A 144,179-nucleotide genomic window follows, 5' to 3' on the forward strand; every position below is an offset into this window, starting at 1 on the left:
TATATATACAAGCAGTAAATTGAAAAAGGAACACAGGAAAAGAGGGAGCACATCGATGGAAAAATCGGCATAGTTACAAATAAAATGTCACATAGCAACAGTGGAGAGGCCATCAGAACCGTACGTTTGGAGAAAGTTGGGAGGAGGTGAAATTATCCCATGGGTACCACACTGCCTCGAACACAGCAATCAAACAGGCGTGTAGAGCATTCAGGTATTCCATCTGTCTCACATCAGCAATCATTTTAAACAGAGTTGGCATCGAAGGAGGTATAGAGGATAGCCAACACATAGGAATGCTTCTTCTAGCCGCTGTCAGAATATGTGTGGTGAGTTTCCTGGCCCTCTTGGGAAGACCTGGGAATGGCAGGCTCAATGAAAAGTATAGGGGCTCAAAGGGGAGAGAGGTATGCAATAGCAATTGTAAAAAGGACAAAACCTCTTCCCAAAAGGGAACGATGGATCCACAAGTCCAAAAAATGTGGAAGAGGGAGCCAAGGTCTTTCCCGCTATGCCAGCAGGCGGAAGAAGAATTCAGGTTAAAGGCATGAATTACATCGGGAGTTTTGTACCACAGCATCATAATTTTGTATGTATTTTCCTTATAAACCACACAGACAAGATTTAGATGTGTTTTCCCAAATTTTCTTCCACTGCGTCAGATCGATGTCACATTGTAAAAACTGGGACCACTTGCACATGTAATGGTGAGTGTCATTAGAGAGAGGGGAAGCATCCATAAGAAGTTTATATGTATTAGAAATTATGCCCCTTTGATGTGGACCTTGTATGCACAGACGCTCAAAGGGAGTTGGTTTCCCAAGAGTCAATGTGGGGGACATAGTAGAGAAAAAGTGGCGTATCTGGAGATAGATATATAAGTGTTGGGAAGGTAGATACTTTTTCTGGAGGTAAGCAAATGGTTGCAGCCTCCGAGTCACAGAGTGTGCTAAATGACGTATTTGGAAGAGGTTAGCTGTGACCCAAGGGAGCACCCGGGACACGGCCAAACTGTCTGGAAGATTGGGATTAAAGAGGATATTAGTCAGTGGGGAGCAATCTGATGTCAACACAAACCTAGTCTTGCATTTCTGCCAGATACTCATTGAGAATTGCATAGGGCCAAGGAAATAACGACGGATAGGGGCAAGATCCACCGCCGAGGTCGACCAGAGGAGAGAGCAAGGCTGAGTCGGAGTCAATTGTAAGGACTCGATCTCAGTCCACAGGTTGGGAGGGTTGTAGGAGGACCATGATGTGAGGAAGCAGAGATGAGTAGCATAGTAATAGGTCACGATAACCGGTGCCCCCAGGCCTCCCCTAGAACGCAGAGAGAGTAGTACACTACGTGCAATTCTATGTCGTTTATTATGCCAAATGAAGTGTAGAAGGGATTTCTGGAGGGAATGTAGTTTAGACATAGGAACAGGAATGGGGAGAGTTGTAAACAGATACAGAAGTTTGGGCAGTACAGTCATTTTTATGACGTTGATGCGTCCCAGGAAGGATATGGGTAGGGTATCCCAAAATTTCAAGGAGCGAGAAATAGCTGTAAATAAGGGGGGTAAATTGGCATCGTATATAGAACCGTAGGAGGAAGTGAGACTAGTACCCAAATATTTTAGCGAATGAGTGCACCATCGATAAGGGAAGGATTCCTGGAGAGATGAGAGAATAGTTGGTGGGATGTGAAGTGGGAGTGCTTCAGTTTTGGAGGTATTAACCTTGTAGCCCGAGAGGGTCCCAAACTGACGTAAAATTTTACGCAATACTGGAAGAGAGATTTGGGGATTCGAGAGTGTAAGGAGGATATCATCCGCAAATAGGGATAGCTTGTACTCATGGCCATGAGATAATATGCTTTGTATGTTGGGGTGAGACCGGATTGCAATAGCCAAAGGTTCCAAGCAGAGGATAAACAATAGAGGGGAGAGTGGGCATCCCTATCGAGTACCATTCGACATCTAGAAAGGAGGTGAGAAAAAAGAGGCTAGTCTGACCTGTGAGGAAGGATAAAAGTAAAGAGCTTTTAAAGCTGCCACGAAAGGGCCACGGAAGCCAAACTTCTCCAAGACCATAAACATATAAGGCTAGCTGAGGTGGTCAAAAACTTTTTGGGCATCTAAGCTCAATAAAATGGTGGGGGTAGAAGACCGGTTAACCAAGGCAACCAGATCAATGGATCTCCTGGTATTGTCCGCTGCATGTCTGGCAGGAACAAAGCCTACTTGGCCTCTGTGTATGAGCTTGGAGATGAGCCTGGACAGCCTATTTGCTAGGATCTTAGTAAAAATCTTTTAGTCAGAGTTTAGTAGAGCAATAGGACGGTAGTTATCTAAAATAGAAGGATCCTTGTCCGGTTTGGGATTTACAGAAATATATGCACGGGAAAAGTCAGCCTGGGGAGTAATACCCTTGAAAAAATTTTGATAGAGGGAGAGGAGATGGGGAGACAATGAAAGTCTTGTAATAAGAGTAGGGAAGTCCATCTGGTCCTGGGGATTTGCGTGAGGGGAGATGTTTGACTGTATCAAATAGTTCTTCAGATGAAATGTCAGCGTTAAGGGTCGAGATGTCAGAAGGCGATAGCTTTGGTAATAGTAAAGGATTGAAGAACCTATCAAAAGAAGTCTCTGTGAGGGGGGGATGGAGATCTGGGGTCAAACAGTTGTAAAGAGACTCGTAATAGGAGCCAAAAGGGGAGACCATTACATGGGGGTCATAAGCAGGGTCCCCATTCGGCTGGATGAGATGGTCTGGCAATGTAGAGGGAGTTTGTGCTTTGAGTCTATTAACGAGCATACGGTGAGGTTTGTTGGAGAATTCATAGAATTTCTGTTTGACCAAGAGAAGAGATTTTGTGGACTTACAGGCATCAAGAGCCTTGATTTGGTCACAAAGAGAAGTCACTTTACGCAGCCCAGAAATAGACAATTTTGCGAGGAGGCTACGTTCAGCCAAGGTTAACTTGTGGACTAGGGCAATCCTGGCACTCTCTGAGGATTTCTTCAAGTGGGAACCCATGGAGATACACAGACCTTGAAATACCACCTTGTGGGTTTCCCATACGATCAAGGCGGATGGTACAGAGCCCACATTGTGGTGGAAATACATGTCAAGTCCCAGTGAGAGCTCAGCACGGAGATGTTCTGTGGTTAAAAAGGTTTCAGTGAGGCGCCAATGACCTGCCTTTGGCATAACAGTAGAGCATAACAGGTTCAAAGTCATGGAGGCATGATCAGACCATGTGATAGGGTTGATGTCAGAGGATACCAGAAGGGGAAGCAGAGGGGCTGAAATAAAAAAGTGATCTAGGTGTGAATAACTACGATGAGGGGTGGAGTAGAAGGTGAATTGTTTATGGAGGGGGTGCCGAATCCACCAGGCATCAAAGAGACGATGCTCCCTGATCAATTTGCGAAAGGATTTTGAGGAGGAGCATTGCCGCTTCGAAGGAGTGGACTCAAAAAGAACCTTCATATCTTTGTGTGTGGTGAGAGGATTAAGTTAAAGTCACCCCCTATAATCATGTGTGGAATAGAGAAGGAGCCTAATTTGGCGATTGTGTAAGAAACTGTAACTGACCTGAGTTCGGGGAATATAAATTCATCAAAATAAGGGGAATGTCACCAAGCATACATTCTAAGATAATGAAGCGACCGTGGTGATCGACCCTGGAGGAAACGACCCGAAGGGAGCAATGTGTCCGAATCAGTATTGCCACTCCAGCCTTCCCAGATGGGTCAAAGGCCGAATAGGATTGGGAAAAAAACCTTGAGGCAAAACAAAAGGAGCTGGTCGATTTAAAATGGGTCTCCTGGACAAAAATAATGTCTGCTCCTGAAGATCGGAATTCCTTCAAAGCCATCCACCGTTTATGAATGGAATAAAGGCCTTTGACATTATATGACAGAAGTCGTAAAGCCATCACAAAATGACAATAGACATAGCATATGTACCAGCAGAAAAGGTAAATGGAAAACCATCGATGGAGCAAAACAGAAAACAAATGACATTAATAGATAAACCAGAAACATTACAGAAAAAAACACATCGATATCTATAAGGATATACACTTGGGAAAAACAACTGTACCCAAGTCATCCAGGCCAGTGGCTGGACGGGATTGGGGGCAACACGACAACCGAAACATAACAGTTGTCAGACCCGGCCAAATGAACAGAACAATGAAAGCACCCAGCAAAGGCTCAGCCAGCAAAAAAAAAAAGGGGGGGAGGCAGGAGGCAGGAGGAGAAGAAGAGGGAAAGAGAGAGGAAAAGGGGGAAGGGAGGAGAGAGGGAAGGATGAGGGAGGGGATAAGAGACAACCCCGAAGTATCCACAAGAGAACACCCTAGAAAAGCGTCAGGTAGGCTCATCGCTGGAATGAGGACGAGGACGTTGAGGAGTTCATGAAAGATGCTTCCGGCCCCCGCAAACTGGTCCAAATCTTGTTGGGGGGTAACGGAAGGGCGAGATGGAGTAGGCGGTAATGAGGAGGCATCTTCTGATAGAGGAGGTAGACCCAATTGCTTCAGAAAGGAGTCTGCCTTTAAGAGATCACGAAGGATAACTTGGGAATCATCTTTGGAGACGACCAGCTTGAAGGTAAAGCCCCAGCGATAAAGGACACAGTGATGTTGAACATGTGTGGTGATTGGCTTCAACGCCCGCCGTTTGGCCAGGGTAATCGGAGAAAGATCACAAAAGAGCTGGAGCCTGTCCCCTTTAAATTCCAAGGAAGGCTTGTGATGTACATAGGCTAACAAGGCTTCTTTGCTTTCAAAAAAATTAAGGCTGACGATGACGTTGCATGGTCTAGTGCCGTCAGCAGGTCTAGGGCCTAGTGATCGGTGAGCTCTGTCCATGCGCCAATCTGCTTCTGAAACCATGGGGGCGATTGCGGTGAAGAAGGACAAGAGATGTCGGCGGAGTTGGGAATCGGCAATAGATTCAGACATATCGCGAATACGGATGTTCTGCCGGCGTTCCCTGTTTTCCAAATCTTCCTGTTGGAGCTGGATTTGTGACATAGTGTGTTTCAGATACGCATTATCTTCTTCTAGGACATGGACATATTGCACCAATTCATCAAATTTATTCTGCAATTGATCCGCACGCTCACCAATCTGCGCTATTTCTCCTCTAAGATCCAAAGCCAATTTGCCCATTTTGGCGGATATAGAGGCGGTAATGTTGCGTAAAAAAACTTGTAGTTTTTCCTCCAACGCAGACACCGTGAGAGAAGATGATGTATGTGGAGTGGAAGGGATGGAGGGAGGATGGCTCGTTGAAGGGTGTTCTAATGCCCCCCCTACCAGTGTCAGGGGCTTGGGATCCTTCATCTGGGGGATAGGAGACGATGGGGATGCTGGCTGCATAGTAGTTGTGGAGATTGCACTGGGGGCCCGGAGCTCGTTCCTGGGGCCGTGGCCGTAATTGCCTATTAAGGAACCACTGCAGCTGGGAGGGCCGCAGGTCATGCAGCGATGGGGAAGGGGGCTTCCAGCGCCCGATCTTCCCCATTATCTCTCCCTTATTATGCTGGGCCAGACGCGGAGCTTGTGTGACTCACCCAGGGACGCCTGGAGGTGGACGCTGCGCCGTGGGTGAGTCACTGTGGCCAGGGAGCTTCAGAGGAGGGCGACCTTCATCTTTCCTGGTCGCACATGCGCCCCGCTATATTTTTTTTTTAATTTCCAAATTCCTTAAATCCAGATGTCTTTTAGCTGGTCAGGTGATATCACAGGTCTTTCCTATTCCTGTCTAGTGTCAGCTGTGGGCAGTCCTACTGCAGTAAGGAGGAAGGACTAAATACCCTGCCAGCAGCCATCACCAGGTGGAGACTGATTATTGGGATAAGCTGGCTGGAGACACCCGTTGGTGGACACTGGAACTACAGCCTTCCTCTCTGGAAAGCAACGTGCCACCAGCAGGTCATCCAAGTCCTGACACAATGCAACATAATGACATGTGAATATTATATTGCAGTGAGCCCAGGCCAGGTTGATGACACACCCCTAGGAAGGGGACCAATATATTATAAATTCACAGGAAGTGGGATTATTTACAGTCACTGCTAATTAACTTGAATCTATCTATCAGACTTTCTGCAGGGCATAGTGCTGAAAGGTGAGTAGTTATTAAGTCCTGGCCTATCAATTTAATCATTCTTTTAATTCCTGGAATGTTACTTTAAGCATATATATATATATATATATATATATAGTATATACACACATATATTTCCAAAGGGATGCAGCACAGAGAGCTAAATGTATTGCTTATTCAACATTAGAAAATTACAGAGATGTTTCAGGCACCCCTGCATGTTTTTCAAGCTGAAGTATACAATGAACTCCAGTACAAGGTCAAAGTCAAGAAATTAGAAGACAATATATACAGTAAACTTAATATATATATATATATATATATATATATAATACACAGTTGCAATTTATGTTGCTACTATGTACTATCTATGTGTATCTGTTACTATGTATCAAATTATGTCATTTCAGTTTCTTTTTTTATAACGTGTTGGAGGTCATTGTATAATTCAGCTTTATAAAGGGCAAGGATACCTGAAATGTCTCTGTCACTTTCTGTTGTTAAATAAGCAATATATTTAGCTCTCTTTCCTGCTTTTTTGTTCATTTGTTAATGGTCAATGGGCATACACCTGGTTGTTTTCAGAGACTCTGTGATGCTACACCATCAATAGCCGCAGACCGGTCAGGGCGCCCAAGCTGACCCATGTACACAGCCAAAATCACCTACAATGGGTATGTGATTATCAGGACAAGACCACAGAGCAGTTGGATGGAAGAAGGTGTTCTGGTCTGAGGAATCACATTTTCTTTTACATCATGTGGATAGCGTGTGGATGTGTGTCACTTACCTGGGGAAAGAGATTGCAACAGGATGGGAAGAAGGCAAGCTGACAGAGGCAGTATGATGCTTTGGGCAATGTTCTGCTGGGAAACCTTGGGTCTTGCCATTCATGTGGCTGTTACTTTGACACATACCACCTGCCTAAACATTGTTGCTGATCAATTATACCCATTCATGGAAACAGTATTCCCTGATGCAAGTGGCCTCTTTCAGTAGGATGATGTGTCCTGCCACACTGCAAAAATGGTTCAAGAGGAACACAACAATGAGTTTGAGATGTTGACTTGGCCTGCAAATTCTCCAGATCTCAATCCAATTGAGCATCTGTGGGATGTGCTAGAAAAACAAGTCTAATCCATGGAGACCACACCTTCCAACTTTCAAGACTTAAAGATTGGCTACTGATGGCTTGGTGCCAGATACCACAGCATACCTTCAGAGGCCTAGTGGAGTCCATGCCTTGATGGGTCAAGGCTGTTTTGGCAGTAAAAGGCTTTCGGCAACTCAAGATTATTAACCTCTTCACACCTACGGCACGCAAATATGAGGCCTCTGGACAGCTGGGCTTTGACGCCGAGCGGCTGCATATTTGCATGCCATTTCTAAACAAACGTGCAGAGAGCATGCTCTCTGCCTGCTCCCAGCACATGTGTCAGTGTCCCACGGAAAGGTCCCGTTCTCTCCTAGCGATCGGGACCTTTCCGATCATGTGACTGCTGTGAAAGCCAAACACGGCGGTCATATCACCCTAAACCCGCCCTGCCTCCTGGCATCAGAAACCCCTTAAAGGTCCTGGGAGGCACCGTGTGAAGGGGTTAAGAACGCATATAGAACACACCATAAAACCAGTATCTGACAATCTTCCCTGATAAGAAAATTAATATTATATACATCAATTTAAAGATTCTTGACAGAATGTTTTTAATATTTTTAACAGGAATATGTTTTAGAATGCCATACAATATTGTTTTAGGACCCAGTTATACTTCTTGGTTGCTGTTTGTTCTCATAACTAACGTTCATGTGTGATGCATGCGTTAATAAATTGCAGCGCCAGTAGTTTCATTAGCACACCACATATCAAAGTAGAACTCGAACATGCTCAGAAATACACATTTTTTTCATCTATTCTCTTGGTCATTGGTTCATTTGTCTTGTGCATGAACACAACACATGTGGCATAAAAAGCATTAACGGAACTTCCCAGAGTCTGAATGGGTCCTCAAAGCTTGTTTTTGTTCTGGTGTACCCTCCTTTCAAACCCTCTAAAGAAATTTGCTCCATTCCAGGCAATTGTTTTGGAGTACCAAGGACCAAGGCCAGATTTGGGGCAAGACCCAGGCCACTGGGGCGGCAATTTTCTGCTTATGAAATTTTATCCTGCAGTCTCTGTTTGTCATTTAGTGTTAGATACTGACTCATACAGAAGCTAAACAAATAATTAGATGTACATGGAAACAGCAACCAACCAATTTTGGTGTACATATTTTTACTCGGAAATTGCCTGCTGAGTTGGGGTTGGTTTGTTTGAGGTCTGTGGAGATAATAAAAGTAAATATAATGTAGTTTTCATTGAAAGTTTTATTATTATAGATGATTTATTTATTGCAATTCTAAGCATGGTTTACATTTATATAGGCTGTTTATTATAGCTTTTAAAAATAGTAATAAAAAAAAACAAATAAATATACATGATGTTTTTACAATTACAATAAATAAATCATCTGTAAAAATAAAACTTCAAAACATTTTAACATTCACAATAAATAAACGTAATGCCTGCAATAAATAAGCTGCTTTTCTATGTTTATACATAATTGTCAACATGAAGATGTAAATATTTATTTTGGTTTATTATTATAACTTATTTATTGTGAACATTCATACATATCGAATGTGAGTACGTTTATGTAGGTTGGATCACTTTATTTTGAGCTGTATTATGCAGAAGATTGTAATGGCTAGATACTGACTGTCTCTGAAAACACATTTCTGGATGTGTCCCTATAGTCCTGATTGTGTCTCTGCAGACATACAGGGGTTAGACAAAAACAAATGGAAACACTACATGATTTGTAAAGTAAATCAAGTTGCCCCTGTGTACACCACTCGATAGTGACAATGAAAGCAAAATATTGCAAAGATGTTACACAAATCTACCAAAAAATATAAAAATAACAATCACAATTTTATAAATACTGTGATGCTAAAGGTATTTACCAAGTATAGCACACTCCTGCTAATTCCACTCAATCAATATGAAATCATATGCAAACACAAATAAAGTCCCATATATGTGAAAGAATGATGCACAAATACAGAAAAATGAAGAAACTCCATGTAAATTGTGCCCTTATTTATACTTCTGAAGAAACATGAAAATTATATGAAGAAACGTGCAAAAAACTCTGCTGAACACACTGTGCCAAAACACCACCATTATTAACTGCTTACCTTATACCTCAACCTACAATCAATAGGTCATGTGCACTTGTCCCTTTAAAGCAGTGGTTCTCAACCTGTGGGTCGCGACCCTTTTGGGGGTCGAACGACCTTTTCACAGGGGTCACCTAAGACCATCAGAAAACACATATTTCCAATGTGTAAAGAGCAGCTACTGTGTAGAAAGCAGCTGCTGTGTTGAAAGCAGCTACTCTGTTAAAAGCAGCTACTGTGTTGAAAGAAGCAGTATTGGAGGTAAAACGACACTCATGAATTATAATTACTGGGTAAATAATTTTATGGTTGGGGGTCACCACAACATAAAGAAATGTGTTAAAGGGTCGCGGCATTAGGAAGATTGAGAACCACTGCTTTAAAGGAAGAAACCAAATGGATCCACTTCAACAGATGATCACAAGGGATTACACTCCTCAAAAGCTTTCACCAAGAAGCTCAGAAAAACCATATATTGTGGAAGCCATCATAGTGCTTTCCGTAAAATAATAAATATTTATTCATTAAAACTAAACAGGAAACATGTTCACTAGTGTTGGGCATGATGTTCAAGTTGAACACACAAACGGTGTGGAGTGTTTTTATTTTCTTTTTTCGGGTCAGCGGTGACTGTGGACATTGGATTTGATATTGGATCTACTTTGGGGGACATTTTTGTTTTGTTTTGTCTTTAATAAAGGACTTGTCAAAGACTGCCTACTGTCATTTTTTACACTACACTTTTTTTTGTGAATAAGTAGTGGCACCATGTGCCCCATACTCATTTACATGGGGGGGCGGGATCTGGGGGCCCCGTTGCTAAAGAGGGCTTCCAGATTCTAATAAGCCCCCGCCCACAGATCCCCCACAACAACCAGCCACGGTTGTGGAGAAGAGGCCTTTGTCCCCATCAACATGGGGACAAGGTGCTTTGGAGGGGATCCCTCCTGCCCCAAAGCACACCCCCATGTTGAGGGCATGTGGCCTGGTTTGGTTCAGGAGGGGGGGTGCACACTCCCCCCTCCTTTTCTGTCCTGCCAGGCTGCATGCTCACATAAGGGTCTGGTATAGATTTTGGGGGGGACCTCCATGCCATTTTTTTTAAATGTTGGTGTGGGGTTTCCTTCAAAATCTATACCAGACCTGAAGGGCTTGGCATGGATGCGGGGGAGCCTCACATATTTTTTTTTTTTAATTGCCAGGCAATGCCGGCAATTCTTTTTATGTTTCCCTCTGAAACAATGAAGAATGTTTTTAGTAGCTGTGTGGTATCTTACTGCATACTCAGATGTGGTAAGATAATGCTTAGTGAATTGTCCCCTCTGTTTGAAGTTCACGGTCAAACTTTCGTTATGTTCGACCATGAACCGAACAGGGGGGTATTCAGTCCATTGCTATCAACTGCTTATCAAATGTTTTCCTGGAAACTGTATAGGCCATCATAACCTTTGATACTGCACCTCGTATCACTGCAAATAAATTGGCAACTTCAGTCACAGAGGCACCAGCTAAGCGGGCACCAACAATCTTTAAAGCCTAGTAAGTTCTAACATTACTAGCAGCGCACGCAGTGCATGACAAAAGTGAGGCTTCCCATCTGTTAGCTAGGTGTCTCATCACACAGTGGAAGCAAAAGAATGTTACATCACTTTTGCTTTCAATGCAAAACATGTTGTCACTTTTACACCTGCAAATCATGCAGTGTTTCCATTTGTTTTGGCTAACTCCTGTATTTCAGGTTGTGTCAGTACCATACTGATTGTGTCTCTGCAGACATATTGTTGGTTGTGTTGTACTGTTCTGCAGACATGTTTCTGCTTGCATTAGTATTGTGCTGATTCAAGCTCTACAGAAATGTTTCTTCTAGTGCTAGTTGTACTGATTGTGTTTCTGCAAGTGAAAGTATGGTACTGATTGTGTCTCTACAGACATGTTTCTGCTTTTGTCAGTACGGTACTAATTGTATCTGCAGACATTTTTCTGGTAATATTAGTTACATAGTTAGTCTGGCTGAAAAAAAGACAAAAGTCCATCCAGTTGAACCATTAAAAAAAAGTTATAATCCTATACCTACACCCAGAGGAAGGCAAAAAAAAACCCAGCAAAGCATGATCCAATTTGATACTGCAGAGAAAAAAAAATCCTTCCTGATCCCCCGAGAGGCAATCAGATATTCCCTGGATCAACTTTACCTATAAATGTTAGTATCCAGTTATATTCTGTGTATCCAAGAAAGAATCCAGGACTTTTTTGAAGCAATCCACTGAGCTGGCCAGAACCAACTCTTGAGGGAGTCTATTCCACATTTTCACAGCTCTCACTGTGAAGAAACCTTTCCATGTTTGGAGATTACATTTCTTTTCCTCCAAATGTTAAGAGTGCCTCCTTGTCCTCTGTGATGACCTCAGGGTGAATAGCTCTACACCGAGTTCACTATATGAACCACTGATGTATTTATACATGGAGATCATATCCCCCCCTTATGTATTATACATGGAGATCATATTCCCCCTTATGTATTATACATGGAGATCATATCCCCCCTTATGTATTATACATGGAGATCATATCCCCCCTAATGTATTTTACATGGAGATCATATCCCACCCTAATGCATTATACATGGAGATCATATCCCCCCTTATGTATTATACATGGAGATCATATCCCCCTTATGTATTATACATGGAGATCATATCCCCCCCTTATGTATTATACATGGAGATCATATCCCCCCTTATGTATTATACATGGAGATCATATCCCCCCTAATGTATTTTACATGGAGATCATATCCCCCCTTATGTATTATACATGGATATCATATCCCCCTTATGTATTATACATGGTGATCATATCTCCCCTTATGTATTATACATGGAGATCATATCCCCCTTATGTATTATACATGGAGATCATATCCCCCCTTATGTATTATACATGGAGATCATATCCCCCCTTATGTATTATACATGGAGATCATATCCTCCCTTATGTATTATACATGGAGATCATATCCCTACTTATGTATTATACATGGAGATCATATCCCCCCTAATGTATTATACATGGAGATCATATCCCCCCTTATGTATTATACATGGAGATCATATCCCCCCTTATGTATTATACATGGAGATCATAGCTCCCTTATGTATTATACATGCTGATCATATCCTCCCTTATGTATTATACATGGAGATCATATCCCCCCTTATGTATTATACATGGTGATCATATCCCCCCTTATGTATTATACATGGAGATCATATCCCCCTTATGTATTATACATGGAGATCATATCCCCCTTATGTATTATACATGGAGATCATATCCCCCCTTATGTATTATACATGGAGATCATATCCCCCCTTATGTATTATACATGGAGATCATATCCCCCCTTATGTATTATACATGGTGATCATATCCCCCTTATGTATTATACACGGAGATCATATCCCCCCTTATGTATTATACATGGTGATCATATCCCCCCTTATGTATTATACATGCTGATCATATCCCTACTTACGTATTATACATGGAGATCATATCCCCCCTAATGTATTATACATGGAGATCATATCCCCCCTTATGTATTATACATGGAGATCATATCCCCCCTTATGTATTATACATGGAGATCATATCCCCCCTTATGTATTATACATGGTGATCATATCCCCCCTTATGTATTATACATGGAGATCATATCCCCCCTTATGTATTATACATGGAGATCATATCCCCCCTTATGTATTATACATGGAGATCATATCCCCCCTTATGTATTATACATGGAGATCATATCCCCCCTTATGTATTATACATGGAGATCATATCCCCCCTTATGTATTATACATGGAGATCATATCCCCCCTTATGTATTATACAAGGAGATCATATCCCCCTTATGTATTATACATGGAGATCATATCCCCCCTTATGTATTATACATGGAGATCATATCCCCCCCTTATGTATTATACATTGAGATGCTATCCCCCTTATGTATTATACATGGAGATCATATCCCCCCTTATGTATTATACATGGTGATCATATCCCCCTTATGTATTATACACGGAGATCATATCCCCCCTTATGTATTATACATGGTGATCATATCCCCCCTTATGTATTATACATGCTGATCATATCCCTACTTAAGTATTATACATGGAGATCATATCCCCCCTAATGTATTATACATGGAGATCATATCCCCCATTATGTATTATACATGGAGATCATATCCCCCCTTATGTAATATACATGGAGATCATATCCCCCCTTATGTATTATACATGGTGATCATATCCTTCCTTATGTATTATACATGGAGATCATATCCCCCCTTATGTATTATACATGGAGATCATATCCCCCCTTATGTATTATACATGGAGATCATATCCCCCCTTATGTATTATACATGGAGATCATATCCCCCTTATGTATTATACATGGAGATCATATCCCCCTTATGTATTATACATGCTGATCATATCCCCCTTATGTATTATACATGGAGATCATATCCCCCCTTATGTAATATACATGGAGATCATATCCCCCCTTATGTATTATACATGGTGATCATATCCCCCCTTATGTATTATACATGGAGATCATATCCTCCCTTATGTATTATACATGGAGATCATATCCCCCCTTATGTATTATACATGGAGATCATATCCCCCCTTATGTATTATACATGGAGATCATATCCCCCTTATGTATTATACATGGAGATCATATCCCCCCTTATGTATTATACATGGAGATCATATCCCCCCTTATGTATTATACATGGAGATCACATCCCCCCTTATGTATTATACATGGCGATCATATCCCCCCCTTATGTATTATACATGGAGATCATATCCCCCCTTATGTATTATACATGGAGATCATTACCCCCCCTTATGTATTATACATGGAGATCATATCCCCCTTATGTATTATACATGGTGATCATATCCCCCCTTATGTAATATACATGGAGATCATATCCCCCCTTATGTATTATACATGGAGATCACATCCCCCTTATGTATTATACATGGTGATCATATCCCCCCTTATGTATTATACATGCTGATCATATCCCTACTTATGTATTATACACGGAGATCATATACCCCCTTATGTATTATACATGGTGATCATATCCCCCCTTATGTATTATACATGGTGATCATATCCCCCCTTATGTATTATACATGCTGATCATATCCCTACTTATGTATTATACATGGAGATCATATCCCCCCTAATGTATTATACATGGAGATCATATCCCCCCTTATGTATTATACATGGAGATCATATCCCCCCTTATGTATTATACATGGAGATCATATCCCCCCTTATGTATTATACATGGTGATCATATCCCCCCTTATGTATTATACATGGAGATCATATCCCCCCTTATGTATTACACATGGAGATCATATCCCCCCTTATGTATTATACATGGAGATCATATCCCCCTTATGTATTATACATGGAGATCATATCCCCCCTTATGTATTATACATGGAGATCATATCCCCCCCTTATGTATTATACATTGAGATGCTATCCCCCTTATGTATTATACATGGAGATCATATCCCCCCTTATGTATTATACATGGTGATCATATCCCCCTTATGTATTATACACGGAGATCATATCCCCCCTTATGTATTATACATGGTGATCATATCCCCCCTTATGTATTATACATGCTGATCATATCCCTACTTAAGTATTATACATGGAGATCATATCCCCCCTAATGTATTATACATGGAGATCATATCCCCCCTTATGTATTATACATGGAGATCATATCCCCCCTTATGTAATATACATGGAGATCATATCCCCCCTTATGTATTATACATGGTGATCATATCCCCCTTATGTATTATACATGGAGGTCATATCCCCCCTTATGTATTATACATGGAGATCATATCCCCCCTTATGTATTATACATGGAGATCATATCCCCCCTTATGTATTATACATGGAGATCATATCCCCCTTATGTATTATACATGGAGATCATATCCCCCTTATGTATTATACATGCTGATCATATCCCCCTTATGTATTATACATGGAGATCATATCCCCCCTTATGTAATATACATGGAGATCATATCCCCCCTTATGTATTATACATGGTGATCATATCCCCCCTTATGTATTATACATGGAGATCATATCCCCCCTTATGTATTATACATGGAGATCATATCCCCCCTTATGTATTATACATGGAGATCATATCCCCCTTATGTATTATACATGGAGATCATATCCCCCCTTATGTATTATACATGGAGATCATATCCCCCCTTATGTATTATACATGGAGATCACATCCCCCCTTATGTATTATACATGGCGATCATATCCCCCCCTTATGTATTATACATGGAGATCATATCCCCCCTTATGTATTATACATGGAGATCATTACCCCCCCTTATGTATTATACATGGAGATCATATCCCCCTTATGTATTATACATGGTGATCATATCCCCCCTTATGTAATATACATGGAGATCATATCCCCCCTTATGTATTATACATGGAGATCACATCCCCCTTATGTATTATACATGGTGATCATATCCCCCCTTATGTATTATACATGCTGATCATATCCCTACTTATGTATTATACACGGAGATCATATCCCCCCTTATGTATTATACATGGAGATCATATCCCCCCTTATGTATTATACATGGTGATCATATCCCCCCTTATGTATTATACATGCTGATCATATCCCTACTTATGTATTATACATGGATAGAGATGAGCGAAGAAATGAAAAATTCGATTCGGCTGATTCGGCGAATTCCAGTGTGAAATTCGATTCGATGCGAATTTCTCCGCTACGAAGATGACTTATTTAAAGGGTTTCTAGGCTTCAGAGAGCCTTTAAATTAGTGCAGAACACTGTACCTTTAATTTAAATGCCCTTGGAGATGAGGAAGGAGAAGGAGAAGGAGAAGGATGAGAAGAAGGAGAAGGAGAAGGATGAGAAGAAGGAGAAGGAGAAGGATGAGAAGAAGGAGAAGGATGAGAAGAAGGAGAAGGATGAGAAGAAGGAGAAGGAGAAGGAGAAGGATGAGAAGAAGGAGAAGGAGAAAGATGAGAAGAAGGAGAAGGAGAAGGATGAGAAGAAGGAGAAGGATGAGAAGGAGAAGGATGAGAAGAAGAAGGATGAGAAGAAGGAGAAGGATGAGAAGAAGGAGAAGGAGAAGGATGAGAAGAAGGAGAAGGAGAAGGATGAGAAGAAAGAGAAGGATGAGAAGAAGAAGGATGAGAAGAAGGAGAAGGATGAGAAGAAGAAGGATGAGAAGAAGGAAAAGGATGAGAAGAAGAAGGATGAGAAGAAGGAGAAGGATGAGAAGAAGGAGAATGATGAGAAGAAGGAGAAGGATGATAAGAAGGAGAAGGAAGAGAAGAAGGAGAAGGAGAAGGATGAGAAGAAGGAGAAGGATGAGAAGAAGGAGAAGGATGAGAAGAAGGAGAAGGAGAAGGATGAGAAGAAGGAGAAGGATGAGAAGAAGAAGGATGAGAAGAAGGATGAGAAGAAGGAGGAGAAGGATGAGAAGAAGAAGGATGAGAAGAAGGAGAAGGATGAGAAGAAGGAGAATGATGAGAAGAAGGAGAAGGATGAGAAGAAGGAGAAGGATGAGAAGAAGGAGAAGGATGAGAAGAAGGAGAAGGAGAAGGATGAGAAGAAAAAGGATGAGAAGAAGGAGAAGGAGAAGGATGAGAAGAAGGAGAAGGATGAGAAGGAGAAGGAGAAGGATGAGAAGAAGGAGAAGGAGAAGGATGAGAAGAAGGAGAAGGATGAGAAGAAGGAGAAGGATGAGAAGAAGGAGAAGGAGAAGCAGAAGAAGAAGGATGAGAAGAAGGAGAAGGAGAAGGATGAGAAGAAGGAGAAGGAGAAGGATGAGAAGAAGGAGAAGGATGAGAAGAAGGATGAGCAGAAGGAGAAGGATGAGAAGAAGGAGAAGGATGAGAAGAAGGAGAAGGATGAGAAGAAGGATGAGAAGAAGGATGAGAAGAAGGAGAAGGATGAGAAGAAGGACAGTTCTGTGACAGTTTCTGTCTATTTCTGACAGTTCTGGGACATTCACTCCATACAGCGGTTTCAACCGCTGTATGGAGGGAATGTCATAGAACTGTCAGAAATAGACTATTAATGACAGTTCTGGGACTGTCCTTCCATGCAGCGGTTGAAACATTGTATGTATTTGTTTCCATAAATGGATCCATTTATGGAAACAAATACATACAATGTTTCAACCGCTGTATGGAAGGACAGTCCCACAACTGTCATTAATAGTCTATTTCTGACAGTTCCATGACATTCCCTCCATACAGCGGTTAAAACAGCTGTATGCAGTGAATGTCCCAGAACTGTCATAAATAGTCTATTTCTGACAGATCTGGGACATTCACTCCATACAGCTGTTTTAACCGCTGTATGGAGGGAATGTCATGGAACTGTCAGAAATAGACTATTAATGACAGTTCTGGGACTGTCCTTCCATGCAGCGGTTGAAACATTGTATGTATTTGTTTCCATAAATGGATCCATTTATGGAAACAAATACATACAATGTTTCAACCGCTGTATGGAAGGACAGTCCCACAACTGTCATTAATAGTCTATTTCTGACAGTTCCATGACATTCCCTCCATACAGCGGTTAAAACAGCTGTATGCAGTGAATGTCCCAGAACTGTCATAAATAGTCTATTTCTGACAGATCTGGGACATTCACTCCATACAGCTGTTTTAACCGCTGTATGGAGGGAATGTCATGGAACTGTCAGAAATAGACTATTAATGACAGTTATGGGACTGTCCTTCCATACAGCGGTTGAAACATTGTATGTATTTGTTTCCATAAATGGATCCATTTATGGAAACAAATACATACAATGTTTCAACCGCTGTATGGAAGGACAGTCCCAGAACTGTCATTAATAGTCTATTTCTGACAGTTCCATGACATTCCCTCCATACAGCGGTTAAAACAGCTGTATGCAGTGAATGTCCCAGAACTGTCATAAATAGTCTATTTCTGATAGATCTGGGACATTCACTCCATACAGCTGTTTTAACCGCTGTATGGAGGGAATGTCATGGAACTGTCAGAAATAGACTATTAATGACAGTTGTGGGACTGTCCTTCCATACAGCGGTTGAAACATTGTATGTATTTGTTTCCATAAATGGATCCATTTATGGAAACAAATACATACAATGTTTCAACCGCTGTATGGAAGGACAGTCCCACAACTGTCATTAATAGTCTATTTCTGACAGTTCCATGACATTCCCTCCATACAGCGGTTAAAACAGCTGTATGCAGTGAATGTCCCAGAACTGTCATAAATAGTCTATTTCTGACAGTTCTGGGACATTCACTCCATACAGCGGTTTCCGGCAAAAAGTGTATGTGCAGAGTTCCTCTATTCTGCAGATACACTTAGAGGAGCTCTGCAGATACACTTAGAGGAGCTCTGCACATACACTTTTTTTCCGTTTTGGAATTATTCTTATTTTCATCCTACTTCTTCTTCTTCTTCTTCATCCTCATCCTCATCCTCTTCTTCTTCTGAGGATGAGGATGAGGATGAAGAAGAAGAAGAAGAAGAAGAAGAAGAAGTAGGATGAAAATAAGATTAATTCCAAGCCGGCAAAAAGTGTATGTGCAGAGCTCCTCTAAGTGTATCTGCAGAGCTCCTCTAAGTGTATCTGCAGAATAGAGGAACTCTGCACATACACTTTTTGCCGGCTTGGAATTATTCTTCTTTTCATCCTACTTCTTCTTCTTCTTCTTCTTCATCCTCATCCTCAGAAGATGAGGATGAGGAAGAAGAAGAAGAAGAAGAAGAAGAAGAAGAAGAAGAAGAAGAAGAAGTATAATGAAAAGAAGAATAATTCCATGCCGGCAAAAAGTGTATGTGCAGAGTTCCTCTATTTCTGACAGTTCTCTCACAGCTTCTTCACATGTACAGCGGTTGAAATATCTGTATCCTAAATGGAAACTAATAGATACAAATTGTATCTATTAGTTTCCATTTAGGATACAGATGTTTCAACCGCTGTACATGTGAAGAAGCTGTGAGAGAACTGTCAGAAATAGAGGAACTCTGCACATACACTTTTTGCCGGCTTGGAATTATTCTTCTTTTCATCCTACTTCTTCTTCTTCTTCTTCTTCTTCTTCTTCATCCTCATCCTCATCCTCTTCTTCTGAGGATGAAGAAGAAGAAGAAGTAGGATGAAAAGAAGAATAATTCCAAGCCGGCAAAAAGTGTATGTGCAGAGTTCCTCTATTTCTGACAGTTCTCTCACAACTTCTTCACATGTACAGTGGTTGAAACATCTGTATCCTAAATGTAAACTAATAGATACAATGTTTCAACCGCTAAACATGTGTTCCTTCTGTCAGAGAACTGTCAGAAATAGCGGAGCTCACTGCAGGGACACTTTTGCCGGCTGATCGGGAAATGTTCGATTCGCGCACCCGAAGTAGGCAAAATTTCGGTTTCGACACGAATCGAATATTTCCTGAAATTCGACTCGAATTCCGGTTCGCCTAGTTCGATTCGCTCATCTCTATACATGGAGATCATATCCCCCCTAATGTATTATACATGGAGATCATATCCCCCCTTATGTATTATACATGGAGATCATATCCCCCCTTATGTATTATACATGGAGATCATATCCCCCCTTATGTATTATACATGGTGATCATATCCCCCCTTATGTATTATACATGGTGATCATATCCCCCTTATGTATTATACATGGTGATCATATCCTCCCTTATGTATTATACATGGAGATCATATCCCCCCTTATGTATTATACATGGAGATCATATCCCCCCTTATGTATTATACATGGAGATCATATCCCCCCTTATGTATTATACATGGAGATCATATCCCCCTTATGTATTATACATGGAGATCATATCCCCCCTTATGTATTATACATGGAGATCATATCCCCCCTTATGTATTATACATGGTGATCATATCCTCCCTTATGTATTATACATGGAGATCATATCCCCCCTTATGTATTATACATGGAGATCATATCCCCCCTTATGTATTATACATGGAGATCATATCCCCCTTATGTATTATACATGGAGATCATATCCCCCCTTATGTATTATACATGGAGATCATATCCCCCTTATGTATTATACATGGAGATCACATCCCCCCTTATGTATTATACATGGCGATCATATCCCCCCTTATGTATTATACATGGAGATCATATCCCCCCTTATGTATTATACATGGAGATCATTACCCCCCCTTATGTATTATACATGGAGATCATATCCCCCTTATGTATTATACATGGAGATCATATCCCCCTTATGTATTATACATGGAGATCACATCCCCCTTATGTATTATACATGGATATCATATCCCCCCTTAATCTCCTCTGCTCAAGAGAGAATAAATTCAGTTCCTCTAAACTTTCCTCATAGCTGAGCTCCTCCATGCCTCTTATCAGTTTGGTTTCCCTTCTTTGTACTTTCTCCAGTTCCCCAATGTTCTTTTTGTGAATTGGTGCCCAAAACTGAACTGCATATTCCAGATGAGGTGTTACTAATGATTTGTACCAGGGAAATGATATCTCTCTCTCTGGAGTCTGTACCTCTTTTAATACAAGAGAGGATTTTGTACTGATACTGTCTCTGCAGACTGGTTTTTGGTATGTCTGTATATAGTACAAATGTGGCTCTGCAGGCCTGTTTCTGATTATGTCAATAAAATACTAATTCTGTCTTTTCAAGGGATGCTGTCTGTGTCAGATAATACGTTAAGCAGTTTTAGGAGTTTCAACTTTCAGCCTTGGTGCACCTGAAGACATCCTAGGTAATTACAAACTAATAGCAGGGCATTGAGGAGACCAATATCTAGCTGGAGAGACTGATCTTGACATAAAATGCTTTTTCACACATGGTTATGAAGCAGAATTTTAAGTTGGGAACTAAGGGGTAGGGAATATCTTAACCACTTGCCTACCGGGCACTTTTACCTTCCTTCATTTCCAGGCCAATTTTCAGCTTTCAGGGCTGTTGCACTTTGAATGACAATTACGCGGTCATGCAACACTGTACCCATATGAAATTTCTATACTTTTTTTTTTACACAAATAGAGTTTTGTTTTAGTGGAATTTACTCATCACTGGGGTTTTTATTTTTTGCACTATAAACAAAAAAACAGCAAAAAGTTTAAGGAAAAAAAAAGTTTATCTTTGTTTTTATATTAAAATTTGGAAACAGGTAATTTTTCTCCTTCACTGATGTGTGTTGATGAGGCTGCACTGATAGGCGGCACTGATGAGCACTGATAGGCAGCACTGATGGGCACTGATGAGGTGGCATGGACAGGAGCACTAATGGGCTGCAGTGATGAGGTGGCACTGATGAGGCGGTACTGGTGGGCATTGATGAGGAGGCACTGATGATGCTGCGCTGATATGCAGCACTGCTGGGCACTGACTGGTGGCACTGACTGGCTGCACTGCTGGGTGGCACTTCTGAGCACTGGTGGGTGGCACTGCTAGGCACTGGTGGGCAGCACTGATGACCAGTGCGGGTGTCCTCTGTGACATTTACCGGTTATCGGCAGTACTTTCCTCACACTGTGACAGCATGAGGAAAGTGCTGCCGATAACCAGCAACTGTGTTTACTTTGTGATCTGTGATTGACCTTTTACCTATTCATGTAATCAGCTGTGTCCGTAGAACACACCGATCACTGACAGTGCCAGATGCGTGCCGCTGATTAATAATATTATTATTATTAATCCTATTATTTGTCAATTTTTACTTGTAAATACTGGTATGAAAGCTTCTATCAGGCTTCAAGCAGGACTGCAGAAACTGCACAGAGCCAACAGAACCCCACTAAACGTGATTAAAGCCAGCACAACTGATAATATAGCAGCCACCAGGGGCAGACTGACCATTTGGAAACTTGGGCACTGCCCGAAGGCCCGGGGTCAGTATGGGGCCCCATGAGATGCCCCTGGTACCTTTTTCATAGGTTTTTTTGAGTTTGGGCAAGGACACAGAGGCCCCATGATCCCCTATTGCCTGGGGGCCCCATGATTTGTCAGTCCACCCCTGCCAGCCACTTTGCTCTGTGGGAGCAGTGAATCAGATCAGTACAGTTCTCTTCTGGATCCATTAATTTTGATTCTGGGCCCTGTCTTTCACACTTGGATTCTTTCTTGGATACACAGAATATAACCGGTTACTAACATTTATAGGTAAAGTTGATCCAGGGAATATCCGATTACCTCTTGGGGGATCAGGAAGGATTTTTGTTCCCTGCAGGAGCAAATTGGATCATGCTTTACTGGGTTTTTTTACCTTCCTCTGGATCAACTGTCGGTGTAGGATTATAGCCTTTTTTTTATGGTTGAACTGGATGGACTTTTGTCTTTTTTCAGCCAGACTATGTAACTATGCAACACTAGGACCTTGGTGTCCAGTCATGTTGCAGAATGAACCAGCATGTCAATCTTCACACTGGCAACATTTTCTGCTGGCCATTTACACAAATCAGTAGCCTACATTCTCATAGGACTACCACTGTAAGAACTTAGGGTCCTATCACAGCAGAAAAGAAAGAGGGGGCAATAGTTGTGAGAGAGAGAGAGGTAGGTGGAGGATTAAGACAAAGGTAGGTGGGGGTATTTATATGCAATTTGTTTTTGGTTTTTTGAACAATAGGGAGTATTTAACCTCCCTATTTGTATGATTATCTCCATATTTCTGTGCTGAAAGCAGTAAATTTTTTTGCATGGAAATATGTTTTTTTTTTTATTATAGACCTGTAATTTTTAGGAATAACTCACTGAAATCTGTCCGAACAAGAGTCTAGTAAACATCCCGGGTATGATAAAACTTGAAACACGAAATCATAAATTATAATTTAATAAATAATCATAAAAATAATAATATAATAATAATAAATTTAGTTTAATAATATAATCAAACTAAAAACACTGAAATTTGAAATAGAGCGCCAAGTTCGCACATCACTGAGCAAAGTCGCAAAATCGTTTTCAGTGTCTGATGACGAATTTCCCCCACGAATCATTATCACTCAATTCTGCAAGTGGTTCTGATTTACTATCGCTGTTCTCTAGTCGTTCTAAAACCGCTTTTGACCAAAAGGGACGCTTTTTGTACACCATGGACGTTTCTCAGTTTCCAGGCAGAAAGAACAGTCAAAATGCAGGCAGGGCGCAGGACAAAGCACTCGGGACAAAATGTATGTGAAATGGGTTGATACAGTAATGTTTTACTATGTCAAATTCATTTCTAAGAAAATGACAGTTTCAAAAAATTTTTAAATTTGCCGCCATTCCGGCCCCCGTATGTCCCGATGCTCGCAGGGACCGGAACACGGAAGCTGGATGCCGGCATCGGCTGGAGGAGATGGCCGGGGATGCTTCAGGGGACGCATTGCGGGAGCGAAGGACAAGGTAAGTGCTGTAGGGAATCCCTGAGCAACCCGCATGGTAAGCCTGAGTGTAGCTCGGGGTTACCGCTTTTGGTACTGAAACTTTACCCCGAGCTACACTCGGGAATACCGCCAGGGAGGTTAATAGGTTGGTGGGAATACATACGGCTGTTGGGGGGCTTCTGCAGTCCCATTTCTCGCAGTTTGATAGTTGCCCTGAACTTAAAGAGGAGGTCCAGTCAAAATCTAAAAAAAACGAAAAAAGGCAGCAGCTACAAAAAAAGTCCTCATGCACACAGGACATTTTTACAGTGACTTTTTTGGCATTTGATGTTTTTTTTCTACAGCCAGTAAACCCCCCAGCATGTTATCCTATGTGTCCATGCACACAGAGACTGTAATCAATGTTTTTTGGCTGTGACTTTTTTGGATGGAAAAAAAACCCAGGGCTAGTGAGTTTCTAGAGGAGTTTTAGCTGTAAAAACTCTCTAATGCTGAAAAATGTGGTAAAACACGGCAAACAGTCATTTTTGGACATTTAAAAAAAAAAACCGCTAAAAACCGCAAACGTGGAAAAACGCAGCTAAACGCTAATGCAAAAACTCTAAAAAAAAATCTGAAAAACTCTCGTTTTTAATGTGACTTTACACAGCTAACGTTACCAGCGTTATCAAAATGCCCCGTGTGCATGGGGGTTTAAAAAAGACACTCACCTGTCCCTCAATTCAGCAGTGTTCTCACCACAGCCGGTTTCACCGGCCGTCCTCTCTCCCCAACACCGACATCTTAAATATGGCCACCCGGGTGTGAATGTTTGCAGCTTGACAGCCAGGTGCCCACTGCGCATGCACGGGCATGTGAATGGCCCCATAGTCTTCTTGGACCTGTCACATGTCCCAGAAGACTACAGAGAGGGGGGGAGAACAACCTCCGCTTCCGATCACCTAGGTGATTGTAGCGGAAGTGGGAATGGTTACCTGTCCAAATCGGATACCTGCTCCCCAAAAGTTGCCAATCCTTAATGAGGAGTGGGGGACAAGGCCTTAAAGCAGAACTTCCCCTTTTGTGTGGAGTTCCGCTATTAATCAGAGGTAGCTGCAGTGTGGAATATCCTCTTTTGCTCCTTGTCCTTAGTATTATTGGCATCAGTAATGGAAATTTGCAATGGTGTTTGGCACCATAGGAAATATTTGCGGGTATTGCAGCAATGGGATGCAAATTGTTAATGGTAAAAGAAAGTGCAGGCTAAAAAGTGTGACTAATGAACAACGTAGTTTGAAAGGCTATATTTAAGAGGCAATACTTATTTATCTGAAGCTTTTTTTACACAAACACACAAAATGAAAGAATTAGAAGAGTGACTCATACCTTATTTGATAGCTTTCTGAGGTTTCAATCAGACAGAGGGAGCTTCAAGGCAGTCCGCTGCTTCTGTGCTATCTTTTTAGATAACTCACAGTTTTCTGGGAATCCTTTGTCACACATTCAATGTTTTATTGTAAGAGAAAAGATAGTATACTGTATGTATAGTAAAACAATAATAAAAAAAAAAACTGATAAAAACATAAAGGTTTAGAAAGATCGTAAAGTATATGTAAAGCCAACACTTTTTTAGTTATGAAAGAAGTACAGAGGAAAACAACGATCACCAGTACACATAGAGAGGATGAATCTCCCCAGTGGGGATATAATAATAAAAACATGGCAAGGAATCTTTCAAACCCAAAAGAAAAAATGCTTTAAGTACACTTTAAAAAATTAACCCAAAAGAGTTATGTTTTTCTTTTAAATACATTTTTACAATACCATTTACAATGGGAGAATTTTATTGGTTTTGTTTTTAGAATATAAAATGGCACTAGTCAGATAAAAGAGAGCTACGTTCATTTTCAGATTTTTTTTCCTTTCTAATTATGCATGGAAATGATTTTTTAAAGTGGATTTTCTTTTCATCACTTAGTAAATCATATTAAAAATGCCACGGGGAAAAGAACACAGAAATATTTAATATAGTTTTAAAGAACAATAAGTTATTTGTTTTGCTTCAAATGAAAGTAAGTTATTACAACTGCAAAGATGAGCACTTCAATGACTTTTTAAATCAAGCTCATCCATAATTGTCAAATTATTTAAAGAAGAAAAAGCAAGGTTGTTTTTGTTTTGTCCTCGACATCTCCTGAGGAGGAAAATAAAATTCAGAAAGCCTAAACAAAACCGTACAGATTATAGACGCCTAAAATTATAAACAATACAATCCCTGGTTTGAGTTTGCTCTTTAGCTACTGTGAGCAGCTTGCAAGCACACATTTTGCTTCTAATATGTACATAAATTATAATAGAACTCCAATATTTATTGAAAAGTTTGTGCATATTTAAAGGCTACGTTCACCTTTTTTTCTAAATTCCAGCTTTGCTATGCGCCAATATACAATACTAATAACTAAAATAATGTTTCTCTATTTTAAGGCAGGTCTTACCTCAGGCTCCAGTTTGTTATATTATTATTATTATACAGGATTTATATAGCGCCAACAGTTTGCTCAGCGCTTTACAATATAACGGGAGACAATACAGCAACAATACAGTTCAATACAAGAGGGTTAGGAGGGCCCTGCTCCTTGGAGCTTGCAATCTAAAAGGGAGGGGCTGGTGGTACAAAAGGTAATAACTGTGGGGGATGGACTGATAGGAGGAATAGAAGATTCCGTTATTAGCTGAGGGCAGGATAGGCTTCCCTGAAGAGATAGGTTTTCAGAGATCACCTAAAAGTGAGTAGAGTCGGCGATAGTCTGATATATTGGGGTAGAGAGTTCCAGAGGATGGGGGAGGCTCTGGAGAAGTCCTGAAGATGAGCTTGGAGGAGGGGATAAGGGAGCTAGAGAAATATAGTTATATAGAAAATTCCTTCATGTCTTCCTGGTATACATTTTATAGGATGTGAAACCTGTTAGTAGAATGAGAAAGTAGTTCGGCAGCCGACCTATTGAGGTGCTGACACCCTGCATTTGCCCTCCTCCTCCAGGAGATTGCTCCAGCCCACCTCTGTAGTCCCATGCTTCTCCAATGCAGGAAATGGTGAAGAAGGTGGAGAGCTGAAATTACACACTGCAGAGCTTAGTGAGGAGACCTCTTGAAGCTGATTGGAGGGAATAGAAACCAATCAGCTTCCAGTTTTTTTGTCAAAGCTTATTTGAACAAGCTGAAGTTAGAAGCTGATTGGCTCCTATGCACAGCTGCACCAGATTTGGCACCCTCCAGTTTTAATAAATCAAACCCTTTGTATTAGTGTTAGAGTATAGCCATCTATCGAAATTCAAATTGCGAAAATGATAGAATAGAACAGAATAGAGCAGTGGAAGTCTGATGAAGTAATCCCTTTGCTCTCTCCCTCTTTTTTCATGTTCTTTATCTGCACAGGGATTGCATGTCATGCTACCAACAGGAATTCTGGTTTGCAATCAATAGTAAGAGACATATAGCAAATCAAATTCACGTACTTTAACCCCCCTGGCGGTATTTCCAAGTGTAGCTTGAGGTTAACTTTCAGTACCAAAAGCAGTAATCCCGAGCTACACTCAGGAATACCCTGCAGCGTTGCTCAGGGATTCCCTCTTGCACTCACCTTGTCCTGCGCCCCCGCGATGTCCCCCCTGCAGCATCCCTGGACATCTCTACCAGCCGATGCTGCCTTCCATCTTACAAGTTCCGTACCCTGCGAGCGTCAGGACGTAAGGGGGACAGAAACGGTAGGAAATTTTAAAAATTTTAAAAGAGACATTCACTAAATACACTAAAATCACATAGTATAACATTACTGTATCAAACCATTTCACATACATTTTGTCCCGAGTGCTTTGTCCTGTGCCCTGCCTGCATTTTTACTGTTCTTTCTGCCTGGAAACTGAGAAATGTCCATGGCATCCAAAAAGCGTCCCTTTAGGTCAAAAGCGGTTTTAGACCAGCTAGAGAACAGCGATAGTAAATTAGAACCTCCCGGGTGGTAAAGGATCCAGTCAGCCAAAGGTCCCTTTAAGGGATGGGTGGGTGTAGAAGCCTGTGAGACAGGAACTCCTGCCCATAGTGTAGTAGATAATATAAAGAATTTAATTCCAGAACTTGCAAATTCCAATAAAAGTGACACAGAAATAAATTAGTGTTAAAAAATGGACTGACCGTCCATAAGCAAGATGGTCACCATACCTAACATGTGGCTCTGGCAGCGTGACGGCACAGCGTATTGGCTCCTCCTAATGTGTTTCATGCACACACACGTCTTCAGAGGGGATGCCAATACTGCCATGCCGACTGAATTTATAGGTAAAATGGCTCATACGCATTACACCAACGCCATTTTGTTGACTATCGGAAATACAACAGGTGTGAACGTGCATGCGTGGCGCTATTTTGCCATGGATTTTGAAGGAACAGGTAAGGTATCTCGTGAGGGATCACGCAGTCTAGGACTAATTGTATGGTGCAAAGAACAGATAAATATACCAGATAAATAGACAATGATAATGGTCATGAAAATAATTGGCAAAAGTATATATATTATAAAATAAAAAGAAAAAAGAAGAAAGCGGGGGGAAGATTGTATTACATTAAATGCATCAAATAAATAGAAATAAAAAATCCCATATGAATAAATGAATAATAATATCATAAAACTCCAATATTAAAAATGTAATGATTCCATAAAACTCTAATATATTGTAGATAAAGTATATGGAGTAAAAAATATGTATATAATATACAATTTCAAGACATTGTAAGATTTAAAACGGATCAAAATCCATGGCAAAAATACATAAAATAGAAACAACATGATAAACAGCACAAATGTTAAATAAATATAAATATTCAAAAAAAGAAAGAAAAATGGTATGAACCTGAAAATCAGTAAAACTCAAGATATTAAAATAAAATTATATATAAAAGATAATGTAGAGAAAGTAAAAATCCCATGAGTATTGTAAATATATTGTAAAGAAGTAATAAATATTGCTAACGGATTATGTTACAGACAGTGGTGTATTTAGGTTTTGTGCTGCCCTAGGCAACACAAACATTTGCCACCCCACCCCCACAGAGAGAGACTGACGTTGACCAACAACACCCCAGCTCCCCGCCCTTCCACTACCACTGCCCCCATACACTAGCCACCATCCTCCATGCGAGTGAGAGAAAGACACTGACCTTCACAGCTTTGGACATCTCCGGGAACGGGTTGTGCATACACCATCATGAAACTCCCAGCCTCTCTCGGAACCCACCAGGTCTCCATGTCATGTGTGTCCCTTCTTCCATCCCTTCTTCCAAGGGGCAGTGTTCCCCCGCCTGAAAAATGCCGCCCTAGGCAAATGCCTTGTTTGCCTTGTGTTAAATACACCTCTGGTTACAGAGATGTAACCCACAGTGACCCAAACCAAAAGGATAAAAGTATAAAATTAGCTTTTGTCTATAAAGCAATTTACGTCTATCTCAACATTATGCCCAGCGGGATGTAAAGTGCCTAGTTCAAAAATCAGCTTAGTCTCAAGCTGAGAGACGGCCCTTTTCTTATGTGTGCCCCTCCAACGTGGGGTTATTATGTCAATACCCACAAATTTAAGTGTATAGGGGTCTTTATTATGGAACCGTCTATAATGCTTAGACAAAGAATGCTCTTTGCAGCCTCTTCTGATGTTATATACATGTTCCCGTAGGCCATCTCTTAACCTTCTAGAAGTACGTCCCACGTATTGCTTGTGACATGGACATTCGAGTAGGTAAACTACCGGCTATTGCAGCAAATAAACTTATCAATATTATAAGAGTTGCCTGTGTTATGGGATGTGTAAGAGGTAATTTTCTGTTTCCTTATATCATTACATCTACAGATAATACACTTACACGGAAAAAACCTTTAAGATTGAAGAACACGGGGGGACTTATAGGTGGGTTAACCACATTAGGTGATATTCGATCCCTTAATGCTGTAGCCTTACAGAAAATAATCTCAGGTTTATCCAGCAAGATCTCTGACAAAACTGGATCTGTTTTAAGATTCCCCAGTTGTTTTTAATGATTTGGCTTACGGCCCTATGTTGAATAAAGAAAGTGGTCACCAATGGACATACTTTATTTTGCACCTGTTTAGTGTTGTTGCCAAGTAACTCTTCCCTATTCATTTCTGCCACTATATTGAGAGTGTTATTATATTATAGATTATGATTTTGTGTTTCAAATTTTATCCTACCCAGGATGTTTACTAGACTCTTGTTTGGACAGATTTCAGTGAGTTATTGCTAAGAATTACAGGCGTACAATACAAAAACTACATATTTCCATGCAAAAAAATGTACCGCTTTGAGCACAGAAATACTGACATAATCAGACCGCTAGGGAGGTTAAAAAGAAAAATTATTATTATTTTGTTTTTTAATAAATACACAACTGCTTGAAATCTTGTTGTTTTACATGTTTTAATGTTTTCTGCCTGAATCAAAATATATATTGAAAGCTAAAACATACGCACATTTTATAATATAAATAAAGATAATGCACCATTCAAATGCCACCACAACAATTAGAAATAAACTAACAGATGCATATGTAGGACCCTGCTGATATTTCAGATATCATGTGCAGTTATAAATAGTAATCCAGCCAAGATCTTAACTATATTTATACTGTATACAATGACCACTTTACACAAGCATGAAGTAAATAAACCATCTGCCCCGTGTGAATTCTTTCAGCTGCTGTAATAGTTATAATACAAATAGATCTTTGAATAGCTCAGCCATTAATCCCTAATTGAAAAGCTGCATTGCTGACAGGATAACAAGCACAGGACACTACAAAAGTACAAGGAGTGCAATAAGAAATGCAAGACTGTGATCAGGGCAGCTAAAATAGCTTACAAGAGACACACTGCTGAGGAGAGTTTAACCAATTGCCCTCCAGAGGTTTCTCCCCCCCTCCCTTCCTGACCAGGCCATTTTTTGCATTCCGTTACTGCATAACGCAAATGTATGTCCTTTTTTTTTTTTCCACCAATAAAGCTTTCTTTCGGTGATATTTGATCATCTTTGCGTTTTTTATTTTTTGTGCTATAAACAAAGAAGACTGACAAATTTGAAAAAAAAAAATATTTTAGACTTTTTGCTATAAAACATGTCGATTAAAAAGTTTAAAAAATCTAATTTCATCTTAAATTTAGGCCAAAATGTATTCTGGTGCATGTCTTTGCTAAAAAAAAAATCCCAATATGTGTAAATTAATTGGTGTATGTGAAAGTTATAGCGTCTACAAATGGCGGTATATATACTGGATTTTTTTTTCCTTTTTTATACTAGTAATGTCGGCGATCAGTGACTTATAGCGGGACTGCGGCAGACATTCTGACACTGGGGGGGGAACTGATTAACTGCCACTGACATCCCCAGTGACATCAATCCAGTGATCAGTGCTAATAAAAAGCACTGATACTGTACTAATGGCACTGGGCAGGAAGAGGTTAACTTTTTGGGTGATCAAAGGCTTGACAGTGTGCTGTGTGCTTTTTTACTACTGAGACATGCTGCCTTGTATTTCTATGCTGTGCAGAGAAATACAAAGCAGCATGTCCTTGCTGGCAGGAGAGAGATCTGTGGTGATCAAAGGCTTAACAGTGTGCTGTGTGCTTTTTTACTACGGAGACATGCTGCCTTGTATTTCTATGCTGTGCAGAGAAATACAAAGCAGCATGTCCTTGCTGGCAGGAGAGAGATCTGTGGTGATCAAAGGCTTAACAGTGTGCTGTGTGCTTTTTTACTACGGAGACATGCGGCCTTGTATTTCTATGCTGTGCAGAGAAATACAAAGCAGCATGTCCTTGCTGGCAGGAGAGAGATCTGTGTTGTTTACACACAGATCTCTCCCCTGTCGGTTTTACATGGCGATCATCAAGTGTTGGCAGAGAATCTCCGGCTGGGACCCAGTGATTGACATGCCGAGCTGCCAATGGCACGCACATGCTCCCTACCCAGAAATGCAAATCACATATATATATACTTGATTTTGTGCAGCTCTGCTGCCCTGTAGCAGTACTTCTAATATAGGATGTTGGGAAAGCGGTTAAGAAAAAGCAAAAATGTTTTCAAATATGTTAATAGTAAAAAGGCAAGGTCAAAACACATTGGCCCCATAAAGGATAATCGAGGAAAGTTGGTGACAAATGACTGGGAGAAGGCAATTGTAATAAATACATGCTTCTCCTCAGATTATTCAAATGAAATGGAGGTGTATAATAAATAAGACAGTAATGTAATAATTGTTATATTGAATGCACCCACGTGGCTGACAGAAACCTGTGTTCAAAAATGGACTAGAAATACTTAATGTGAATAAATCAACAGGATCAGATGGCTTGCACCTGAGAGTTCTCAAAGAACTTAGCCATGTTATAGACAGACAGTTATTTCTATTTTTTTTAAAGACAGCTTACTGACTAGAATGGTAGCAGCTGATTGGTGGAAAGAAAATGTGCTATCAATATTCAAAAAAAGGCCAAGATATATACTTGGAAATTACAGGACCATCAGTAAATATAAAATATATAGAGACAACATTTTGAATTATCTCACATTCTTGGAAATGTTGGACCAGTTCTAAACTGGTCTTTGTCTATCTACCTGCCGTGTATGTGGAAATATCAGTATCATTAGCACTCAAACACACAAATTTATCATCTATCCTCTATTAGATAACCACGTACCTCATTGTGTGGTAAATTCCTTGCCAAAGTATGACCTATCGTTTCCACATACAAGAGCTGCCAGCCTTCAACCAGACGCAGTATCTAGCTTGTGCAAGACATGTCTACTGCCTTTTGGCTCATAATGACGAGATAAGAATTGCACTCACAAATCTTCTGAATGTGGGCAGCTAACAGATGGAAAGGTCCAGATAATTACTAACTCCGAACTAATAATGTGTACCGCACTGTAGAAACGTCTTCCTATATAAATTATATACATGCCAAATAAAACATCAACAGTATCCTTTTTCAAAAAAGAAATCCATGAGCCCTAGCCAATGACTTTGCCTAGGCTGAGAAGATATAATCACTTTGCTGCAGACTTAACCTCCCTGGCGGTATGATTCTTTACAATTTTTTGTGCTGAAAGCGGTACCATTATTTTGCATGGAAATATGTAGTTTTTTATTGTAGGTTGTAATTTTTTAGGAATAACTCACTGAAATCTGTCCGAACAAGAGTCTAGTAAACATTCCGGATATGATAAAACTTGAAACACGAAATCATAAATTATAATTTAATTAATAATCATAAAAAATAATATTATAATAATAATAAATTTAATTCAATAATATAATCAAACCAAAAACACTGAAATTTGAAATACAGAGGCAAATTCGCACATTGCTGAGCAAAGTCGCAAAATCGTTTTAAGTGTCTGATGAAAAATTTCCCCACAAAACATTATCACTCAATTCTGCAAGTGGTTCTAATTTACTATCGCTGTTCTCTAGCCGGTCTAAAACCACTTTTGACATAAAGGGACGCTTTTTGGACGCCATGGACTTTTCTACGTTTCCAGGCAGAAAGAACAGTCAAAATGCAGGCAGGGCACAGGACAAAGCACTCGGGACAAAATGTATGTGACATGCATTGAAACAGCAACGTTTTACTATATAATAATCATTTTTTAAAAATTTCAAATTTCCCGCCGGTTCCGGCGCCCATACGTCCCGACGTCACAGGGACTGGAACATGGAAGCCGGATGCCGGCATCGGCCGGAGGAGATGGCCAGGGACGCTGCAGGGGACACATCGCGGGAGCAAAGGACAAGGTAAGCGCTGCAGGGTATCCCTGAGCAACGCCGCATGGTAAGCCCGAGTGTAGCTCAGGGTTACCGCTCTTGGTACTCAAATTTTACCCCGAGCTACACTCAGGAATACCGCCAGGGAGGTTAACCATGACAGCCTCCCACCCTCCCACCCAACCACAGGACCAGTTTTTACTATAAATGAGACACCCAGACACAAGGCGACATTCTTGTAACAAGACTCAATGCAAAGCCATGGGAGGGATTTGTATGTTGTCATATTGAAGCATCAGGAAAGGAAAATTACCGTCAGGTATGCAATTTTTTGTTTTCCTGACACATGTCCTGATGCATTGATAATTTACTTGCTTCCCGCTCCCCCACACCACCACCACCACCTTCATTCATCCTTAGCAGAATACACTTACCTTTCCTTTGCTTCCTCAATGCTACTTCTGCGTATGGATGAGCACAAACTTTGGCCATGTGGGAGTTAAAAGAAGGTTCACTTTAACTACTTTAATTCCGGGCACTTTCACCCTCATTTGCTCAGGCCAATTTTCAGCTTTTAGAGCTGTTGCACTTTGAATAACAATAGCATGGTCATGCAAAACTTTACCCAAATGGCATTTTTATCATTTTTGAGACAGATAGAGATTTCTTTTGGTTGTATTTAATCACCATTGGGTTTTATATTCTTTTGCTAAACAAACGAAAAGAGACTGGCATTTCTGAAAAGAAGTTTCTGTTATAAAATTTTGCAAATAAGTAATTTTTCTTTTTCACTGATGTGCACTGATGAGGCTGCACTGCTGGGTACATATACGACTACACTGATAGGCACTAGTGAGGCTGCACTGCTGGGTACATATACGGCTACACTGATAGGCCCTAGTGAGGCTGCACTGGTGGGTACATATAAGGCTGCACTGATAGGCACTAGTGAGGCTGCATTGATGGGTACATATAAGGCTGCACTGATAGGCCCTAGTGAGGCTGTACTGGTGGGTACATATAAGGCTGCACTGATAGGCCCTAGTGAGGCTGCACTGATGGGTACATATAAGGCTACACTGATAGGCCCTAGTGAGGCTGCACTGATGGGTACATATCAGGCTACACTGATAGGCCCTAGTGAGGCTGCACTGATGGGTACATATAAGGCTGCACTGATAGGCCCTAGTGAGGCTGCACTGGTGGGTACATATAAGGCTACACTGATAGGCACTAGTGAGGCTGCACTGATGGGTACATATAAGGCTGCACTGATAGGCCCTAGTGAGGCTGCACTGGTGGGTACATATAAGGCTGCACTGATAGGCCCTAGTGAGGCTGCACTGCTGGGTACATATAAGGCTACACTGATAGGCCCTAGTGAGGCTGCACTGATGGGTACATATACGGCTACACTGATAGGCCCTAGTGAGGCTGCACTGATGGGTACATATAAGGCTGCACTGATAGGCCCTAGTGAGGCTGCACTGGTGGGTACATATAAGGCTACACTGATAGGCACTAGTGAGGCTGCACTGATGGGTACATATAAGGCTACACTGATAGGCACTAGTGAGGCTGCACTGGTGGGTACATATAAGGCTACACTGATAGGCACTAGTGAGGCTGCACTGATGGGTACATATAAGGCTACACTGATAGGCACTAGTGAGGCTGCACTGATGGGCACTGGTAAGGCTACACTGATGAAGTGGCAATGATGGGAGCTGATTAGGCAGCACTGATGGGCACTGACAAGCTGCACTGATTGGCACTGATGGGGCTGCACTGATATACAGGATACTGATGATCAATGCCCTGATTATCAGTGTAAATGTGCCCTGTCAGCCTTAATGGTTATTGGCTCACCTTTCCTCACACAGACACAGTGCATGAGGAAAGGAATGCCGATAACCGGCAAGTTTGTTTAAAATGTTACTAAACCCACACCAGTAAAATCAGTCTGTATATGCAGTAAAGCATGCTTGTTATACTCACTGTGGAACTTAAGGGGTTAATCCTCCGCATTGTGTAAAAAGTCAGTTTGATCCTTTCTTCTCTGTTCCTCCCCTTTTTCAAGCTACCACCTCTTATCTCCCGATAAGACAGACTGAAAGGTAGGCATTTGCACATGCTCAGTTTGGTATGTATTGCTAGAGAGGGTTTTTTTTTTTTTTTGGGACAGTGCATGTGATCAGCATAGGGCCAATCAGCACTGGTCAGACAGAGGTCAGGGGTTCTGCATCCTCCTAGAGCAGAAAGAAGACTCCTCCTACACGCTTTAGCTAGTGCTGAGCTTGACACAAGACTGCTCTATCTGCTGATGAGAAAAAGGTATTTAGCAGTTTATATTTACTAAAATAATTGCTTCTGTGTACTGTGGGAGACCAGATACAGTGGATGCAGGGTCAGGGTTTAGTAGCACTTTAAATGTAATCAGCTGTGATTGAACACAGCTGATCCCATGGTAAAGGGCCACTGTTATTGGCTCGTTACCTTTATCTGTGCTCAAGCTCCTTTCTGAATAGTCTTCAGTTTTGCTCCTGTGGTTCTGATCCTCATTCTGACCCTGATACAACTTCTGCCTGACCTGCTTTCAGATTACCTGTGTCTGCTTACTTATGTTCACTGTCTATCTCTGTTCCCGACCTTGGCTTGGACTACTGACCACGCTTCTGCCCAATGAATTTGTACCTCGCTGCTTGCTTATTGCCAATCTCTGCCTCTCCATGACACTGATCCTACCTACGACATGGTATCTTTCCATTTGACATGTCACTAAACAAGGCTTGAGACCAGGGGCGGACTGACAACTCATGGGGCCCCCGGGCAATAGGGGATCATGGGGCCCCTGTGTCCTTGCCCAAACTCAAAAAAGCCTATGAAAAAGGTACCAGGGGCATCTCATGGGGCCCCCTACTGACCCCGGGCCCTCGGGCAGTGCCGGAGTTTCCAAATGGTCAGTCCGCCCCTGCTTCAGACTTGACTTTACCTTTAATTGAACTTGGCATGTCCATTGTGCATTGCCACCTGCACCCATCTGATGCCATCGCTCTCAAGTTTCAGCCCCCAGTGTTGGCATCCTGATACTTTTGTCTTTCCTTCATTCCTGCAGACCCTGTTGAAACGTTCATGGGTGCTCAGACAGGAACTATGCAAAAGTCCACCCTCATCATCTCAGGCTCCACATACAAGTAGGTGACAATTACATGAACCTCATTGTTGATTTTCTTCAAGCACAGAAAAAACAGTTGATGTATTGTCTATTCCTATTGAATACCTTAGCCGGGAAAACTTTTCCTTTGAAAGTCTCATTGTTTGATGAAGTAATGATAACGTCTCACTGGTCTAGTTTGATCTTTCCCAGCTAATGAATAATTGGAAGTTATTTTGGAGAAAAAGAGAAACAAACTCATCTTTCAAGTTGGGCAATTCTTAATAAAAAATGCTGGGATAAATTAAATATTTGGTCTCACACTGTACGTATCTATAGAAATGCATTTCACGAGAGGGCTCAATATCTTCCCATTGTTGAAGTTAAATTTCCTGGCTGTGGGCTGCAAAGCTCAAATAATCTTCTATTAAAATACAAAGCAAATGTAAAATGATTATTTTCCCTGCAAGGTATTTACCTTCATATCTCCCATGGCGTCTTCTGTATGTTTAACTTGTTCAATCATTGTGTTTTTTTTTTTTTAATAATCCGTATTCTGCTATTTACTTAGCAAAGCAAACGTAATGCAAATAATGATTGTTTTCTGAGCATTTTTGCTGAGATGTGTCACTGATTAGAACAATCAACTGATAAGTATTACAAACAAATCATCAAGGCTTGTCTTCTCGCCTTCAATATTTCCTACATACAGAATATTCGCTATGTGCAGTTCACTTTCCCTGTCATGTTTGATCATCTTCCTTTCTTGTTTTTTTTTCACACTTTTTGGAAAGTCTCTGCAGATAGGACTCTTACCAGTTAAATTGAGGCTGGACACATGGCTAAACCCTCCTTGTTTTATTGGAAACAATAGAAATACAGAGTCAGGAATGACCTCATAAACATGTAGTTACACTAAGAATTACACATTATGCAAGCATTAAACATAACACATACTATTACCTAGTGGCAAAACCACTAATCACAGTATAATGTATGAAAATGGTTGTTGGACCTATGTTTGTATAAACAGCATGCTAGCAATTTTTCACTTTTTTTTGTCCTTCTGTCTGCACCTTCTTCTTCAGACATTGCTGGGTGTGATGACTCCAGGTATCACTGGGTAGCAAATGTTAGTGTTTTTCACGGCTTTGGCTGTGGTGAAGCTTTGTTTTCACACCCTCACCTCTTTCCCCTGCATAGGACTCCACCCTGCACTCCTTTTGTAACAATTTCCAGAATTCCTACCTTGATTTCTGGAGACTTCAGTATGGTCACATGACAAACCTAAGACCCTGTCCAGCATTGATGTTGGGTAGTCCCCTACAGCACAGCTCACATTACAACATGTGAGCCCTGAGCTGTGCAGCAATCCATTGTGAGCCTAACTGGTTTAATGATGATCCCACTCTGGAGCATGAAGAGAACTGAGTAGTAATTTGGAAACTTTTCTTCTATGATGAGAGAAGAGGGAAGCACCATCCCATAATGAAAGAGCTGCAGTAACCAATAACAACATTTTAACCACTTGAGCTCCTGAGGATTTACCCCCCTTAATGACCAGGCCTCTTTTTGCTACTCGGCGCTGCACTAATTCAACTGATAATTGCGCGGTCATGCAATGCTGCACCCAAACAAAATTTATGTCCTTTTTTTCACACAAATAGAGCTTTCTTTTGGTGTAATTTGATCACCTGTGCGCTTTTTATTTTTCACGCTATAAACAAAAAAAGGCCAAAAATTTTGAAGAAAAACAATATTTTTTACTTTCAGCTATAAAAAATATATAGTAAACTCAAAGTTGGTTATAAATTTAGGCCAAAATGTATTCTGCTACATGTCTTTGGTAAAAAAAATCCCAATAAGTGTATATTGATTGCTTTGTGTGGAAGTTATAGCGTCTACAAACTATGGTATAGATACTGCAATTTACGCCATTTTTCTGCTATACAGCACTGCGCTAGTTTAACGGACAATTGCGCGGTCATGCAATACGGTACATGACATGGTAGAATGAAGAGTATATGTTATTAATGATGATACATTGTGCTTTTTACACTTAAAGTGATTCTGTCTATTATTAAAGTGCAGGTACCTAGACATGGACATTCTCGAAAAAGATTCCAGAACCTTGATTTTATAAAGCACTGTTCTTTCTAGGCAATGTTGGAGTGTGCCACTACCTACAACCCCTAAATTCTTATCAGCCTATTGCTTTGATTGGGAGCTCTGGCCAAAAGAAATGTGCAGAATGGAGGAAGTACCTAGGTTTTGAATGTTAGAATGGCACATTTGTCTGTAAGCCTAGGTATTTGGAAGCTGCTGCAGGCATGTGCTGTAACCTCTAAGTTCCTGTAGTTCAGGGGCGGACTGACCATTTGTAAACTCGGGCACTGCCCGGGGTCAGTAGGGGGCCCCATGAGATGCCCCTGGTACCTTTTTCATAGGCTTTTTTGAGTTTGGGCACGGACACAGGTGCCCCATGATCCCCTATTGCCCGGGGGCCCCATGAGTTGTCAGTCCGCCCCTGTATGAGTTGTCACCTACTTGTATGTGGAGCCCGAGATGACGAGGGTGGACTTTTACATAGTTCCTGTCTGAGCACCCATGAAAGTTTCAACAGGGTCTGCAGGAACGAAGGAAAGACAAAAGTACCAGGATGCCAACACTGGGGGCTGAAACTTGAGAGCGATGGTATCAGATGGGTGCAGGTGGCAATGCACAATGGACATGCCAAGTTCAATTAAAGGTAAAGTCAAGTCTCAAGCAGGGACGGACTGACCATTTGGAAACTCGGGCATTGCCCGAGGGCCCGGGGTCAGTAGGGGGCCCCATGAGATGCCCCTGGTACCTTTTTCATAGGCTTTTTTGAGTTTGGGCAAGGACACAGGGGCCCCATGATCCCCTATTGCCCGGGGGCCCCATGAGTTGTCAGTCCGCCCCTCCTGCAGTTGTTTTTCCTATGGCAGGGCCTGTTTAAATGATAGAAAAGGGTAATTTTTTAGTCTTTGAAAAGGAGAGAGGGATTAGTACACATGTCAGATTTTTTATTTTTTTTGCTGTCTGTGTTCTCGTTAGGGAGATTTATTATCTCCTTCTTTCCTGGTGACAACGTGATAATGCACCAAAAAAGCAACTGAAATAAAATTGCAAATTTGGGGTTGTCAGCAGAACAGGAATGGAGGAGAAATCTTCCAATGGGGATACCATTTCTGGTGACATCCAGGGATTCCCTCATTTTGGAGAGATTTCCTCCCACTTTCTCTTTTGACTTTGGGTCAGGAAGTGAATGAAATCTCCCCAATGGGACAGAGATGACAAAAAAAAGAAAAAAACCAACAGTGCTTATAGCCCTCCCCTTACTCTATCCAAAATGAAAAAAAAGTGTTGCCTTTTAGTAACAAAGCTAGTAAAATTTTTAAAACTAATAGGTTTGCTTTATGCATTATTAATATTATGATACAGGATTTATATAGCACCGACAATTTGCACAGTGCAATGTAAGGGCAAACAGTACAGTTACAATACAATTCAATGCAAGAGAAACCAGAGGGTCCTGAGTGTCAAGTGATACAAAAGGTAATAACGGTGGGGGATGAGCTGATTGATAAAATACACATACAGTTGTTAGGTGGAGGCAGAATAGGTTTCTCTGAAGAAAAAAGTTTTCAGGGATCACCTAAAAGAGTCGGAGACAGTCGGAGAGATTGGAGTAGGGAATTCCATAGAATAGGAGAGGCTCAGAAGAAGTCCTGGAGGCGAGCACAGGAGGAGATGACAAGTGAACTAGAAAGCAGGAGGTCTTGGGAGGAAGAGAGCAATTTGGTTGGTATTTTGAGACCAGGATGGTGATGTAGCTGGGGACCAAGTTGTAAATAGCTTTATAAGTTGTTGTTAGTATTTTGAATTTAATTTGTCTAGTGAGTGATAGCCAAACATACATTATGCATACAGCATATCTAAATGAAAAATATCAGCCCTGCATCTATAAACAAAGTGAATTGATCACAAATAATCTAATAACTGCTGGTGCTTTCTAACATACCTTAAAAGAAAACCCTTTGGGGGCAGTTTCAACATCATTTTCTGAATTTTATATTAAATGGATGCTTTATGCTGTATTTGGTACTATTTATATACCATCATATATACCATCAATGAACATTTTACATGGGGTACTGTCAGGGATGCGGGTGTGACCAGAAGTGTGTGGACTGACAAAGGGAAACGTAGGCTTCAGATATAGTAAATAATATAATTTATTGAGACTAACAATACAAATATAAACGCAGTGCACCAAACCCCAAGCTAACACAAATACATACAACAAGGTGAAACGAACCCAAACCTAAACTGATATAGATACACAGGTACATACACATATAGAGCACAACGTAGTCAGGCAGGCCGGGTCGATAACTATCGGGCAGGTAGGTACAGGAGGAGCAGGCGGAGAGAATGGTCAGGGTCACAAGCCAGGGATCAAACAGCAGAAGTCAGCAGAGGTCAGGATCAGGCAGGGTCGGCAACAAGTCAGGCAGAAACAGGAACAGGAATGCAGGTTACAAGATACAGGGGCCCATGGAAAAACACACACCAAGGCCCTGACTGTGAGTCTGGCCATTCCTTAAATACAACCCCTGCAATCAGCTTCAGGTGTTTTGGCTGACTGCAGGGGTGAGTCTCTGATTGCTGAGAGCATCCGCTGGCCAGCCCTGGTACTGCAGCCCACAAGGCAGGTGAGTCCCACCGTTATTGGCAAGTCCATTCCTGACAGGTACATCCATGACACAGGATACACAAATAATAATAGGTTTTCAAGAGAGAGAGAAGCACAGAATGTTTACTTTCAGACTTTCTCTCCCCTCTTAAAATCTCTCAACAGATTTGAAAGGGAGCAGGGGGTTGAAAGAGGGACAGGTCAATGTTCTGACTTATACAGCTATGTGTGTAAGTTTTACTGTAATGGTCCATACATGCAATAAGAAAAATTGTATGAAAATTTCCATAGGAGGAACTGATTATCTGATCATTAGTATAGACAGCAGATTCTAACTTTTCGGAAGAGAAAAATGGAGGATGCAAGCTACAAAATCGTAAGTGAACATAACGTCTGATTTTCATTTAATGTGTACAGTAATCATACAAAAATAATCGAATAGAAAAAACATGCATGATTAGAAGCATAGAACGACCCTACACTTTCTCTTCTACTACGCTAGTACATAGCTACGTTTGCCCACATTTGCCTTTGTTGACCGAGAATTTTCGTACAAGTACCATTCCAACTACATCATGATACGCACCTTCTTGGAAAATCAGACAATCAGTCATCCGATTTTGTCGCAGTGTGTACTAGGCTTTAACCATTGAGCTTCACAAACAACAACCTTTTTGAGCAAAGCAGTTAAGGATAGCTTGATAAACATGTGAAAAAAAGCCTAGAGTTCCACCTGCTGGCTGAAAGTGAAAAAACAATGTATTCAATATCCAATATGTTATATTTACATAACAAAATAAAAAAAATAAAAATAATTTTAACATATTTAGTTTTAGTTCTGACCATAATAGATGAAGAAAATGAACATTTCTATTATTAAAAATACAGAGTTAAAATTTCTAATTTTTCTTTTCAACTTTAAAAAGCTAAATCTATGATATTTTACCCCCTGGCACCTTTCCTGAGTGTTATGACAGCTTTTATTATGTGTTGACTGTTTAAAGATAATTTCAGTGTGATCCTTTTACTATTATTTTATGTTTGTAAAAGTTTCATTATGTAAGGGTTATTAAATCTGACCTGTAAACACAGAGACTAGTACATGAATACAACTAATTGTGTTAAATCAACAACATAAACCTTAAAATAATGCAGTTTGTAAGATAAATTAGTATGTATCATGTGTGCATTCATAAATAAAGTGAATTATGAATATTCAGTAAATGAAAGCCAAATTAGACATACTGCATGATTAGAATGGTTTCTAGGAAATGGCCTTGAGGTAATTATATATTAAATTTGCACATTTGCTGAGTCCCTTAGATAACCATATTTTTTTTTTCCCGGAAGCAACTTTCAGTGTCAACAAATAAATTAGTGACCCTAATTTTCTAGCTAAGAAAGCTGCTATAAAAACATATATCTTTTCTTCCTGGAAATGCTGGGCATGCAATATTGAGCTCAAATAGGTGAACATATGGTTTATCTATACAGCACATTATTTATGTTAAACAGTGAAGACAAATAATTAAAAAAAATTAAAATTCTGGATATTAAAGCAATCATCTGTGGACAGTATACACCTTTGTCACTTTCATAGTTGTATATAATAAAATCTTTCTTGTGGATTTCAGGCTAAAAGATAACATTGCTTAAAGTGCAATATATACATTTCTACGATAGAATGATACAGTTTAGCAGATTAGAAATATATAAAAAGACTATGCTTTTAGGGGCATAGTTATAAAAATTATGCAGAGCTATTCATTCTACGAAACTGCATGTACTGTAATCTTTTGTTAAAGCTGGCAAAATGTTACCAGACTATTTTCTCTCCAGGTTAGATGTTCTTCATGCATGAGAATATAGTGAATCTGAGAATTAGAGAATTATGGTTTCTGGGTGGTAATCACCAAAACTACTGATGGTGGAGATGGGTTTTGCTATGTGTTAGTGTCAGGTCACAGTCCTCAGGATTGCCCCACCAGGAGTCCAATAACAGATTTAGTAGGTAGGGATTAAGCAGAAGCATAGTCAGTAAACAAATCAAAGGTCTCTAACAAGAGGTTCCAGGTTGGGATCAAGAGGAAGAAAAGTCAAGGATCAAGCCAAAGTTCAGTATTGAATGTAAGTGGAGATAAGCTGCAGGTATGTAAGGAGCAAGATTTCTGCTGGAGAGAGCACAATAATCTGGCAAACAGGAAGTGCAGAGACATGGTTTAAATTAGGAAGTTCATGGGAGAAGCAAAGAGAACAAGGTTCAGACATAGTGTTGTCCAGCATCACAGGTAGCTCAGCAATAAGAGCTATTGGCAGAGGTTTTTGGTTTAGATCCTGGTCCTGACATATGCTATATTGCCCAAAGTATTGGGACACACTTCCAAATCATTGGATTCAGATGTTCCAATCACCTCCATGGCCACAGGTGTATGAAACCAAGCACCTAGGCATGCAGATTGCTCCTATAATAATGGGTCGCTCTCAGGAGCTTAGTGAATTCAAGAGTGGTACCACGATAGGTTGCCACCTGTACAATAAGTCCATTTGTGACATTTCCTTGCTACCTAATATTCCACAGTCAACTGTTAGTGGTATTATAACAAAGTGGAAGCAACTGGGAACAACAGCAACTCTGCCATGAAGTGGTAGGCCACGTAAAATGACAGAGCGGGGTCAGCGCATGCGTAGAAGTCGCCAACCGTCTGCAGAGTCAATAGCTAAAGACCTGCAAACTTCATGTGGCCTTCAGATTAGCACAACAACAGTGCATAGAGAGCTTCATGGAATGGGTTTCCATGGCCAAGCAGCTGCATCCAAGCCTTACATCACCAAGTGATCGGAAAGCATTGGATGCAGTGGTCTCTAGAGCAGTGGAGACGTGTTCTCTGGAGTGATGAATCACGCTTCTCTGTCTGGCAATCCGATGGATGTGTCTGGGCTTGGCAGTTGACAGGAGAATGGTACTTGCATGACTGCATTTTGCCAAGTGTAAAGTTTGGTGGAGGGGGGATTATGATGTGGGATTGTTGTTTAGGGGTTGGGCTTGGCCCCTTAGTTCCAGTGAAGAGAATTCTTAAGGCATCAGCATACCAAGACAAGTTGGACAATTTCATGCTCCCAACTTTGTGTGAACAGGTCGAGGATGGCCCCTTTCTGTTCCTACACAACTGCACACCAGTGCACAAAGCAAGGTCCATAAAGACATGGATGATCGAGTTTGGGGTGGAGGAACTTGACTGACCTGCACAGAGTCCTGACCTCAATCTGATAGAACACCTTTGGAATGAATTAGAGTGGAGACTGCAAGCCAGGCCTTCTCGTCCAAAATCAGTGGCTGGCCTCACAAATGCGCTTCTGGAAGAATGGTCAAACATTCCCATAGACACACTCCTAAACCTTGTTGACAGTCTTCCCAGAAGAGTTGAAGCTGTTATAGCTGCAAAGGGTGGGCCAACTCAATATTGAACCCTACGGACTAACACCAAGTTCATGTGCATGTAAAGGCAGGCGTCCCAATTCTTTTGGCAGTATAGTGTATTAGACAATCCATTGGGGTTTATAATGGTGAAAAGATTAAAGAATTCCAGTCATGGATATATTTACATATATAGTTACATTGGTCTAGCCTGGACCTGCTTTCCAGAACTTCTGTTCAACACAGGAAAAAGTATGTAACTACTGTATGTAGCTAATACTACAACAGTATATCACAACACACACAGCGACCGCATAGGTATGTCATGAAAATAGTCTGTTTGGGCCAGCTTGGACCAAATGAACTATTTAAAATAAAATTAAACCTGGAATTCAACTTTTAACATTTATAAGGGAATGCCCATAAATATAAGGCTAATCCTTATTGTATATAGCTCTACACCACAATATTATTACCTTTTTTATTGTTTTATCCTTTTTACTTTTTGTTTGGATTGAAGTTACCATTAAGCACTGAATGAGGTTACTATTATTATTTTATAAAGGAATGTGCTTGTGAGTGAAAAAATTACAACTCACGATCAATGCAAAAATTTTGTACTTTTAGCCCTGGTTCACATCGGTGAACTTGTCATGCGATTTGACAGTTCCAAATCACATGAAAAGTCGCTCCCTTTTGTCAGTAATAGAACCATTACAATCAGTGTGACTCTGACATTGCAGTGCAGCACCGATTTGAAAAAAAAAAAAAAGGTGCACTATTTTTTTCAAATTCAGGTGCAACTTGCACAGAAATCTGTGCATGAAGTTGGCAGGTCTGGCAAGTTGTACCTGAAATCGAACTGACCTGCGGCTTTGAAATTGTGCCACTTCAAGTGAAGTTGCGTGATTTCAAAGTCGGTTAGAATGTGAACGAGGGCTTAGATACATTTTTGGAAATGCTAGTAAACAAACTGGTGAACCGGATCACAACCAGGGGAGGACTGACCATTCGGGCACTCAGGCACTTCCCGAGGGTCCGGGGTCAGTAGGGGGCCCCATGCGATGCCCCTGGCACCTTTCATAGGCTTTTTTGGCTGTGGTTTGAGTGTGGATGAGAACACTGGGGCCCCATGATCCCCTGTTGCCAGGGGGCCCCATGAGTTGTCAGTCTGCCCCTGACTGGATCACAACCAGGGGCGGACTGACCATTCGGGCACTCAGGCACTTCCCGAGGGTCCGGGGTCAGTAGGGGGCCCCATGAGATGCCTCTGGTACCTTTCATAGGCTTTTTTGGCTGTGGTTTAAGTGTGGATGAGAACACCGGGGCCCCATGATCCCCTGTTGCCAGGGGGCCCCATAAGTTGTCAGTCTGCCCCTGACTGGATCACAACCAGGGGCGGACTGACCATTCGGGCACTCAGGCACTTCCCGAGGGTCCGGGGTCAGTAGGGGGCCCCATGAGATGCCCCTGGTACCTTTCATAGGCTTTTTTGGCTGTGGTTTGAGTGTGGATGAGAACACAGGGGCCCCATGATCCCCTGTTGCCAGGGGGCCCCATGAGTTGTCAGTCCACCCCTAATCACAACTGGAAGATTCATGAAGAGAACAAGAATAAGATGTGTATTAATAGTAATTATGAGTGCCACTGTAATAGTGCCATACTTATCCTATGAATTTTCATTGTCATATATTTTATTTTTTAAGGCTTCAAAGATGAGGAATATCTTTCATTGATTTAGAAAATGTATTAAAGCCTAACTCTGGCCATTTTTAATTGTCCCCCTAGCCAGTGTATAACATTTAAAATCAGCTCAGGTTGTCATACTCACCTTCAACCCAGTGCTGTCCCTTACAGTACTTTCTCTTTGCTATAAGATGCCCTCTGTGTTTCTCTTTGTCACCCAATTTCATTAAAGTGGATGTAAACCCTTACATGTACCCATTGAAGTGATACACAGAGATGAAACAAATCCTGCTGACATGCTGACATCTAATGGTGATTATGTGCTGTCTCCTCTGTTCTCCCTTCCTGTTTAGTGCTAGTTGGTTTTGTCCTAGTTAGAGCCTTTATGTTTCTCCTATGTTCCCTCAGTCACTATTAGTTATTCACAGAGCTTAGAAAATTAATTGTCTCCTTAAACTTCAATAGCCTGGAAAAATTGCTTTGGATGCAACTTCTTTGTTTTATTGAAGAGCTAAGCTGCTTGTGGATGGTGCCAAGTTAGCAGGTGACCATACTGTTGGGTCAGACTGGTGTGTCAATGCATAAAGTGGCATTTGAAACACAACAATTACACCATAGGTCTGCTGATGCTTCGTCTCTTTCCAAAGAGAGGGCCAGGAGGTGACCAAGCTGTTTGATCACAAGGCTTCTGTAGGGCTCTGTAAACCTCTGAACTGGTTTTACAGAAATACAAATTATTTTCCAGATAAACAGCTACTATATACACTCACTGGCCACTTTATTAGGTACACCTGTTCAATTGCTTGGTAACACAAATTGCTAATCAGTCAATCACATGGCAGCAACTCAATGCATTTAGGCATCTAGACGTGGTGAAGACGACTTGATGAAGTTCAAATCGAACATCAGAATGGGATTTAAGTGATTTTGAACGTGCCATGGTTGTTGCTGCCAGACGGGCTGGTTTGAGTATTTAAAAAACTGCTGATCTACTGGGTTTTTCATGCACAACCATCTCTAGGGTTTACAAAGAATGGTCCGAAAAAGAGAAAATATCTAGTGAGCAGCAGTTGTGTGGACAAAAATGCCTTGTGGATGTCAGAGGTCAAAAGAGAATCGGTAGACTGGTTCCAGATGAGAGAAAGGCAACAGTGACATATGTCAATACGGTCCAAAATATCTGAGAAATGTTCCCAACACCTTATTGAATCTTTGCCATGAAGGCTTAAGGCGGTTCTGAAGTCAAAAGGGGATCCAAGTCGATACTAGCAAGGTGGACCTAATAAAGTGGCCGGTGAGTATATGTATCAAAAACATGTATGTAGCTGTCACGTACCTGTATGAGGAGCCTGAGATGATGAGGGTGACCTCTTCCACAGTTCCTGTCCAAGCAACCTTGGATAGTGAGACAGGGACTGCAGGGACAAAAGGAGGGCACAAGTGCCAAGATGTAGCCACTGTGCGTAAGAACTTGAGTGTGCTGGTATTTGATGAGCACAGTACAGCTGGTGATTTACTTTGGTAGCACCAAGTTCAGTGGATGGTGTACTCCAGGACAAATCAGAGTCAGGAAAAGGCACAGGTTGGCAACCTTTGGGTAGCGATGTACATTGGCGCCAGGCAGAAGCATGGTCAGGGTTATGGTAGCAGAGGTAAATAGCAGACTTGTAAGGATAATCCAAGAGCAAGGTCAGAGCAGAAGTTGGGTTGGTAACAGGATAACAGGTGCACATCAAAACTGGATCACAGGGGAAAGGCTGAAGACCATAAAGCACAGGACCAGTGCAGGATTCTGGTTTAAATAGGCCACCTGTCAGCAGTGCGTGCATGTGCACGTGTGCATTCACATGTGCTCATGCATGCAGGAAAACGAGCAATGTGTCTTCTATGCTTATTCCCATGTTCATGGGCATTATCTAAACAACAAGTCCTGGGCCAATGGCTGGTACCAAGTTCCTGGAATTAGCTTTTTGCTCAGAGTTCAGTTTCCAAATACAGCTGAATCTGAAAAAAAAAAGCCAAAATAATGGAGGGAAATAGTTAACCAAACCCTTGAATCGGCTTTTTCAATAGATGAAGGTTTTAAAAAAAGTAAAAATGGAGATATAGAGAAGCACAAATGGTTCTGACCCCTCTGTGCCTCAACACTAATGAGAAAAACGTATTGTTTTCCATCAGTGACTTAAACATTTCTATTGTAACACAAGACCTAAAGTTCTTTTATAAAACTACTTTTGAAAACTATTTTTCCCTCATAATAGTTGCCGATGTTACTCAGATAGCCCTGGATATGCTAGCTGGTGTTTTTTCATCTTTATTTGAAAGGAAGCTGTTACCAAATTAACCTGCAAAAGCCACACAGACTCGAAGAAAAAAAAAATCAAAGTACACTTGTTTGTCTTGTAAACAAGCCTTCTACTGTACACCATGCGGTTTCATTGATCGTAATAAAGCTTAAAAGAGGTAACTGCTGTAAAATGGAAGGAACACACATTGCTATGCATCATGATCTTTATTTAATGCAAATTAATGATGGCTGGGAAGGTAAGCAACATAAAGGAAAATATTATCCTTTTTAAAATTAGAAATCACCTTATGTGTGTACAGATGAAGCATTAATTATTGTACCATCAAATACAGACACATTTCCAAGTGTTGATGTCCCGCAGCTTGTGTTTTTTGGTGCCGTGCTGTTTTAGCTTCATTATATATTCAGAATGAGTGATTAGTTTGTTCTAACTTAGTAAATATATGAATAAACCAAGGTGTTCATAAAAAGGTCATCTTAGACATTTTACAGTTGGTCTGTATTTCATAAAAAGATTGTCTTAGACATTTTATAGTTGGTCTGTGTTTCATAAAAAGGTTGTCTTAGATATTTTACCATTGGTCTGTGTTTGTCTTAGATTGTCTTTGAGGTTGTCTTAGATATTTTACTATTGGTCTGTGTTTGTCTTAGATTGTCTTTGAGGTTGTCTTAGATATTTTACTATTGGTCTGTGTTTGTCTTAGATTGTCTTTGAGGTTGTCTTAGATATTTTACTATTGGTCTGTGTTTGTCTTAGATTGTCTTTGAGGTTGTCTTAGATATTTTACTATTGGTCTGTATGAGTACACCAAGGTGTTCGTAAAAAGGTCATCTAAGATATTTTGTTATTGGTCTGTATTTTATAAAAAGTTTCCCCTATATTTATTTTACCATTGATCTGTATAGATTTTTGTAGCTGGATTTTGTAGTAGCAGAGTGTCAGTGGTGGACACAGGTTGAGAAGAATAACTCTAGACTAGAAGAAGCCTGAACTCCCTTATTTGGACATCAAGTGCTAACAGGGGCGGACTGACCATGTGGAAACTCAGGAACTGCCCGAGGGCCTGGGGTCAGTAGGGGGCCCCATGAGATGCCCCTGGTACTTTTTCATAGACTTTTTTGAGTTTGGGCAAGGACACAGGGGCCCCATGATCCCCTATTGCCCGGGGGCCCCATGAGTTGCCAGTCTGCCCCTGAGTGGTAGTAAACTTGACTTAACCTTAAGATCTTGGCTGGATTACTGTTTATAACTGCACATGATATCTGAAATATCAGCAGGGTCCTACATATGCATCTGTTAGTTTATTTCTAATTGTTGTGGTGGCATTTGAATGGTGCATTATCTTTATTTATATTATAAAATATGCATATGTTTTATCTTTCAGTCTATATTTTGATTCAGGCAGAAAACATTAAAACATGTAAAACAACACGATTTCAAGCAGTTGTGTATTTATTAAAAAACAAAATAATAATAATTTTTTTTTAACCTCCCTAGCGGACTGATTATGTCCATATTTCTGTGCTCAAAGCGGTACATTTTTTTGCATGGAAATATGTAGTTTTTTTTATTGTAGACCTGTAATATTTAGGAATAACTCACTGAAATCTGTCCGAACAAGAGTCTAGTAAACATTCCGGATATGATAAAACTTGAAACACGAAATCATAAATTATAATTTAATAAATAATCCTAAAAAATAATAATATAATAATAATAATTTTAATTCAATAATATAATCTAAGCAAAAACACAGAAATTTGAGAAATAGCGCCAAATTCGCACATCACTGAGCAAAGTCGCAAAATCATTTTCATGTCTGATGATGAATTTGCCCCACGAATCATTATCACTCAATTCTGCAAGTGGTTCTAATTTACTATCGCTGTTCTCTAGCTGGTCTAAAACCGCTTTTGACCTAAAGGGACGCTGTTTGGACGCCATGGACATTTCTCAGTTTCCAGGCAGAAAGAACAGTGAAAATGCAGGCAGGGCACAGGACAAAGCACTCGGGACAAAATGTATGTGAAATGGTTTGAAACAACAATGTTTTACTATGTGATTTTAGTGATTTTAGTGAATGTCACTTTTTGTCATTTTCAAATTTCCCGCCGTTCCGTCCCCGTACATCCCAACGCTCTCAGGGGACGAAACCCAGATGACAGATGCCGGCATCCGCCGGATTACATTGCCGGGGACACTGCAGGGAGGACATCATGGGAGTGCAGGACAAGGTAAGTGATCGAGGGAATGTGGAGCAGCGCCGCATGGTATTCCCGAGTGTAGCTCGGGGTTACCGCTTGTGGTACTGAAACTTTACCCCGAGCTACACTCGGAATACCGCCAGGGAGGTTAAAAAAAAAATCTTCTCCTTGAAAGGTAATGTAATAATGTGTTAGTATGCATCGCTACACTAAATACACCCCAACCCCCTCCACACTTTAACATAGAATAAGTGTACATTGTGATAAAATTGAGAGTTTCAGCTCCATAAGGAATCGATGGTTAAATCAATTTCATTAAAATCATGCCGCTCATTTTTAGCAGCAGGGGGATAATTGCTCTTTGTCATTGGGCAAGAGCTGTGTATTAAAGAGGACCTACGCCCCTGGTTCATCCCCCCCCCCCCTTCCTCCTACATAATTAAAGAAAAAAGTGGAGAAAAAATGCCAAACATGACACATTTCATGCAAAACCCCAAAAATGGACTGGACAAAATTATTGGCACCCTCAATTTAATATTTGGTAGCACACCCCTTGGAAAAAATAACTGAAATCAATTATTTCCTGTAACCATCAATGAGTTTCTTGCACCTCTCTACTGAAATTTTGGACCACTCTCCTCTCACTAACTGCTCCAGATCTCTCAGATTGAAAGTGTTCCTTTTCCCAATGGCTGTTTTGAGATCTCTCCTCTATGAGATTGAGATCTGGACTAATTTCTGACCAGTTCAGTACTCTCCAGCACTTTGTCCTTAACCATTTCTAGGTGCTTTTTGACGTGTGCTTTGGGGCATTGTCCTGCTGTAAGACCCATGACCTCTGACAGAGACCCAACTTTCTGACACTGGGATTTACATTGCACCCCAGAATCATTTGTAAATCTTCAAATTTCATAATGCCATGCACACGGTCAAGACATCCAGTGCCTGAAGCAGCACAGCAACCCAAAAACATCAGTGAACTTCCACCATGTTTGACTGTAGGGACTGTATTCTTTTTTTTAAAGGCTTAACTTCTGAAAACAGCTGTAATTAGGTTTCATCTGTCCAAAGCACATCCCGAAAGGATTTTGGCTCCCTCAGGTAAGTTTTAGAAAACTCCAATCTGGCTTTTTTATGTTTTTATGTCAGCAGTGAGGTCCTCCTGGGTCTCCTACGATAGCGTCCCTTTTCATTAAAATGGCGATGTATAGTGCGAGCTGACACAGTTGTACCCTGCGCCTGAAGGTCAGCTTGAATTTGTCTGGAAGTTGATTGAGGTTCTTTATCCACCATTTAAACAATCCTTCGTTGCAATCTTTGATCAATTTTTCTCTTTCGTCTTTGTTCGGAAAGATTGGCTACAGTGCCATGGGCTGTAACCCTCTTGATAATGTTGCTCTTTTATGTTTTTATGTCAGCAGTGAGGTCCTCCTGGGTCTCCTACGATAGCGTCCCTTTTCATTAAAATGGCGATGTATAGTGCGAGCTGACACAGTTGTACCCTGCGCCTGAAGGTCAGCTTGAATTTGTCTGGAAGTTGATCGAGGTTCTTTATCCACCATTTAAACAATCCTTTGTTGCAATCTTTGATCAATTTTTCTCTTTCGACTTTGTTCGGGAAGATTGGCTACAGTGCCATGGGCTGTAAATCTCTTGATATTGTTGCGTACGGTGGACACAGGGACATTAAGATCTATTAATTGACACAGGTGAGTTTAATTACAAATTACAGGAACATCACAAGCATGGAATGCAATTATTTCTTACCATTTTGAGAAGGTGCTAAATATTTTGTCCAGTCCATTTTTTGGAGGTTTTACTTGCAATGTGTCAGATTTGGCTTTTTGTTTTTCCACTTTTTAGGGTCATACCAATACAAACAAAGGAAATAAACATGAGAATGCCTAAACATTTGTAATTGCAACTATTTCCTGGGAGTGGTGCATTATCTGACAGAAATTCAGGGGTGCCAATATTTTTGACTATGACTGTATATGGATGCTGAAAGTTGGCCAGACTTTTTATTCCAGGCAAGAGGAAAAAAGGGGCTCTCCCAAACTGACAAAAGATGACAGCTGTCCAATCTGGACTATGCAATAGTCTCATGTCTACAAGAGGCTTATCCTACCAGTGCCTTCTAGGAATCCAACCTCAGTGCCAGGTTCACATTTGTCTAGTATGTTTAGGCACGGATGTTAACACTTTGCCTCTGTAACTTGCATTGTTAAGGCAGCAACAAGAGAACATTTAAAAGTAGACATTTGCCAGTAAACTGTGCTGAAAGTTCCAGGTGAAAGAGGTTTACCCAGTGTTTGCATGTCCTGTTCTTTTAGCAATACATAAGCTTTTAAGTGTACTTTTTTATTGTTTTTCTCTTTTGTGCTTTATTTTAAACAGCTTTTTAAACTGAGCTTTTATTTACAATTTTTTTCTAACTGCTCTCTACTTTACCACCCTCCGCTTGCCGCGCTATGGAGCAGAAAGTCTTTTTACAATGGCACAAATACATTTGCTCTACATGTTTGCATTGTGCAGAAACAGTGGAGACAGGAAATTGTTCTCATTTTGGCTGGAAATCATAGGAGGTCATGCTTCAATCAGGTACAATAACACAAAAGTAATAATTGCATATTTTTTCCTGAGTGCTTGTTTTTTTTCCCCTGAAGTGCCTGTTATTTGAGATAAATAATTAAGAAAGCTGTGCATTTTTAGTAAACTATGGTATTTTTATGGAAATAGGGTACTTTTCTTTTATTAATGTCCTCGTGTAATCATTTGTTTCCCTTCACTATCAGGCATACCCTTTTGGAACTAATGAATACATTATTTAAATAAACAGGGCATATTATGCATGAAACTTGTATCTATCTTGTAAATCCTCCAAAGTCTTTGTTTGTGAGATTATTTTCTCCACTCACGTCACTCACAAGAGCTCAGATTAATACACAATCGTAGCGCAAGCAGGTGATTACAAGTGTTAGTGTCGTATTAGACAAGCTGTTCAGGCTGTTCAGATGAAAAGAGGTTAATCCAAGTTCTTTTCCCTGGCTCTGCCCTCCACCCTGTGCTGTGAATAAAAAGGGGTTAGGCTCTGCTCAGGGGTTCCCTGCTATTGCCTCCATGGGCAGGAGATGAGAGGCACAGCCTGAAGATGTAACCACTAGAGATGCTCGAAGTACCCTTGTGGGAAGCTCACCTAGGCCAAGACTCTTCCACAACATGGATTTTTACCTTTGGGCATCCTGTGTCTAGTTAGTTAGGAGAAGATTGCGTGTGTCCAGTAAAGTTTTTTAACTGTACTATACCCGTACATGGCGGTACATAGTATAACAAAGAATAGGACCTGTTACATACACACGGGATGAAGAGTACATGCAGTTTCTAAAGGTAATCAACACAAGAGATTGATATGGCAGTCTGACAGCGGGAGGACAGTACTGGCAGGGGCAACAGTTCTCTATATAGCGAATGGGTTGGTTCACTGATGCCCTCTCTAGAAGCCAGTGCCCCAGGCAACCGGGACCCAATCCACATGTTAGGTCGTGCACACAGAAAGGGTCAGGCAGGTACATGGCAGAATCCATGCTATCACTGGGAGTAGGTGATATGAAAGCTGGACTGGTGGGATGGAACCAGTGGCAGACTGATAACTCGCACAAACTCAAAAAAGCCTATGAAAAAGGTACCAGTGGCATCTCATGGGGCTCCCTACTGACCCTGGGCCCTTAGGCAGAGCCCGGGTTTCCAAATGGTCAGTCCGCTCCTGGACGGAACACAAGTTCAGTGGTGTTCTCTCCAAAATGTAATATTCCAAGGGACAAAGTGTGAGGTACCATGAGATAAACTGGTTGACAATAGAGAGTCTCAAGTTATGGTACATCGATTACGACTCACTTCTAATCCAAGGTGCTGCCTTAATGTTTAATTCACATGAACGTGGCCCCACCTGGTCCCAGGCATTAGTGAACGTGTACATGGAAGAAAAGAGGCCTTGTGTGTGGGGAAAGTTGGCCCCGTCCATATACTTAGCCATGCTGTGATCTGCAAGAGCACCTTGCTGTGCCAGCATCACCATCACTCTTCGGCACATACACTCATCTTGCGAGTCTATCTTGAGTTCCTGAAATGTCACTGGGGTTATATGCAGAAGATCGTGTTCACTTCCACATAGATGTTTCTGCTAGCTAATAATTGCTATGAGGATGTGATGTGATCAGGGGCGGACTGACAACTCATGGGGCCACCGGGCAATAGGGGATCATGGGGCCCCTGTGTCCTTGCCCAAACTCAAAAAAAGCCTATGAAAAAGGTACCAGGGGCATCTCATGGGGCCCCCTACTGACCCCGTGCCCTCAGCAAGGGCCCGAGCTTCCAAATGGTCAGTCCGCCCCTGGATGTGATATTGATATTCATTTCACAGCACCATGGCAACTTAATTTCAAACCAAGACTTGACTATTTTGTTCTGTATATGCGTGAGATTAATAAAACTGTCCATGAAGGGCGGAAGCAGGGTTTAGGGAAAATAATGGAAGACATTTTTAAAGATGGAGCTGGCTTCATCAACAGCACAGGACAGGGGAATGAGCATTTACAAAAAAAACAGTAAGCATAATAATACAGCTACAGTGGATATAAAAAGTCTACATACCCCTGTTAAAATGTCACATTTATGTGATGCACAAAAATGAGACAAAGAAAAATACTTTCAGAACTGTTTCCACCTTTAATGTAGCCTATAAACTGTACAACTCAATTGAAAAACAAACTGAAATCTATTAAGGGGGGGGAGTAAACATAAAAAACTAAAATAATGCGGTTGCATAAGTGTGCACACCCTCTTATAACTGGAGATGTAGCTGTGTTAAGAATTAAGCAATCACATTCAAAATCATGTTAGGAGTCAGTACACACCTGCCATCATTTAAAGTGCTTCTGATTAAGCCTGTTCAGCTGTTCTAGTAGGTATTTCCTGACATTTTCTTAGTCGCATCCTACAACAAAAACCATGGTCCGCAGAAAGCTTCCAAAGCATCAGAGGGATGTCATTGTTAAAAGGTATCAGTCAGGAGAAGGGTACAGAAGAATTTCCAAGGCATTAGATATACCATGGAACACAGTGAAGACAGTCATCAAGTGGAGAAAATATGGCGCAACGGTGACATTACCAAGAACTGGACGTCCCTCCAAAATTGATGAAAACACAAGAAGAAAACTGGTCTGGGAGGCTGCCAAGAGCATGTGGGAAAAGGTATCCTGGTCTGATGAAACCAAGTTTGAACTTTTTGGCCATAATTCCAAAAGATATGTTTGGTGCAAAAACAACACTGCACATCACCAAAAGAACACCATACCCACAGTAAAGCATGGTGGTGGCAGCATTATTCTTTGGGGCTGTTTTTCTTCAGCTGGAACTGGGGACTTAGTCAAGGTAGAAGGAATTATGAACAGTTCCACATACCAGTCAATATTGTCACAAAACCTTCAGGCTTCTGCTAGAAAGCTGAACATGAAGAGGAACTTCGTCTTTCAGCATGACAATGACCCAAAGTATACATCCAAATCAACAAAGGAATGGCTTCACCAGAAGAACATTAAAGTTTTGGAATGGCCCAGCCAGAGCCCAGACCTGAATCTGATCAAAAATGTGTGGGGTGATCTGAAGAGTGCTGTGCACAGGAGATGCCCTCGCAATTTGACAGATTTGGAGTGTATTTGCAAGGAAGAGTGGGCAAATATTGCCAAGTCAAGATGTAGACTCATACCCAAAAAGACTGAGTGCTGCAATAAAATCAAAAGGTGCTTCAACAAAGTATTAGTTTAAGGGTGTGCACACTTATGCAACCATATTATTTTAGTTTTTTATGTTTACTTCCCTCCACCTAAACGATTTCAGTTTGTTGTTAAACTGAGTTGTATAGTGTATAGGTTACATTAAAAGGTGGAAAAAGTTCTGAAATGATTTATATTTGTCCCATTTCTTTACATCACAGAAACCTGACATTTTAACAGGGGTGTGTAGACTTTTTATATCCACTGTACATAGTGTGATTATTAAGAACCTGGTGAACATGCTCAGTAGTGTTATGTATTTTTCTGGCACTGGTCTCCAGGGTTTAATACCGCTTTAATTCAACTTGTAATTAAAAATAACACATTAGGTTTCCAGTGTGACCTAACCTAATGTGTTGTTTCAAAAGCTTGCATTTTTAATTAAAGTTAGCCAATAAATGGTATCACTTAAACTTGAAACATTTCTCATTGATCGATGGCTAACATAGTACAACGCTCTACTACAATTACAATTAAGAAAACATTTTATCTGCCCTCTACTCTAGACCAAGTCATTACACCAGGCACATATATATGTTGGAGGAGTGGAGTGGCACGTTGAAGGGTTACCAACACATATACTGTATTTTTAAAGGTCTGGGGATACCTGATCATCACACCTACAGTATATAAACTTGTTGGAAATCCCATTCTAAAACCATTGATATCAATTTGGAGTTGCTCCCCTTGTGGTTATAACATTCTCCAGCCAAAAGAGCCTTGTGTGAGGTCAGGTACTGATGTTGGATGAGAAGACCTGGCTAACAATTGCCATTCTGATTTATCCCAAAGGTATTCGGTAGGGTTGAAGTCAGGCTTCTGTGCAGGCCAGTGACGTTCCATCACACGAAACTCATCAAACTATATTTGCTGACTTTGAGCACAAGGGCATGCTGTAACAGAAAAGGGCCTTCCCCAAACTGTTGCCACAAGTTAAAAGGGCGCAATTATCTAACATGTCTTTCTATGCTGTAGCTTTATAGATATCCTTTATTAGAAAGACCTGAACTCCATAATATTGAAGGTAACAGCATACTTTTGGCCGTATTCTTCAACACCAGTGCATCAAATGTGGAGGTAAAATTGCATTAACATATTGCATCACTGGTTGTGACGGGAGTCACTTTGGGTGGGGGGGCCCATGGAACCCAGCTCACTTTGGAGAGATGGGGAGACCCCTGTCTCAGCTCCCCATATCCCTCTTATGTGTAAGTCACACTGTGCCTGTTAGGGGTACAGGGTGATCTGTCCTAATATTGTGTAGACATGTCTAGGAGGTAGGTGGGGTGGGGGTTGTGGATTGTTTGGTGTTATGTGGTTGCATCCCATTGTTCTATTGTGTGTCTTGCTTGGGAGCAAACTATTATGAGATGTATGTGTTTATATGTATTGGCTTGGTGGGGGGGTGTCTCCAGCAGCCCTCCCTCCTGATGGGACTGACTGTTGGTGTGTCTCTTGTTACTAAATATAGATTGCCCCGCCCTGTGACATTATGCAGGGAGGGGGGATTGTTCCCTTGAGTGTATATATCTTGCATCTGTGTTAAAATAAACTATTCTACTTTCTGGATTACTTCAAACCTGGTGTCGTCTGGATCTTGGGGTAGCAATAGCCAGATTAACTGGTCTCATGTTCCAGAGCCTGAGAAGCAGCTTATTGACAGAGATACCCAGGTGTCTGGGGTCCGTTACACTGGTAACATATGACGTGGTTATGTAGGGTGCTTTGTGTAAGCTGGTTGGGGTAAAAAAAAAATGCTACCTCCTCCTGGTAAACTTCTATTAAGGGGTTCTGTGGGGGTCCTTTTTATGTCCTTTGTAAGAAACATGGAAAAAAAATCATTTAAATGACAGGTTTAGCCGAAGCCTTGGAGCTACTTTAGATCTGTTTTACAGAACAGCATAATTTACAAGTCCAATCTTACTTACGGTGTACTTGGCAGCACATATTTAATTTTGGGATTTTTTCAACTTGCCTTGAATAAAGCAGCAGAACTTCAATTGGAAAGTTTCTGTGAGCCTATTCTCCATGGCAGAAAAGTAGTTAAAATAGACACACAGCTTTAAAAATGTTTATTCAAAGTAAAGACACCGTTATTCAGCACTTTATAAAAATAGCTTAGAAAGAATGCAAGGCTTTTCCATTTTACTCTCTCCACAATAGATCTACGCTTAACTGTGACAACTTGCCATGAGTTAAACTTCAGGAAGCAAATGTTTCCAACGTTTTCATGTTTCCAGGTCTAGTTTGGCTGGTTCTAATACAAAATAGCTATAATAGCGTTAGCTTCGGGGAGATCCCCGCATTCAAGTTCCCAAGCTGCCACTATTAATGGCTTTTTTTTGTAAATTGAGTGGAAGCTTTTTTTTAACATTGTTTTCAAATTGAAAGCTGTAGAAGTGTGTGACTTGGAAGGATGAGGCAAAAGTTCCTTGCCGATAACCTCAAATATTGTAATACAGGCTGCATTGATGAATGTCTCTGGATGTTTTATGGCCTTAAGCACACTCTTCTCTCTTCTACATTATTTACAGCTATCAGAAAAGTTGACCATGCAGGTTTTGGAGGCACTACAAAAAAAAAAGTTTATACATTCCTGCGCCACAGAATAATCTCCAACCCAAGTATGAAAAGCTGCTGTGCACCAGTGTAAAACACCAAATAAAAAAAAAATATAAACAGCGCAAAACAATACATAATAAATATAAAGAAATATTATAGTATGCAAAAACTAAAAAATGTATTTATTTTTTTTTAAATTAAAAGAATATTTTATATATCAATAAATGAATGTGTCCATAATAACTCAAAAATTTGAAATTCAAAATCCTTCCTCCCAGACTCCACAGTGCTTGGACAAAGAAATATTCTTCTGTGATATATGCTTCCACCATTCACCAGTGCAAACCGACATAAACCGCACTCACCAGATAATGGTGAATAGTAGGCGTTTTAGGACTTTCAGGGATCCTACACCCCCTCTATAGCCTCTAGACCTCCATTCCACCATACAGAGCTATGATGATCCTTCCACTCACTCCTTGGTCGGTACCTCCAAACTAGCTCCACCGTTGTGCCAAAGGAAAAATATTGCATATAGTGTAATATTGCTAATGAATAAAAACAAACAAGGGCACACTCTCATCGTGCATTACCGTGGTATAACACATAATTTATTAAATAAAAAGGATGTATACTCACAAACCAACATGATAATGAGCAGTATAGGTGATCCACAAAAACAGTCGCAATGCAAATGTGTCTAATGATGCGGATAAGCTGACGCGTTTCGGGAGTTAAACCCCTTCCTCAGAGCGACTGTTTTTGTGGATCACCTATACTGTTCATTATCACGTTGGTTTGTGAGTATACATCCTTTTTATTTAATAAATTACGTGTTATACCATGGTAATGCACGATGAGAGTGTGCCCTTGTTTGTTTTTATTCATTAGTGGTCAGATTTCCCGATCTCAGAAGGGCAGCAGCTCTTCGGTTGGCATTCTACAATTCCTTGGTTTACATGAAGATTGGAGCGCTGGTTTTGTTTGTTTTTCTTTTTTAATATTGCTAATGACCATAGAGCATGTAAAAACAAATACCAGGCCACTCACATATTCAAAGATTCATAAAAGCATGTTCAATAGCCTCCACCGGCCAGGTAAACTCACACACCATCCAGAGACAGCTCCAGAAATCTCACAGCTCCAATATAGCAGAGGATGACAGTATATAGGACAGACAGATCCCAAGATGGCCACTTGGAACTCACCGCTCAGCGTGCGTTCCACTCACCGGACGTTGCGCAAGATGTGAGGACAGCAGACTGGAAGTGCGTCGATGCGTTTCGCCCCTCCCACTGGGCGTACTCAAGACTTGACTTGGTCATGAGAATGCCCAGTGGGTGGGGTGAAATGCGTTGACGCACTTCCGGTCTGCTGTTCTTATGTCTTGTGCAACTTCCAGTGAGTAGAACGCTCGCTGAGTGGTGCGTTCCAAGCAGCCATCTTGGGATCTGTCTGTCCTACATACTGTCATCCTCTGCTATATTGGAGCTGTGAGATTTCTGGAGCTGTCTCTGGATGGTGTGTGATTTTACCTGGCCGGTGGAGGCTATTAAACATGCTTTTATGAATCTTGGAATATGTGAGTGGCCTGGTATTTGTTTTTACATGCTCTATGGTCATTAGCAATATTACACTATACGCAATATTTTTCCTTTGGCACAACGGTGGAGCTGGTTTGGAGGTACCGACCAAGGAGTGAGTGGAAGGATCTTCATAGCTCTGTATGGTGGAATGGAGGTCTGGAGGCTATAGAGGGGGTGTAGGATCCCTGAAAGTCCTAAATGGCCTACTATTCACCATTATCTGGTGAGTGCGGTTTATGTCTGTTTGCACTGGTGAATGGTGGAAGCATATATCACAGAAGAATATTTCTTTGTCCAAGCACTGTGGTGTCTGGCAGGAAGGATTTTGAATTTCAAATTTTTGAGTTATTATGGACACATTCATTTATTGATATATAAAATATTCTTTTAATTTAAATAAATAAATTTTAGTTTTTGGACACTATAATATTTCTTTATATTTTTGGTTGTGGAGACACTAGGCTCACACAGCATGATATCTCAGATGTGTGTATCCTTCACATGGATTAATGGACAGGAAGTCTGCTGTGTATAGCAACATAATTTCCCCTTACATAATTAAAGAGTAACTCCACTTTTGTTGAGAAAAAAACCTTCCCCTCTGGGTGATCTATGTACATTGCAAGGATTTTAACAAACTTTGTTGCAGAGTTCTACCTTTTGTTATTCTAAAAAAAATAGCTGTTTGTTTGTCTGTGTTCATGTGCTAAGGGAATCTGTATGGGAGTGGTTTCATAATTATCAGTCAGCTGTTGCACCCGCAGGGCTCTAATGAGGAAAGTGTCAGGGTCTGCATCCCTTTAGACATGATTTATTATTGGGAGTATCTCATCAAAAAATAGATTTATGTTGCAGGGGATGCCAAAAATCTGATATTAGTGCAGACTTCTGGGTAAATCAGTAAACCAATCACACAAGCATGAAATTATGTTTCTGGGCGGCGTTCTGTGCAAACTTACAGCTCCACAGATTAGAAAGGTAATTTTTAATAACATTCAATTACAATATGACTTGAGTTATCCTTTAACTTTCTTTTTAAAAAATTGTATGGAGTTGTTTCACCTTAGAGCCTACATCATGCTAGTGATCCTATTGCTGGCAACAACTCACCAATGACATGATTGCTGAACCATTCATTTGTTTCCAGGGTGTATTTCCCCCGGCTGGAACAAAGAATAGTTCCCTCATTAGTAGGGGAGATTTTTCAGCATTTCTTGTTCAAACTTTTTATTGTTTTCAAAAACATAAAAAGAAACCAAAGTAGGATGGTCCATGAACATTTACAGGCTTGAGTGAATACAAAAAAACATGTTGCCCTACAGGGAAGAAAAATGATTGCATGAAAACTTGTTACGAGGAACCATATAAAAACACGAAGGGACACTGTGGTACATGGGGAGATAGAATATAAATGTACAACAGAGATGTAGCACTGTTCCCAATGACCAATTGGAGGTTTCGTATGAATGAGGAGGGGAGCAAAGGTAGACTGGAAGAATAAAAAGGAGAAAGAAGGAAAAAAAGAAAGGGGGGAGAATTAGAAGAAACTAAAATTGAGAGTGGGGGAGAAAGAGGGAGGGAATTTTTCAGCATTTCAACTGGTGAAAAAGATTGATGCCTTGCTGTTTCGTTAAGCCAGGAAGACTCACCATCCAACCAAGAGATCGTTTTTTTTTCTTGTTGTCTCTAGCAAACCTTTGCCTGCAAAATTGCCACCAGAGATTGGTATACAGACTTCACAGCTCCTATGTCTTTCCTGCTAAATTTTTAAGGTACTGTAATTCCACATAAAATTCTAGGTGCCCAAGGGACATCAGGACAAAAATGAATAAGTAAAATGTTTTTTATTGTAAATATCAAATAAAAATGCTTTACATCAAGCAACCTTTAAAAACCAAAAGCTGATTTAATGTAGGCTGTTCATAGTTGTGTTATCAAATCTTATTCACAAAGATTTTTTTGCACTCTCTTCTTGTATCTACCCGGTATTTTGTGGAATTTCAACACAAGTTTTTATAAAGATTTGATAACAACTATGGACTGTCTACACTAAATCAACTTCAGGATTTAAAGTAAAAAAAATATTGTTTGATATTTATAATAAAAACCTTTTTACTCATTTCTTTTTGTCTTGATGTACTGTATTTTCCGGCGTATAAGACGACTGGACGTATAAGACGACCCCCTACTTTTCCTGTTAAAATATAGTGTTTGGGCTATACTCGCCGTATAAGACTACCCCTCTTCCAATGCACACCAGTGGGAAGAATCGTGCCCCATCATTGGTGTCAGTGGGAGGAATAGTGTCCCATCATTGGTATTAGTGGGAGGAATAGTGCCCCATCATTGGTGTCAGTGGGAGGTATAGTGTCCCATCATTGGTATTAGTGGGAGGAATAGTGCCCCATCATTGGTGTCAGTGGGAGGTATAGTGTCCCATCATTGGTATTAGTGGGAGGAATAGTGCCCCATCATTGGTGTCAGTGGGAGGTATAGTGTCCCATCATTGGTATTAGTGGGAGGAATAGTGCCCCATCATTGGTATCAGTGGGAGGAATAGTGCCCCATCATTGGTATCAGTGGGAGGAATAGTGCCCCATCATTGGTGTCAGTGGGAGGAATAGTGTCCCATCATTGGTATTAGTGGGAGGAATAGTGCCCCATCATTGGTGTCAGTGGGAGGTATAGTGTCCCATCATTGGTATTAGTGGGAGGAATAGTGCCCCATCATTGGTATCAGTGGGAGGAATAGTGCCCCATCATTGGGATTAGTGGGAGGAATAGTTCCCCATCATTGGTGTCAGTGGGAGGAATAGTTCCCCATCATTGGTATTAGTGGGAGGAATAGTTCCCCATCATTGGTGTCAGAGCGACGAATCGTGCCCCATCATTGGTATCAGTGGGAGGAATAGTGTCCCAACATTGGTGTCAGTGGGAGGAATAGTATCCCATCATTGGTGTCAGTGGGGGGGGAGTAATAGTGCCCCATCGTTGGTGTCAGTGGGGGGGAGGAACAGTGCCCCATTGTTGGTGTCAGTGGGAGGAATAATGCCCCATCATTGGTATCAGTGACACCAATGATGGAGCACTATTCCTCCCACTGAGACCAATGACACTTGCTGACCCCTGTTCCAGTATGGTGCTGCTGTGCTTTTCCTGAGCTACAGTTCTGGTGGCCAATCACCGGTGAGGAGGTGGAACATTGAGTGGACGAACAGAATGAAGGAGCAGCCACGCTTCCTGGACTGGATCATCGTGGGACTGGAGCCAGGTAAGAAACAGCAGCCCCTGCCCACCCCTGTACTTAGTGTCCCTTCCGTTGAAAGTGTCAGCATGCCGTATACCGGCGTATAAGACGACCCCCAACTTTTGAGAAGATTTTCAAGGGGTTAAAAGTCGTCTTATATGCCGGAAAATACGGTACCTCTAAATATCCCATGGGGACTTGGAATGTTTTTTTTAATTACATTATTCAGGGAAAGAGGTACATATATATGTGTGCCAGATCACTAAATGTATGTCTAGCTTTTTAGGGGTATCAAGCTACCTGTTTTGTTTGTTTGTGTTTTTTTGTGGTTTTTTTTAGATTTACAGAACACAGTCTGGTCTATAAGAGGTATAGCTCTGGGAGTCTCCAAGGCATCAACTAAGAGATGATTCATCATCCTCACTTCTACTTCTATTTGGAAGTGTGGATCAGCAAATATGCCTGAGTTTGTTTCTTTGAGGGTAAAGTTGCCATTCACATATTTTTGTTTGAATATTCATAGAAAAAATATTCATCAGAATGTTCTTTCTTGCCATCATTGGGTCAACTAATCTCATTCAAAAACCCTGAAAATGTTGTCTACACTTGCTATTTGAATATAATTCCAGATGCACGTTTCATTTCAATATATACAATTTTTCTTCAACAAAAAAATGCATTAACAGTTAAAATTCCGTTCATTTGATAAAATGTTTCCTTCTAGCTCTTTTACATTTTCTCATCTCTATGATGAAAATGAACATTGGTTTGATCCTACTAAACATTTGAAAATCAAGTGTGTGTTCTAAAAATGAATATTTTTTAATAAGATTCTGTTGGCCAGCTTTGAGATCTTGTTTGGAATTTAACCAATCCAAACTTAACAGGTAATCCCACTGGAGTCTATTGGGGGACGATCCTATTAGTAAATTCTTTTAATTTTTAGGGCTAATAGATAAGCTATTCCAAAAAAAGCTGGCTGCTCCATGGAGTACCATTGCTAACATTTTTATTTAAAAAAAATAGCATACAATGATTTGAAGGAGACATGAAAAAAACAAACATCCTTTAAATGACAGGTTTAGGGGAATCCTTGGAGCACTACTTCAGATCTGTTTTACAGAACAGTATGATTTACAGGACCAATGTTACGTACAATGTACTTGGAAGCACATATTTAGGTGTGGATTTTTTTTCAATTTGTCTTGCATAAAGCAGTAGAACTCCAATCTGATTTGTTTTATTTGATTATTTTTGTGATTCACTGAGGCTGTTCCTGTTCTGTTTGATGCAAAACTGAGCTCCCCTTATCCATTTTTTTTTCAAATTCATATTAAAAATTAAGAGAGCACAGATGATGTGGCAGTGTAAAATTGGCCATCGGCAAAACTGTTTTATTGAGCAAGACTGGGCCAAAAAGTACTAGAGACAAAGGATACAGGCAGCCCATATACTTGCTATGGGGTCTAGTGTTCAGAGGAGGGAGAGGAGGCATTTGGGAGGCTTTTAAGGCAAACTGAACATAGGAAATCTGTGTACATGTGAAAATAATACAAATGTTCTACTGTATTATTAAGAGTTGGCCAGGTTGTCACTGACATTAGCTCTGACCCCCTATGAAGTCTCCAATCTAAAGAAACTGCAATCAGATGCACAGGGGCCATCAGGGCTGTGGCTAGTCCCAGATCCTCTTTTATTCAATTTTGTAGTAAGGAACACTTGTTCTGCTCTCTTAGTACTGAGAATTTACACGAAGGCTAAGAGATCTATTATGCTGCAAAAAACTGGAAAGCTACTTAAGACAGTGTAATTAGTTAGTTTCAGATTTAAAGATAACTTCTTGCGTTGCTGTTCTTCCCTGACAACATATATCCACATCACTGGTCCTCCGTAATGTGCTGATTATGCTGACAGCTCTCCTGGTACCTGTTCTTGACATATTTTATGTTATGATCAATGGCACTATTTCACAGTTGCCACTACCAGTTGCCACAGGGAGAGTTCCTTGGGGAGCCCCATCAAATGTTTTCTTTGAAGCCTCACAATCTGTAGTTAAATCTCTTTGATGGACTGATCCTTTAAGTGGATTGACCTTTTAAATTAAAAAAAAAAAATGTTTTGCTACATAGGCAATTATAACATTACTAATAGATCAGTTATGTGAGCTACCTGTATTATTAGCTATCAAGACACTTTAACAATATTGCCCAGGCTGCATAAAACATTGTCACTTGAGAAGTAATGCAATTACACTACTGCCCTACTTTACGAGTAGTAGATTTAATCAACCGTTGGATTCCATTAAGTGGATATAATATAGTGATGTTCTTCTAGGTTTGCTTCCCATTTTCCACTAATAGCTCCTCCTAACAAATTTACCCAGAGGTGTTATCTCGTCTGAAGTAATCATAGGACTCGCCTAATTATATGTTGTTATAAGTGGTAGTAAAATCTATTGTCTCCATTGAGAGGCATTAAAGAAGTCTGCCGGAGCAAACAGGTTCAGAGTTATTGGGCACCAGATAATTGACTTACTATATATAAGTCTTTCATTGGCATGACATTCTGAAAACATGTGCTTTAGATCCACAAAGACAAACAGACCATGCCAAGAGAGAAAAGAAAGAAATATGGTCATATCGATAGACAGACTTATAGACCATGATATGATATGACACTATGTTATATGATAAGATGATTTTTCTCCATGGATACTTCTAGAACCTTCAATTTGATCCTTAAAAATCACCCAAGATTTCATAAAGCATTATACGCTATTGACAACATTCTTAACCTAATAAATAAAGGCAAATGGTTGAAAGTTTCAGACTGGTCAGTCAGTATTTTATTACATCAAATGACAATGTGAGAACAACAGACATAGATGATACCAATATACCCTCTGATTGCAAGCTTAGAAGGCAAGTTTTATTCACCATTTCAATTAGCATAGAAAAACATTTCTATTGGTAATTAAAGAAGAATTCCAGGTATGGATATTTTATATATGGTTAAGTTGGTCTCGTTTAGACTAGTAACTATATACTCTATATATCATAACTTAATGATCCCCCAAGAAGCTGGAAATCACTAGACAATACAACACCAGTGATCAGGGGCGGACTGACCATTTGGAAACACGGCACTGCCCGAGGGCCCGGGGTCAGTAGGGGGCCCCATGAGATGCCCCTGGTACCTTTTTCATAGGCTTTTTTGAGTTTGGGCAAGGAAACAGGGGCCCCATGATCCCCTATTGCCTGGGGGCCCCATGAGTTGTCAGTCCGCCCCTGCCAATGATTGCCACTTACTTCCAGGTTCCACTGCCCTGCTGCATTCTGAACTCAGGAAGTCGTCTGCTAGGCACAGGTGCCAATTGGAGAATACTTTGCATTTTCAACTCTTGAACTAAGCCCTAATTGTAAATCATCATCTTTGGAAAATAAAAAATCTATGCCGGACGAGGGTACGTGTCCCTATGCACCATCTGCCCAATTGATGAATCTAAAATATAACCTTTATTTACATATTATTATTATTATTATTATTATTATTATTGTTATACAGTATTTATATAGCGCTAAAAGGTTTGCTCAGCGCTGTACATTATAGTGGGGGACAGAACATGAGACAAGACAGTAACAATACAATACACGAGGGATTCGAGGGCCCTGCTCTTTCGAGCTTACAATCTAAGAGGGAGGGGATAGTGGTACAGGAGGAAGTGGCTGTGGAGGATGGAGTGGTAGGAGGAGTGGAGGAGATTGGCTGTTAGGTGAGGGCAGGGTAGGCTTCCCTGAAGAGATGGGTTTTCAGGGTGCGCCTAAAGGTGAGGAGGGTAGGTGATAGTCTGATAGATTGGGGTAGTGAGTTCCAGAGGATGGGGGAAGTCCTGGAGAAGTCCTGCAGTCGGGCATGGGAGGTGGAGACCAGGGAGCTAGAAAGTAGGAGGTCTTGTGAGGAGAGAAGAGTACGGGTTGGGTGGTATTTGGGTATCAGGTCGGTGAGGTAGTTTGGGGCAGCGTTATGAATGGCTTTGTATGTCTGTGTTAGTAGTTTGAATTTTATGCGTTGGGTAATCGGGAGCCAGTGGAGGGAATGACAGAGGGGGGTGGCAGAAGTGGAGCGGTTGGTAAGGTGGATGAGTCTGGCCGCTGAGTTCAGGATAGACTGAAGCGGGGATAGCCTGTGTTGGGGTAGGCTGGTGAGAAGGGAGTTGAGGTAGTCCAGACGTGAAATAATAAGGGAGTGAACGAGTTGTATATATAAAATGTATGCTAAGCTGTAATTAATACCTATTGGAGTGGAATGTACTGCGCACAACAGTATGACTGGGTACCATTACCATTATTTACCTTACATCCAAATGGTTAATAACACCAGACAATACTGTTTTAGATGACGTTATGGCATAAAGAAGACACTGTAGTTTGATCATAAGCCTATCAGATGGAATATATCATCTCTGTTAAGGAGATAAAGTTACCCCATGGACAGAACTAATTGGATAGTATAATCTGTCTTGCTACAGATATGTGATATGGGTACACTCATCCACGTGCCTTAATGTCAATCTCTAATGGACAAGCCCCATATTTCACCATATCCAGTCAAAAATACCTCACTATCTTGAGGAATGCAAATAATGCACTATAAAATGCAAGACAGACCACCCCATAAAAAGGGGGGGGGAAAGGAGTAAATAGCATGTGCATTCAAAAAGTGCTCCCAAAGAAAGACCCAATGAAAAGAAGAAAAGAAACTACATGTTTCGCTCCAAAAAACAGTTTCGTCGGGAGTATAAAGAATTAAAATAGGTAACATAGTGGCTGGAAGTTGTGCTCACTTTCACACGATGGCAAAATGGCACCTATAATTTGTTTCACCTCTATATATAGAGGTATTGGTCATCATAATGCCCCCCCCCCCGGACATGCTTAGTTCCTCAACAGATGCCATCTTGTGGACAAAAAACAACAGCACAGCAGTGGTGGCACCTATCGTTTGTTTCACCTCTATGGATAGAGGTGTTTGGCCATCAAAATGGCCCTTGCACATGCTCAGTTCCTCAACAGACACCATCTTGTGGACGGAAAAAACAACACCACAGCAGTACATCAATCCACAACACAATACATACTGCTGGTGCGCTCACACAATGTTAATACTCCACTAATTTAGTCCCTAATCACACACAAAATGAAGGAAGGTAAAGCCTTCATTTAAACCATGAGGTGCCCTTGAGCCGAACTGAAAATCCATTTTGCTTCAAGTTCCAAAAGACATTTATCTAGGTCTCCTTTTGTAGGACCCATATTATATTTGGCAATAATCCAAAGGTTAAAGAGGTCAGCCTTACCATCATGTTTTTGTATCATATGTCTTGCTGGTGGTCTATCCTTATTTGAGAAATATCGTTGGCATGTTCCAGAACTTGTCTCCTAAAGGGGCGAATTGTTTTTCCTACATATATTAAGGGGCATGGGCATTTTAAAGCATAAATCACCCCCTCTATACTGCAATTATAAAAATCTCTTATTTCAATGATCTCCCCATTTTTAGGGTTGACAAACTCATTGGTGTTGCTCATGAAAGTACATGCCTTACAGTGACCACACCTGAAACTACCTTTTGGTTTCTCAGACAGCCAAGTGTGTTTCATTGATATTTTAGAGGTTTTTATCTAGGTGATTATGTACTAACATGTCTCTCAAATTCCTGGGTGAAACAAATTATAGGTGCCATTTTGCCACCATATGAAACCGAGCACAGCTTCCAGCCACTATGTGACCTATTTTAATTCTTTATACTCCTGGCAAAACTCTATTTTTTGGAGCAAAACATGTAGAGTTTCTTTTTTTTTGGAGTGGTCTGTACTGCGCTTTATAGTGCATTATTTGCATTCCTCAAGATAATGAGGTATTTTTGACTGGATATGGTGATATATGGGGCTTGTCCATTAGAGACTGACATTAAGGTCCATGGATGAGTGTACCTGTATTACATACCTGTAGCAAGACAGATTATACTATCCTAATATGACGGTAGTGCAGCGCTAAAACAATATTAAGCTCATAAAATTGATAAAAATAGCACAATACTTAGTATAAAAATGCTGTGATAAAAGTTCATAAAACAGAATAATATTAAAGTTCATAAAGTGACTTTCTGTGCTCTTAAAGGTGCTTGCTATTCTGGTATGTCTGTGCTTGTGCAGTGATATGAAAAGAATTGCGCACTCACCAGAAGCGCAGTATATATGCGCCAGTATAAATATATCCTGAAGTCATCAAGGTAGGTGTGGTGTTAGGGTGACTTCCCTCTGAAGGGCAGGGTGGTGGAACAATTAGATCCTGGGACTTTAAGTGCTGACCCAACACAGCCAGAGTTCCCCTTAAGGGATAGGTGGATGCTGCTTCCTGGATATGCAGGAGGATCCCTCTGGGTACTGGGATGGATCTTGATCACATACAGGGCATCTTAAAATTAATACTCCACTCAGGAGTACAGATACAGGAATATGCCCATAGTGTAGTAGATTCAATCTTCATTTATTGAGTATTGAATTCAGTAAGACAAGGTAAAACAAGATAAAATCGCGATATGAAACAGGACTAATCGTCCTTCAATAAAGATGGCCGCCGGAGCTCCACGTTGCTCCGGCGGCGTGACGTCATGGCGTAATTGGCTCCTCCCTACGTGTTTCGTGGACCCGAAAGTCATCAGAGGGGATCGACAATCAAACAAACATGTTATACATACGTACCTGCTGTGTGCAGTGTTTTTGCATAGAGCAGCCATGATCCTCCTCTTCTCTTCCCCCGCTATCGCTCCTTTCCCCGCCCTCCTGTTGGGTGACCCCACAGCAAGCAGCTGGGGGTACCTGAGCATGCACACTCCCCAGCCGCTGTTATGTGTGCCCATTCACACATGGAGCAACGGCTCGGCCCTACCCCCTCTCTCTTCTCATTGGCTCACTGGCTGTGACTAACAGAAGCAGGAGCCAATGGCTCCCACTGCTGTCAGTCACAGCCAATGATGACAGGGAGTCTTGGGATAGCCAAGACTCCAGTGCACATCACTGGATCGAGAGGGTCTAAACAACCTTGAGCCCTTACAACCACTTTAAGTGATATTCCAGTCCTGAACCAGGCTGTGTACATCCATAGAAACACACAGCATAGCTTGGCCCTGCCCCCACTCCTTTTCTTACAAGATTTGATTGACAGCAGCAGGGGTCAATGGCTACTGCTGCTTGAGTCCCTATGAAAAGAGGGAGAGAGACCAGCGCTGCTGCAGATAGGCACAGTGTTGAAACAAGAGAGGTAACAGGGAAGTATTTGGGGGGTCTGAAAACATCAGCTAGCGAAAGGTGTTTTTTTTTTTTTTAACATTAAAGCAGGGTCTCCAAACTAGGGCCCTCCAGGTGTTGAGGAACTGCAAGACCCATGAGGTATTACAAAACTCTGACAGCCACAGACAAGACTCCCAGAGGCATGATGGGACTTGTAGTACTTTAACAGCTGGAGGGCCATAGTTTCCAGTTCAAAGTCAAAAGGTTTTTTACCTTACTGCATTAAAGTTAAAGTAAAGGCAAATCCTACCTAACTCTAAACCTACTCTGAGCCCCAATCTATCTAGTCCTGTAAAGTAAAAATCAATATACTTACCTGCTCTGCAGCTGCTCCGGTCCTATACTAAGCTGTCAGCTGCGGCTTCAGCGTGTAGGAGTGTGCAGGAGAGGCAGCCAACAATGGAAGCCCCATAGTAACTCTATGGGTGATGTCATTTTCCAGGGATTTCCCAGCCATTGTCGGCTGTCTCCAGCACATAGAGTGTACTGGAGACCAAATTGGAGGGCTGGTTAGATTAGGCTTGGAATGTGGCTGAGAGCAGGTTTGGAGTTAGTTAGGATTTGCCTTTACTTTAACTTTAATGCAGTAAGGTAAAAAACCTTTTGACTTTGAACTTTAGAACCACTTTAACTAATGCTCGATGATGGAAAAAGTTATATTAGAGTTACATAACAAAACCAGGCATGTGTTATTCTCCTCAAAAAACAACCCTTATCAGCTTTTTACCTCCAACAGGTACTGAAACACTTGAAAGAGCTATATGCAGTTTGGAATAAATGGATTTAAATAGGTTCTATAATATTACTATGCTACAAATAGAGAAAGAACAGCTACTGATCATTTCATCCAACATACAGAACAAGAGAAGTGCTACTGTGCAGTATATGTACATCAAGTATAGGAACAGATACTGAGCAGAACAATAGGCTTCTCTACAGTGCAGACCATTTTGGAAGGGTTAGGGTGTCCCAGTGTTGAGAAGATTCAGTGTTTGTTGGCTAAAGAATACTTCATCCAATGTGCAGTAAACAGTACAGCAAGACCCCACTCTACAAATAAGTTCTTGTTGAACTAAACATGTCATAGGAGGTTATGAGGATTACATTTTACGGTGGCAGCTAATCCAGAGTTTGGCTCATAACTTGTATAGTACAGCAGGACACAGGTCTGCTACAGAGGTAAGTGAGAAACTGGGCTGATGGATGTTAGTGTGGGTTAGGTCAGTCTAGGTGGGAGGATGGGTTGAAGGAGTATAGCTGACCTCAAAATATAGAGATCTTTGGTAGATTACCCCTGCACCATGTCATACTGGGGGGTTTTATGAAATGATCCAACACCAGTTGGCAGCAGAGCTTACATAGGGGGAGGTGGATAGGCAACATTGCTGAGTACATACGCATACCTGGGAGCTATGTGCAGATTCAGTCACTTTGCCCTAAGTCAGACCTTCTTAACCTTTTTTACACAAGGAGACCCTTAAAATAACTTTCAGGTCTCAGGGAACCTGAGAAAAAAATTAATTCATGGGGAGTTATTAGGAAAAAGCTCTTACCATTGGTGGTCAGTGGGAAGAACACCTCCCATAAAGTGGTGATCAATATAGCATGCTTATAGAGAGCTGAAAATATCCTTGATGTCATGCTGCTGGCTCATCAAAGTGGTGTTAGACTTGGAACCAGAGGCGTCCCTAGGGGTGGTGTCACCCGGTGCGGGAACACTTGGTGACTCCCCCTCCGAAGATCCCCGCAGAATGGATCAGATCTGCGGATTGAGCATAATGGATCGGACTCCGATCCATTATGCTCAATCTGTATATCCGATCTATCCTGCGGGGATTGTCAGCTTTCTTTACAACTTACCTTTTCTTGCAGCGGGTCCGGGACAACTGCGCATATCCCGGTTTCAGGCACGATCAGTCGATGATAGCATTAGTTCTATCATCAATTGATCATGTCTGAAACTGGGACATGCGTAGTTGATTCAGGGGGACATATACATGGGAGACACATCTTGTCGATACACCGGTGTCACCCCGAAGAATCATCCACATGCAACCTATACGGGGTGACACCGGACCCGCTCCAACAAAGGTAAGAAAAGGAAAGTTGTAAAGAAAGCCGACGATCATTGGCTTGCTTTACAACTTACCTTTTTGTGGAGCGGGTCTGGTGTCACCCTGTGCTGTCGGTGTCACCCGGTGCGGACCGCACCCCTGCACCTGCCTCGGGACGCCACTGCTTGGAACTATGCAGGCACCATCAGATGGGACATCAATCAGCCACAAGTTAAGGAACTCCTAGCAACCTTTGGAGGAATCCTGGTTGAGAATGGCTTCCATAATTTAATAAAAACAACAGGAATTGATTCATTAAAGGCAAATAGCCTTCACTTTGAAATATTTTCCCTTAACCACATGCCACCCAGCCACTGTATAAATACGGCGGCAGGGCGGCATGGCTGGGCAAAACCACGTTTTAAAACGTGTGTTTTGTAAACAGGTAGGGGGCGTGCCACCGCCCTACCTGTCCCGCCGATCACAGCCATGGATGTCAGTCGCCGGATCACAGCTGGTTGTTACAGGCTATGTCCCGGCGATCGGCGGCAATCACTGACAGAGAGCACAGCTGCAGTAGCTGTGCTTTCTGTCAGTTCGCTGACAGCTCCAGGAGAAGCTGATTGGGACAGAAGAGTTTCTCTCTCCTGATCAGCGGTGTTCCCTGCAGTACACACCCCGCCCCCTAGTAAAACACTCCCCTCACACAGTTAACCCTTTCCCTGAAAAACTAAACTTAACCCCTTCCTCCCCAGTGCCATTAGTACAGTGTCAGTGTTTTTTTTTTTGCACTGATCACTGTATTGGTGTCACTGGGGATGTCAGTACCCCCCCAGTGTCAGAATGTCTGCCGCAGTCCCGCAGTCCCGCAGTCCCGCCATAAGTCGCTGATCGCCGCCATTATTAGTATAAAAAAAACCTAAAAATCCCAGTATCTTTCCCGCCATTTGTAAATGCTATAACTTTCACGTAAACCAATTAATTTACAAGTATTGGGGTTTTTTTTAGCAAAGACATGTCGCAGGATGCATTTTGGCAGAAATTTATGACTAAATTTGATTTTTAATTTTTTTTTTTACTGGACATGTTTTATAGCAAAAAGTCCAAAATATTGTTTTTTTCCCTCAAAATTGTCAGCCTTTTTTTTTATAGCGCAAAAAATAAAAACCGCACAGGCGATCAAATACCACTGAAAGAAAGCTCAATTTGTGGGGAAAAAAAGGATGTAAATTTCATTTATGTACCATATTGCATGACCGCGCAATTGTCCGTTAAACTAGCACAGTGCTGTATAGCAGAAAAATGGCGTAAATTGCAGTATCTATACCAGCAATGGGCAAACTACGGCCCGCGGGCCATATACGGCCCGGCGGACCTTTTATCCCGGCCCGCAGAGCGCGATACAAAAAAAAAACAGCCAGGGCAGGCAAACATTTGCATCATTCAGCGCGCTCAAATGCAATGATTTGCCAGTCTCGCTGCCACTCACATCCTGATAGCCAGTGATTGGCTGTCAGGATGTGTGTAGGCGGGGCAGCGTGATGAACGTGAGGGGAGCTAGGCTCCTCTCATAGTCCGCCCTGAAGACCAGAACAGCGTGGGAACACAGCAAGAGGAACGCGCGGAGCAAAGGTAAGTAAAATTTTAATTTCATTTATATTAATTCACACATACACATCATTCATCTACTCTTGGTCCGGCCCCCGGGTCCAATATATGAACCCATTGTGGCCCTCAAGTCAAAAAGTTTGCCCACCCCTGATCAATACCATAGTTTGTAGACGCTATAACTTCCACACAAAGCAATCAATATACACTTATTGGGATTTTTTTTACCAAAAACATGTAGCAGAATACATTTTGGCCTAAATTTATAACCAACTTTGAGTTTACTATATATTTTTTATAGCTGAACGTAAAAAATATTGTTTTTCTTCAAAATTTTCGGCCTTTTTTTGTTTATAGTGTGAAAAATAAAAAGCGCACAGATGATCAAATACCACCGAAAGAAAGCTCTATTTGTGTGAAAAAAAGACGTAAATTTTGTTTGGGTGCAGCATTGCATGACCGCGCAATTATCAGTTGAATTAGTGGAGCGCCGAGTAGCAAAAAGAGGCCTGGTCATTAAGGGGGGTAAATCCTCTGGAGGTCAAGTGGTTAAGCTGGCCATAGACAGTTCAAATCTTGTCCAGCAGGACCCGGACGAGATTTGAACCACGTATGGGCAGGCTGAATGTACCCAGTTTGACTGATCAATCAACTTGGGTACAACCAGTCTGCTGGATTTTACATGGAATTATTGCTAGCTGCTGTTATAGCCACTAACAAATCACTGTGAGATTCCCCTGACAACACTGTCTGTGTTGATGGGGAATTGAGCAATTTTTTTTCCAGCAACCCATGCGTACAGAAAGAAATTTGCTCCGTCTTTGGCCTACCTTGGCTTTGCTTGAGGTGATTGATGCCATATTAGTGCACTTACAACAAGAACAGTTGTGTACTGTCCCTGATACATTTTTCAGGACAAGTTTTTGGGATGTTCCCCCTTCTTGAAGTCCAAGCAGTACTAATACAAAAAGTTTTACCAGAATGCTAAGTGAGACAATTTTTTAGAACAAAATGCAAAAAAAAAAGAAAACACAAAGGCACACAGCAATGGTAACTCAACTTAGATGTTTATTGAGGTAAGATAGGGAGAGGACAATGGGGATCAACAATTACAGAGGTGGGCTGGGTGGGGGGGAGTCAATATAATACAGTATAATGGACAGTACTCAACTGTCCCCATAGCTTAGTGAATAAGGTGAAGCTCTGCTCATCTCCTTCAGTCATGTCCAAGCTAAAATACTGTTTTTTTAAATTGCAAATCAAATTTTCTCCACATTCTTTAACCATTTCCATGCCGGGCAATTTTACACCTTCCTGCCCAGGCCAGTTTTCAGGTTTCAGCGCTCTCACACTTTGAATGACAATTGCACGGTCATACAACATTGTACCCAAACTAAAATTTTATCATTTTCTTCACACAACTAGAGCTTTCTTTTGGTGGTATTTAATCAATGCTGGGGTTTTATTTTTTGCTAAATTAACAAAAAAAGACCAAAAATTTTGAAAAAAAAACACATTTTTCTTTGTTTCTGTTATAAAGGTTTATAAATAAATAATTGTTCTTCATAAATTTAGGCCAAGATGTATTCTGCTACATGTCTTTGGTGAAAATAACCCAAATTAGGATGTATTTTTTAGTTTGTAGGAAAGTTATAGAGTTCACAAACTATGGTATAGATCTGAAAATTGATCAATCCTGAAGTACTGACAGCCAATCTAATTTCTTGAGGTCCAAGAATGTCAGAACAGTACAGATATCCCCAAATGACCCCTTTTTGCAGAGTAAACAGTCCGACGTACTTCATAAGAGGCATGGCGAGGTTTTTGAAGTTGTATTTTTTTTGTCATAATTTTTCGGAAAATGAAAAAATTTAAAAAATTAGTTTCACTATTTTTTTTTTTACATACTGTCACCAGTACAGTACAGCGTCTTCATATAACTGGCATGGCGGTGATCAGGGACACTGACTAGTGACAGTATGAAAAAATATATATATATATATATTTTTTAATCTTTTTTATTATTTTTAATTTTTCATTAAATTTTTTTCTTTTTTTTAAGATTTCTTTTTCATATTTCACTATGACCGAAGTAGTACAATGTTACCATAGTAACATTGTACTATTTTGGGGAACTGATCAGTATTTTTTTTTTTTTTACCCAATTTGCTTATAGCAAAGAATTACTTTGCTATAAGCAAGCATTTACCTGAATGACATCGATTCATTCAGGGTTTTTTTTTTTTGTTTTGTTTTTTTTTTGTGCTTAGCTGTGATTTGGCCAAAGCTAATCACATGACATGTGCATGTGATTAGCTGTGACCATTCACAGCTAGACACTAGTATACAATGGATGGCATGAATGAAGCCATCCATTGTATACAACTGTCATGTGACCTGCTGTGATTGGTCACAGCAGGTCACATGGTACCTGCAATAGGGCCGATACTCAGATCTGTCATCGGCTGCGTCCGAGGTACACGGCCGGTGACAGATCGCGCCGCTGCGCCGCTCTGCAGGAGTGCAATCTGCGCATGTGCAGGAGGATGCCATATGGCGTCCAACCGGAATGCTGATGACATTTGCTGCCAGCCATTCGGCCATAGGGCGGGCGGCAAATGGTTAAACTAAGATAACATTCCCTTGCAAAGTGAATATTCCCTTACAAAGTGAACAGCCTATTTGCCTTTTAATTAATCCAGCCAAACATTTCACAAAGGCTGCCCTGAGACTTGAATGCGCTCTTTCTTGAAAACGAGCTTATGTAGAAATAAATTATTTTGATTTTTTAGCAAACTCGAAGTCGCCTTGACATGAACCCATGCTTCTATTCACAGCCTTGATTTCTGTGAACACTTTACAGGCTTTTCGATAAACCAGCTCTAATTTGCCTTTTCAAATGAATTAGTTCAAATGTTTTGCTTACAAAAAACTGAACAATATAATTGTAAAATGACTGTCAGCAGACGTGCATTAAAAGTTAAGTGCATCTGCCTCATGTTCTGATTGGCAGAAGATCACAGGGAATGTATAAACAAAACTCGCTAATTAGCCCATATTGTTTTGAGGCAGAGCAGGGATCTAATGATGCAGTATGGCAGAAACATGTGTGTCAAAACAACCAAAGGGCAGAGCTGCAGATGGAGACACCGTCTCAAAAATTAATTTGTCAAATAAATCTGTGGATTTGTGCCTTTAAAAAGGGAAATGCTTTCTATAAAGCATGTCATTTAAAAAAAAAATGCATGGGTGAAAAAGTGATACCATAACTTGCAACGTAATGAAAACATACTGATGAGTGGAAGGTAAATGCTTAACGTAAAGGTTTAGCTATGGCAATTTTTACAAACTATATTGAAAAATAAAGTCAAACTCCAAAGTTGCCCTCCCATTTAGGGGTCCCCATGCTGCTCTGCAACCCTCCATGCACCTAAATTTTATATATAAGTATACAACAACCTAATTCATGGCACCTTCGATGGGGCCGCGTCAGGGGCGGACTGACAACTCATGGGGCCCCCAGGCAATAGGAGATCGTGGGGCCCCTGTGTCCTTGCCAAACTCAAAAAAGCCTATGAAAAAGGTACCAGGGGCATCTCATGGGGCCCCCTACTGACCCCGGGCCCTCGGGCAGTGCCCGAGTTTCCAAATGGTCCGTCCGCCCCTGGGCCGCAAGACAGCTGCTGACCCTCGTCCTCTTCTCATTGGTGGTGGGTGGTTTCCTCTGCTACATATGATTGTGAATCCAATTCAAATTCAAACTCTTCTAGACGGCTCCTGGATTTAGCAATTTAGAACATTTTTTTAATACATGACTAATTTACAGAAAAAAAACTTTACCAGACATTTCAGACATACTGAGTAGGTATTATCTTTATTGTGCAGTTTAGAGAGCATAGATGTAAATGATGTCAAATGTATCTGATACAAAATAAAACTTAAGGCCAGAAGGTCTTACCCCCTTCATGATCGGGGCATTTTTTGATATTCAGATCTGTGCTACTGTAGCCCCCCTAGCGGTCTGATTATGTCCATATTTCTGTGCTCAAAGCGGTACATTTTTTTGCATGGAAATATGTTTTTTTTTTATTGTAGGCCTGTTATTCTTAGGAATAACTCATTGAAATCTGTCCGAACAAGAGTCTAGTAAACATCCCGGGTATGTTAACCTCCCTGGCGGTATACCCGAGTGTAGCTCGGGGTAAATTTTCAGTACCACAAGCGGTAACCCCGAGCTACACTGCAGCGTTGTTCCGCGATCCCTCGATCACTTACCTTGTCCTGCGCTCCCGCGATGTCCCTCCTGCAGTGTCCCCGGCAATGTAATCCGACGGATACCGGCATTTGTCATCTGGGTTCTGTCCCCTGCGAGCGTCGGGACGTACGGGGGGATGGAATGGCGGGAAATTTGAAAATGACAAAAAGTGACATTCACTAAAATCACATAGTATAACATTCCTGTATCAAACCATTTCACATACATTTTGTCCCGAGTGCTTTGTCCTGCGCCCTGCCTGCATTTTTACTGTTCTTTCTGCCTGGAAACTGAGAAATGTCCATGGCGTCCAAAAAGCGTCCCTTTAGGTCAAAAGCGGTTTTAGACCGGCTAGAGAACAGCGATAGTAAATTAGAACCACTTGCAGAATTGAGTGATAATGATTTGTGGGGAAATTCGTCATCAGACACTGAAAATGATTTTGCGACTTTCGTCAGTGATGTGCGAACTTGGCGCTATATTTCAAATTTCAGTGTTTTTGGTTTGATTATATTATTGAATTAAATTTATTATTATTATATTATTATTTTTTAGGATTATTTATTAAATTATAATTTATGATTTCGTAACAGGACAAAGCACTCGGGACAAAATGTATGTGAAATGGTTTGATACAGGAATGTTATACTATGTGATTTTAGTGTATTTAGTGAATGTCACTTTTACAATTTTCAAATTTCCCGCCAGTTCCGTCCCCCGTACGTCATGACGTCGCAGGGAACGGAACCCGGAAGACGGATGCCGGCATCGGCCGGAGGACATTGCCGGGGACGCTGCAGGAGGGACATTGCGGGAGCGCAGGACAAGGTAAGTGAAGAAGAGATCCCAGAGCAATGCTGCAGTGTATTCCCGAGTGTAGCTCGGGGTTACCGCTTGTGGTGCTGAAAATTTACCCCGAGCTACACTCGGGAATACCGCCAGGGAGGTTAATTGCCAATTTCTTAGTCATGCAAAGCTGTACCCAAATGAAACTTATATCATTTTTTTCACACAAATGGAGCTTTCTTTTGGTGGTATTTGATCACCAGTGGGTTTTTTTTTTAATAATATAAATTAAAAAAGACCAAAAATGTTGGGAAAAAAACAATATTTTCAATTTTCTGTTAAAAAGCAAATCCAATTTAAAAAAAAAAAAAATCAAAGTTCTTCATAAATGTAGGCTAAAATTTATTTTGCTACATGTCTTTGATAAAAAACAAAAATCATTCCAATAAGTGGATATTAATTGGTTTGTGTGTAAGTTATAGCATCTAAAAACTTTGGTATATATGAGGTGGTATCAAAAAGTTTCACGTTTTGTAACACATGACATTACAATGAAGCAAGCATAGTCACAGGGAGCACCAACCTTTATAAGTCAGTGTGCCAAAAGACAGCAACCTGTGTACATGTGTATGGAAGCTGTGCAGCTGGTGCTACTCTGACCATGTGCATTACCACATCTGCTATTTCATCATGGACAGCAAATTAGAACAAAGAACAAATGTGAAATTTTGCGTGAAACTGGGCACATCGCTGGATCTCCTCAATGTTGTCAAAATGGTGTCCTTTAAGCTGGATCTTCATCTTCGGGAAGAGAGCATTTTTGGGGGGTTAAGCTCTTTGGAGGTCTGCCTGATCTCTAGTCATCTTCCGGTGATGTTCTTCCACTCTTGAAGCGCGTGTGACACTCAAATTCCTCAAACAACTCACTGCAGCATCACCGTAAACTTGTCAAATTATGTCAAACATCTCTGTGGAAGATTTGCCCAGTTTCAAGCAGAATTTAACATTTGCTCTTTGTTCTGTTTTGCTGTCCATTATGAAATAGCAGGCATGATAATGCACATAGTCAGAATAGTACCAATTTCACAGTTTCCTATCTGCACAGGACGATGTCTTTTGGCACACTGATTTATGAAGGCCAGTGCTCTCTATGACTGTGCGGGCAGCCTTCTGCTGCCATCTGTTGGCATGTTACAAACTAGTCTCAAAACGTTTTGATACCACCTCATAAAGAACATTGGGGAACTGGAAAAAGTACAGAGAAGGGCAACCAAACTGATAAGAGGCAGGGAGGAGCTCAGCTATGAGGAAAGATTAGAGGAACTGAATGTATTCTCTCTTGAGAAGAGGAGATTAAAGGGGAATATGATCAACATGTATAATACATAAGGGGGATGTGATCTCCATGTATAATACATAAGGGGGGATATGATCTCCATGTATAATACATAAGGGGGGATATGATCTCCATGTATAATACATAAGGGGGGGATATGATCACCATGTATAATACATAAGGGGGATATGATCTCCATGTATAATACATAAGGGGGGATATGATCTCCATGTATAATACATAAGGGGAGATATGATCTCCATGTATAATACATAAGGGGGGATATGATATCCATGTATAATACATAAGGGGGATATGATCTCCATGTATAATACATAAGGGGGATATGATCTCCATGTATAATACATAAGGGGGGGATATGATCTCCATGTATAATACATAAGGGGGGATATGATCTCCATGTATAATACATAAGGTGGGATATGATCTCCATGTATAATACATAAGGGGGAATATGATCTCCGTGTATAATACATAAGGAGGGATACGATCACCATGTATAATACATAAGGGGGATATGATCTCCATGTATAATACATAAGGGGGATATGATCTCCATGTATAATACATAAGGGGGATATGATCACCATGTATAATACATAAGGGGGGATATGATCTCCATGTATAATACATAAGGGGGGATATGATCAACATGTATAATACATAAGGGGGGATATGATCAACATGTATAATACATAAGGGGAGATATGATCACCATGTATAATACATAAGGGGGGATATGATCTCCATGTATAATACATAAGGGGGGGTATGATCTCCATGTATAATACATAAGGGGGGATATGATCTCCATGTAAAATACATAAGGGGGGATATGATCACCATGTATAATACATAAGGGGGGATATGATCAACATGTATAATACATAAGGGGGGATATGATTAACATGTATAATACATAAGGGGAGATATGATCTCCATGTATAAAACAAAAGGGGGATATGATCTCCATGTATAATACATAAGGGGGATATGATCTCCATGTATAATACATAAGGGGGGATATGATCACGATGCATAATACATAAGGGGGGATATGATCACCATGTATAATACATAAGGGGGAATATGATCTCCATGTATAATACATAAGGGGGGATAAGATCACCATGTATAATACATAAGGGGGATATGATCTCCATGTATAATACATAAGGGGGGATATGATCTCCATGTATAATACATAAGGGGGGATATGATCAACATGTATAATACATAAGGGGGGATATGATCAACATGTATAATACATAAGGGGAGATATGATCACCATGTATAATACATAAGGGGGGATATGATCTCCATGTATAATACATAAGGGGGGGTATGATCTCCATGTATAATACATAAGGGGAGATATGATCTCCATGTATAATACATAAGGGGAATATGATCTCCATGTATAATACATAACGGGGGATATGATCACCATGTGTAATACATAAGGGGGGATATGATCACCATGTATAATACATAAGGGGGGATATGATTAACATGTATAATACATAAGGGGGGGTATGATCTTCATGTGTAATACATAAGGGGGGATATGATCTCCATGTATAATACATAACGGCTGATATAATCACCATGTATAATACATAAGGGGGGATATGATCTCCATGTATAATACATAAGGGGGATATGATCTCCATGTAAAATACATAAGGGGGGATATGATCTCCATGTATAATACATAAGGGGGGATATGATCTCCATGTATAATACATAAGGGGGATATGATCTCCATGTATAATACATAAGGGGGGATATGATCTCCATGTATAATACATAAGGGGGGATATGATCACCATGTATAATACATAAGGGGGGATATGATCACCATGTATAATACATAAGGGGGGATATTATCTCCATGTATAATACATAAGGGGGGATATGATCACAATGTATTATACATAAGGGGGGATATGATCTACATGTATAATACATAAGGGGGGATGTGATCTCCATGTATAATACATAAGGGGGATATGATCTCCATGTATAATACATAAGGGGAATATGATCTCCATGTATAATACATAAGGGGGGATATGATATCCATGTATAATACATAAGGGGGATATGATCACCATGTGTAATACAGAAGGGGGGATATGATCTCCATGTATAATAGATAAGGGGGGATATGATCTCCATGTATAATACATAAGGGGGATATGATCTTCATGTATAATAAATATGGGGGATATGATCTCCATGTGTAATACATAAGGGGGGATATGATCTCCATGTATAATACATAAGGGGGGATATGATCTCCATGTGTAATACATAAGGGGGGATACGATCACCATGTATAATACATAAGGGGGATATGATCTCCATGTATAATACATAAGGGGGATATGATCTCCATGTATAATACATAAGGGGGATATGATCACCATGTATAATACATAAGGGGGGATATGATCTCCATGTATAATACATAAGGGGGGATATGATCAACATGTATAATACATAAGGGGGGATATGATCAACATGTATAATACATAAGGGGAGATATGATCACCATGTATAATACATAAGGGGGGATATGATCTCCATGTATAATACATAAGGGGGGGTATGATCTCCATGTATAATACATAAGGGGGGATATGATCTCCATGTAAAATACATAAGGGGGGATATGATCACCATGTATAATACATAAGGGGGGATATGATCAACATGTATAATACATAAGGGGGGATATGATTAACATGTATAATACATAAGGGGAGATATGATCTCCATGTATAAAACAAAAGGGGGATATGATCTCCATGTATAATACATAAGGGGGATATGATCTCCATGTATAATACATAAGGGGGGATATGATCACGATGCATAATACATAAGGGGGGATATGATCACCATGTATAATACATAAGGGGGAATATGATCTCCATGTATAATACATAAGGGGGGATAAGATCACCATGTATAATACATAAGGGGGATATGATCTCCATGTATAATACATAAGGGGGGATATGATCTCCATGTATAATACATAAGGGGGGATATGATCAACATGTATAATACATAAGGGGGGATATGATCAACATGTATAATACATAAGGGGAGATATGATCACCATGTATAATACATAAGGGGGGATATGATCTCCATGTATAATACATAAGGGGGGGTATGATCTCCATGTATAATACATAAGGGGAGATATGATCTCCATGTATAATACATAAGGGGAATATGATCTCCATGTATAATACATAACGGGGGATATGATCACCATGTGTAATACATAAGGGGGGATATGATCACCATGTATAATACATAAGGGGGGATATGATTAACATGTATAATACATAAGGGGGGGTATGATCTTCATGTGTAATACATAAGGGGGGATATGATCTCCATGTATAATACATAACGGCTGATATAATCACCATGTATAATACATAAGGGGGGATATGATCTCCATGTATAATACATAAGGGGGATATGATCTCCATGTATAATACATAAGGGGGGATATGATCTCCATGTATAATACATAAGGGGGGATATGATCTCCATGTATAATACATAAGGGGGATATGATCTCCATGTATAATACATAAGGGGGGATATGATCTCCATGTATAATACATAAGGGGGGATATGATCACCATGTATAATACATAAGGGGGGATATGATCACCATGTATAATACATAAGGGGGGATATTATCTCCATGTATAATACATAAGGGGGGATATGATCACAATGTATTATACATAAGGGGGGATATGATCTACATGTATAATACATAAGGGGGGATGTGATCTCCATGTATAATACATAAGGGGGATATGATCTCCATGTATAATACATAAGGGGAATATGATCTCCATGTATAATACATAAGGGGGGATATGATATCCATGTATAATACATAAGGGGGATATGATCACCATGTGTAATACAGAAGGGGGGATATGATCTCCATGTATAATAGATAAGGGGGGATATGATCTCCATGTATAATACATAAGGGGGATATGATCTTCATGTATAATACATATGGGGGATATGATCTCCATGTGTAATACATAAGGGGGGATATGATCTCCATGTATAATACATAAGGGGGGATATGATCTCCATGTGTAATACATAAGGGGGGATATGATCTCCATGTATAATACATAAGGGGGGATATAATCACCATGTATAATACATAAGGGGGGATATGATCTCCATTTATAAAAAATAGGGGGGGATATGATCTCCATGTATAATAAATAAGGGAGATATGATCTCCATGTATAATACATAACGGGGGATATGATCACCATGTGTAATACATAAGGGGGGATATTATCACCATGTGTAATACATAAGGGGGGATATGATCTCCATGTGTAATACATACGGGGGGATATGATCTCCATGCATAATACATAAGGGGGGATATGATAACCATGTATAATACATAAGGGGGATATGATCTTCATGTATAATTCATAAGGGGGGATATGATCTCCATGTATAATACATAAGGGGGATATGATCTCCATGTGTAATACATAAGGGTGGATATGATCAACATGTATAATACATAAGGGGGGATATGATCTTCATGTGTAATACATAAGGGGGGATGAGATCTCCATGTATAATACATAACGGGGGATATGATCTTCATGTATAATACATAAGGGGGATATGATCTCCATGTGTAATACATAAGGGGGGATATGATCACCATGTGTAATACAGAAGGGGGGATATGATCTCCATGTATAATAGATAAGGGGGGATATGATATCCATGTATAATACATAAGGGGGATATGATCACCATGTGTAATACAGAAGGGGGGATATGATCTCCATGTATAATAGATAAGGGGGGATATGATCTCCATGTGAAATACATAAGGGTGGATATGATCAACATGTATAATACATAAGGGTGGATATGATCTTCATGTGTAATACATAAGGGAGGATATGATCTCCATGTATAATACATAACGGGGGATATGATCACCATGTATAATACATAAGGGGGATATGATCTCCATGTATAATACATAAGGGGGATATGATCTCCATGTATAATACATAAGGGGGGATATGATCTCCATGTGTAATACATAAGGGGGGATATGATCTCCATGTATAATACATAAGGGGGGATATGATCTCCATGTGTAATACATAAGGGGGGGATATGATCTCCATGTATAATACATAAGGGGAATATGATCTCCATGTATAATACAGACGGGGGGATATGATCTCCATGTATAATACATAAGGGGGATATGATCTCCATGTATAATACATAAGGGGGGATATGATCTCCATGTATAATACATAAGGGGGGATATGATCTCCATGTATAATACATAAGGGGGGATATGATCACCATGTATAATACATAAGGGGGATATGATCTCCATGTATAATACATAAGGGGAGATATGATCTCCATGTATAATACATAAGGGGGGATATGATCTCCATGTATAATACATAACGGGGGATATGATCACCATCTGTAATACATAAGGGGGATATGATCACCATGTGTAATACATAAGTGGGGATATGATCTCCATGTATAATACATAAGGGGGGATATGATCTCCATGTATAATACATAAGGGGGGATATGATAACCATGTATAATAAATAAGGGGGGATATGATCTCCATGTATAATACATAAGGGGGGATATGATCTCCATATATAATACATAAGGGGGGGATATGATCTCCATGTATAATACATAAGGGGAATATGATCTCCATGTATAATACATAAGGGGGGATATGATATCCATGTATAATACATAAGGGGGATATGATCACCATGTATAATACATAAGGGGGGATATGATCTCCATGTATAATACATAAGGGGGATATGATCACCATGTGTAATACAGAAGGGTGGATATGATCAACATGTATAATACATAAGGGGGGATATGATCACCATGTATAATAGATAAGGGGGGATATGATCTCCATGTGTAATACATAAGGGTGGATATGATCAACATGTATAATACATAAGGGGGGATATGATCTCCATGTATAATACATAAGGGGGGATATGATCTCCATGTATAACACATAACGGGGGATATGATCACCATGTATAATACATAAGGGGGGATATGATCTCCATGTATAATACATAAGGGGGATATGATCTCCATGTATAATACATAAGGGGGGATATGATCTCCATGTGTAATACATAAGGGGGGATATGATCTCCATGTATAATACATAAGGGGGGATATGATCTCCATGTGTAATACATAAGGGGGGATATGATCTCCATGTATAATACATAAGGGGGATATGATCTCCATGTATAATACAGAAGGGGGGATATGATCTCCATGTAAAATACATAAGGGGGGATATGAACTCCATGTATAATACATAAGGGGGGATATGATCACCATGTATAATACATAAGGGGGGATATGATCTCCATGTATAATTCATAAAGGGGGATATGATCTCCATGTATAATACATAACGGGGGATATGATCACCATGTCTAATACATAAGGGGGGATATGATCTCCATGTATAATACATAAGGGGGATATGATCTCCATGTATAATACATAAGGGGGGATATGATCTCCATGTATAATTCATAAAGGGGGATATGATTACCATGTATAATACATAAAGGGGGGATATGATCTCCATGTATAATACATAAGGGGGGATATGATCTCCATGTATAATACATAAGGGGGGATATGATCTCCATGTATAATACATAAGGGGGGATATGATCTCCATGTATAATTCATAAAGGGGGATATGATCTCCATGTATAATACATAACGGGGGATATGATCACCATGTCTAATACATAAGGGGGGATATGATCTCCATGTATAATACATAAGGGGGATATGATCTCCATGTATGATACATAAGGGGGGATATGATCTCCATGTATAATTCATAAAGGGGGATATGATTACCATGTATAATACATAAAGGGGGGATATGATCTCCATGTATAATACATAAGGGGGGATATGATCTCCATGTATAATACATAAGGGGGGATATGATCTCCATGTATAATACATAAGGGTGATATGATCTCCATGTATAATACATAAGGGGGGATATGATCTCCACGTGTAATACATAAGGGGGGATATGATCTCCATGTATAATACATAAGGGGGATAAGATCTCCATGTATAATACAGAAGGGGGGATATGATCTCCATGTATATTACATAAGGGGGATATGATCTCCATGTATAATACATAACGGGGGATATGATCACCATGTATAATACATAAGGGGGGATATGATCTCCATGTATAATACATAAGGGGGGATATGATATCCATGTATAATACATAAGGGGGATATGATCACCATGTATAATACATAAGGGGGATATGATCTCCATGTATAATAGATAAGGGGGGATATGATCTCCTTGTGTAATACATAAGGGGGATATGATCTCCATGTATAATACATAAGGGGAATATGATCTCCATGTATAATACAGAAGGGGGGATATAATCTCCATGTATAATACATAAGGGGGGATATGATCACAATGTATAATACATAAGGGGGGATATGATCTCCATGTATAATACATAAGGGGGGATATGATCTCCATGTATAATACATAACGGGGGATATGATCACCATGTGTAATACATAAGGGGGGATATGATCACCATGTGTAATACATAAGTGGGGATATGATCTCCATGTATAATACATAAGGGGGGATATGTTCTCCATGTATAATACATAAGGGGGGATATGATAACCATGTATAATACATAAGGGGGGATATGATCTCCATATATAATACATAAGGGGGGGATATGATCTCCATGTATAATACATAAGGGGAATATGATCTCCATGTATAATACATAAGGGGGGATATTATATCCATGTATAATACATAAGGGAGATATGATCACCATGTGTAATACAGAAGGGTGGATATGATCAACATGTATAATACATAAGGGGGGATATGATCTCCATGTATAATAGATAAGGGGGGATATGTTCTCCCTGTGTAATACATAAGGGTGGATATGATCAACATGTATAATACATAAGGGGGGATATGATCTCCATGTATAATACTTAAGGGGGGATATGATCTCCATGTATAATACATAACGGGGGATATGATCACCATGTATAATACATAAGGGGGGATATGATCTCCATGTATAATACATAAGGGGGATATGATCTCCATGTATAATACATAAGGGAGGATATGATCTCCATGTGTAATACATAAAGGGGGGTATGATCTCCATGTAGAATACATAAGGGGGGATATGATCTCCATGTGTAATACATAAGGGGGGATATGATCTCCATGTATAATACATAAGGGGGATATGATCTCCATGTATAATACATAAGGGGGGATATGATCAACATGTATAATACATAAGGGGGGATATGATCAACATGTATAATACATAAGGGGAGATATGATCACCATGTATAATACATAAGGGGGGATATGATCTCCATGTATAATACATAAGGGGGGGTATGATCTCCATGTATAATACATAAGGGGAGATATGATCTCCATGTATAATACATAAGGGGAATATGATCTCCATGTATAATACATAACGGGGGATATGATCACCATGTGTAATACATAAGGGGGGATATGATCACCATGTATAATACATAAGGGGGGATATGATTAACATGTATAATACATAAGGGGGGGTATGATCTTCATGTGTAATACATAAGGGGGGATATGATCTCCATGTATAATACATAACGGCTGATATAATCACCATGTATAATACATAAGGGGGGATATGATCTCCATGTATAATACATAAGGGGGATATGATCTCCATGTAAAATACATAAGGGGGGATATGATCTCCATGTATAATACATAAGGGGGGATATGATCTCCATGTATAATACATAAGGGGGATATGATCTCCATGTATAATACATAAGGGGGGATATGATCTCCATGTATAATACATAAGGGGGGATATGATCACCATGTATAATACATAAGGGGGGATATGATCACCATGTATAATACATAAGGGGGGATATTATCTCCATGTATAATACATAAGGGGGGATATGATCACAATGTATTATACATAAGGGGGGATATGATCTACATGTATAATACATAAGGGGGGATGTGATCTCCATGTATAATACATAAGGGGGATATGATCTCCATGTATAATACATAAGGGGAATATGATCTCCATGTATAATACATAAGGGGGATATGATATCCATGTATAATACATAAGGGGGATATGATCACCATGTGTAATACAGAAGGGGGGATATGATCTCCATGTATAATAGATAAGGGGGGATATGATCTCCATGTATAATACATAAGGGGGATATGATCTTCATGTATAATAAATATGGGGGATATGATCTCCATGTGTAATACATAAGGGGGGATATGATCTCCATGTATAATACATAAGGGGGGATATGATCTCCATGTGTAATACATAAGGGGGGATACGATCACCATGTATAATACATAAGGGGGATATGATCTCCATGTATAATACATAAGGGGGATATGATCTCCATGTATAATACATAAGGGGGATATGATCTCCATGTATAATACATAAGGGTGATATGATCTCCATGTATAATACATAAGGGGGGATATGATCTCCACGTGTAATACATAAGGGGGGATATGATCTCCATGTATAATACATAAGGGGGATAAGATCTCCATGTATAATACAGAAGGGGGGATATGATCTCCATGTATATTACATAAGGGGGATATGATCACCATGTATAATACATAACGGGGGATATGATCACCATGTATAATACATAAGGGGGGATATGATCTTCATGTATAATACATAAGGGGGATATGATCTCCATGTATAATACATAAGGGGGGATATGATCTCCTTGTGTAATACATAAGGGGGGATATGATCTCCATGTATAATACATAAGGGGGGATATGATCACCATGTATAATACATAAGGGGGGATATGATCTCCATGTATAATACATAAGTGGGGATATGATCTCCATGTATAATACATAAGGGGGATATGATCTCCATGTATAATACATAACGGGGGATATGATCTCCATGTGTAATACATACGGGGGGATATGATCTCCATGTATAATACATAAGGGGGGATATGATAACCATGTATAATACATAAGGGGGGATATGATCTCCATGTATAATACATAAGGGGGGATATGATATCCATGTATAATACATAAGGGGGATATGATCACCATGTATAATACATAAGGGGGATATGATCTCCATGTATAATAGATAAGGGGGGATATGATCTCCTTGTGTAATACATAAGGGGGATATGATCTCCATGTATAATACATAAGGGGAATATGATCTCCATGTATAATACAGAAGGGGGGATATAATCTCCATGTATAATACATAAGGGGGGATATGATCACAATGTATAATACATAAGGGGGGATATGATCTCCATGTATAATACATAAGGGGGGATATGATCTCCATGTATAATACATAACGGGGGATATGATCACCATGTGTAATACATAAGGGGGGATATGATCACCATGTGTAATACATAAGTGGGGATATGATCTCCATGTATAATACATAAGGGGGGATATGTTCTCCATGTATAATACATAAGGGGGGATATGATAACCATGTATAATACATAAGGGGGGATATGATCTCCATATATAATACATAAGGGGGGGATATGATCTCCATGTATAATACATAAGGGGAATATGATCTCCATGTATAATACATAAGGGGGGATATTATATCCATGTATAATACATAAGGGAGATATGATCACCATGTGTAATACAGAAGGGTGGATATGATCAACATGTATAATACATAAGGGGGGATATGATCTCCATGTATAATAGATAAGGGGGGATATGTTCTCCCTGTGTAATACATAAGGGTGGATATGATCAACATGTATAATACATAAGGGGGGATATGATCTCCATGTATAATACTTAAGGGGGGATATGATCTCCATGTATAATACATAACGGGGGATATGATCACCATGTATAATACATAAGGGGGGATATGATCTCCATGTATAATACATAAGGGGGATATGATCTCCATGTATAATACATAAGGGAGGATATGATCTCCATGTGTAATACATAAAGGGGGGTATGATCTCCATGTAGAATACATAAGGGGGGATATGATCTCCATGTGTAATACATAAGGGGGGATATGATCTCCATGTATAATACATAAGGGGGATATGATCTCCATGTATAATACATAAGGGGGGATATGATCAACATGTATAATACATAAGGGGGGATATGATCAACATGTATAATACATAAGGGGAGATATGATCACCATGTATAATACATAAGGGGGGATATGATCTCCATGTATAATACATAAGGGGGGGTATGATCTCCATGTATAATACATAAGGGGAGATATGATCTCCATGTATAATACATAAGGGGAATATGATCTCCATGTATAATACATAACGGGGGATATGATCACCATGTGTAATACATAAGGGGGGATATGATCACCATGTATAATACATAAGGGGGGATATGATTAACATGTATAATACATAAGGGGGGGTATGATCTTCATGTGTAATACATAAGGGGGGATATGATCTCCATGTATAATACATAACGGCTGATATAATCACCATGTATAATACATAAGGGGGGATATGATCTCCATGTATAATACATAAGGGGGATATGATCTCCATGTAAAATACATAAGGGGGGATATGATCTCCATGTATAATACATAAGGGGGGATATGATCTCCATGTATAATACATAAGGGGGATATGATCTCCATGTATAATACATAAGGGGGGATATGATCTCCATGTATAATACATAAGGGGGGATATGATCACCATGTATAATACATAAGGGGGGATATGATCACCATGTATAATACATAAGGGGGGATATTATCTCCATGTATAATACATAAGGGGGGATATGATCACAATGTATTATACATAAGGGGGGATATGATCTACATGTATAATACATAAGGGGGGATGTGATCTCCATGTATAATACATAAGGGGGATATGATCTCCATGTATAATACATAAGGGGAATATGATCTCCATGTATAATACATAAGGGGGGATATGATATCCATGTATAATACATAAGGGGGATATGATCACCATGTGTAATACAGAAGGGGGGATATGATCTCCATGTATAATAGATTAGGGGGGATATGATCTCCATGTATAATACATAAGGGGGATATGATCTTCATGTATAATAAATATGGGGGATATGATCTCCATGTGTAATACATAAGGGGGGATATGATCTCCATGTATAATACATAAGGGGGGATATGATCTCCATGTGTAATACATAAGGGGGGATACGATCACCATGTATAATACATAAGGGGGATATGATCTCCATGTATAATACATAAGGGGGATATGATCTCCATGTATAATACATAAGGGGGATATGATCACCATGTATAATACATAAGGGGGGATATGATCTCCATGTATAATACATAAGGGGGGATATGATCAACATGTATAATACATAAGGGGGGATATGATCAACATGTATAATACATAAGGGGAGATATGATCACCATGTATAATACATAAGGGGGGATATGATCTCCATGTATAATACATAAGGGGGGGTATGATCTCCATGTATAATACATAAGGGGGGATATGATCTCCATGTAAAATACATAAGGGGGGATATGATCACCATGTATAATACATAAGGGGGGATATGATCAACATGTATAATACATAAGGGGGGATATGATTAACATGTATAATACATAAGGGGAGATATGATCTCCATGTATAAAACAAAAGGGGGATATGATCTCCATGTATAATACATAAGGGGGATATGATCTCCATGTATAATACATAAGGGGGGATATAATCACGATGCATAATACATAAGGGGGGATATGATCACCATGTATAATACATAAGGGGGAATATGATCTCCATGTATAATACATAAGGGGGGATAAGATCACCATGTATAATACATAAGGGGGATATGATCTCCATGTATAATACATAAGGGGGGATATGATCTCCATGTATAATACATAAGGGGGGATATGATCAACATGTATAATACATAAGGGGGGATATGATCAACATGTATAATACATAAGGGGAGATATGATCACCATGTATAATACATAAGGGGGGATATGATCTCCATGTATAATACATAAGGGGGGGTATGATCTCCATGTATAATACATAAGGGGAGATATGATCTCCATGTATAATACATAAGGGGAATATGATCTCCATGTATAATACATAACGGGGGATATGATCACCATGTGTAATACATAAGGGGGGATATGATCACCATGTATAATACATAAGGGGGGATATGATTAACATGTATAATACATAAGGGGGGGTATGATCTTCATGTGTAATACATAAGGGGGGATATGATCTCCATGTATAATACATAACGGCTGATATAATCACCATGTATAATACATAAGGGGGGATATGATCTCCATGTATAATACATAAGGGGGATATGATCTCCATGTATAATACATAAGGGGGGATATGATCTCCATGTATAATACATAAGGGGGGATATGATCTCCATGTATAATACATAAGGGGGATATGATCTCCATGTATAATACATAAGGGGGGATATGATCTCCATGTATAATACATAAGGGGGGATATGATCACCATGTATAATACATAAGGGGGGATATGATCACCATGTATAATACATAAGGGGGGATATTATCTCCATGTATAATACATAAGGGGGGATATGATCACAATGTATTATACATAAGGGGGGATATGATCTACATGTATAATACATAAGGGGGGATGTGATCTCCATGTATAATACATAAGGGGGATATGATCTCCATGTATAATACATAAGGGGAATATGATCTCCATGTATAATACATAAGGGGGGATATGATATCCATGTATAATACATAAGGGGGATATGATCACCATGTGTAATACAGAAGGGGGGATATGATCTCCATGTATAATAGATAAGGGGGGATATGATCTCCATGTATAATACATAAGGGGGATATGATCTTCATGTATAATACATATGGGGGATATGATCTCCATGTGTAATACATAAGGGGGGATATGATCTCCATGTATAATACATAAGGGGGGATATGATCTCCATGTGTAATACATAAGGGGGGATATGATCTCCATGTATAATACATAAGGGGGGATATAATCACCATGTATAATACATAAGGGGGGATATGATCTCCATTTATAAAAAATAGGGAGGGATATGATCTCCATGTATAATAAATAAGGGAGATATGATCTCCATGTATAATACATAACGGGGGATATGATCACCATGTGTAATACATAAGGGGGGATATTATCACCATGTGTAATACATAAGGGGGGATATGATCTCCATGTGTAATACATACGGGGGGATATGATCTCCATGCATAATACATAAGGGGGGATATGATAACCATGTATAATACATAAGGGGGATATGATCTTCATGTATAATTCATAAGGGGGGATATGATCTCCATGTATAATACATAAGGGGGATATGATCTCCATGTGTAATACATAAGGGTGGATATGATCAACATGTATAATACATAAGGGGGGATATGATCTTCATGTGTAATACATAAGGGGGGATGAGATCTCCATGTATAATACATAACGGGGGATATGATCTTCATGTATAATACATAAGGGGGATATGATCTCCATGTGTAATACATAAGGGGGGATATGATCACCATGTGTAATACAGAAGGGGGGATATGATCTCCATGTATAATAGATAAGGGGGGATATGATATCCATGTATAATACATAAGGGGGATATGATCACCATGTGTAATACAGAAGGGGGGATATGATCTCCATGTATAATAGATAAGGGGGGATATGATCTCCATGTGAAATACATAAGGGTGGATATGATCAACATGTATAATACATAAGGGTGGATATGATCTTCATGTGTAATACATAAGGGAGGATATGATCTCCATGTATAATACATAACGGGGGATATGATCACCATGTATAATACATAAGGGGGATATGATCTCCATGTATAATACATAAGGGGGGATATGATCTCCATGTGTAATACATAAGGGGGGATATGATCTCCATGTATAATACATAAGGGGGGATATGATCTCCATGTGTAATACATAAGGGGGGGATATGATCTCCATGTATAATACATAAGGGGAATATGATCTCCATGTATAATACAGAAGGGGGGATATGATCTCCATGTATAATACATAAGGGGGATATGATCTCCATGTATAATACATAAGGGGGGATATGATCTCCATGTATAATACATAAGGGGGGATATGATCTCCATGTATAATACATAAGGGGGGATATGATCACCATGTATAATACATAAGGGGGATATGATCTCCATGTATAATACATAAGGGGAGATATGATCTCCATGTATAATACATAAGGGGGGATATGATCTCCATGTATAATACATAACGGGGGATATGATCACCATCTGTAATACATAAGGGGGATATGATCACCATGTGTAATACATAAGTGGGGATATGATCTCCATGTATAATACATAAGGGGGGATATGATCTCCATGTATAATACATAAGGGGGGATATGATAACCATGTATAATAAATAAGGGGGGATATGATCTCCATGTATAATACATAAGGGGGGATATGATCTCCATATATAATACATAAGGGGGGGATATGATCTCCATGTATAATACATAAGGGGAATATGATCTCCATGTATAATACATAAGGGGGGATATGATATCCATGTATAATACATAAGGGGGATATGATCACCATGTATAATACATAAGGGGGGATATGATCTCCATGTATAATACATAAGGGGGATATGATCACCATGTGTAATACAGAAGGGTGGATATGATCAACATGTATAATACATAAGGGGGGATATGATCACCATGTATAATAGATAAGGGGGGATATGATCTCCATGTGTAATACATAAGGGTGGATATGATCAACATGTATAATACATAAGGGGGGATATGATCTCCATGTATAATACATAAGGGGGGATGTGATCTCCATGTATAACACATAACGGGGGATATGATCACCATGTATAATACATAAGGGGGGATATGATCTCCATGTATAATACATAAGGGGGATATGATCTCCATGTATAATACATAAGGGGGGATATGATCTCCATGTGTAATACATAAGGGGGGATATGATCTCCATGTATAATACATAAGGGGGGATATGATCTCCATGTGTAATACATAAGGGGGGATATGATCTCCATGTATAATACATAAGGGGGATATGATCTCCATGTATAATACAGAAGGGGGGATATGATCTCCATGTAAAATACATAAGGGGGGATATGAACTCCATGTATAATACATAAGGGGGGATATGATCACCATGTATAATACATAAGGGGGGAAATGATCAACATGTATAATACATAAGGGGGGATATGATCAACATGTATAATACATAAGGGGGGATATGATCATCATGTGTAATACATAAGGGGGGATATGATCTCCATGTATAATACATAAGGGGGGATATGATCATCATGTATAATACATAAGGGGGGATATGATCTCCATGTATAATACATAAGGGGGGATATGATCTCCATGTATAATACATAAGGGGGGATATGATCTCCATGTATAATACATAAGGGGGGATATGATCTCCATGTATATTACATAAGGGGGGATATGATCTCCATGTATAATACATAAGGGGGATATGATCAGCCTGTATAATACATAAGGGGGGATATGATCTCTATGTATAATACATAAGTGGGGATAGGATCTCCATGTATAATACATAAGGGGGGATATGATCAACATGTATAATACATAAGGGGGGATATGATTAACATGTATAATACATAAGGGGAGATATGATCTCCATGTATAATACATAAGGGGGGATATGATCTCCATGTATAATACATAAGGGGGATATGATCTCCATGTATAATACATAACGGGGGATATGATCACCATGTGTAATACATAAGGGGGGATATGATCACCATGTGTAATACATAGGGGGGATATGATCTCCATGTGTAATACATAAGGGGGGATATGATCTCCATGTATAATACATAAGGGGGGATATGATAACCATGTATAATACATAAGGGGGGATATGATCTCCATGTATAATACATAAGGGGGGGATATGATCTCCATGTATAATACATAAGGGGAATATGATCTCCGTGTATAATACATAAGGGGGGATATGATATCCATGTATAATACATAAGGGGGATATGATCACCATGTGTAATACAGAAGGGGGATATGATCTCCATGTATAATACATAAGGGGGGATATGATCTCCATGTATAATTCATAAAGGGGGATATGATTACCATGTATAATACATAAAGGGGGGATATGATCTCCATGTATAATAGGTAAGGGGGGATATGATCTCCATGTGGAATACATAAGGGTGGATATGATTAACATGTATAATACATAAGGGGGGGTATGATCTTCATGTGTAATACATAAGGGGGGATATGATCTCCATGTATAATACATAACAGGGGATATCATCACCATGTATAATACATAAGGGGGGATATGATCTCCATGTATAATACATAAGGGGGATATGATCTCCATGTATAATACATAAGGGGGGATATGATCTCCATGTATAATTCATAAAGGGGGATATGATCTCCATGTATAATACATAACGGGGGATATGATCACCATGTCTAATACATAAGGGGGGATATGATCTCCATGTATAATACATAAGGGGGATATGATCTCCATGTATAATACATAAGGGGGGATATGATCTCCATGTATAATTCATAAAGGGGGATATGATTACCATGTATAATACATAAAGGGGGGATATGATCTCCATGTATAATACATAAGGGGGGATATGATCTCCATGTATAATACATAAGGGGGGATATGATCTCCATGTATAATACATAAGGGTGATATGATCTCCATGTATAATACATAAGGGGGGATATGATCTCCACGTGTAATACATAAGGGGGGATATGATCTCCATGTATAATACATAAGGGGGATAAGATCTCCATGTATAATACAGAAGGGGGGATATGATCTCCATGTATATTACATAAGGGGGATATGATCTCCATGTATAATACATAACGGGGGATATGATCACCATGTATAATACATAAGGGGGGATATGATCTTCATGTATAATACATAAGGGGGATATGATCTCCATGTATAATACATAAGGGGGGATATGATCTCCTTGTGTAATACATAAGGGGGGATATGATCTCCATGTATAATACATAAGGGGGGATATGATCACCATGTATAATACATAAGGGGGGATATGATCTCCATGTATAATACATAAGTGGGGATATGATCTCCATGTATAATACATAAGGGGGATATGATCTCCATGTATAATACATAACGGGGGATATGATCTCCATGTGTAATACATACGGGGGGATATGATCTCCATGTATAATACATAAGGGGGGATATGATAACCATGTATAATACATAAGGGGGGATATGATCTCCATGTATAATACATAAGGGGGGATATGATATCCATGTATAATACATAAGGGGGATATGATCACCATGTATAATACATAAGGGGGATATGATCTCCATGTATAATAGATAAGGGGGGATATGATCTCCTTGTGTAATACATAAGGGGGATATGATCTCCATGTATAATACATAAGGGGAATATGATCTCCATGTATAATACAGAAGGGGGGATATAATCTCCATGTATAATACATAAGGGGGGATATGATCACAATGTATAATACATAAGGGGGGATATGATCTCCATGTATAATACATAAGGGGGGATATGATCTCCATGTATAATACATAACGGGGGATATGATCACCATGTGTAATACATAAGGGGGGATATGATCACCATGTGTAATACATAAGTGGGGATATGATCTCCATGTATAATACATAAGGGGGGATATGTTCTCCATGTATAATACATAAGGGGGGATATGATAACCATGTATAATACATAAGGGGGGATATGATCTCCATATATAATACATAAGGGGGGGATATGATCTCCATGTATAATACATAAGGGGAATATGATCTCCATGTATAATACATAAGGGGGGATATTATATCCATGTATAATACATAAGGGAGATATGATCACCATGTGTAATACAGAAGGGTGGATATGATCAACATGTATAATACATAAGGGGGGATATGATCTCCATGTATAATAGATAAGGGGGGATATGTTCTCCCTGTGTAATACATAAGGGTGGATATGATCAACATGTATAATACATAAGGGGGGATATGATCTCCATGTATAATACTTAAGGGGGGATATGATCTCCATGTATAATACATAACGGGGGATATGATCACCATGTATAATACATAAGGGGGGATATGATCTCCATGTATAATACATAAGGGGGATATGATCTCCATGTATAATACATAAGGGAGGATATGATCTCCATGTGTAATACATAAAGGGGGGTATGATCTCCATGTAGAATACATAAGGGGGGATATGATCTCCATGTGTAATACATAAGGGGGGATATGATCTCCATGTATAATACATAAGGGGGATATGATCTCCATGTATAATACATAAGGGGGGATATGATCTCCATGTATAATACATAAGGGGGGATATGATCTCCATGTATAATACATAAGGGGGATATGATCAGCCTGTATAATACATAAGGGGGGATATGATCTCTATGTATAATACATAAGTGGGGATAGGATCTCCATGTATAATACATAAGGGGGATATGATCACCCTCTATAATACATAAGGGGGGATATGATCAACATGTATAATACATAAGGGGGATATGATCTCCATGTATAATACATAACGGGGGATATGATCTCCATGTGTAATACATACGGGGGGATATGATCTCCATGTATAATACATAAGGGGGGATATGATAACCATGTATAATACATAAGGGGGGATATGATCTCCATGTATAATACATAAGGGGGGATATGATATCCATGTATAATACATAAGGGGGATATGATCACCATGTATAATACATAAGGGGGATATGATCACCATGTATAATACATAAGGGGGGATATGATCTCCATGTATAATACATAAGTGGGGATATGATCTCCATGTATAATACATAAGGGGGATATGATCTCCATGTATAATACATAACGGGGGATATGATCTCCATGTGTAATACATACGGGGGGATATGATCTCCATGTATAATACATAAGGGGGGATATGATAACCATGTATAATACATAAGGGGGGATATGATCTCCATGTATAATACATAAGGGGGGATATGATATCCATGTATAATACATAAGGGGGATATGATCACCATGTATAATACATAAGGGGGATATGATCTCCATGTATAATAGATAAGGGGGGATATGATCTCCTTGTGTAATACATAAGGGGGATATGATCTCCATGTATAATACAGAAGGGGGGATATAATCTCCATGTATAATACATAAGGGGGGATATGATCACAATGTATAATACATAAGGGGGGATATGATCTCCATGTATAATACATAAGGGGGGATATGATCTCCATGTATAATACATAACGGGGGATATGATCACCATGTGTAATACATAAGGGGGGATATGATCACCATGTGTAATACATAAGTGGGGATATGATCTCCATGTATAATACATAAGGGGGGATATGTTCTCCATGTATAATACATAAGGGGGGATATGATAACCATGTATAATACATAAGGGGGGATATGATCTCCATATATAATACATAAGGGGGGGATATGATCTCCATGTATAATACATAAGGGGAATATGATCTCCATGTATAATACATAAGGGGGGATATTATATCCATGTATAATACATAAGGGAGATATGATCACCATGTGTAATACAGAAGGGTGGATATGATCAACATGTATAATACATAAGGGGGGATATGATCTCCATGTATAATAGATAAGGGGGGATATGTTCTCCCTGTGTAATACATAAGGGTGGATATGATCAACATGTATAATACATAAGGGGGGATATGATCTCCATGTATAATACATAAGGGGGGATATGATCTCCATGTATAATACATAACGGGGGATATGATCACCATGTATAATACATAAGGGGGGATATGATCTCCATGTATAATACATAAGGGGGATATGATCTCCATGTATAATACATAAGGGAGGATATGATCTCCATGTGTAATACATAAGGGGGGGTATGATCTCCATGTAGAATACATAAGGGGGGATATGATCTCCATGTGTAATACATAAGGGGGGATATGATCTCCATGTATAATACATAAGGGGGATATGATCTCCATGTATAATACATAAGGGGGGATATGATCTCCATGTATAATACATAAGGGGGGATATGATCTCCATGTATAATACATAAGGGGGATATGATCTCCATGTATAATAGATAAGGGGGGATATGATCTCCTTGTGTAATACATAAGGGGAATATGATCTCCATGTATAATACAGAAGGGGGGATATAATCTCCATGTATAATACATAAGGGGGGATATGATCACAATGTATAATACATAAGGGGGGATATGATCTCCATGTATAATACATAAGGGGGGATATGATCTCCATGTATAATACATAACGGGGGATATGATCACCATGTGTAATACATAAGGGGGGATATGATCACCATGTGTAATACATAAGTGGGGATATGATCTCCATGTATAATACATAAGGGGGGATATGTTCTCCATGTATAATACATAAGGGGGGATATGATAACCATGTATAATACATAAGGGGGGATATGATCTCCATATATAATACATAAGGGGGGGATATGATCTCCATGTATAATACATAAGGGGAATATGATCTCCATGTATAATACATAAGGGGGGATATTATATCCATGTATAATACATAAGGGAGATATGATCACCATGTGTAATACAGAAGGGTGGATATGATCAACATGTATAATACATAAGGGGGGATATGATCTCCATGTATAATAGATAAGGGGGGATATGTTCTCCCTGTGTAATACATAAGGGTGGATATGATCAACATGTATAATACATAAGGGGGGATATGATCTCCATGTATAATACTTAAGGGGGGATATGATCTCCATGTATAATACATAACGGGGGATATGATCACCATGTATAATACATAAGGGGGGATATGATCTCCATGTATAATACATAAGGGGGATATGATCTCCATGTATAATACATAAGGGAGGATATGATCTCCATGTGTAATACATAAGGGGGGGTATGATCTCCATGTAGAATACATAAGGGGGGATATGATCTCCATGTGTAATACATAAGGGGGGATATGATCTCCATGTATAATACATAAGGGGGATATGATCTCCATGTATAATACATAAGGGGGGATATGATCTCCATGTATAATACATAAGGGGGGATATGATCTCCATGTATAATACATAAGGGGGATATGATCAGCCTGTATAATACATAAGGGGGGATATGATCTCTATGTATAATACATAAGTGGGGATAGGATCTCCATGTATAATACATAAGGGGGATATGATCACCCTCTATAATACATAAGGGGGGATATGATCAACATGTATAATACATAAGGGGGATATGATCTCCATGTATAATACATAACGAGGGATATGATCTCCATGTGTAATACATACGGGGGGATATGATCTCCATGTATAATACATAAGGGGGGATATGATAACCATGTATAATACATAAGGGGGGATATGATCTCCATGTATAATACATAAGGGGGGATATGATATCCATGTATAATACATAAGGGGGATATGATCACCATGTATAATACATAAGGGGGATATGATCACCATGTATAATACATAAGGGGGGATATGATCTCCATGTATAATACATAAGTGGGGATATGATCTCCATGTATAATACATAAGGGGGATATGATCTCCATGTATAATACATAACGGGGGATATGATCTCCATGTGTAATACATACGGGGGGATATGATCTCCATGTATAATACATAAGGGGGGATATGATAACCATGTATAATACATAAGGGGGGATATGATCTCCATGTATAATACATAAGGGGGGATATGATATCCATGTATAATACATAAGGGGGATATGATCACCATGTATAATACATAAGGGGGATATGATCTCCATGTATAATAGATAAGGGGGGATATGATCTCCTTGTGTAATACATAAGGGGGATATGATCTCCATGTATAATACATAAGGGGAATATGATCTCCATGTATAATACAGAAGGGGGGATATAATCTCCATGTATAATACATAAGGGGGGATATGATCACAATGTATAATACATAAGGGGGGATATGATCTCCATGTATAATACATAAGGGGGGATATGATCTCCATGTATAATACATAACGGGGGATATGATCACCATGTGTAATACATAAGGGGGGATATGATCACCATGTGTAATACATAAGTGGGGATATGATCTCCATGTATAATACATAAGGGGGGATATGTTCTCCATGTATAATACATAAGGGGGGATATGATAACCATGTATAATACATAAGGGGGGATATGATCTCCATATATAATACATAAGGGGGGGATATGATCTCCATGTATAATACATAAGGGGAATATGATCTCCATGTATAATACATAAGGGGGGATATTATATCCATGTATAATACATAAGGGAGATATGATCACCATGTGTAATACAGAAGGGTGGATATGATCAACATGTATAATACATAAGGGGGGATATGATCTCCATGTATAATAGATAAGGGGGGATATGTTCTCCCTGTGTAATACATAAGGGTGGATATGATCAACATGTATAATACATAAGGGGGGATATGATCTCCATGTATAATACATAAGGGGGGATATGATCTCCATGTATAATACATAACGGGGGATATGATCACCATGTATAATACATAAGGGGGGATATGATCTCCATGTATAATACATAAGGGGGATATGATCTCCATGTATAATACATAAGGGAGGATATGATCTCCATGTGTAATACATAAGGGGGGGTATGATCTCCATGTAGAATACATAAGGGGGGATATGATCTCCATGTGTAATACATAAGGGGGGATATGATCTCCATGTATAATACATAAGGGGGATATGATCTCCATGTATAATACATAAGGGGGGATATGATCTCCATGTATAATACATAAGGGGGGATATGATCTCCATGTATAATACATAAGGGGGATATGATCAGCCTGTATAATACATAAGGGGGGATATGATCTCTATGTATAATACATAAGTGGGGATAGGATCTCCATGTATAATACATAAGGGGGATATGATCACCCTCTATAATACATAAGGGGGGATATGATCTCCATGTATAATACAAAAGGAGGATATGATCAACATGTATAATACATAAGGGGGGATATGATCAACATGTATAATACATAAGGGGGGATATGATCTCCATGTATAATACATAAGGGGGATATGATCAACATGTATAATACATAAGGGGGGATATGATCAACATGTATAATACATAAGGGGGCTATGATCTCCATGTATAATTCATAAAGGGGGATATGATTACCATGTATAATACATAAAGGGGGATATGATCACCATGTATAATACATAAGGGGGGATATGATCTCCATGTATAATACATAAGGGGGATATGATCTCCATGTATAATACATAAGGGGGGATATGATCTCCATGTATAATACATAAGGGGGGATATGATCTCCATGTATAATACATAAGGGGGATATGATCTCCATGTATAATACATAAGGGGGGATATGATCTCCATGTATAATACATAAGGGGGGATATGATCTCCATGTATATTACATAAGGGGGATATCATCTCCATGTATAATACATAAGGGGGGATATTATCTCCATGTATAATACATAAGGGGGGATATGATCTCCATGTATAATACATAAGGGGGATATGATCACCATGTATAATACATAAGGGGGGATATGATCTCCATGTATAATACATAAGGGGGGATATGATCTCCATGTATAATACATAAGGGGGGATATGATCACCATGTATAATACATAAGGGGGGATATGATCTCCATGTATAATACATAAGGGGGATATGATCACCATGCATAATACATAAGAGGGGATATGATCTCCATGTATAATACATAAGGGGGATATGATCTCCATGTATAATACATAAGGGGGGATATGATCAACATGTATAAATACATCAGTGGTTCATATAGTGAACTCGGTGTAGAGTTATTCACCCTGAGGTCATCACAGAGAACAAGGGGGCACTCTTTACGTCTGGAGGAAAAGAAATTTAACCTCCAAACACGGAAAGGTTTCTTCATAATAAGAGCTGTGAAAATGTGGAATAGAGTTGGTTCTGGCCAGCTCAGTGGATTACTTTAAAAAAGGCCTGGTTTCTTTCTTGGATACACAGAATATAACTGGATACTAACATTTATAGGTAAAGTTGATCCAGGGAATATCTGATTGCCTCTCAGGGGATCAGGAAGGAATATTTTCCCCTGCAGGAGCAAATTGGATCATGCTTTGCTGGGGTTTTTTTTTGCCTTCCTCTGGATCAACTGTAGGTATAGGAATATAACTTTTTTTTGTTTTTTATGGTTTAACTGGATGGACTTTTGTCTTTGTTTAGCCAGACTAACTATGTAACTATGTATAGTGAAATTTACACAGCTATGACACTATACTGGAAATGGTGGTGATCAGTGACTTCTGTGTTTTGTAAACACAGAACTCTCTGTGTGATTGGACACAGCCGATCAGCTGTCCTCAACCAAAATCATTGACTAAAATCAATTGCCAGACTCTGATTGGACACAGCATGGGGCAGCAGGGGGCATGCATGCAGACCTGGAAGCAGGCAGTCACGTATATATCTGTCACTGTGCCTTCCTGTGCTGCCCCACCACTGTAAATGTACTGTAGAGGAGGGGAGGAAAATGGTAAAAATATTATTAAATGCATTTTCTATTCTAACCAACAAGGAAACATTCTACAGTTTTTTTTTCTTTTACTATACAGCAAACCACTTACATTTTGCATTATTGATGTCCTGGATCACTTGGTGTCACTTTCCCAAACTTCTAGTTGGGGAGCAAGTACTGAGTACCTCACAAAAAGGTCACATGACCACTTTGGCCTGGACTACATGTCCCATCACACCTAGGGGCATTTAAATAAAGAACATGCACACTGTCAGAGGGGTTGATTTACTAAAGTCAAATAGGCTGTTTGCTTTTTAAGGGAGATGGCACTTTGCAAGGAAATTTTCCCTTAGCTTGATGAATATGGTAAAAATTCATTCTGCAAGGAAAGAAAACAGCATTTTTGCTTGTACATGACTGGATGATGTACATCAGCAGAGCTTTACCTCTTTCTCTGAGCTAAGGGAAAATTCCCTTTGCAAAATGAATAGCCTATTTGCCTTTAGAAAATAACCCCCATAGAGTTTCAGAAGCAACTCCTAATCAATTGCCTTGGAGGAAGGGTAGGAAAATGGCTTAATATCATGGACTTCTGGCTTGTATGTGTGTGTTGGCACACACAGAGTTGGGAGGTCTGGCTGCAGTCCCTGTTGGGAGTGAGCATGCAATGATGGCTATGGCTTGGTTTTTTCCAGGCATGGCAGTCCCCAAAAAATTTGAAGCAGAAGAGAGAAGATTTTTAGACACATAGGGGCTGAGCAGCAATACACAAAGTACAAGAGGATAGGAAAGGACACCATTTCATCTCTTTCCTCCATCCCTCTCGACATACACTATATTGCCAAAAGTATTGGGACGATTGCCTTTACACGCACATGAACTTTAATGGCATCCTAGTCTTAGTCCGTAGGGTTCAATATTTATCTCCTATCTAATTCATCCCAAAGGTGTTGAGGTCAGTACTCTGTGCAGGCCAGTCAAGTTCCTCCACCCTAAACTCTCTCATCCATGTCTTTACAGACCTTGCTTTGTGCACTGGTGTGCAGTCATGTTGGAACAGGAAGAGGTCATCCCCAAACTGTTCCCACAAAGTTGGGAGCATGAAATTGTCCAAAATGTCTTGGTATGCTTATGCCTTAAGAGTTCCCTTCACTGGAACTAGGGGCCCAAGCCCAACCCCTGGAAACAACCCCACACCATAATCCCCCCTCCACTAAACTTGGCACAATGCAGTCACCTTTCTCCTTTCTCCTGGCAACTGCCAAACCCAGACATGTTGATCGGATTGCCAGACAGAAAAGCATGATTCGTCACTCCAGAGAACACGTCTCCATTGCTCTAGAGTCCAGTGGTGGCGTGCTTTACACCACTGCATCCGACGCTTTGCATTGCTCTTGGTGATGTAAGGCTTGGATTCAGCTGCTTGAACATGGAAACCCATTCCATGAAGCTCTCTATGCACTGTTGTTGTGCTAATCTGAAGGCCACATGAAGTTTGGAGATCTTTAGCTATTGACTCTGCAGACAGTTGGCTACTTCTGCGTAATGTGCGCTTCAGCATGCGCTGACCCCGGTATGTCATTTTACATGGCCTACCACTTGGTGGCTGAGTTGCTGTTGTTCCCAGTTGCTTCCACTTTGTTATAATCCCACTAACAGTTGACCGTGGAATATTTAGTAGTAAGGAAATGTCACGGACGGACTTATTGCCTAGGTGACAACCTATCACGGGACCACGCTTGGAGTCACTGAGCTCCTGAGAGTGACCCAGTCTTTCACAAATGTTTGTAGAAGCAGTCTGCATGCCTAGGTGATGATTTTATACACCTGTGACCATGGAGGTGATTGGAACACCTGAATCCAATGATTTGCAGGGGGGCCCAATAATTTTGGAAATATAGTGTAAATGACAGGAGCAAAATAACTCCTGTTCATACAACCCCCGATCTACCATGTGCCAGAAGGTAGTTGGTTTATGACCATGCATCTAGTAGCCCTTAGACATGCAAAATGAAAAAAATGTGTTTTGTTTCGATTCGTTATTTGACTAATTTTGTTTTGTTCGATTAGTTAAATCAGTTTAATTCATTTTTGAAATTCATTTTGTTTATTCTAATTCAACCAAATTTGAAATTTTAAATGGATTTGAAAATAATTCTAACATTACAATTAGAGATGAGCGAATCGAACATGACGAAGTGTAATTCGTTTCGAAGATTAGGAAAAATTTGATTCGCGTCGAATCCGAAAATTAGCAAACTTCGGATGCACGAATCAAATTTTCTCAAAAATGGTGGCGACATGTGTGGCGACGGAGCAGGGATCTCTGGGAAGGCGCGCAGACAAGGCGCGCTGACCCATAATGCATTCATTCATGACATGTGATCGCATTAGCCAATCAGCAGCCAACCAGCCAGCACTGTGTAATGGTGGAGCTATAAATCGCGGCCATCTTAGAATTCTCCATTAGCCTCCGATCATTCAAGAGAGACAGACCTGTCTGTATTAGGGACAGAGTTAGGGCCACAGAGACTTTAGGGCCACAGAATCGTTACTCAGGGACACAGAATCGTTACTCAGGGACACAGAATCGTTACTTAGGGACACAGAATTGTTACTCAGGGACACAGAATTGTTACTCAGGGACACAGAATCGTTACTCAGGGACAGACACAGAATTGTTACTCAGGGAAACAGAATCGTTACTCAGGGACACAGAATCGTTACTCAGGGACAGACACAGAATTGTTACTCAGGGACACAGAATTGTTACTCAGGGACACAGAATCGTTACTCAGGGACACAGAATTGTTACTCAGGGACACAGAATTGTTACTCAGGGACACAGAATCGTTACTCAGGGACACAGAATTGTTACTCAGGGACACAGAATCGTTACTCAGGGACACAGAATTGTTACTCAGGGACACAGAATTGTTACTCAGAGACACAGAATTGTTACTCAGGGACACAGAATCGTTACTCAGGGACACAGAATTGTTACTCAGGGACACAGAATCGTTACTCAGGGACACAGAATTGTTACTCAGGGACACAGAATCGTTACTTTCTGCATCACAACCACTATTGTACGTTCAAAGAGTTAAATCCTGTTTTATGTTTGGGGTGCTTATTGAATTAAAGAGTATGTCAGACAACACGCAGAGGAGTGGCAGAGGAGGCAATGTTTCAGGAGCGAGCAGACGTGGCAGCAGAGGAAGGGGTCGAGGCAGCACTAGTCGCAGCCAGAGGCCAGTGCTCCCGGTGTCATCCAGCGGTCGTGTCTCCACCGACAACCCTGCCGTCATCGATTGGTTGACTCGGTCGTCTTCCTCTTCCCAGGTCACCTCTGACACCTACAGCCAACGGTCGGTGGGTACGTCAGACACAACCGTTAGTTGGCATGGCCCGGGAGCAAGCCCACTGAAATCACGTGTCCTCTACCTGCCCCTGTCCTTTGGTGTTCCCTCACCAAGCGAAGTATCGCATGCTGTGGGCTCAGCCCCACTGTACAGTGAGGAAGAGCTAACAGAGGGCGGTCAGGAACGGGGGGAGACATCCGCCTCTTCAGCAGCCAGGCGAAGAAGTACTGGCGAGGAGAGTGGCTTGGTAGCCGGTCTAGAGACAGGTCTGTCTCCTGACCCACACGCAGCCGAGTGGGCTAGTAGTGACGCGGAGACCCTAATTGATGATGATGAGGCTGATCGCACTTGGCAGCCTCGTCGTCATCAGGCTATTGCTTCCGCATCATCAGGAGAAGAGGGTGGCAGCTTGGCAGCGAGCAAAACAGTCGGTGGGTTGCCCAGGAGGCAGCAGGGTCGCAGCAGTGTCAGTGGAGGCAAACGGCCACGGAGTAGAGCACCAGCTCCACTGCAGCCTACCACCACGGCCAGTAGTGGTGCCGGTGTGCACGGAGGAAGTAGCAGTCAGCCAGTGAGGAGTAGCGGGGGCAAAGTTTCCTACTCGGCGATGTGGCAATTTTTCGTCAAGCCGCCCGAGGAAGTAAACGTAGCCGTATGTCGACTATGTGGCCAGAAAGTCAAGCGTGGCCAGGGGGCCCATGTTGGGACTACAGCGTTGCGTCAGCATATGCAGCGTCGCCATTCGGTGGCCTGGGAAAACCGTGATAAAGATACGGCGGTTCTGCCTGCCCCAGCCCCCGCTCCATCACCCGCTCCGTTACTTGCTCCGTCACCCGACGTCAATCGCCCTCTATCAGCCAGTCAAGGCTCCAACACCTCTGCTGAGGGGAGTTGTCGCTCGTTGGCATCTTCCGCTCGTTCAGATGCTCCTTCTCCTGCTACTCCTCTTCACGGATTCCGTCAGCAGTCTTTCTTGGAATCCGTTTCCAAGAGACAACAGTTTGCGAGCACGCACCCGACGGTGCAGAAGCTGAACGTCCTCCTGTCCAAGTTGCTGGTGCTGCAGTCCCTCCCTTTCCAAGTGGTGGACTCAGCACCTTTCCGAGAAATGATGGCTTGTGCCGAGCCACGGTGGAGAGTGCCAAGCCGGCATTTCTTCGCCAAAAAGGCAGTGCCAGCCCTGCATTCACATGTAGAAGAGATGGTGGGCCAGTCTTTGAGCATGTCGGTCTCTGCCAAAGTGCACGGCAGCGCCGACGTGTGGAGCTGTAACTACGGTCAGGGACAGTACATGTCATTTACGGCCCACTGGGTGAACGTGGTGCCGGCACAGCCGCACCAGCAACTTGGACAGGTCACGCCGCTTTTGCCTCCACGTTTGCACGTCCTTGGTCCGGCAAAGATGTCCGCCTCTACCACCTCTTCTTCCGCCGTGTCCTCAGCCGCCACCCCCGTGCCAAGTCCCATTACCCGACCGGCATATCACATGTGCAGGGCGCAACGGTGTCACGCTGTGCTGCACCTGGTATGCCTTGGCGAACGTAGTCACACAGGGGAGGAACTTCTGAGAGTAATGAACAGAGAAATCGACAGATGGCTGTCTCCGCGCAAACTGAAAATCGGAACCATGTTGACCGACAACGGAAAGAACATGGTGTCTGCTCTGCGTCAAGGAAGGTTGTGCCATGCGCCATGCATGGCTCATGTGTTCAATCTGGTTGTCAAACGGTTCCTAAAAACCACCATCCCACTGCAAGACATCCTTAAAATGTCACGTAAACTTTGCATGCATTTCAGCCATTCCTACACCGCAAAGCACACCCTCCTTGAGCTGCAGCGGCAGAACGGAATTCCACAGCATCGCCTGATCTGCGACGTTGCAACAAGGTGGAATTCAACCCTACATATGTTAGACCGCCTTTACGAACAGCGAAAGGCCATCACCGATTTCCTGATGTTACAAGCTGATAAAGGTACTCCCCTGTGTAACTTAGATGTCAGCCATTGGCAGCTCATGCGTGACACCTGCCGCTTGCTCAGGCCCTTTGAGGAGGCCACGCTATTCGTGAGTCGGCAGGACTATGGGATGAACGACGTCATTCCTCTGTTGCACGTCCTGGAACAAATGCTGTTAACAATGGCTGGTCAGGGTGCGGTAGACGTGGCGCACAGATCTCAACGCCACATGACCCCTGTGGGGGCAGGACAGGAAGAAGAGGAGGAGGTAGAGGAGGACATTGGTGCTAAGGAATTATTGAGTGAAATGGGTGGTTTTTCCACTCAGCGGACAGGAGTGGAGGAGCAGGAGCATCTGGTAGAGGAGGAGGAGGAGACAGAGGACCCAGACGCACCGTGGCAGTATGCTGTGGAAATGGAGGCAGGGAGTCCCTCGCATTCCTTGGCACAAATGGCCCATAGCATGCTCGGTTGCTTGCGTAGCGACAGCCGAATAATAACCATCAGACAGAGGGATGACTTTTGGCTGTCCACCTTGTTGGACCCTCGCTACCGTTCAAAAATGGTGGCCTTTTTCACACCTGCTGAGAGGGAGGCCAAAATAAAGTACTATAAAAACCACCTATGTAGTCAGTCTCTGCCTTTCTGCGCCAACGTCCATCCTCAGACACTGTGGGCCCTGTGCGCTCGCGTTCCGCTGCCATGGCAGCAGGGGAGGGGTGGGGTGGTAGGAGCAGTGGCAGCTCCACCAGCAGCGGCTGCCTCAGTCTGCAGTCGATGATGAGTAGCTTTCTTCACCAGCGCAGTGAGGAAACTACTAACCAGCCGAAGCAGCAGCAGCATCAGGTGGACCTGGAGCAGGACCTCAAACAACAGACTTAGGCCTACTTGGACAGCACCCTGCCAACCGAGGTAGACAATCCCCTTGACTACTGGGCAACGAAACTTGACCTTTGGCCCCAACTAGCTGAATTTGCCCTTGAAAGGCTGTCATGCCCGGCCAGTAGCGTGGCATCGGAGCGCGTGTTTAGTGCGGCAGGAGGTATTGTAACTCCGCGGAGGACACGACTGTCCACCCAAAGTGTGGAGAGACTCACGTTTGTGAAAATGAATCAGGCGTGGATTAGTCTGGATTTCAAACCACCAGTTCCTGACACAACTGACTAAATCCGCCATGAATCATGCCTCAAACATGTTATTATTTTTATCATAGGCCTCTGTATGGCCTTCAATTTAAGCTGCTTACGCTTCGCCACTCTGCCATGGGCCCCTGTACCGCCTCCTCTTGCTGCTGCCAGGTCCAGAGTGTGTCATGGGTCCCTGTACGGCCTCCCATTGCTGCTGACTTCATCTCCAGACTCTGCCATGTGCCACTTTCAGGTCTCCTTACACTGTTGGTGGGTTCCATTTTGTGATAGGGTGCTGTATGGCCTTCCATTGCTGCTGCCTCCACCGCCACCCTGCGCCATGTGCCTCTGTCGTCTGCTCACGCTGCTGACGGCTTCCGCTTTTTAACCGAGGCCTGTGTTTGGCTTCCGAATACTGCTGCATCCACCGCCCGCCCACTGCTGCTGCCAGGCCCGTAATCTGTCATGGGCCCCTGTACCGCCTCCTCATGCTGCTGCCAGGTCCAGAGTGTGTCATGGGTCCCTGTACGGCCTCCCATTGCTGCTGTCTCCATCGCCACACTCTGCCATGTGCCACTTTCAGGTCTCCTCACACTGCTGGTGGGTTCCATTTTGTCATAGGGTGCTGTATGGCCTCCCATTGCTGCTGCCTCCACCGCCACACTGTGGCTCCACACTCTGGTTTTGGCCCCGTGACTGCCCAAATGAGTGAAGTGTGCAGTGATTCTAAGATCGACGGCACTCATCTGCATGTCATACTGACTGACAGTATTATTTCTCTTCCCCAGCAGACTCCAAGGGCATTTAAATTAAAGGTACAGTGTTCTGCACTAATATAAAGGCTCCTGAAGCCTAGAAACACCCTTTTTATAAGTTAAATTCGCAGCGAATATATTCGCCTCGAATCGAATTTATTCCGCGAATTCGGCAAATCAGCCGAATTGAATTTTTGAATAATTCGCTCATCTCTAATTACAATTCATAATCCACAATCCGTATGTGTTTTTGATGGTATATGGGCTATATGAAGAGTTGTGTGATCATATTGGAAACTTCTATTTCAGCAAAATTTTCACAGTGTCTCTGTTGATCACTACTCATGTCACCATAGTGCAGCTCACAATTATTTTAGTCTTTTCTAATCTGTTCTATTATTTTATATTCTATTCTAATGAATTTTGTTCAAATTCAAATTCATTCTATTCAAAATCCAAATTTCGGAAGGCAGTTATATTCTATTTTATTCTATTGTATTGTTGTTATCTACTATTCTATTCTAGTCTTTGATTCTCTGTTCTAATATTTTCTATTCTTTTCTATTATAGTCTTTGATTTTCAATTCTATTCTAATTTTGTCTATTCTATTTGATTCTATTCTATTCTTTGATTTTTTTATTTTAATCTTTTCTATTTTTTTCTTTTCTATTCTAATCTTTTTTTATTCTATTCTAATGGATTCTATTCTTTTCTATTCCTTTATTTTATATTCTGTTTTGTTCTTTTTTTTCTATTGCTTTATAGTGTATTCTGTTGTATGCAATTATTTTAGTAAGTATAAACTGCTAAATACCTTTTCTCATCAGCAGTATATAGCAGTCTTGTGACTTCTATCAGTGTTCAGCAGAGCACTGGTTAAAGTTTGTAGGAGGAGTTTTCATTCTGCTCTAGCAGGATGCAGAACCCCTGACCTCTGTCTGGGCAGTGCTGATTGGCCCTTTGCTGATCACATGCACTCTCACAAGAAAAAAGAATAAACTCTCTAGTAATACACACCATACTGAGCATGTGCAGAGTGTCTCCACACGATATGTCTTTTCAGGAGATAAGAGGGAAACACTGGAAGAAGGGGAGGATCAGAGAAGTGAGGATCAAGCAGCATTTTTACACAATGCAGAGGATTAACCCCATAGGTTCCACAATGATTATAACAAGCATGGTTTACTGCATATACAGACTGATTTTAATGTTGTGGGTTTAGTAACACTTTAAATCCAAATTCAGAGTAGATACAAAAAACACAAATGAATGCAAAGTTGTATTTATTAATACATGATAAAATTTTTTTTTTTTAAATTCAAAATATAGTTAACCACTTGTCTACTGGACAATTATACTCCCTTCATGCCCAGGCCAGTTTTTAGCTTTCAGCTCTGTCGCACTTTGAATGACAATTGCACAGTCGTGCAACATTGTACCCATATGAATTTTTTATCATTTTTTTTTCACACAAAGCTTTATTTTGGTGGTATTTAATCGCCTCTGGGTTTTTTATTTTTTGCAAAAAGAGCAAAAAATTTGAAAAAAAAGGTTTTTCTTGTTTCTATTATAAAATTTTGCAAACGGGTAATTTTTCTCCTTCACTAATGTGCGTTGATGAGTCTGCACTGATAGGCACTGATGAGGTGGCATGGATAGGCAGCACTGATGGGCACTGATATGCTGCACTGATGAGGTGGCACTGATGAGGCTACACTGATATGCAGCAATGATGGTCACTGATAGTGGGCACTGATGGGCACTGATAGGTGGCACTAATGGGAAGTTACGGGCGGAACTGATTGACAGCACTGAATGGCAGCACTGACTGATGCCACTGATGGACACTGATGGGCACTGATAGGCGCAACTGATGGGCACCACTGGTGGGAGGCACTGGTGGATGGCACTGGTGGGTGGCACTGCAGGTCACTGATCATCAGGGCAGTGATCATCAGTGCCCTAATGATCCTGTGCTGATCTGCTGTGTGACAGCTGCCGGTTATCGGCAGTACTTTCCTCATGCAGACACAGCAATCGCCAAGATCGTCGGGTGCACGCGGGAGGGCATGTTCTAGGAAGACATCATATGAACTGGGTAACCGAGCTGTATCCATCATTCGGCTATTGCACAGTTACTAAGTGGTTAAGGTACACTCACCAGCCACTTTATTAGGTACATCTGTTCAATTGCTTGGTAACACAAATTGCTAAACAGCCTATCACGTGGCAGAAACTCAATGCATTCAGGCATACAGACATGGTGAAGGTGACTTGCTGAGGTTCAACTTGAGCATCAGAATAGGGAAGAAGTGACTTTGAACGTAGTCTGGTTGTTGGTGCCAGATGGGCTGGTCTGAGTATTTAAAAAACTGCTGATCTACTGGGATTTTCACACACAACCATCTCTAGGGTTTACAGAAAATGGTCAGAAAAAGAGAAAATATCCAGTGAGCTGCAGTTGTGTGGAGGAAAATGCCTTGTTGATATCACAGGTCAGAGGAGAATGGGTAGACTGGTTCGAGATGATAGAAATGCAACAGTAACTCATGTAAATATGGACCAAAATCTCAGGGGAATGTTCTCAGCCCCTTGTTGAATCTATGCCAGGAAGAATTAAGGCAGTTCTGAAGGCAAAAGCGAGTCCTACCCGGTAATAGCAAGGTGTACATAATAAAGTGGCTGGTGAGTGTTTTGACCCAATATCAGCCACTTGCATTCCCCTGGATAAGAGAGCTCGGAGTGAGGGAGATGATCACTCTGCTGCTTCTCCTTCTATGGTCCAATCACAAGCTTGTAAGGTGGGGTCTCTGTGATATATCCATACTTCTGGAAGAACCACAAGATAGATAGCTTGACACTTTTTTTATATAGTAGTGACACACAAAAAAGACTTAACCACTTGCTGTCCGCCTGCTGTTTATAAACGACCAGACGGTGGCACTCCAGGGGTGGGTTGCTGGTCATAAACGGCACCCACCTTTTCTAGCTCTGCGCGCTCCCTGGGAGCGCACACCACCGCGATCCGGTGCCCGCTGTGTCCTCCGGACACAGTGAAACACCGATCATCGGACGGGACCTCTGTACGAGGTCCCGATCATGTGATCACTGATTGGCCAATCAGTGATCACATGCAAAGTAGTAAGCAAGATGTCACTTGTGACATCCATGCTTACTACGTGTGAAATCTGTGAATGATCACAGAGGTCACATGGTACAGGGCTATTCACAACAGCGTTGTACCATGTGACAAGCTGTGAACAATCACAGCTCACTCAGTATTTCTCAATGGCTGCAAGAATGCAGACAGAGAGAAAGAGAAATGATTGCTTTTACATCCTATATGGGTGTAAAAGCAATCAGTGTAAAAAAAAAAAAAAAAATCTTCATCACCCCTCACAAGTAGTACAGTGTCACCATGGTGACACTGTACTGCTAGGGTGACAGTATGTAAAAAAAAAATAAAAATAAAAAATAATAATATAAAAAAATAAAATAAAAATGTAAAAGAAAATGTTTAAAAATTATAATTTTTGGTTATAAACTAATTTGGATTTTTTTTTGTTTACTAAAAAGATAACAGAATACATTTTGGCCAAGATTTATGATGAAATATTATTTATTTGCAAAATTTTATTAAAAAACACTTTTTTTCAAAATTTTTGGACATTTCATTTTCATTTACATAGCAAAAAAAATTAAAATCCCAGCGGTGAATAAATACCACCAAAATAAAGCTTTATCTATCTCAAAAAAATGGTAAAAAATTCATATGGGTACAGTATTGCATGACCGCGCAATTGTCATTCAAAGTGTGATAGCGCTGAAAGCTGAAAATTGCCCTGGACAGGAAGGGGGTGAAAGTGTCCGGACTGGAGGTGGTTAATAGACAATCAAAAAGGCACATTAGCACCATATAAGCTGTGCAGTATACCATTTTCATATTTGCAGAATTCTGAAATAGAAGTAGATATTACTCAACCATAATACAGAATCCCCTTTACAAATCCAGTGTGCCAGATGAGTGCTCCATTAGAGAGGTGCTGATGAGGTGAACTGAACTAGGTTATGCTTGGGTGTAGTGGTAGATGACTGCCAAAGGACTGGTACATCGGGAACGCCCTGAAATGGAAGCCTAAATGTCTGCTTGCCTAGAACCTCTTCCTACTTCTGCATTTATGCTTTCACTACCCAGCAGAGCTGTATAACTTTCTTCTGCCTCACTGTAGCTTGCCCAATGACATTGGTGCCTATATTTATAGGATGTTTCATCAAAATGGCAGACAAGATCTTGTTGGACATCGGTATCCAATAGGATCGCCTTCCTTCGCTAAGATGGCCACCCCAAGATAAGAGACATTTCTGTTTCTCAGAACTCCAGTCAACATGAAGAAATGGTACAGTGCGACCTTCAGCTTGGAGGAAGTACCTGCACCTACCTGCAAGTTGGGAAAGGATACAGTAAGGGGGAAGTATTATGGAACTATAGCAGAGAAAAAATCAGGTCCCCTGCCAGACAGGTCTGCACCATGAGCCAGTAATGTGTAAGGTTCAAGACTGAATAGACAGAAATATATAATAGTTTGGCAGAATATTTGCTATATACAGTGGGGAAAATAATTATTTTATCCCCTGCAGATTTAGTATGTTTGCCCACTTACAAAAAATGAAGGGTCTATCATTTTTTTATCATTGGTGTATTTTAAATGATAGAGACTGAAAATTAACCAAAAATCCAGAAAAAACACATGATACAAATGTTATAAATTGAGTTGCAGTTCAGTGAGTAAAATAAGTATTTTATCCCATAGCAAAACATGACTTAGTATTTGGTGGAGAAACCCTTGTTGGCAAGCACAGATGTAAGACGATTCTTGTAGTTGGTTATCTGGTTTGCGCACATCTCAGGAGGGGTCTTCACTCTCATCTCCATCTCCTCTCTTCTCTACAGTAGTTCTCTAAATCCTTAAGGTTTCTTGTCTGTTGCTTGGCAACTTGAAGTTTCAGCTCCCTCCATTAATTTTCTATAGGATTAAGGTCTGGAGACTGGCTAGGCCATGTCATAACTCTAATTTTCTTCTATTTGAGCCACTCCTTTGTTGCCTTGGCGGTATTCTTTGGGTTATTGTCATGCTGGAAGACCCATCCATGACCCATCTTCAGTGTTCTGGCTGAGGGAAGAAAGTTCTCATCCAAGATTTTACAATACATGGCCCCATCCATTAGCTCCCCAATGTGGCAAAGACAGCCTGTAACAGAGAAAAAGCCCCAAAGCATAATGTTTCCACCTCCGTGCTTGACTGTAGGGATGGTGCTCATAGGGTCATAGTCAGCATTTTTCTTCCTCCAAACACGGCGAGTCGAGGTAATGCTCAATTTTGGTCTCATATGACCACAGGACTTTCTCCCAATCCTTCTCTGAATCATTTAAATGTTCATTGGCAAACTTCATATGGGCCAGTACATGTGCCTTCTTGAGGAAGGGGACCTTGCAGGCATCATAGATATCAATCCATGGTGGCATATTGTGTTACCAGTGGTTTGTTTAGTAACTGTGGTCCCAACTTCCTTCACATCATTCACAAGCTCCTCCCATGTAGTTCTGGACTGATTCCTCACTTTTCTCATGGTCATCCTTACCCCATGTGGCAAAATCTTGCATTGAGCTCCAAACCAAGGGTGATTCATGGTTATTTTGTATTTCTTCCATTTGCGGATAATTGCTCCAACATTTGTCTCCTTCTCACCAAGATTCTTGCTGATGGTCTTGTAGCCCATTCCAGCCTTGTGCAAATCTACAGTCTTGCCCCTGACGTCCTTTGACAGCTCTTTGGTCTTGCCCATGGTGGTGCCCAAGATAGAGATTCTGAGGACAGGTGTCTCTTACAACACATAACGAGTTGTCATTAGGAGCACGTTCTTAAATTGACAGGACTAATCTGTGTACCACATGAGCACATAGCCAGTCTGTGGGAGCCAGAACTGATGCTGGTTGGTAGGGGATCAAATTCTTATTTTATTCACTAAACTCCAACTCAATTTATACCATTTGTATCATGTATTTTTTGGGGGGATTTTTAGTTAACATTCTGTCTCTCTCATTTAAAATACACCTATGATAAAAATTATACACCCTTAATTTGTAAGTGGGCAAATTTCCAAAACCTGCAGAGGATCAAATAATTATTTTCCCCAATATATGTGCATCATTCTGTGGATTTAGATGATTACCTAGAGTTCAGCTTTAAAACTCACATTAAATTACTGATGTGCATTGCTAAACCAGAAGCAAAAGATGCATATATAACAAATATGAGTAGACCCACAAATAAATCTGCAGATGATGCATAGAAACAATATTTATAAAAATCAAATTATGTAGTCATACACACTGATCACATTTACGTATATAATAAAAATCCCTTTAAAATGACTATGGATTTCCTTTGAAATTGGGGGGGGGGGCTTGCCTTTACTTGTCACATAGAAAATAGATGACATTTATTATGTAGTTCCCCTTGTGACATGCTTTGTGTGTCTCTGAAAAAAATCTAAAATTCAGTTTTATATCATTCTTATTATTATTAAAGACACATTTTTCCCCCTTTTTTTCATAGTTGTCGTATATCAAGTTCTTTACATTAGAATACGCTTCCCATGATCAAACCGCATAATAAAGTGGATTAACATATCCTTAGAGAGAATGAGATTCCAGTACAGAGAGAAAAATACATAGAATCCTAATTTCTCCAAGGGAAAATTCTCACTTTGTCTAGAAAGCTTGTCCTAGATATTCAACACAGAGATGGCTGCACTGCATAAAACCCATTGAGGATGCTTCTTTTTTATATCTCAGATAATTTCTATTGAAATGTAACTTTACAGTAATACTTTTCTGTCTCTGATGTCTTCATGTTTATTTGTCTTATGATCCATTAAAAAAGAGAACTCAAGGCTAATATATTAAACACCCTTTAGTTTCACTTATGTATTCCTTCAAAAGTCATAAAAGCCCTTATCCATATGGCTGGTATAATTATTTGAAATCTGTAATTTGATGAGCTGCAATTAGAAAGCTTAATACCCAAGGGATATTTTGAGATGGCCGTCTTCTCTTCATACTGTGCATGTGTGCCATGGCCCAGTTCATTCCCATAGGCACTCAGGCAGCCTCTCAGAATTTGGCTTACCCATTGGAATGAATGGGGCCACAGTGTGGTTCACATGATCAAGACTATGTAAGAGGAGAGATCATGGGCAATTATTATTCCAGATGAGTAGTACTTAGTGGGAGGGTGTATATTAATGGAAAACTTCACTAAAGGTGAGGTTGCCCTTAAAGTGGTTGTAAAGGCTGAAGGTTTTTTCAGTTTCATGCATTCTATGCATGAAGGTAAAAGACCTTCTGTGTGCTGCTCCCCCAAAGCCCCTTCCTTATACTCACCTGAACCCCCTCTTGAGCCAGCAATGTACACAGAAGCTTCAGCTGTCCCGGGTCTCTCTCTCCTCATTGGCTGAGACACAGTAGCAGGAGCCATTGGCTCCCACTGCTGTCAATTGCAGCCAGTGAGCCAATGAGAAGAGAGAAAGGAATGGGGCTGGGCCACAGCTCTATGGGAGCTCTGATCAAGGGGGAGGACTCAGGAGCACTGGTGGGGGATCCAAAAAGAAGAGGATCGGGGCTGTTCTGTGCAAAACTATTGCATAGAGCAGGTAAGTATGACAAAAAAACCCTCTTTAATATCACTTTAAAAGCTTAACTGGTACACGTTGGTACCGATGATAAAGTTAGAGGAAGGTGGAGTGTTCTAAAAAATGATTTTAGGGACTTGGGGGCTATATGGAAAAGAAGGGCATCCAAGATGGTTTTCTCAGAAATACTGTTTGTACCTCATACCACACCAGGGAGGCAGCAGGAACTAAGAGAACTGAACAAGTGGCTATGGAGTTGGTGTAGGAAGGAGGGTTTGGGGTTCCAGGAGAACTGGGCTGACTTTTCAGTTGGTTACCAGCTCTATAATGGCAAGGGACTGTACCTTTATGGGGAGCTTTGTGCTCCTGTTTTGTTGGGGGAGACGATGGCCAAAAGGTTGGAGGGGCTTTTAAACTAGGTGGTGGGGGGGAGGATCAGAGGAAGCAATAACCTGCAGTGAGCAAAGGTCAGAGGGTGCTAATGGAGGCACTAGCGGTAATATTACCATAACACCTAAACCAGGGGAGGGTAAGTTGGCAAATTAAAATTGTAACCTCAGAAAAACTAAAGAAGAAATAATATGCACCTGTAAAAAAACTGAGAAGCATGTACACAAATGCCAGGAGCCTGGCTAACAAAAGCAACGGACTGGACCTGCTGTTACATTAGGAGGATTTTAACTGTGTAGGAATGTCAGAAACTTGGTTTGACAGCTGACATGACTGGCTGGCAACTATCCAAGGGTATTCCTTGAATCGGAGGGATAGGGGTGGTAGAAGAGGGGGAGGGGTGTGCCTATGTATTAAGAATAATATAAGTGTGGAAGAGAGGAACAACATTGAAAATGGGGCAAGGGAGGAGGTGGAATCCATATGGCTGGTACTTCAAAGGGAAGAAACAAGTTAGAAAATATTAGTGGGGATATGTTACAGGCCCCCTAACCTGCAGGATGAGGAGGAGTTGGACCTCCGATCACAATTAGAAATGGCAGCGAGCCCGGGTAATGTAATTATAATGGAGGACTTCAACTATCCAGATATAGATTGGAAAAGGCCCACCATTTCTTAAATATCTTACAGGACAACTTCATGTCCCAATCGGTAAATGACCCTACTAGGAAGAATGAATTGCTAGATCTATTAATTAGAAATAGTTCAGATCTGATTGAAGAAATACAGGACAACATGGGAAACAGAGATCAGAGGATAATTACATTCAGCATGAGCCATAGGAAAAGGAGGCACCAGGGCAATACAAGAACATTAAATATCAATTGAGCCAACTTTTCTAAACTGCACTTGATACAAGATATTAAGTGGGTTCAAATCCTAGAGACATTAACCACAGTGGAAAAATGGGAGTGATTTAGGAACATATTAAATAAAGGTACTATCCAGTGCATTACAATGGTCAATAAATATAGAATAGCTAAGGTTAAACCTGGGTGGCTAAACCATAACGTAAAAGTAATATAAAAGGGAAAAAATGGCCTTAAAACCATATAAAGCTGAGTGGTCATTGTCAGCATTCCAGCACTACAAGGAATGCAATAAGAAGTGTAAGAACACAATCAGGGCGGCTAAAAAAGACTATGAGAGACACATAGCGGAAGAGAGTAAAAAAAATTCCTAGACTTTTTTAAATATATTAACAGCAAAAAAGCAGGGTCAGAACATATTAGCCACATAAAGGATGATAAAGGGAAGATGATTTCAAATGACAAGGAGAAGGTAGTTGTACTAAATGCATTCTTCTCCTCAGGCTTTACACAGGCAGAGGAAGGGTATAACAGGCATGACTGTATTGTTAGTAACACACAACAGGATTTACCCTTCTGGCTAACAGAGTCCAAAAAAAGATATAAAATCTTAACACAAATAAATCACCGGGACCAAATGGCTTATACCCGAAAGTACTCAAAGAACTTAGTCAGGTTATAACCAAGTTGTTATTCCTAGTTTTTATGTACAGCATACTGAAAAGAATGGTACATGCTACCAATATTTAAAAAAGGGCAGAGATATATTCCTGGGCTGTCAGTCTAACATCTATAGTATGTAATCTATTAGAAGGGATGATAAGGGGCTATGTCCAAGAATTTGAAAATGGTATCATTAGTAGTAATCAGCATGGGTTAATGAAAGTTCATTCTTGCCAAACCAACCTGTTAACATTCTACGAGGAAGTGAGCTCCCATATAGTTAAAGGAAGGTCTGTAGATGTGGTGAAAATGGATTTTGCAAAAGCATTTGAAACAGTCCCCCATAGAAATTTAAATTAAAAACTGTAGGTATGGACCATAGGGTTAGTTCTTGGATAGAAAACTGGTTACAGGGGCACATGGTAAGGGTGGTGATAAATAGCGTGTACTCAGAGTGGTCTGGAGTGGTAAGTGGGGTACCTCAAGGCTCTGTCCTGGGACCAATTCTGTTTCATTTATTCATAAATGATAAAGAGGCTCCAATAAATAGCTCAATCTGAGTGTTTGCTGATGATACAAAGCTAAGTAGGGCAATAACTTCAGAGTCGGACACACAAAGTATTGGGACACCCCTACAAATCATTGGATTCAAGTGTTATAATCACCTCCATGGCCACAGGTGTATAAAATCAAGCACCTAGGCACGCAGACTGCTTCTACAAACATTTATGAAAAAATGGGTCGCTCTCAGGAGCTTAGTGAATTCAAGTGTGGTACCGTGATAGGTTGCCACCTCTGCAATAGGTCCATCCATGAAATGTCCTTGCTACTAAATATTCCACAGTCAACTGTTAGTGGTATTATGACAAAGTGGAATCAACTGGGAACAACAGCAACTCAGCCACGAAGTGGTAGGCCACGTAAAATGACAGAGCGGGGCCGGTGCATGCTGAAGCGCACAGTGAGCAGAAGTCACCAACTGTCTGCAGAGTCAATAGATAAAGATCTCCAAAATTTGTATGGCCTTCAGATTAGCACAACAGTGCATAAAAAGCTTAATGGAATAGGTTTCCATGGCCGAGCAGCTGCAACCAGGCCTTACATTACCAAGTGTAATGCAAAGAGTTGAATGCAGTGGTGTAAAGCACGCTGCCAAGAGCAGTGGAAACGTGCTCTCTGGAGTGATGAATCATGCTTCTCTGTCTGGCAATCCAAAGGATGTGTCTGGGTTTGGCAGTTGTCAGGAGAACTATACTTGCCTGACTGCATTGTGCCAAGTGTAAAGTTTGGTAGACAGGGATTATAATGTGGGGTTGTTTTTCAGGGGTTTATCTTGGCCCATTAGTTCCAGTGAAGGGAACTCTTTCGGTGTCAGCTTACCAATACATTTTGGACAATTTCATGCTCCCAACCCTTCCTGTTCCAAAATGACTGCGTACTAGTGCGCAAAGCAAGGTCTATAAAGACATGGATGAGTGAGTTTGGGGTAGAGGAACTTGACTGGCCTGTTCTGACCTCAACCCGATAGAGCATCTTTAGGATGAATTAGTCGGATTCTCATCCAATCAGTGCCTGACTTCACAAATGTGCTTCTGGAAGAATGGTCAAACATTCCCATAGACACACTCCTAAACCTTGTGGACGGCCTTCCCAGAAGAGTTGAAGCTTTTATAGCTGCAAAGGGTGGGCCAACTCAATATTGAACCCTACGGACTAAGACTGGGATGCCATTAAAGTTCATGTGCGTGTAAAGGCAGGCGTCCAAGGTGTTTTTGACAATATAGTGTATAAAGTTTACAAGAAGACCTGAATAAAATAATGGAATGGGCAACTACATGGAGAATGAGGTTTAAAGTTGAAAAATATAAAGTAATGCACTTGGGGGCTACAAATATGATCGCCAGTTACTCGCTAGGGGAAGAACCTCTAGGGGAATCCAGGATGGAGAAATATTTGGGGGTCCTAGTAGATCACAGGCTCAGCAATGGCACACAATGACAAGCTGCAACAACCAATGCCAGCAAGTTATTAACATGCATTAAAAAGGAGATTTACTCCAGAGATAAGATGATAATCGCGCCACTTTATAAAACTCTGGTTCGGCCACATCTGGAGTATTCCATCCAGTTCTGGTCACCAATCTTTAGGAACAATGTGCTAGAACTGGCGGTAGTCCAGAGAAGGGCTACAAAATTAATAAGGGGACTGGAGGATTTCAGTTATAAGGAAAGACTACAAGCACTAAACTTATTCTCCCTGAAGAAGAGACGCATGAGAGGAGATATGATAGTGGTATACAAATACCTAAATAGTGATCTCAGTGTAGGCAGTAAACTATTCATTCTCAGGGAGTATAAGAAGACACGGGAACACTCAATAAAATTGGAGGAGAAGCTGTTTAACCTTAAGCTGTGTTGGAGGTTTTTCACTGTTAGAACAGCAAGGATGTGGGGCTCCCTTCCACAATCGGTGGTGTCAGCAGGAAGTATTGATAGTTTTAAAAGACTCTTGGGTGTGCATCTTTGTGAACACAATATACAGGGATATAGGAAATGATTCACACTCCCAAATAGGTTAAACTATGCAACGTATGTCTACATGAAAATAAGTCTAATCATAAAACTGTACCTAATCTAAAGGTTTTATTTAAAAAAAAACTACCAAAAAACTTTATTTAAGTACATGAATCCACAATCAAATGGCAGACTAGATCTCATGTCTTTGAACTTCTTGTTCAGAGGGTGGGAGGGTCCTTTCTGCTGTGTCCACTTTGCTCCCAGGTGACATCTACTGCTGTCAGAAACATCCATTGGTGGGAGCCTTTGGCTGTTTAAAGAAACCATTCACGGGTCCCTAAAGATGTCTAGTTGTGGACTTATGATGTTACATTTGGATTAGTTTCAGACAAAGCTTTGAGTTCTTCAGCCTCCAAGTCAACATCTACGTGTATATAGAGTTACCACCTGCCTGGTATTATACCAGCATGAAAGTATTGTTAGAAAAGCTCCACACCCTAAAATGTCCAAAGCAGCAGATTCCCACTACAAAAAAACTCACATAAATTTTTTGATCAAAACAAATAAATCAAAAGGAATGCGCTAAATAAACATATATAAAAAAATATAACACAGAAAAAATATATTCTATAAAAAAGAAAAAGTTTTTATAAATAAAATAAATGTCCACAAATGATATCTTCCAAAATCAAGTAATGTTCACACCGTGCTAAATCCACCACCAAGAAAATTTGGATCACTCACCAGAGCTCAATGCTGATCAGCAAATGGACCAGCAAAAAACACTCTTACTCTGGGAGCAATAGATATCAATCCAGTTCTTAGATGCAATGCTCTCCAGGTAAAAGATATCCCATAGGATGACTAGCCACCATTCAAAGATAAGTGTAGATTCCAGGGGTATATATCACCTTTTTATCATATATCTCCGTACCATTGGGACCATATTCAAAGGCAAAAGAAAGAGATCATGGTGCAGCAAGTTCCAAAATCATTAACCGCTTTAATGTATGAATAACACTCACAATTTAAGGTGTCTACACCGACACCAGTATCACAGGCATAGACTCAGGCAAGGTAAATAGGCACACCGCCGTTCACCGCGGATCTCCGGTTCACAGACCCAGAGCTGTTCCCAGACGTCAGCATCCAGCAGGCCACGCCCTACACGTTTCGTCACCAACAACGTCCTCACGGGGCGGTTCAAATTTTCTTGGTGGTGGATTTAGCACGGTGTGGAAATTACTTGATTTTGGAAGATATAATTTGTGGACATTTATTTTATTTATGAACACTTTTTCTTTTTTATAGAATATATTTTTTCTGTGTTATATTTTTTATATATGTTTATTTAGCGCATTCCTTTTGATTTATGTAATATACCAGCATGCCAGAGAATTGTAGCTCTTTATCATGAAGTGTCTTTTAGTGCAGCCATTCTCAAAGAGATGCTGGGTGATAGCTAGGAACGGGAGAGTTGGCCACATTGCCCACTTGTAGAAGTGTCAGGCAGCTTTATAGCATCCTGATTCACTTCTACAGAATATAACAAAGCAGAGCTAGCTAAGAATGAGCCCCAGGAAACTGTCTAGGCCATCGTGTGATCCACCTCTAGCAAGCAGGCCAAAAAGACTGGTCAGCAGGCCAGCAGGCTGCAGTGGTAGATCCAGGGGCGGACTGACCATTTGGAAACTCGGGCACTGCCCGAGGGCCCGGGGTCAGTAGGGGCTCCATGAGATGCCCCTGGTACCTTTTTCATAGGCTTTTTTGAGTTTGGGCAAGGACACAGGGGCCCCATGATCCCCTATTGCCCAGGGGCCTCATGAGTTGTCAGTCCGCCCCGGGTAGATCACTAGTCACTTCCAGCAGAGGTGCTGTAGAAATTGTCATATGCTAAACTGATGGTAGACCACGTATCTAAAAAGTAGTCTGTAAAAAGAAAACGTTTTAATGGGTATGGGCAGCTGGGGTTGAAGGTATATGTTGCCGGAAAATAAAAAAAAATCACCAGTATTGCATCTTTCTCTATCAGTCATCAGATATACACAAGCATGTACATGCACACATCTATTTAAAACTAGTTTTTAAACTGGCAGTCTGCAAAATGTTAATAGTACTTATCGGTCCCATCACCAAATATTAGATCTTCACTTTTTTGCAGAGCTACATTGGCTAAATAATATTCTGCATCACACTCTTCCGGGTGTGTCTGATGCATGCAAGCCCCTCTGCACAATGCAGTTTTATTTCCTGGCCACTACATCGCTACAAATCTGCAAGAATGCAATCATTGCTTAGTGGCTGGTGAATGAAATCACAATCAGCAGCAAAATATGGAGACATCCTACCTACCTGGAAGTGTGTTGGATGCTGAAAGTTTTTACTGGTGTATTCTGCAAGAGAGCAAAGATTGCTGGCTGCATGTCTAGTAAGTATTACTAATCTTGCTTTACAGGCTGATGTGTTTTTTCTATTTATACATTTATGTATTTATTATTGTAATTTTTTTATTTACCTATTTATTCCTTCATTTGTTTATTTATTTATTAATGACATAATCACTTGTTCTAGTTTATATCACTTGCACATGACAATCTCATTAGGTGATCCATTTTATTAATTAAAGGGTAACTCCAATTTTGTGGGAATTGAATAAATAATAAAAAAGAAAATAATATTGCGTATACCATCGGGACTCACATTATATTGTAATTGAATGTTAATAAAAAGCACCTTTCCTTTTCAATCTGCAGTGCTGTAATTTTCTGAAAAATGCAATATGGCTACCTGGAAGTGTTCTGTACACAGATGGCATGCAGAACACCCCCTGAAAATGTCATTTCCTGGCTGAGTGATTGGCTTACTGATTTTACCTGAAGTTTTCATTAACATGCAAGTCAAACTTTTGGCATCCCCTGCAACACAAGTGTTAGTTTTGATGTAAAGGGATGCAGACTGCAATTTTCCTCATTAGAGCCCTGCAGGTACAGCAGCTGATTGATAAATATAAAACCACTCCCATACGGATTTACTCTGCAGATGGACACAGACAAATACACAGCTACTTCTGCAGAATAACAAAATGAAGGAATATGCAACAAAGTTTGGTAAAATCCCTGCAATGTACATAGATCACATAGAGGTGAATGTTCATATTTTTCTCAACAAAAGGGGTGTTACTCTTTAAAATTCTTCAACTTTTTTTTTTCTTTTTTTTTTAGGCAGATTACTGAAACAAAAAAAAAAAGGAAATCATCATGATCTAAAAATGTATATATATATATATATATATATATATATATATATATATATATATATATATAGGGAAAACAGCTAAAAATAGTTTACCATTTTTAAAAAATTAGAACATTAAAATAAAACTGACCCTAAACTATTATAGCTTTTCTTTATCACAGGCTTTCACTGGAAAGTACAGCAAATAGACACCTTTCCACAAAATAACAGGTTATTTTTGGAAGCCTGGGGCTGGTCAATTTTGCTTTTAGGGACTAATTCATATTTTTAAATCTAAGCTGGAGTTCTCATAAGTAGTTTGTTTCTGTCAAAGTGTACTTTACCAACGTACTGTATTTGATGGGTTTCTGCCAGCCTCCTTCCTTGAACCCTGGAGAGGTGATAAAAGTTTGTTACTGGGAGAGGGATGCAAACAGGAATTTTTTAAAGATATTTTTGGAGGAACTGTTTCCCATTTTAAAACATACAAATAATTTTTAATTTTTAAAAGATTTTTAAACATAAGCACTCGATAAATCAATTATAACAGCAATAATCATTACATATTTTCAAGTAAATAAAGTTTTCTAACAAACAGCAAAAACAAAATGCAATTGAATAGAGGGTCCTTTCCCTACACAATATATTAGTTTAAAAAGTATATAGCTTATTTTGTATTTTTTTTTTTACAGGTATTTATATAGTGGCAACAATTCATACAGTGCTTTACATATCGTACAAGGGGAGTTCAAGTCAAATCGGGACTTTTGAGTTTATATAATAAAAGAAAAAATTTCAAGGAGTGGAAACTGCATTTATTTTTCAACATACTCCCCTGCCACATTTATGCACTTATCCCAGCATTTAACTAATGCCTGGAAAGCTTTGGCATAGAAAGATTTGTCCGTATGCCTGAACCATCCTAGGACAGCCTTACTTCGTCATCATTGTGTTCACCGTTCCCACAGAAATATCCAACTCTTGTGCAATTTCATGACAGGTTATGTGTCAATTATCCGGGATCAGGAGTTCCATGCACTGAATGTTCACAGGAATGACTGCTGTGGGCTGGGAACCACCATGGCCCGGGATCATCACTGACAGATTTATGGCCGCCTTTGAAACAACACCATTTAAGTGTCTTACTGTGGCTGAGCGTCTCATCATTTTACTGTGTTTGAAGTCTTCTGTAGATATCTGCAGGTTTTACGCCTTCGTTCACAAGAAACTTCATCACCACACGCTGTTCCAAGCATGCACTAATACTGTTGTCTGCCATCTTGATTAATGGTCTCTGGACTGGCCCGCGACATGTGCGCCACCTATCAGTAATAGGACACATTTGCCACTTACTACTGCATGTAGTACCGCCATGCTAGCATCCCTTTTTATAGCTGGAAAACGAAAAGTCCCAATTTGACTTGAATGCCCCTCATACAGGAGCCTACAATATAAGGTCCCTTTCTTACATGCATACATACAAGGACCATTTAAAACAGTCTTAAATTAACCTACCAGTAGACATGTGCGATTCAAAATTTGGACAAAATTTTTGTTATTGGGAGATTCAGATGAATCCAAATCTCTGAATCACAAAAGGAATGAATTTAAACTAATGGTAAGTACATTCATTCATTTGTATTCATTTATTTACTTTGTTTGTGACTTCAGAGGGTTTTGTGTGTCACACTGTGTATTGGTATGATTAGTCAAAGTCAACATTACAAAACATCAAAGCTGCAAGCAAGTTGCATCGCAGCCACATTGAAGTCACAAGCAAGTCGCATCAAAGTTGCAAGAAAGTTGCATTGAAGTCACAAGCAAGTCGCATCAAAGTTGGAAGAAAGTCACATCGAAGTCACAAGCACTGAGAAAACTGTTGGAGCTATATAAAACTGATATAATAATAATCATAAGTCACCGAAATAACATAAGGACATAAAAAATGAAGCCAAAACTTCTGAAATAACTTCTGAAAATACAATTCAGTTGGGAACAACAAATGCACAAAACAACTCCAAATACATGAAACAAATTCCAAAAATGAATCATTCTAATATAACAAATAGGACAAAACAAAATGATTGACTAAAAGCGGAGTTCCAGCTGAAAAATAAAAAATAAAAGTCAACAGCTACAAAAACTGTAGCTGCTGACTTTCAAAATACAGCCACTTACCTGTCCCTCGTGTCCTCATCACTGCTGGTTTCACTGGCTGTCTTCTCTCCCTGGCACTGGCATCTTCAGTGTGGGCACCCGGACGTGACAGCTTGTGGCTTCACAGCCGGGTGCCACTGAGCATGTGCGAGTAGCGCTGCGCATTGTGAATGGCCCCATAGTCTTCTGGGACCTGTCACATGTCCCAGAAGACCACAGGGAGGGAGAAGGGGGCAACTGCCGCATTTGATCGCCTAGGCGATCGCAGTGGAAGTAAGTGTGGGTACCTGTCAAATTTGAGTACCAGCACCCCCCTGCTCCCCAAAGGTGTCAATCCTTAATGGGGAGCAGGGGACAAAGCATTAAAGCGGAACTTCCACTTTTGGGTGGAGCTCCATTTTAAGGAGTGAATATGAATCAAAACAAATGTTTTTGTTGTGCACAGCGTTACCTACCAGCACGTCTTTGGAGTGTATGTATAGCATGCAAACCCCATGCAGATAGTGTCCTGACTTGGATACAAACCAAGAACCTTAGTGCTGTAAGGTAGAAGCGATAACCACCGAAGCTTACTTTATTATTTATATAAATAGTTGAATAGTTTGATGTGGTGTAAGGCTCGGTTCACACCTATGCAGTTTCCGTTTGATCCGTTTCTCAGTGCTTTGTGCGGCCCATTTTGCATTTTTGCACGTACATTTTTTACACGCTTTTGCCTCAATTTTGATGCGTTTTGCGTTTTTTTTCTTCTTTCTAGGAAGATGAAAACATGAAAGGCATCAAAAACACGTAAACAATGCTGCAAAAATGCAGCAAAAACACACTACATGCTTTTCTGCAGCTTTTCCATCGACGTCTATAGAACCAAAAACACAACTTTTTGTGTTTAAAAAGTCCCTGACCCTTTCCAAAAAACGCACCTGGTGAAGATGTGAACGTGTCCCATAGGAAATCATGTTAAATCATGTTAAATGGACTGTAGTGCATTTCTGCAAAACGCTGCAGAAAACACTTAGGTGTGAACCTAGCCTTCCACAAAGTAACTGACACAAACAGGAGAGAATAACACAAATAAAATACAGTATTTTCTGGCGTATAAGACTACTTTTTATACTTAAAAATATACCCCAAAAATTGGGGGTCGTCTTATACGCGGCGTATAAAATGTGAACCTGGAGTTTGTTTGGGTCAAGCTGGCTGGATGTGTGGTAATACTGTACATACAGTACACCGTGCTGAGCCAAACTGGCTCAAAACAAATGTCCCTATGATAGATTAATCTGTCAGCCCGCTGGATGTGCATTATATACAGTATACTGCGCTGAGCCAAGCGGTTTCAAAACGTACCGGTACGTCCCTACTGTAATCAGCCCGCTGGATGTGTGTATGTACGGTAGCTACATACAGTATACACTGGGCCAATCACGGCGAGCGATGTATTCTACCTATGAATACAAAGCCTGCTCGGATTGGCTGAGTCAGAGAGGTGGGCTGATGATGTCACAACCTCAGCCAATCCGAGTAGGCTTTGAATTCATTAGTAGAATACATCGCTTGCCGTGATTGGCCAAGTGTATACTGTATGTAGCCTCAGCTACCGTACATACACACATCCAGCGGGCTGATTACCGTAGTGACGTACCGGTACGTTTTGAAACAGCTTGGCTCAGTATACTGTATATACCGCACATCCAGCGGGCTGACAGATTAATCTGTCATAGGGACATTTGTTTTGAGCCAGCTTGGCTCAGCACGGTGTACTGTATGTACATTACTGCACATCCAGCGGGCTGTATATATATTGTATACTGTATGTAGCCCAAGCTACCGTATTACCGCACATCCAGCGGGCTGTATATATAGTGTATATGGTATGTAGCCGAAGCTACCGTATTACTGCACATCCAGCGGGCTGTATATATACTGTATACCGTATGTAGCCGAAGCTACCGTATTACTGCACATCCAGCGGTAACCATCTGATTTGGAATTTGATCCATATGATGACTGTCTTACAAATGTATCACAAGATGTCATTCATGAACTTATGATGTCAGAGGATGAACATGAGGATTTTGAAGGATTTTAAGTACCGGTAAGTCATAACCATTTCAATTAAAAAATCTGATGTTTTTTAATGGTGTTGCCTCAGAAGGGGGGTAGTCTTATACGGTGAGTATACCCCGAAACCTATGTTTTAACTGGAAAATTAGGGGGTCGTCTTTTACACCCAGTCGCCTTATACGACGGAAAATACCGTATGTAATAAATATTTCACCTTCAAAAGGTGTAAAGCTTGACCATTGAGTTCATATATCCTTAACTGAATAACAACACAGGTTTGCAAAAACATTTTTATCAAGAGCTGTTTTGGTTATTCCATGTAATCTTTATGTTTTTTGGTGCGCTGAATCCGAAAATGACCAACATTTTATCATAGGACATCACGTTTCCTGACAATTTAGGTAACTATGTTAAATAAGGCAATATCTCAAAATAAATGGAAATAGACTTATAAAATTAAAGCTTTATTACAATTTTTTCATGAAAATCCTTTTTTGAACTGAAATGAGCTCCCCTACACACACTAAACTTGATTGTTCTTCCCTGTGAGGCTCCTCTTGGTGCATTTACGCTTGTGAGTAGCATCTGGAATGTCTCTCTGAAGCATCCAACAGTAGTCTGCCATCATTGTAATGCTCCATTTTCCCTGGTATCTCCTTTCCATCTCTTTAATGTCTTGGTGGAATTGTTCACCTTGTTCCTCACTCACAGCTCCCAAATTTTCAGGAAAGTAGTCAAGGTGGGACTGGAGGAAATGCACTTTCAAACTGATCAGGCAACCTAAAGCTTGAAATGCTTTCAGCATTCATCCGATGATCTTTTTGTAGTGAGGATCTTTGTTATTGCCTAAACATTTCTGTACGACTTCTTTAAATGCAATCCACCCTTCTTTTTGAGGATCCGTCATGGTATTGACAAACTCTTGATCAACTATAAGCCTTCTAATGTCTGGTCCGACTAGCACATCTTCCTTCAATTTTGCCTCCGACAGGCCTGGAAACATGGTGACCAAGTATTTGAAGCATTCTCCATCTCTTGGAAGTGATTTTACGAATTGCTTCATCAATCCCAATTTTATGTGGAGAGGTGGTAGAAGAACTTTATGGGAAGGTACCAAAGTTTCTCGGAGGACATTTTTTTCACCGACTGTTAGCACCCTCGGCTGCCAACTCTTCTTGGTCCAGTGATTTTGTGGGTCTCGACTGTCCCATAGACACAGAAAACAAGGGTATTTGGTATCCCACCCACTGGATTCTTCAGGAATGATTAACCCCTTCTACCATTAGAAGCACAGACTGAGGGCTGAGGCTTACACATACAGCATGCTGCTGAGTATCCCAGTAGTCAGACATGTCACTCAGAGCAGCACTTGTATTCATCCCCTTTGCAGGGGGGGAGGGGCAGAGATTGTTTACCTGCAAATAACAACAAAGGGCCAGAAGAGAACTAGGGAAATGAGGAAATAGAATTTTTTTTTCCTAAAACTTGCTTAGCTTATGTATATATTGCTGACCATCAAATTTACAGTGCTATATTTTTTTTTACATAACTCGGACAACCCCTTTAAGGTTTTTTGGGCATTTTATATCTTAAATTCACTTTTGTGAATTAATTAATAGTAATTTGGACTTTAAATTTGGTTAAAAACCCATAATATAAAAAAAATACAAAAAATTAAAAACATTTGATAAATTTGAAGACAATTTTGCATTGTGTGGTGAATCATGACGTCTAGGAGTTTTTTCAATATTTTATTTGTTTTCAGCACACCAAAATACATGGAAATTAGATGACAATAATCAAACAGGTTTTTAGTCGCAGACCTGTGTGCAATTTGACCATTTCCTACCCATACAAACCCCAACATTCGGAACTAACTCCCTCCCATTATTTTGGAGGGAGGCCACCATTCCCCACAAAGAAGGCCCCTCACATATGAAATGAATGACATGAATGTCTTTTCTAATGACCAAACACTGCAAGTCTAAAGTTATATCTGAATAATTAATGTGTTTGATACCAGATCCTTGATTTTCATACACTTGTTATTGTACTAATTTACAAAATGTTCAATTAAAAAAAGAATTTCAATAAAAAAAATAAAAAAGAATAAAGGTGAGGGATACAATTAATGATTAGAAACTGCATGTATCTTGTTCAGTTTGTTTATTGGAAACATATAACATGATAATCCAACACAAACATGTTCAGATACAGCATCTGAATCAAGAAACAGGGTAATCTGTCACCAGACAGTAGAAGCATGGCTACAAGTCTGATGGGCAAAGCATAACAAACACATGAAGATAGGCATTTAACTAGGACCCCGAAAGGAACAGAGGTTCAATGTCAACCGTATGGAAACAAAAAAAAAAACAAAAAAAAAAAAAACACAGTTAAGATGGGTTAGCACTTCCGCCTGGCAGTACTAGGGTGGCTGGCTCAAATCCCAACCCCGGCACCACCTGCCTGGAGTTTGCATGTTCTCCCTGTGACTGCGTGGGTTTCCTCCAGGTACTCCGGTTTCCTTCCACACTCCAAAGACATGCTGGTAGGTTAATTGGCTCCTGTCTAAATTGGCCCTAATATGTGTATGTATGAATGCGAGAGTTAGGGACTTTAGATTCTACACCCCTTGAGGGTTAGGGACAGGGGCAGACTGACAACTCATGGGGCCCCTGAGCAATAGGGGATCATGGGGCCCCTGTGTCCTTTCCCAAACTCAAAAAAGCCTATGAAAAAGGTACCAGGGGCATCTCATGGGGCCCCCTACTGACCCCGGGCCCTTGGGCCGTGCCCGAGTTTCCAAATGGTTAGTCCGCCCCTGGTTAGGGACTAATGTGAATGTACAATATACCGTATTTTCCGGCGTATAAGACGACTGGGCGTATAAGACGACCCCCTACTTTTCTTGTTAAAATGTAGTGTTTGGGCTATACTCGCAGTATAAGACTGCCCCTCTTCCAGTGCACACCAGTGGGAAGAATCGTGCCCCATCATTGGTGTCAGTGGGAGGAATAGTGCCCCATCATTGGTATAATGGGAGGAATAGTGCCCTATCATTGGTATCAGTGGGAGGAATAGTGTCCCATCATTGGTATCAGTGGCAGGAATAGTGCCCCATCATTAGTATCAGTGGCAGGAATAGTGCCCCATCATTGGTGTCAGTGGGAGGAATAGCACCCCATCATTGGTGTCAGTGGGAGGAATTGTGCCCCATCATTGGTATCAGTGGCAGGAATAGTGCCCCATCATTAGTATCAGTGGGGGGAAAAGCACCCCATCATTGGTGTCAGTGGAATAGTGCCCCATCTTTGGTGTCAGTGGGAGGAATAGTGTCCCATCATTGGTGTCAGTGGGAGGAATAGCACCCCATCATTGGTGTCAGTGGGAGGAATAGCACCCCATCATTGGTGTCAGTGGGAGGAATAGCACCCCATCATTGGTGTCAGTGGGAGGAATAGTGCCCCATCATTGGTGTCAGTGGGAGGAATAGCGCCCCATCATTGGTGTCAGTGGGAGGAATTGTGCCCCATCATTGGTATCAGTGGCAGGAATAGTGCCCCATCATTAGTATCAGTGGGGGGAAAAGCACCCCATCATTGGTGTCAGTGGAATAGTGCCCCATCTTTGGTGTCAGTGGGAGGAATAGTAATTCTGAAGGACCCTCTGCACACTGGTATATACCCTTTCAAGCAAACTATGCAACAAATAGGGATATTTGGTTCACACATATTGCAATACATGTTTAAGCTGGCCAACTGCGTCAAAGTAATCCCTCTATGGCCAGTCCTACTCTGCCCTGCCTACGCAAGTGCTACTGTGGACACAATGCTAGCATAGGGGAAAAGACACAATGGGGAATTGTTTGTTGTATTGTTGGGTCAGTAGCCAGACCTGAACCTTGTAGCTCTCCCCATTGTGTCTTTTCCCCTATGCTAGCATTGTGTCCACAGTAGCACTTGCGTAGGCAGGGCAGAGTAGGACTGGCCATAGAGGGATTACTTTGACGCAGTTGGCCAGCTTAAACATGTATTGCAATATGTGTGAACCAAATATCCCTATTTGTTGCATAGTTTGCTTGAAAGGGTATATACCAGTGTGCAGAGGGTCCTTCAGAATTTCTAGAGTTAATGTGGTTACACCCCTTTAGCACCTGATGGATAAATGCATGCACTAGCTGTATGGATTTGAGCACAGGGATCTCTTGTTAGTGGGAGGAATAGTGTCCCATCATTGGTGTCAGTGGGAGGAATAGTGTCCCAACATTGGTGTCAGTGGGAGGAATAGTGCCCATCATTGGTTTCAGTGGGGGGGGGGACTAGTATCCCATCATTGGTGTCAGTGGGGGGTGGAATAGTGCTCCATCATTGGTGTCAGTGGGGGGTGGAATAGTGCTCCATCATTGGTGTCAGTGGGGGGTGGAATAGTGCCCCATCATTGGTGTCAGTGGGGGGGAGGAATAGTGCCCCATCGTTGGTTTCAGTGGGGGGGAGGACTAGTATCCCATCATTGGTGTCAGTGGGGGGTGGAATAGTGCTCCATCATTGGTGTCAGTGGGGGGTGGAATAGTGCCCCATCATTGGTGTCAGTGGGGGGGGGAATAGTGCCCAATCGTTGGTGTCAGTGGGGGGGGGGAAGTGCCCCATCGTTGGTGTCAGTGGGAGGAATAATGCCCCATCATTGGTATCAGTGACACCAATGATGGGGCACTATTCCTCCCACTGACACTTGCTGACCCCTGTTCCAGTATGGTGCTGCTGCAGCCAGCATATGTGGTTGCAGCAGCACCTAAGCACGGCACACTTACCTGCATCTCCTTCACTCGATTTTCACGGGGCCGCTCAGCTCCGCCTCCTCGCCGGTGATTGGCCGCCTGTGTGCCTTTCCTGAGCTACAGTTCTGGCGGCCAATCACCGATGAGGAGGCGGAGCCGAGCAGCTGCACGAACATCCAGTGGACGAACCGAATGAAGGAGCAGATGCGCTTCCTGGACCGGATCGTTGTGGGACCGGAGCCAGGTAAGAGACAGCAGCCCCTGCCCACCCCTGTTCTTAGTTTCCCTTCTGTGCCGCCGCCGCCCCCCTAAAAAGTGTCAGCATGCCGTTACCGGCGTATAAGACGACCCCCGACTTTTGAGAAGATTTTCAAGGGGTAAAAAGTCGTCTTATACGCTGGAAAATACGGTATATGTAAAGCAATGCGTAAATTGACGGCGCTATATAAGTACCTGAAATAAATTAATAATACAAATAGTATATGGGGGACAGTTCTACTAAAATATATATTAATACATTTTCATAATAAATTCAACATTATGCTTCATTTAAAAAAATAATAATAAAGTGTAAATGTCCTTGGAAATGTCCTTACTTGAATAATGATTATTATTACTATAAATGTTAATAGTTCAATAATGTGATTTGGCATTACACAAAGTAAACTGACACAAGCACAGGAGAACACACAATTAAAATAGCCATGAAATGTTTCAAGCACCTTCAAAACCTATAAAGCCATACAGTGAGACAGAAAATTGAATAATAAGAAACTACTACTACTATTACTACTAAAATGTATAATAATACATTTTCATAATAAAATCAACTTTATTCTTCAGAAAAAAAAGAATAAATGTACAAAATTTCCTTGAAATGCAAACTACAGAGTGTTAATTTATGTTAGGTACGTGGTTACAAGTGAACAGATGGTTTGAGCTACACTGTATCTAGGGCAGAAAACTATCCATTCTGGCTTCCAAGTCCATATTTCTTAAGAAGTAATTTAAAGCATTCCTCGGGGAGACCTCCGAGAAAAGAAAAAGCGGGAACAGCATAGTTTATCCGTGCCATAGGTGATACCCAGCCACCTGGTAATTTTGGCCTTGCCCTAGTTCTTGCAAGTGCATCAATTGGTGTCAGAAAACATAGGAATAAAAATAGCTACAGCTGCTTTAGAAATAATTATAGTCTAATTTTAAATTACGGGATTCTTTTTTTTTTAACTCATTAAATGGAAAAAGAGGAAATATTTTACCCATCTTGGCAAACGTTTCACAAAATTTAAAACGTTCTTTAGAGGTGCTTCTTCACATCTGGTATAAAGATTTTTTTACTAATTTCTCACCATGCCCGTTCGGTTTATTATCCCCATTAAAATGGAAAAGGTAATTAGGGTTGACATTACCTCGCTCATTTACAATTTTATGTATTTCCTTTTAACAGTCTATGCTATTTAAAGTTAGTTCTCAGCTCAACTTTTGCAGCCCAGGGATTTGCTTTGATGTCTTTTACTCTCAGCAATCTCCTTTAATAGGAATATGTTCATTAAAAACAAATTGTATAATCACAACATAAAGATCATGTTACTGGTATGACCGTAACTGTAATGGGTCCTAATGCATATGAAAGGCTTCTGGGTGATTTTGTAAAAAGGGTAGAAAATAAGAAATGCATCGCAAGAGATTTCAAGTAAGAAAAAAAAAATTAAAGCTTGGGTTGTTTAAAAAAAAAAAAAAACAAGCAAAAAAAAAAGTTTTGTATATAAAGAATACTTGTTTTCTGTTGTTATATTGGAGTTATGTTGGGTTTAATGTTCTCTCACTTTGACCTTTAAAATAATGATGTGTCATGGAAAAAGTAGTTGAAACTTATCTAAAGCCAAACAAGTTTTTCAAGGTTTTTTTTTTTTAATGGATTAAAGAGCAATTAGTCTCTATTATTATTATTATATAATTATTATATAATATAATACATATAATAATAATAATAAAAAATTAATAATAATAATAATATCTCATAATATATAATATTATTATTATTATACAGTATTTATAAAGCGCCGATAGTTCGCTCAGCGCTGTACATTACAGAGGGGAACAGAACATGTGACAGAACAATACCAATACAATGCAAAACATGAGGGGATCGAGGGCCCTGCTCTTTGGAGCTTACAATCTAGGAGGGAGGGGATGGTGGCACAGGAGGAGAAAGCTGTGGGGGATGGAGTGGTAGGAAGAGTGAAGGAGGTCGGCAAGTTAGCAGGGGGTGGGGTAGGCTTCCCTGAAGAGATGGGTTTTCAGGGTGCGCCTAAAGGAGAGGAGAGTAGGTGATAATCTGATGGGTTGGGGCAGGGAGTTCCAGAGGATGGGTGACACCCTGGAGAAGTCCTGGAGGTGGGCATGGGAGGAGGAGACCAGGGAACTAATAATAATATAATAATATTATAATAATATAATATATAATAATATTATTATTATTATCCTCCGCTCTTCCAACCACTCCATCCCCCACAGCCATTTCCTCCTGTACCACTATCCCCTCCCTCCTAGATCGTAAGTTCCAAGGAGCAGGGCCCTTAATCCCCTCGTGTATCGCATTGTATTGTTATTGTACTGTCTCACGTATTGTCTCCCATTGTAATGTACAGCGCTGAGCGAACTGTTGGCGCTATATAAATACTGTATAATAATAATAACAATAATATTATTTTATTTTATGTATTTATTTTTTTATTGTCTGTATCTTTCATTTCACTTTCTGCCCATGAAACACAACAGGAAAATTTCTCCAAATTCATGGGAAATTCCCTTTTTGACAGTTGTCACTGGAACCTATGTCTCCTCTATCACTTCTTATCACTTTTTGCCACATTGACAATGGTTACCAGGACAGATAGAGAGTGGTGGATATCACTAACATCAATAGAAATCTGATGAGGTTTTAACACTTTGCTTTCTATTATTATTTGTGTTTGCTTCTGACACATTTCAAAGTAGAATTTAAAGTAAATATTTAAAAAGCTTTAATCTAGGTATGTATCCTTTACACAAATCATTGAATTAATTGAATATACAACCAGTACCATAGACTGGGACTGGAAGCTTCGGCAGGGTGCTTTATGCAGTGTTCTCAGTCTAACACTGCTTGCAAGAGGAAGAGCAAGTTCATTAAAGTGGAATTTCACTCTCTCAATCAACATTGACTATTTTATTACCTTATGCTGTTAGCATTAGTAAATAGATAGGAAGGTATGTTATATTTACTTGTTTTAACCTTTTTTTTTAACATTTCAGTGACTTCCTGGTTTCCTTGCCTAGGCAAATTATATCATACCTCCTAGAAGACTTCAGGAGGGGAGGAGGGGCTTTCTCAGCTAAGCACAACCTCCTGCGTGCATGCCTGAACTAAGGGCAAAGGGATTCCATTAAGTAAATGGCACATGAATTATCTGCCCTTACTCAAGATGGTCGTGGCCAGAAATGCTAGGGGTGTGTTTTTTCAAAGTGAGTTCCTAGCAAAATAAAGCATGGAGACATGGATGAATGGGGAAGTTTGCATTGAATATTAACATGAATTAAATGGCATTTTTGGTTTATGGTGCTCAGCGATAGTGTAGTTTCACGTTAATGACTTTGAGTGTGATCTGTTCTTTTTTTATTGTCCATTCAGCAGACTGAGGTAGGAGACGTGAATAAAGAAACAGAAGTTTGATAGTCATGTTTTATTTAGAACGCTTAGAGAAATTGTGTCCATTATAAACATTTACTTTGGGGGGAGATTCACTAAAACTGGAGCAATGAGAATCTGTTGCTGCTGTGCATGGTGGCCAATAAGCTTCTAACTTCAGCTTGTTCAAGGCTTTGACAATAAAACCTGGAAGCTGATTGGTTTCTATGCAGAGGTGCACCAGATTTTGCACGCTACATTTTAGTAAATCAACTCCTTTCTGCCATATATATATATATATATACTGTATATATATATATATATATATATATATATATATATACACTATATTGCCAAAAGTATTGGGACGCCTTCCTTTACACACACATGAACTTTAGTGGCATCCCAGTCTTTGTCTGTAGGGTTCAATATTGAGTTGGCCTGCCCTTTGCAACTATAAAAGCTTCAACTCTTCTGGGAAGGCCGTCCACAAGGTTTAGGAATGTGTCTATGGGAAGGTTTGACCATTTTTCCAGAAGTGCCTTTGTGAGGTCAGGCACTGATGTCAGGCGAGAAGGCCTGGCTCTCATTCTCCACTCTAATTCATCCCAAAGGTGTTCTATCTGATTGAGTTCAGGACTCTGTGCAGACCAGTCAAGTTCCTCCACCCCAAACTCGCTCATTCATGTCTTTATGGGCCTTGCTTTGTGCACTGGTGCGCAGTCATGTTGAAACTTGAAGGGGCCATCCCCAAACTCTTCCCACAAAGTTGGGAGCATGAAATTGTCCAAAATGTCTTGGTAAGCTGACAGCTTAAGAGTTCCGTTCCCTAAGCCCAAACCCTGAAAAACAACCCCA

The sequence above is a fragment of the Staurois parvus genome, unplaced genomic scaffold (assembly GCF_062004578.1).
Source record: "Staurois parvus isolate SC_StPar_1 unplaced genomic scaffold, SC_StPar_1.0 ptg000708l, whole genome shotgun sequence".
In the NCBI taxonomy this organism is placed as follows: Eukaryota; Metazoa; Chordata; class Amphibia; order Anura; family Ranidae; genus Staurois; species Staurois parvus.